The following is a 144,179-nucleotide window of genomic DNA, read 5'->3' on the forward strand; positions in this document are numbered from 1 at the left end:
CCTCAGACTACGACTTGTCAAACATATATTGCTTAATTTTTCCTTTATTTTTCACGATTTTCCTCTACGATTCTCTAGATCCTTCCAGAGTCGTTGAGTTATTTCTGAAAATTTCAAATTAATGGGCTTCCCGCCTATTTGAGGCCTAGTCACCGGCCAAAAGCCCATTTCACCGCTCGCAGGCGGTAGGGTTTACCGGCTAATGAACCGGCTGGACTTCCTATAAGTTGAGAGGCTGAGAATTTATTGCTCATTTCTCACCAAAGTTTCCAAGTTTAAGAGTCCAAATTCTCTCAAATTCTCTTAAACATTCTCTAGTTTTAATGCGAGTTTTCCGACAATCTTCAAAGGATTCCCAAATCCCGATCAATCATTATCTTCTTCAAGCTTTTTTCTAGATTCAAGCATTCTTCCCAAGGATTTTAATGGCGGATTCTTCTTCATCCCAGCAATCACAGCTCTCTCAGCTGGCTGCCCCTCGCCCGCGCACGAACCGAGGTAATCCCTCATCCATACTACCGTTTTTTCACTTAGTGATTTGTTAAGTGATTTCGGCTAAGCTTTCCCTAGTTTGCTTCACTTAGAGGCCTACAAATTTCCTTCTAAATACGACCAAAGGGCCATAGATACCATAGCCCGTGCATTTGGTTTCAACGGGCCTTATAGGGCCATTGCCCCAGGCCGAAATGATAGGGCCTGTTACCCAAAGCCCGGGGCCCTTAGGGTTTATAAGAGACCTTTTATTCTGGGTTTAGGCTACCTACCCCAATGTTCGTGTATAGACTCTTAGCCGAGGCCCGCGTATGTCCAACCCAACTCCATTCCAATACTTGGAGGTTCATTTATTGTTTCTTAGTCTAGTGCAAAAGGCACAACTTAGAACCCATTGTAGCAGTTTTTAGATATTTGTTTAAATTTGTAAAAACTCCACACGATGAGGGCTGGGTCAAAATCCAATATAGGAGTTTGACCCGTAGTATCTTTGTTTCGGACTCAGCCCTAGACTCCCTCCCAGCCTAGAAAAAATAATGGTTTTACATTTATGTGGAGGGGGCCGACTGGGATAATTATTTTTTTTTTCGTTGTTTCCTCGGGCTGCAGATGGGCCCATTAGATCCCTTAAATTGGGCGTGGATGAGGAGGCTGCTATTATGTGCTTAACCGGGGACAACCTTCACCACAGTTTGATCCTTATTTCGGAGGCCTCGCTTCAGGAGCATGGCCTGAGTGATTTGGGGCCCGAGGATATTTCCCTTTATCCTTAGATCTTTTTTGTCTTTCTAATTTGTAAATGAGCTCTAACACTTTTCTTATGTTTTTGCTTGCAGCACTTGCTAATTTGGGCAATATCTTCGAAAGGAGGGAGGCCGTTGCCTCCCAAGTTGTTCTTACAGAGGTTGCCCGCACTGAGCGGGGAAGGAGGGAAGGCGACCCTCCCGTTGTTGAGAAGGTACCGGCCTTTTTAAGCCCAAGGCCCACCGCCGTTGATGAGGATCCTAATCCTTACGTGGTCCAATGGGGCCTTTTGAACAAGGACACTGTTGTGGGCGACTCACGGGTCGTGGCGGAGTGGTCCAGAAATGTGGTGAGTCCCCGAGACAAGGCCTATGTGGTTGAGTCGTCGGATGATTTGCAGATCGAGCTCTTAGGAGCTCAGGCTATTTCTACGGTAAGGCCCAAGCCTTAAGCGTTTCTTACTTCAGCATTCTTATCCTTTCTTTTCTACTTTGTTTAAACTTACTAATTTGTATTCTTCTCAGGTGAATACCTATCTCCAAGCCGCTATTCACAACCTGAAGGCGGTGGGACCGAAAAGACGATCGTCGAGCGTGATCGCGATAGGTCTTTCGAGTCATCAACTGCCAACTTTGAGCGGTTTAGGCAAGAACAAGCTGGCTGAAGAGGAGGAGAGGGGTCGGACCTTGGAGGCGGAGCTGGCGCGGAACTGCGCGGAGGCCATTGCCGAGTACAAAGCTTCGCAAGAGTTCGAAGATCTACCGTCGGTGAAAGGCATATGTTCAGCCTATTTGTATTTAAAGAGGTACAACTCAACTCAGATCAGAAAGCTCAGTAAATAGCAAGTCATCGGAATCAGTACGAAGAACGTCAAATGATTTATGGAAATCATATGTCAGATAAGTTCCAGGATGCTGCTGCACGCCACTGAAAGAAGTTCATTAATATGTTCAAGCCTCAGTGCACAAATAATCTTTTGTGGCACGTCCAGGAGTTCAGAAGACATAAAGTTTCTATACTTTATTTCATCAGAAGATTCCATTTAATGAAGATGTACGTACAAGACGAAGACTCGACGAACTAACCAAATTCTTATTGTTTATATGACGAAGAATATTTGATTTAACTAGATACAGATGAACCAGACAGTACATCTGTGTATCAGTTATTCAAATTAAATATTTGAAGTCAAGCAGAAGTGGTAGTTCGTTCGTTCGACAAATCAAGAAGAAGTTATTAAAGTTTAAAGAAGACAGGATGCAGTTCTACTGAAGATTGGGTGATTAAATATTTAATAGACTATTATTTCACTTCTCAAATAGTTATATTAATTATGTAATTAATTTATTAAATTAATTCACTCTCGAATTAATTTAATTTATGAATTTATATGATTAACTTAATTAAGTGAATAATTTTCTATTTTATATTTACTACATTATTACTTCTTTTTATCATCAAAACCACCCAGCAAGACAATCTGTGATTGTCTTGCCGAACTGCCCACTTGGAATGAAATCAGTGTGCAAGACAATCCAGTTGTCTTGTCTTGCCGAGTGTTTCAATGGTGTGCAAGACAATTCAACTGAATTGTCTTGCCGAAGGACTTGTGTGGCAGCAAGACAATCCTGTTGTCTTGTCTTGCCGAGAGTCTCACTTTCTGCAAGACAATCCAGTTGTCTTGTCTTGCCGAATGCAAGAAGGTGTGCAAGACAATCTCCAATTGTCTTGCCGTTTGTAGTGTTTGTCTTTCTGACAAAGAGATTGTCATACCTTCCCTTCTGATTGTCTTTCTGACTTGATTAAAGCTTGGTAGACAATCTGTGATTGTCTTTCCTTGCCTTGATTTGTCTTACCCAAGCCTAGATTGTCATACCCTCTTAGTATTTGTCTTGTCTTGTGTTTGTCTTGCATGTACAATGCTTTGCCTATAAATATGGCATTCATTCTTCATTTCTAAGTGTTCATCACTTTGTAAATCAAAGCATTTGTAAAGCTTTCAAGTTGTTCGTAACTTGCTTGATCGTTATATCCACAGTTTTCTGTGCTTTGATAACCCGGTTGTTTTAATCACTAAATCTAGAATATACCCTGTCGAATTTATTCTACGAACTTTAGTGGACATTAAAACTGAACCATTTTAATTATATAACGACTTCAAACATTGTTATATTAATTAATTATAATCTGATTAACAAGTTATATTCAATCAGATTCACTTCCGCGATTATTTTGTAACGATTGTATTCAACCCCCCCTTCTACAATCGTATCTGGACCTAACAATTGGTATCAGAGCGGTTGATACCATTTTACCGTATCAGATCCTATACAAACTCTGTAACGTCCAAATATTTTTTATTATTCGAATTAATTTTATTCCAAAAATTAATTTTGATTAAAAATATTTTTCTTTCAAAAATCCAAATCTCTCCAAACACTATTCACTTTAAATTCTTAAAAAATGAGTACGCAAAAGATCAGTAGCATTAAAATCCCACCGTTCAGCCAGGAACACTTTGGCCTATGGAAAAGGCACATGTTCCTATTCCTCCGAACAGCGAACAGAAAATACATCGGGATTTTAGACAAAGGTGTTACTACTCCGATAAATGTCATATTAGCACACGAAGAGGATGGTGTGTTAATACCTCATCAGGTCATTCCGAAAGAACTTTCTGAGTACACAGATGAAGAGAGTGAACAGATGAAGAGAGTGAACAGATGAACTTAGATGACGCTCTTCAACTAATCTTGGTTGAATCTCTAAATCCAGTGATGTACAATGCTGTTGTAAATTGTACGAACGCCAAGCAAATCTAGGATACATTAGAGATTATCAATGAAGGCTCAGAGGAAGTTAGGGAAAACAAGAAAGAGATACTGATGGCTCAGTATGAACAGTTTGGTTCCAATCCCGGAGAAGGGATTTCAGAAGTGTTTATCAGACTTAATAATTTGATAAATAATTTAAATCTGAATGGGAAATTCTATGACAAGAAAGAGGTCAACATGAAGTTTCTCTTAACACTTCCTGAACATCTGGAACACAGAATCACTGCCATCAGGGAAAGCAGAGATCTGAATGAGATTTCTCTGGAAAGACTCTACGGAGTTTTGAAAACTTATGAACTGGAGCAAGTTCAGAGTAAACAGAGATATGGCTGGGGTAAAACACAGAACCATTCGAGAGCTCTAGTTGTTGAGTCACCTGCACCGGAAGAAAAGAAGGATGTTGTTGTTCCTTCTAAGACTACTCAGGAATTTGTTGTACCTGAGATGGGTCAGACTGCTTCTTCCAGTGGTGACGAAGAGTTCTATACAATGGAAGAGCTTGAACAGTTAGAAGATCAATCTCTATCACTGTTTGCCAAGAAGTTTGGAAACATGAGATTCCGGAAGAACCCTTCCTATAAATACAAACCTACTGTTAGTAAGTTTCAGAAGGGAGGCTATTCATCTTCAACAAGCAAAGGAGGATACAAGACTGGGATGGTGGACAGAAGTAAATTTAAATGTTTCAACTGTGGTGAACCTGGACACTTTGCAACTGAGTGCAAGCAGCCCAAGGTTCAAGGAAAGAAAAAGGATTCGTATGATGAGCTGAAGCAGAAGTATGATGCCTTAGTAAGAAAACATCATGGTACTTCTGGAAGTCAAAACTTCAAGAACAAGTCTTATCTGGCAGAAGGCAAAAGCTGGGATGATACAGATAGTGATGAAGAGGAGCAGCTAGGGAATGTTGCTTTCATGGCTAATACTGGATCATCTTCACCTCCTCCTGCTGGAAGCTTTCAGGTAGATCCTACATGCCCTAAACTGTTTATGCAATTAGGACTTGAAAGAGATGATGCTATTAAAAAGATGAAAGCTGCTAATCTTAAAATTGATACTTTAGTCTTAGAAATTCATGCTTATAAGATGAATGAGATGAAAGTATTAAAACCTAAAATAGAATAATTGACTATGGATTTAGGATTACAATGTGCTAAAGTCAAAGTTCTAGAGAAAGGTGAGATTGCTTTAAGACTTCAGCTAGACGAAGAGAAAGTGAAATGTAAAGCCTTTAAGGATGCCTCCATGATAGTCAAAGAACTTAATGATAAACAAGAGATCAAGAGAACTGTTGGAATAGGTTTTGACTATAACAAATCTGTAGGTAAGGCTAGTAACATTACTCCTTTTAAGAAAAGTGCTGAGGAGAGAGGGATTCCTTTTGTTTTGAAAGATTCCCTTAAACCTTTGTTTAAAACCTCAGAAGCTGAACCTCTTTTAGAAACTCCTGTTGTCATTAGATATGAACTCAAACAGGAAGACCTTAAATTGAAAGAGAGTAATGACAAGAGAGATGAGATCTTGACATCACTGAAACCAATCAAAGTGAAAGGCCATGTTAGGTTGCCTAAAGCTGGTTTAGGTGTCAACTCTGAGAGAACTAAATTCAACAAGCCCAATAATTTTGTGAATAGTAAGAACAAGAACAATAGGTGTCATTCTACTGAGAACTTTAAATCTGATAACAAGGTTAGAGTAGAATCTATTGATGTTCCTACTACTATGACTGATACTTCTGTTGTTCCTGCTTTTGATGCATGTCATAAATCTTGTAGTGTTGATAATTGTATGACTTGTGCTTTCAATTTGACGTCTGCTTATTTTAAAAATTTGCATGCTAAAAATGAAAACACATCACCTAGACAACACACAAACAACAAGCATGTTAGATCAAAGACTGCTAGTCCTACTCATGTTAGGAAGGAGACTTATGTTCCAAAGCCTAAAACTAAGGTTTATAAGGCTGTTGTTAAGGAAGTAAGTTCAGTCAAGTCTGAACCAAGTATCAGTCCAAGAGGCTCTGTTGTTACACCTGATAGAAATCAGTTCTCTAAGTTTGCTGGACCCAATCAAGTGTGGGTCCCAAAGAGTGTTTAATCAAGTTGTCTTTTGCAGGGTGCCAGTGGAATTGTTCGTGTTACCTGGGTGCTTGACAGTGGAGCGTCAATGCACATGACTGGCAATAGATCCCTGCTGGAAGACATAAGAGAAGGAGCTGGCCCAACAGTGAGCTTTGCTGATAATAGCAAAGGTCATACTGTGGGATATGGCAAGTACAAAATTGGAAAGATCATCATAGAAGAAATTGCTATAGTGGAAGGACTTCAACATAATCTCCTGAGTGTTAGTCAGTTTTGTGACAAGGGATATTATGTTCATTTTGAAAAGGAGATATGTATCATTAAACATATCAAGGATAAACGTCCTTCACTATGTGGCATAAGGAAAGGCAATATATTCGTAGCTGATTTGTCTTCAGGACCTGGAAACGAAGTTCACTGTTTCTACGCCAAAGCGTCTGCTGAAGATAGTTGGTTATGGCATAAGAAACTCTCACACCTCAACTTCAAAACAATGAACTCTCTAGTCAAGAGAGATCTAGTGAGAGGTTTGCCTTCCCTGGAATTCTCATCTGATGATCTTTGTGAAGCTTGTCAGAAAGGAAAAGCGAAGAGAGCATCTCACAAAGGCAAAACCATCAATACCATTACAAATCCACTTCACTTACTGCATATGGATTTGTTTGGTCCTGTGAATGTTGCATCAATTGATGGAGGAAGATATGCCTTAGTCATTGTGGATGACTTCTCGAAATTTACCTGGGTTTACTTCCTAGCTTCTAAGGATGAAACCCCGATGACAGTGATTGATCATATAAAGTCAGTTGAATTAGAAAAGGGTGTGCCAGTGAAAGCTGTAAGGTCAGATAATGGCACGGAATTCAAGAATCAAACTCTAATCAACTTTTACTCTGAGAAGGGAATTAGAAGGCAGTATTCAGCACCAAGGACTCCTCAGCAGAATGGAGTCGTCGAAAGAAAGAATCGTACACTGATCGAAGCTGCAAGGACTATGATTGCTGAAGCAAAGCTTCCTTTGTACTTTTGGGCTGAAGCTGTTTCTACTGCCTGCTATACCCAGAATACAACTTTGATCAACAAGGATCATATGAAAACTCCATTTCATCTGTATAAAGACAAGAAACCATATGTCAAACATCTTCATGTTTTTGGAGCCAAGTGTTTTGTTCTCAAGGATGGTGAAGAGAACTTGAACAAGTTTGAGCCAAAGGCATCTGAAGCAATTTTTGTTGGTTATACAATAAGTGCTTATAGAGTTTTTGTAATTGATACTCTGTCAATGAAAGTTAGTGTCAATGTTACATTTGATGACACTAAACTCCCAAGTTTACAATCTGCTAATCCATCTGAATCTCTGAAGTTTGACAACTATCCAGATTCTGATTCAGATGATGATATTCCACCTGAGGTTGCAACAGGAGATGACAACAATGATGGTAATGATCCAGGCAATGGTGGAGGAAATGGTGGAAACACTGGAGATTCCACTAGTGCCAGTGGTGGATCATCAAGTCAACCTGGCAACAACTCAGGGGGAGCAGATGGATCAACTAGTCACACATTTCAGCTCAATGATAATACTGCTGAATCATCAAGGACACATCTTCCAAGGGAAAGGATTTGGAGCAGAGATCATCCCTTTGATTTAATTATTGGTGATCCTGATGTTGGTGTAAGGACTAGAAGTGCTACGACAAATGAATGTCTATTCTCTGGTTTTCTATCTCAACTAGAACCAAAGAAAATAGAAGAAGCACTTGCTGATCCTGATTGGGTTCTTGCCATGCAAGAAGAACTCAATCAATTTGAGAGACAAGAAGTCTGGGCCCTGGTTCCAAGACCAAAAGGAAATTCTACCATTGGAGCTAGATGGGTCTTCCGTAACAAGTTAGATGGTGATGGCATTGTTGTAAGAAACAAAGCCAGACTGGTTGCAAAAGGTTATTCACAAGAAGAAGGAATTGATTACGATGAAACCTATGCTCCAGTTGCTCGTCTTGAAGCCATCAGAATATTTCTTGCATTTGCTGCACACTCCAACTTCAAGGTATATCAAATGGATGTGAAAAGTGCATTTCTGAATGGAAAGCTAGAAGAAGAAGTATATATGGAACAGCCCCCTGGCTTTGAAAATCCAGAGTTTGCTGATTTTGTATACTTCCTATTCAAAGCTGTCTATGGACTCAAGCAGTCACCAAGGACATGGTATGACACTCTCTCTGAGTTTTTAATTGAAAACAATTTTACTAGAGGTGTCATAGACAAAACTCTCTTTTACAAATTGCATGATAAGGATATGATATTTGTACAAATATATGTTGATGATATTATATTTGGTTCTACTAACGATAACTTGTGCAAGAGATTTGCTAAGTTGATGCAGAGTAACTATGAGATGAGTATGATGGGTGAGCTGTCCTACTTCCTTGGTCTTCAAGTAAGCCAAAAGGAAGATGGAATATTCATTTGCCAATCCAAGTATGTCAGAGATCTTCTTCGAAAGTTCAATCTAGAAGACTCTTCACCGGCAAAGACACCCATGGCCACTGCCACAAAGCTTGACCAGGATAAATCTGGTAAGAAAGTTGATATCACAAGCTATCGTGGTATGATTGGCTCTTTACTTTATCTTACTGCAAGTAGACCAGATATCATGTTTGCAACATGTTTGTGTGCTAGGTTTCAAGCTGATCCTAAAGAATCACATCTTATAGCCGTCAAAAGAATCTTTAGATAACTTAAGGGTACACCTGGTTTAGGTATTTGGTACCCTAAGAGTATTGGTTTTGACTTAACCGGCTATACAGATTCTGATTATGCAGGATGCAGGATTGATAGGAAGAGTACGTCTGGAAGCTGTCAATTTCTAGGACGTCGGTTGGTTTCTTGGTATAGCAAGAAGCAGCACTCTGTGTCTACTTCTGCTGCTGAAGCTGAGTATATAGCTGCTGGAAGCTGCTGTGCTCAGATCTTGTGGATCAAGAATCAACTGAATGATTATGGTGTTGTAGTAAACAAAATTCCAATATTTTGTGATAATACAAGTGCCATAGCCATTTCCAACAATCCGGTTCAACATTCAAGAACCAAGCACATTGATATCAGGTATCATTTCATACGAGAACATGTCATGAATGGTACAGTGGTGTTACATTTTGTACCCACGACTGAGCAAATTGCTGACATCTTCACTAAACCACTGGATGAATCCACTTTCTCTAAGCTGGTTTGTGAATTAGGGATGTTAAATATGACATAGTTCTCTTGTATATATTTTTCATTTGTATTATATGTTTTTATATATTTTTGTGAATTTTCTATGTAATTATTTCTATATTATTAGATTTTATATGATTTTCTGTATATTATCTGATAATATTCTGAGTAGTTATGCATGCTTGTATATTAGTCTGTAATTTTCTAGGTGCTCATACACTCCCCTGTAATATTCTCTAAGCATTTAGATAATTATTTGTATTTATTTTGTATTTTTCAAAATTAATTAAGCATAAATAATTGAGTTTAAGTTAATTCATTTTATTGAATTAAAGTTAAATTCATAAATATTTATATTTAATTAAAATTGAAATTTACAAAATATTCGTGTAATATATATTATTGTTGTTTTCTTATAGGTTTTTGATTTTAAATGCAAAATATTTTATCTTTTAAAATAATCAAAAATCATATTAATATTATTTGTTTTTCAGCAGACAATGGCATTGTCTACAGGTTGGCTCGGCAAGACAATTAAATTGTCTTGCTGAACTAGTTTTTGCCTGTTTTTCAAACAACTCGGCAAGACAATCCCATTGTCTTACCGAGTCTGCCATTAGTCACCTCACGTATCAGTAAGACAATTCAAATTGTCTTACTGACACTTCAAATTGTCTGCCTTCACGAATCTCGGCAAGACAATTCATATTGTCTTCCCGAGACCCCTCCTCCTTTGTCTTACTGTGCGCGCATATATATACTAACAAGACATTCCTAACAAGACAATTGAATTGTCTTGCTCGCACACTTCATCTTCCCCAACTCCGTTCACCATTCTTTTTCAAGTTTTGCGTGTAAAACTTGCTGTGTTAACTATTTTCAAGCCTTGCAGCTTGCTGGTTACATGATTATTGCTTGATTCGATCTCGAAGTGCTGCCCATTTCTCGTCAAAATCGTACTCGGTGATCTCGATTTGTTCTGTGCTCCTCGTCGGTTCTTGGACTCGAAGAACTTGGTGTGCCGTCTGCCTTTGTGGATTTCCGAACCGTGGGTTCGTCTTTGCAGCCATTGAGATCTTTGATTTAGGGCTTAGTTTGGTGCTTGTTTGAATTGGGGTTCTTGATATTTAAGGGGCTGTTTGGCTTGGATTATTTGGAGTTTATTAGACTTTAAGCCTAAGGACACGTTTGCCTTAGTGTGGATTATTTGGAGTTTAGATTATTTGATTTGGAAGTGCCATTTAAATTAATTAACTTTTAATTCGATATTATTCTAATATTTCGAATTATTAATTAATTAATCAATTTTAATTATTAATTGAACTTTGCGAGATAATTGAGAATTAACATTTTATTTGAAAATTTCTCGCTTAATTCAATTTTTAATTATTAAAAAAAAATGGCCGGAGAATTTGAGATTGCTGAGACCAATTATTGTGCTAACCTGAACTTCGAGGATTGTTCTGATAGATTCAAGAAGTGGATCCGTTTCCTGACTCAACAAAGCCTCGTCAGTACTGCACTAACTGCTGATATTCCCATACAAGTACAACCACTCTTCGACTTCTACTCCAATGCCGTCAACTCAACAACTCTCGAGAATTATAAGTTGATTGGTGATCTGCCAAATGGACGAAGAATTGTTATAACTGTCGATGATGTGAACCGGATTCTAGGGTTTCCAAGGAACAACTTTCAAGTGGAACCAACCAGTGCTGAAATTACTCAATTCTTCCAAGACATCCACTACCAGGGACAGATTTTTCTTCCGAGAATGTCTAAAAGCAAATTGAAGGCTGAATGGGATGTCTTCTTCGATACCTTGGCAAAGGTATTTGCTCCAACTACAAGGCAGAATTTTCACAACATATCTTCTATGCTTCAAATCTTTGGATTCTCTGTGGCTTATAATCGTCGAATTAACTTCGGGAAGATATTACTAAAGGAGATTATCAGAAAAATGGGTTCTGTCTCTCAGAGATCCATTCATGACAATGACAAGGTTGAGTGTCACTTTCCAAGATTCTTAATGCTATTCTTAAGTGACAAGATGAATGATGCAGATAGAGCCATGTACGTTGATTCTGCAGTGGTGCCCATTCTAAGAACTTGCACCAAGATTCAATCAAGACTTGCTAATCAAAAGAAGCATGAAAGTGTGCCTCTTGTTGTGACTCCCTACATGTTGGAACAGTTTAATGTTCCCTTTCAACCTGTCCAAGTTCCTCAGCCTCTACAACAACAACAATATCAACCTGATCAACAACAACCAGCTCAACCTGAACTTCAAGAAGAACAACATCAAGAACAATCCCCTCCTCAAAACTTCCAACCACTTCAACTCCTTCAAGACTATCAATCATCCAGCCAATCCTCACAATACTCTCCATACAACCCTCCTTACAACTCACCACAACAATCACCTCACCAATCATCATACAACTCTCCTCAACTATCTCCAAACCAATCCACTCCACATTACAACTTCTTCCCAGACCAACAAGCCTCCATCATTCCTTCTCAGTCTGAACCAACACCTTCACCTACACATCTACATACCATTCCTCCACCACAATCCACCTCTCAGCCTCTGCCTGCTGATTCTGCTATCAATCCAGAGCTACAGGACTTCAGGACAGATTTACAGGTAGCTCAGGTACTTTCTAATCTCACTGATACCTTTAATATTGATATTGCAGATTTTGATTGTGATATTGGATTTGATTTCCAGACTCCCAGCATTGAACCTGTAAACACCCAGGTTCATAACCCAGCTGACGTTTTCATTTCAACAACTGATTCTTCGTCAAACACATCAACCGACACTACTCATACACCAGTTGTTCGAAAGGTAGCCCGGAAACGGAGTGGGAGTGCAATTCTGAGAGAACCCGCAGCTCTGTCTCATAAGAAGCAAAGGGTGGCAGAACCGGAGACAACTGCAGCCGCATCCATTTCCTCCCAAAAGGATCTGGACACTGACATGGTAAATATACAGTCTCTAGATTCATTCTCTCCACAGAATGCATTTATTGAAATTGGCCGTCCGACCGCGGTATCCTGTAAAGAGTCAAGCACACAACTAGCACTCACGCTAGTTGAACCTTTGTCTTTTAATTCTTCACTTAGAGAGAGCACAGATATTCAAAAATTGTCATATGAAAAACTTTCTGATCACTCTTTCTTTTTGGATCAGGCTATACTTGGCAACCTGCAAGTACATCTGCCTTCACAGGCATCTGAAGGACAATTTGTTCCTTCACAACCTTCAGTTCCATCTCAGGGAACTATGTTTGTATATACAGGTACTGGTGACGGTGTGACAAACACGAGTGAAATCAGGCAAACACCGAGCGAAACACATGCACGAGAGGATAGTGATAAATCTTTGAGTGTTCGTGAGGTGAGTGCACACACCAACACTGATCTGCTACAGGAACAATTGGCTAGTCTGAAAGCTGAGATTTCAAGGTTGAATGCTGAGAATGCCAGATTCAGAAGTGGAGAGTTGGTGACTCTACAGGAAAAGGTTGTTGATCCTTCATATTCTTCTCTCAAACAGGAATTAGATGCTCATGTCAAGGGTATTCACTCTAGGATGGACAAGTTTGATCAATCTCAGGAGCTCTGTCTGACAAAGCTTGGAAACTTGGAGCAAACTCTGGCTCAAGTTATTCATCACTTAAAGCTTAATCCGTCAACAGCTCAGTCTACTCCAGAGGATCCCTCAACTAAGGGGGAGAAGGATAAGGAAGATAAGGATGACAAAGATGATCACAGCAATGCTGATGCTGGTGATAGGAGTAATAAGGATGATGCTGACAGGAGTGACAAGGGTGGAGAAAGAGCAAGTGGCAAAGAATCTTCTGAAGCTGATAAAAGCTATAAAAGGTCTAAAGGCAAAGAACCATTACATCAATCTGAAAATGTCTTCAACACTGACAATTATGATGATTATCCCAAAGACATGGATGATGATGACGTATTCGATGCTACCTATCGTCAGGCTGAAGAAGAAGGTAAATTTGATGAAAGCTATTTGTTTCAGGAAGAACCTGTTGATCCTGAACACGAGGAGAATGTCAGGAAGTTCAAAGCAGAAAATGAAGCCAGGAAGCGTAAGCTTCGTGATTATCAGAAACTTCTGGAAGACAAGTTGATCATAGAGGAACAAATCAAGATTGAAAAGCAGAAAATCTATGATGCTGCGATCAAGCAGAAGAATCTTGAGATTAAAAGAAAAGAAGGAAAAGGCTGGGACATTGCTAGAAGAATATTCAATGGACCTCAAAGGGAAACTTTCGATGATAGGAAGTTCTTATCTCTGATCTATGATCTTCGAGAGGTGAACCCTGATGAGGATGTTTTTATGCATGCCTTTGCCTTAGAACTGGAATATGTAACTGTTGCTGTTAGGGGACTGCTAGAAGAATGGGAGCTGATTGTCTACACACAGAGGAATGGTTCATTCAGACTATCTGTCGAATTTCTCAAATCATTCTCTGTATCTGAGCTCTGGGTACTTCGCAACAAAGTCAAGCGTTGCTCCAACTTGAATGAACTTCTTCGTGACAAACTGTTGGATTGTGCTGTTTTCAACAGTCCTCAGGTTGTTAAGAACCCATACTGTGTCAAGTTCGTTCACTTGGAAATCCTCTGCACTGTCTATCTAAATGAAGAGGCTTTGCCAAAGTACCCTGCCAAACGTCTGGCTCTAGCATCCACCTTACTAAGGACCAAGGGCTTCGCATCTAAAGCCAAGTCTGATGCTGATGATGTAATCTCATCCTACTGCACTCGAAGAAATATTTCTCAATACTTTCGGAGGATGAAGGGTGTAACAAAATCTCTGCCATCTGACTTCCGTGAAGACCCTGTGGAACTGGAAGTACTTCACCAGCTAGCTCTGGCTCGTGAAAGAAAGAAGCGTGGAGAATCCACTACAGCTGAAGAGCCTACTCAGAATGAGCCTTCTACTCCAATTATTCACTATTCAGATGCTGAAGAAGGAGAAGTCACTCGTTCTGAGTGAATAGATTGATTAGGATATTTGTTAGATATGTTCAAGGAACATCCTTTTGTATTCTATTTATGATCATGGTTTAATGTTTAATGCAAGCCATAAACTTTTGCTATTTACATTCCATTGTTTAAATCTTTGTCTTATCTGATTAGTTGAGTTATCCTCTAGGAAATTTGCATGTTATGTTAACAAACAAATAGGGGGAGATTGAAAGGCATATGTTCAGCCTATTTGTATTTAAAGAGGTACAACTCAACTCAGATCAGAAAGCTCAGTAAATAGCAAGTCATCGGAATCAGTACGAAGAACGTCAAATGATTTATGGAAATCATATGTCAGATAAGTTCCAGGATGCTGCTGCACGCCACTGAAAGAAGTTCATTAATATGTTCAAGCCTCAGTGCACAAATAATCTTTTGTGGCACGTCCAGGAGTTCAGAAGACATAAAGTTTCTATACTTTATTTCATCAGAAGATTCCATTTAATGAAGATGTACGTACAAGACGAAGACTCGACGAACTAACCAAATTCTTATTGTTTATATGACGAAGAATATTTGATTTAACTAGATACAGATGAACCAGACAGTACATCTGTGTATCAGTTATTCAAATTAAATATTTGAAGTCAAGCAGAAGTGGTAGTTCGTTCGTTCGACAAATCAAGAAGAAGTTATTAAAGTTTAAAGAAGACAGGATGCAGTTCTACTGAAGATTGGGTGATTAATATATTTAATAGACTATTATTTCACTTCTCAAATAGTTATATTAATTATGTAATTTATTTATTAAATTAATTCACTCTCGAATTAATTTAATTTATGAATTTATATGATTAACTTAATTAAGTGAATAATTTTCTATTTTATATTTACTACATTATTACTTCTTTTTATCATCAAAACCACCCAGCAAGACAATCTGTGATTGTCTTGCCGAACTGCCCACTTGGAATGAAATCAGTGTGCAAGACAATCCAGTTGTCTTGTCTTGCCGAGTGTTTCAATGGTGTGCAAGACAATTCAACTGAATTGTCTTGCCGAAGGACTTGTGTGGCAGCAAGACAATCCTGTTGTCTTGTCTTGCCGAGAGTCTCACTTTCTGCAAGACAATCCAGTTGTCTTGTCTTGCCGAATGCAAGAAGGTGTGCAAGACAATCTCCAATTGTCTTGCCGTTTGTAGTGTTTGTCTTTCTGACAAAGAGATTGTCATACCTTCCCTTCTGATTGTCTTTCTGACTTGATTAAAGCTTGGTAGACAATCTGTGATTGTCTTTCCTTGCCTTGATTTGTCTTGCCCAAGCCTAGATTGTCATACCCTCTTAGTATTTGTCTTGTCTTGTGTTTGTCTTGCATGTACAATGCTTTGCCTATAAATATGGCATTCATTCTTCATTTCTAAGTGTTCATCACTTTGTAAATCAAAGCATTTGTAAAGCTTTCAAGTTGTTCGTAACTTGCTTGATCGTTATATCCACAGTTTTCTGTGCTTTGATAACCCGGTTGTTTTAATCACTAAATCTAGAATATACCCTGTCGAATTTATTCTACGAACTTTAGTGGACATTAAAACTGAACCATTTTAATTATATAACGACTTCAAACATTGTTATATTAATTAATTATAATCTGATTAACAAGTTATATTCAATCAGATTCACTTCCGCGATTATTTTGTAACGATTGTATTCAACCCCCCCCCCCCTTCTACAATCGTATCTGGACCTAACAGTCGGCCGAGTATGACTCTAGTTTCCCAGACACCTTCAAAACGTGCTGGGAAATCATAATAGGGGAGTTAGGCTCCCAAATCGAAGGGGTTACTTTGGAGAGGTTCCCCGTTCCTCCGATCCCGGGGAAGGCGTCGTCTTCCCCCGTCGACCTCGAGGAGACGGAGTTCGGGGACTTCCATCCAAATGACACCTATCTTTAGCTATGTAAAGAATCAAGTCTAAAACGTAGTTTTAGTTTGGAGGGGTAGAGCCCTTTAGATAGTAGTCTCAAAAGTAGAGACTTGATGGAAGTATAATTTCATGTATCAAAGATCTCATAGAAGTTGGTCTCTCAGCTGGAGATAAGATAAAACTCTTATCTTGATGTTATCAATATTTATCTAGAATTCCTGGATAATTATCCTTGAGGAATCAGAAGTGCTATAGAACTGATAAAGTTTTTGGAGTCCCGTGATTAGATTTTTAATGGGCTTCAAGTCCAATTAAATTTCCTTTTAAGATCCATATATGTTTTGGTCCGGACCTTTATCGGGCCTATACAACTTCCCATGAATTTAATTGGTATTCAGGCCTTTATTAATCGGGCTGTCATATCTAGGGGTCATAAATAATTCTTTAATTATTTGAACCCCTATCACTAATATTTATGAGAAAAGTGTATTTTGTGTATCTATATTTTAGGTTTAATCACACTTGCAATATTGTATTTCAAAATCCTACAATTACGATATTACTATTCAAGATTTTCGATAATTTGTGTACTTACGTCAAGTATCACTAAAGACTTTGAGTTTATAGGTATATAAAGGATAATAATATTAAGAATACAGTATTGCAAGTATTATAAAGTTGAAAGTTTTTTTTTTGTCAGGTATAAAGTTAGAAGTTTAAATACACAAACTACTCTTAAATTATGTCTATTTATATTTTAACCCCAAGCTGTTAGCAGTATCTAACAGGAACAGACAACGAAGAAAAGTCTTGAGACGTAGTATTACAAATACAAAATTTTGAATTATAATATTATAAATGACGCAAAATTCAAAATACATATAGATAGAACACACTCTTCCCGTATTTTATTAGAACTATTTTTCCAATGGTGTGTCTATAAACACACAATAAGCATAAAAAAATTTATGAGTTTACTTTGTTTTGATTGGCTTACATTCTTTAATAATGATGAAATCCTTGCATTCAGAACAACCACACCAATCAAAATACATCAAATTCATAGATTTTAATGTTTAATATGATGTCAGGACTCAGGACCCATAAGACAAAGAATTGTTAAAAATTTAGAATGCGATATTATTTCAAAAAAAATGAGTAATTTGTCAGCACAGCACTCGTATGCTAAAGGGTGAAGGATGAAGTAGTCGTATTATCACAGCACATGCTACTTCAATCATTTCTTCCTTTCTTGGATTCGCTCGGCTCTCTCATTCATTTCTTAAAGCCTCCCTCACTCTCAAATTTCTAAAAAACCTGTTGAATTCAATGGCCTCAGAAACAAAATCAAAACAAATATCAACAATGCTAAGACAAGGCTTCATCTCAGATTCGTATCTCTACACTTCCAAGATGTCCCATTCACCTTCTCCTCCCCAGTCTCCATTCCGGGTCAGCCCGACCCACAACCCGACCCGTCCCAGCACTACCCTCTTGGAGATGATGTCCGCAGAACAGGCTCGCGATTCCAAGCAACCCCACGAGACTCGCCGGGGTGTTCAAGAAAGGGTGGCCAAGGCATTGGAGCACGCGCCGTTCAAGAATCCAGGCGCGTGGGGTTTAGGGTATGGGGATGTGAAGCTGACGGTGACGGCGCGTGATGGGTTTAAGGTGAGTATGGATGTGCACAGGAGTGTCTTGTCGGGTCGGAGTAGGTTCTTTGAGGACAAGTTGATGAGGAGTGGCGCTGCGGCGGTGGTGGAGATATGTGATTGTGATGATGTTGAGGTTTATGTAGAGACTGTTGTGTTGATGTATTGTGAGGATTTGAAGAGGAGGTTAAATGGTGCCAATGTCTCCAAAATCCTCGGTGTTTTGAAGGTACTTATGATTTGAAGACTTCTCCTGCATTTGCTATTTGCTACTACCTTTTAACTTGCCTGTGAAAATCGAGGTTTTTTGATTCCATGTTTATATTGGCTAGCTATTGATACAAGTGGATATTGTTGTAATGCAATGTAGGCTAACTAATGCTCTGTTTGGTTGGCCTGAATGGAATGAGTTTCGGAGAGAATGGAATGGTCCATTCAGCCCATCAAAAAATTTTGTTGTTTGGTTGGGCCAAAGGAATGGAATGGTCCATTCTTTAAATCATTCCATTCTGGACCGGCAGTATACAACCTATTCTCGAACAAAACAGAGGGACAGCTCCATTCCATTCTCTTCTCTGCTCCCGCACAAAATCAACATATACAAAAACTGTCCGTTGTATCCATGTCCGGCGATTCTCAGCGAGCTTCGAACTCTACCGAATCTGCAATCATCAACGAATATGTTTCGTTTTCATTGATCTACCATAATCAACGATTCTTAACATTTTCAAACCTCAATCTATCTAAATAAACAGGTTTGATTTCCATCTATTTAAATTTATTCATTATTCTTGCTAATTTATGTGCTTTTATGTCGATTGATTTCGATAAATCATTTGTCAATCTAGCTAATTTATGTGATTTCGGTGTATGGATGTGCCTAGGGCAGTTGCTCATTTCGGATTAGATGCTTGTGTTTCACCATGTGTATTACGTGTTTGATGAAATGCCTCTTAGAACAATGAGAATTGCCTGTGCTTGATTTATTCTCTGATGGAGTATGTGTCAGTAGGCCGATACAGAGAATGTGTTAAGCTAGATAATTTGTGAATTTTTGCATGTTAAAATACTTGCAAAGTGAATCTACAGGAGGTCCACAGGGGCTCTTATAATCAAGGATTCTATTTTTAACTATATGATTGCTTATATTCACAAGTATATTTGTGTTATGTTTTAGACAAGGCTGATGCCATGTTTGGCTGTGGGTTTGGTCCTGATTTTCATAGGTTTCTTGACTCTAATTTTTAAATTTTGGTGGTACTAAATTGTATGGAAGTCCATTCATTTATATTGTCCTAACTGATATGCCAGAGAAATTGTAATGGGGGTCTAATCCGGATTCATTACCTTTTAAAACTGATTTTTTTAATCCAACATTTCTGTTATGCTAGCTCAGATGGTTTATTATAATGGTTTCTGTGAATTGCCTAGCTGATTTCTGTTATGCAAAATTTGAGCTTTATTATAATGGTTTGCTGGAGCTTCATCTTGTTAACATAAGGGAAACATAAGAATAATTAGGCCTAAATCTTTCTTAGCAGTTGCTGTGTCGACTCAACTTAGGATGTAATCTGAACCTTATTTTACGGATTTTACTCTATTAGATGATCTAATTTGGCGGGTTTGTGCTTATGGCAGAGAAACCTGAGCCTGTTGAGGATAAGGATGCTGAAGGTGGTTCTGTTAACAGAGGTAAGACACCGGAACTGATTAAGAAAATTGTGATTAATTGCACAGGAGATAGCTTTGTTGGGTGGCTTTTTATCTTGGTTAATTCATATAAATCTGCGTTGCTGAGTTCATATGATTTATCATTATGTGTCCTGAGTTCATATGATTTTATGTTGTTGAGGTGCTGCAGATTTTATAAAATTATAGTTTTATCTGATATTCTGTTCTTTGCCAAGTAGAATCTTCATCTGTTGCTATTTTAGTCATCAGGAGCACACACTTTTGACGAACTTCTCATCCTGGTTTTCTACAATCTCTCTTGTGTTATTTAGATCATGTTGTGACACTCTAAATTATTTACTCTGCTATTTTGTTCGTTGATTGCTGTCACAAGGTTCTACATTATAGAAAATTAATGTTTACTTTTGAATATGTCTTAATTTATATATATGATGACCAAACTGTTGGACTGATAATCTCACTCTCGACTGGCTAGTTAAAGTTAAACCAAACTCTTGTCATTAGAGTCCTTGTACTCCTGTATTCTTTATAAGTTTCTGGTGTGTACAAATATATATTTTACAAAGCATTTGCACTTGGTTTATTTTTGACCATTATTGTCGTATCATCTAGTGTTGCACATACACACTTACCTTTCATCTTTTACATGGGGCTGTATTGTAATGACTCACTTTTTGTCACTGTAGATGCCATTTCATGCACTAAAAACGTGATACCTGGTCTATCTGAGCACTCGAAAAATGCATCTTAGACTCTGCAGTTTTGTCAATGTGGACTAACAAAGTTTCCTGTCAAGTTCTTTACTCTGCAGTTCATTCAATTTCTGAATTTTGGCTAAACTACTAAATTTGTTCGCAGCCAGATCTGAACCTGCATCTTTAGACTGAATGCGGCTTCATCTTAAATTTCTGATATTGTTCAGAGTGCTTTATTCCCTGATGCTGGCTTGGAAAGTGGACTTGGTCATGCTGGAGAAGTGGGAGGGCTAGTAATAGTTCGGAATCTTGACCTCTTCTTGGAGAATTTTTGTATTTTATTTGTAAATTATGAAGGAGAATTAGTAGTGGCCAAAGTTTGGATTTTTTTTGTAAATTTTTAATATTTATTATAGTTGATTAAGTTACTACTAATTTGTGTAATGAAATGTGAAGTATGCTATTGACATGAAATTAATCCATTTGTCTATTTGATTTATAAATTCTGAAAGTTAAAATTTTATATGAAAAAAATTTGATAAAAAAATAATTAATTACCATTCCATTCCTTTGAGTAACCAAACAACTCAAATGAATGGAATGGTTCATTCCATTCCAATCATAAAAAAATGAACCAAACAACAGTTTTGAATTGATCATTCCATTCAACCTTCTTTCCATTCTCTCACCATTCCATTCCTAATCTCATTCCATTCTTAACAAATTTCATTCCTCCCAACCAAACACAACATTGGAACCTTTGAACGGTTGGTTCGTTATTAAGCTCGATTGGTGATAAATTTTGTTCGTGAAAAAATTGAATTGATTCGAATAATATTTTTATTAAAAAATAATTATATAAATTTTTAAATTTTAATGCATAAAAAAAGGAATAATGAAATGTAATATTTTCGTTTCATTTATGATATTTTCTTAAAATAATTAAATAAATAAATCCTACTCCCTCCGTCCCCCTGAGTTATATACATTGGGGGACGGGGACGCGGCACGGACTTTAATGCTCTTGTAAAGTATAGTTCTATAACTTATTTTTAGGATTTTTCTTTTCTGAATAAAAGTTTGAATGTTATATTTTTATTCAGAAAAAGAAAATATTAAAAATAAGTTATAGAACTATATTTTATAAGAGCATTGAAGTGCGTGTCGAGCAGTGAAAAAGAAACGTATAGAATTAAATGGGACAGAGGGAGTAATATTTTTGTAACATAAAAAAAACTTGAAAAAAATATAACATTGTTGTGAGAGTAATTGATACAACACTCCCAGAACCATATAACACAATTGTAGGGATATCTGTTACAACTACGAGAATCACGGCTAGCTCTTAGGGGCTACCGTTAATATAAACTAAAGAAAAACAAGTGTGTTTAAGGGGGCTGAGCTTGCAAAGAACCAAACAACGAGGCCGGAATTGTGGAATTTCGTCCTGCAATTGCCCGGAAATGTACGTCACGAAGGTTACACGTGCCTCTCTTTAGAGTGTAGAACTCGTGAGTAAATGAATCCGTTTTCGTTTTCTTTTGCAAGGTGCCTACATACCCTATGTATAGGGATCAAGCCCATGTAGTTCTCGATTTAGGACTCTGAAGAGATAAGCTCTTATCCTCTCTAGTTTAGGATAAAACAACTTCCTCTTGTAGTTATCTAGCGGCATCCCACTCCAAGTAGATCACTTGAAGCCTTCATCTTGCATGTATATCCGAATATATATGAATTATCTCCCCTTGATTGTAATTATCTCCATAATAGATGTATTTATCCCTTAATTCGCAGATAAATAATAGCTAATATACTCCCAATATACTTCCAATTCGTCCTCCAGCGGCATCCCCTAACTGCAGCCCTGTAGCTGCAAGCCAGGATGCACTTAGTGGTAACCCCTAGCAGAGGTAACCCCTAAAGCGCCTTCAGGTGCAACCCCATTCTGATGGCAGCCTCCATTATGCTTCCAGTGCAAGTCCGTATACCCTTTTACATGTCTTATGCAGTTCACCCAGCCATGGTGAAGCTCATTATCCTTAACCAGATAACTCCAGTAAGCCCAAGTAAAGACCAAATAATATGATGGGCTATAAAGTAAGCTCAGGGAGATTTTATGGCACAACAACTACCCCCCCCCCCCGGTTCCTTGAAGTATTAAATACGAGAGGAACCTAAGAACGGTAACCCTCACTTATACAGCTGCAAGCCCTTGAATTATGCTAGAGGTTAATCGTAAATTATTTCTAAGCTTACGTGGGCGCGGCCCGGTGTAAGAAACAAGAAATAATTCAGATAAACTTCCCCCACATAATTATAAAACCAATTATATTAATTCACAACAACCACCACAAGCCTTGAATATTTGTTCCAAAATAATTAGAATTATCTTCCAAAAATCTGCCCAAGCTTCCGCAATTTTTGCTCCACCTTTTCAGTTTCCCGCGTGTGTCACGTCAGCTTGTGATAAGGCTGATCCCAAAGATTTCGGGGTTTAATTTAAATTCAAATTGATTTGAATTGTAACAAAAAATCCCTAATTAGGTGGTGCAGCCGTAGAGTCCTAGCATGCCTCTATCTCTTCAGCCACCCACCTAGGCCTCGGGAACCCCTGGCTCATCAAAGCTACCTCCACGCCAAGCCAGTCACGGCACGCCACCTGGTGTAGCTGTTCCCCACTTCCCCCTGCCATATATATACACACTAAGCCTCACTCTTCTTTTCTTCAATCTCTTAAACTCTTCACTTTACTCTCCCTCTTCAAACCGAAGCACTCTCAGACGCAATCTGCTCTTCTTCCCCGGCGCTTACTTCTCCGTCTCCGTTTCCAACTCCGACCAAGGGTATGCTTTTTTCGAACCTTTGTCCCTATTATTATTTCTTCTCTGCACTTGCTCCATGTCTGTGGCTATGTGTTTATATGATCCATGCCTGATTTTCATCATTTTCTTTTTGACTGTTCACCTCGGCATGCGTGCACACACCCACATTAGTCTTGCTTGAGGTTATTATGTTCGATTGAACTGCTATTTCGCTCTGCATGTTTGTATAATCGATTGCACACATTAATCTTTTGAATGTGCACACACCACTGGCTTCAATCGACTTCGGTTAGGCCTTGATTATTTTCCGACTGAGTTGTTGCCCTCGGCATTGTTGCGTTGCCTTGAAGCCATGATCGTAGCCCTAGACTATAAACCCTAGGTTCCCAATCGCCTCCAGGGGGAAACCCCTCTTTTACAATCGAACCCTTTTTCATGCCCTTAATCTACTTTGAATGCGTTGTGGTGTGATTTTCTTACTATGCATGTTTAGCTTGTAGCCTAGGGTGATTATTGGATGTTGGTTGTTGTGGTTGAGGTTAGGGTTAGGATCAGGCTTCTCGCTCTGGGTCCCTTGTTAGGCTTTACGGAGAAGACAAACCGTCATCCGTAGCCCGTGCCACTTCCTTTGGGGGAGGTAGTCCCCTTACATTTTAGGGCTTCTCGCTCTGGGTTTTGGTGCTTTTAGATGGCAAAGTGAGATTTTTGGTGTTGGGATTCGGACAGAAAGTCGAAAGCGTGCGATTGTGTCACTTCTAAAGTGGCAGTAGCGGCAGGGTTGAGTCGGTTGACCGCGGGAAGCTCGAGTTAACCTTTGGAACCTTTGAACGGTTGGTTCGTTATTGAGCTCGATTGGTGATAAATTTTGTTCGTGAAAAAATTGAATTGATTCGAATAATATTCTTATTAAAATATAATTATATAAATTTTTAAATTTTAATGCATAAAAAAAGGAATAATGAAATGTAATATTTTCGTTTCATTTATGATATTTTCTTAAAATAATTAAATAAATAAATCCTAATATTTTTGTAACATAAAAAAAACTTGAAAAAAGTATAACATCAATTTGGGGTTCCCTTATTTAAGTTAATGATAACTTAACTAGTTGACTTAATGATAAGTCAAAACACTAAATTTAATTTTATTTAAGTAATGTGGTTGAAAAAAAGATATCATACTATCTGCAATATCTATTGATCAAGTAGCCCATCAATTAATTAGGTATCGTAACAAAATATGTATTTTATAGGTTAGCGGTTCATAGAATAAGTTAATCAACTGATATGGTTTTTAATCTATTAATAAATGTGTAGTTAAGAAGTCAAATTGTAACTATCTCAAGTCATGATAACTACTTAAGTGAAGTGATGATCAATGGTTAAATCTAAACTATTAACAAATGAAAATAAGGCTTCGTCAACTGCTATTCAACCGATTAGTAGCTAATGAAGACAAACTATCAATTGATAATAAAAGAAGCTATCAACGACTAGTCAAGGAAGCTATCAGCGGCTGATGATTGACTTATCAATGACTAATTTGAGAGTTATAAGTTGACAACTACATTAAAGAAAAAGATAACAGTCACATGGGTTGATCAGATAAAGTATACCTATTTGAGATGCTAAACTTTGTAAGGCATAATGTAACGTCGACTGTAATAGTGATAACTCAACACAATAACAAAACTAGAAACAATAAATAAGTATGATACACGAATCGATAGATTTGAAGAACTAGTATATAGACAATCAGACGATCAAGCAAACTGAACTAATCACAAAGTCACTGAAAGAAGTTCAATAATATGTTTAGACCTCGGTGAAGAATAAAGTTTAAGTTGTTTCAGGGATCAGAAGTTGTCTACCTATTAGATATCAAGTCTAGTGGATTCTAGTATCGTCACACTGATTATTCGTAATCAGCATCCAAAACATTTCTAACCCGGAATGGACTAATCAAGGATAATAATCAAAGATGGAATGAAGTTCGATTTTAGTGTTAGTGATTAATGAATCAAACTAGTGCACTAAACGTCAACACGTATGAAATTGTTCATCATGTTAATCAAACCAATAATTGATCAAGTCAACAAGTCAATTGGCCCACTTCAATTTAAGCCCACGGTATATTTTAGGAATTGACAGCTGCTATTCGAAAGATAAATCAAAAATCAGTGTCAAAACACTTTAATTATACACACACACACAAACACATATAGGCTAGTGATCAAATACAAACTAATCTTTTAATAAAAATAAACACAATTTAGTGATATTCTCTTTAGATTATAGTGATTTATTTTGCAAAAACAGGTGAAAACTTTCAGAAATCGATGAAAATTTGTAGATCTGTTCATGTACTTGATTCTGGTGATGGTGGAGGTGGAGGTGGTGAAGATAGTGGAAGTGGAGACGGAGATGAACGTGGTGGACATGCAAAGGGTTAGATGAGCAACAGTTGTGATTTATTTGTTGGTGTTGCAAACCCATGAATTGGTGTGTAGTCATAGAATATCCATATCTGGTGTTGCTGCAGCTGCATATAATCGGAGCCCCGGTGACGTTTTTAAATTCGTTTTTAAATCAGGAGACTCGTGTCAACCTCAAGATCTGTTTATTGATGGTCAATCGGCTTCTGGACATAAATAGTTGGGTTAGTGATGTTTTCAATAGAATAGAGAAGGATATGATGGAGGGCACGGTGGAGGTGGTAGAGATGGGGGCGTTAGACGTGCAGGGGCGGCGACCGGCGGACATGAAGTTGCTGGAGTTAGAGGTATAGTTGGAGAAGATGGTAGTGGTGATGGAGTTGTTAGATAATTTAGTGATATTTCAGCTGAGTTTTTAGTTTGTAGAATAGGGAGGTTTGTAGTAGAATAAAACTCTATATACTTAGAGAGAGAGAGAATCCTACTCCAATACAAACAAAATTAGCCTACAAACTAGAAATCCAATTTTTAATAATTATTTTTAACTGCAGTAATCACTATTTTCTACATTACATATCACTATTTTGTATATAACATATCTCTCAAATATAAATGTATACATACATATATGCATGCAATGTATATGACCATCATCTTCACCTGAACCATAATAATGGACCTCTTACCACCATTACCAGCCGTTTCCATGACTTGCCACCATCGCCTACAATCACCAGTAGTCACAGACATTTGCCATCAGAACTTACCAAAACTAGCGACTACTACACCTTCTCTGACGGCTTGTTACCATCAAGAACCTTCCTAAGATTGGGATTAATCATCCATAATCAATCATCAATAGTTTAGGTAAGTAGATTTTTTCAATTTTCAGTAATAAAAATCGTTGCTTATATGCTATATAAGACAATAATTAGTGCGGTATAAATTAGTGGTACTTTTAACTTGTTAGAGTTATTGATTATGATTTAGAATGAACTGAATGAATATTCAACAAATGAATTAAATTGATTATGTGGTAATGGCGTATACAAACCCCCTTCTACGTTATTTTGGCACTAACAATTGGCCTCAGAGCTTGTTGATCGATATAGATCTCAGATTCATAATGGTAGATACAATTAGAAAAGCTTGCTTTGCACTCAAATCATTTTTTTTATCTGGACCACAAGCTCTCGAAAATTTGGAATCAAGGTACCTCCATTCCACATAGAAATAACTGAAATAACTGAAAGAAGCTTCTTTTATTAAAGTTGCAATTTCCATTTATTTTGGAATTCTACAGAATGGTTTGTATGTCCCATTGACTATATTTCCTGAATCTGTTGAGAACGGAGTTATGAATTTTAAAAGTCTATTCCAAAGGAACCAATCGGATTCACTAATACAAATAAGGAATTCGTCGCAAATCTACCTTGATATATTAAAGCGCTACCAATCTCAACCTGGGTAGGTCCAAGGTCGACCTCGGTGCATCAGAGCGCCTCAAATTAACCAATGCAAACACTAGGGTCGACCTGAGAGTCTACGATTGATGGGGGCAACTTGAGCATGTTAAAATCCCCTCGTTCGACCTCAGTGAGATATACTGGTGTGGTGGAGGGCAGATTTTTAAAACAATGATTTTTTTTGTTAAATAAATCATAAAAATCAAATAAATTTTGAAAAATTCCATAAATTCAGGATAAATTCTAGAAAATTGAAATTGTATTTTAATTTTAGTTTGGAAATTTTCTAAAAGCTCATAAAATCCAAAAAAATTGAATTAAATCATGAACGCTACAGTAAAAATAGAATTAAGTTCCGCAAAAATATAAAAATGTCTAAGAGCATTATAAATACTTAAAGAATGATTTCTTCATAAAAAAGACTCGAAAAGACATATAAAAGTCTCAAAAAATCATATAAAAACTCTAAATTTTTTGAAACTTATCCAAAATTGGGGTGCAAATGATGGGGATCAGAAATGAATCCAATTTATAATTGGATTTTCAAAAGCCCAAACTAAATAAAAGCCTAGTCTAAAAGGCTCGGGTTTATAATTTATTAGTTAATTTTGTAATTAATTATTTAAATAAATTTTAGCTCCTTGAGATGACTATCTAGAGTCCCAGATAACCAACCATCAACGTCTCACGATAATGATCAAAGATCTATTCTATCTTATCTCAAAAATAAACACCTACTGCAAATCTATGGGGCCGTTTGGGCAAAATTAAAAAAAGTGACTTCTTGCTTAAACTAGAGAAGTGGGGGCAGAAGTGAGAAATAAATAAGTTAATAAAATGTTTGGAAAGGAAGCAGAAGCTGTGAGAGAGAAGCTAACATTCTCAGCTTCTTAAAAGTACTTTTACTTCTTTACACAAACGGGTAAAAAAACAGAAACCAGAAGCAGAAGCTGCTTCTATATAAAAGCTTTATTCTATTTTCAAATAAATGTCGTTTAAATTTTTAACTAGTTTAGAATACATTGATTATATAACTAAAATCATTATTTTCTAAATTAATCTATTTTAATTTAAAATATTATACTGATAGTTTAAAAATAATAATTTAGAACTAATAATTTAACAATTTAATTAATACTCTTAAATTTGTGTTCGAAAAGAGAGAGTATTCAGGAGGGAGGAGTATTCATAGTTTTATGAATTCAACATTAAATAATTAGGGTTTTGGTACTTGACAACTGGTTGTCAGGAAAGCTTTATCTAACACACAGCTCCATTACCATCAGATCTGTATTTCAAGGTTCTGGATTGAAACTTTTTTTTAATTATCCGCTATAATTTCCCTTTCCGCGGAAAATTATAGCGGATACTTAGAAAACGGGTTAATTATCAAGTTAGTCACTGAAGTGGTCTTAATGTATCAATTTGGTCACTGAATACAAAACGGTATCAAGATGGTCACTAAAGTCACCATAAATAACAAAAAGTTCTTGAAATATGAGTTCAAGTAGTAAATATATCATTTATAAAATTTTACACATTATTTTTAAATGTTACCACAACCAACTAAAAGATTATGACTTCTAGTATTTAAAATAATATATTTATATTTTATCAAATTTATTTATTATTTATATTTTATTATATAGTTATTTTTTTGTTTTACTTAAAAATAAATAATAAATAAACTTGATAAAATCTAAATATATTATCATAAATATTAGAAGTCATAACCTTTTACTTGGTTTTGGTAACATTCAAAAATAATGTGTAAAATTTAATAAACAATATTTTTACTGCTTGAACTTATATTTCAAGGTACCTGTTTGATATTTATGACCACTTCAGTGACCATTTTGATACCGTTTTGAGTTCAGTGACCAATTTGATACCTTAAGCCCACTTCAGTGACCAATTAGATAATTAACCCCTTAGAAAACAAAAGTTTTAATCTGAACCCTTAAAATATAGATCCGACGTCCCTGAAAGTGTGTGTTAGATAAACATTCCCCGACAAACTGATTGTCGAGGACCAGGACCCAAGTAATTAGTAATTAAATTATGTAGTTTGATATATACTTGTTGTGGGGCATCGATTATATTTGACCTAGAAGGCTAGCCAAGACAGATGTCCAGAATCTTAAGCAAGGCATCAAATCTCGAACCCTGTAGCATGGTTTCAAGTTTCAACAGCAGATATATATTGGAGTTCATCTCAATTAGAGTGTTTGGATTTGCATGAGAAATTGGGCGGTGGGATGTTGTAGTGAAGTGACAGAGATAGGTGCATGAGAGAAATGACAGATATATCTTATATATAAACATAGAAGGCTCCTTTCATGAAGATAAGGGAGGGGGTTAATTCCTAGCACTATGGTCACTTTCACTTGTGAGTTTTTCCGAGAAAAGGAAGCAACCCTTTGTAGCTACATACACGGCTTTTGTGAACCAGGTCCGGAAGGCAGAATCTTTGCTATGTTAAATTTGTGGTGAGAGTCAACTCTGGTTTGCCATTTCTCAATTTAATTGGGTTAGGTCCCTAATCATCAGAATTTATATACTGTCTTGAATCTTTTAGAGTTTGATAGAGTAACATCTTTTATCATTAGACTTTTTTCTTTGGGTCTTGGAGTTTTATCAACTTTGAAGTTTTTAGGATCTTTATAATGCCTGTAGTGTATGAACACCACAATATTTTATATTTAAGAATTTTGCCAAGCTCCGGTACTACATACATTTGAAAGGGAATAATAGGTAATGATCCCCGTGAAAAAGGAGATCGAGGATCTTTCTCACGAAAATAATTCAATTTTAATTTTTGTAGCCAACTTACTGATGGCCCACGAAATAAAGTGAAGTCAACTCCTCTTCACACTTTCAAAAGCTGACGTCATCATACACCTCACTATGCGGCACCCTCAAAGTCTCAAACTCATTTAAGTAGCGAGTAGAAGACACTTCCCTACTCACACCATCTTGATCACTTGTCTCACTAAATAAATCATCAAACTCAGAACCACAAGCCATGTATGCTTATAACAACTCCAGTAGTTGTAATAGCTATAGCAGCAATAGTAATGAAGACTCCTACCCTTGTTATCCCGGGGACTTTCTTGCGCATACTCAGATGCCGCCTCTCCAACTGGATAGCCTGATAATAACAAACAATGGGTACGACACTGTGTCAGCTGCATTGATGATGAAACAAGAGCAGCTTCAGAGTGGTGGTGGTCGAAGTAGTTATGCCTCTCCTACTTCACTCACTCAGCCTTCCAGTGATTTCATGATGCAGAGGAGTGCGAGTAGTCAGTCGTTTCAGAATCATTTCAACGGCTTCCAGTATCATCAACAGCTCAACCACTTGTCCGGATTTCAGGATTCGGGCCCTGTGAGAAAGGCCTTCAGCACGGGCGATTTAGAGGTAACCAAATTCTCAAGTGGAGTAAAACCGTATTAATATGTAGAGTAGTGCTACGTACCTCAAATTATTTTTGATAAATTATATGATAGACACATGGTTAATTTTAATTGGGTAGTCGAGATGCATAAGTGATACAGGGATCTTATTATGGGTTGAACTAATTATACGTTGCCAACTAAATTAGAGAAAAAATTTGGAAATACTTTTTCGATACCTAGCATTTTTCCAATATGCATAGTTTGGCGAATCTAGCTATCCCGCAACTTGAAAAAATGTTTTGGAGTCAACCCTCCGGGCTTCTCTTTTGGCATGTGAATTGTGATCATGTAGTGGGTGCATGCAACTGCATCCTGGATTAAGTTGATGATTTGCATGTAAAATCATGATTAATTAAGTTACAAACTCATTTAACTAATCATGATTGTAGTAAAATTTGTTTTTATGTTATTTAGTGAAGGTGCTGCTTTTCTACAGACAGCAGTATAAATTAATGGAACACAAACTGAATTGTTTTCGACTTGACATGACATGACAGAGAATTAACATGGTACAACATCAGCATAGATCAGACAGTCCATTATCAAATGAGAGCAGCATTATTGAGTGTATGAACGCTAAAGCGTGCAAGTACAGCCCCGAAGAGAAAAGAGAGAAGATTGAGAAATACAGAAACAAGCGTAACCTCAGAAATTTCAACAAAAAAATCAAGGTACCACTTTTATCTTTAATTTTCCTTTTATTACTGAGGATTTAAACTTATTACAAATTAGACATAGTCAGGGATTCAACGGGTCGAATCAGGTCGGATTTCCTAATATCCAGACTCGATTCATTATATTTCGGGTTGGTTCAGGTATCTAAAATGAAGATCTAATTAAATCCGGTCCGTCAAATTTTTTTAGGTTTCATTTCGGATTCGGGTTTAATTCCAATATTAGTACAGAAATTAGGACAGTATCTACCTTCCACAATGCCAAGGAATTGCAAACTTTTTATGATAATATTGATGGGAGGAAAAATAACAAAGTTTGCGGTAAAAACAAAGAGGATGTTTGTGGAAAGACAGTGACTTATCATGTGAAAGTTGATGTAGGATTTCAAGTAACTAATCGCCTTGTCAGTATCGTACATGTCTCTCCACCACTCATGTTGCTTCTCAATTTGCTCCACGACTCTTTCACATTGCACAACATCAATAATGTTATGAATCTGTAAATTATTTTTAATTTTATTCACCAACTATTTACAAAAAGAAAATTCAAAAAGTTAATTTATGAAATTTTATTATCAACACATACATACATGTCAGGCATCTAAACCTATATTAATATTGATAAAAGTACAATTTCATGGACTACTTATTATTAAGCAAATATATTTTATATCGTTTTTTAAAATTATTACTCTCTCCGTATACCAATCAATTCTATACAGTTTTTTTCATGTTCGACTCGCATTTTATGTCTCTTATAAAATATAGTTCTATAACTTATTTTAAAATTTTCTTTCTTTTTTTTATAAAAATATAAATGTTACTCCCTCCGTCCCCCTCACTTGTTTACATTGGAGGGGAACACGGAGACCAAGACAATATATGAAAAATGAGTAAAGTTAGATGAAAAGTGGGTAAAATGGTGGGACCTATCAATATTTAATAATAGATTTGAGATAGTGGAGGAAAGTATTGGGTGTAATAGTAGTTTTTATTGTTAAATATGAGATAGTGGGGGAAGATAGTGGGTGTAATGATGAGAAAAACTTACTATTTATGGTAATGTAAAGAAATGAGAGGTACATCCCAAAATAGTAACTGTAAACAAATGAGAGGGACAGAGGGAGTATATTTTTATATAGAAAAATAAAATCTTAAAAATAAATTGCGCAATTATATTTTACTAAAGTATTAAAATCCGTATCGCGTCCCCGTCTTTCAATATGTACCATTGGCTGGGACGGAGGGAGTAGGTTATAAAATGATTAGGTATATATCTTTTGGCAAATTAATCACCAGCAATATTTTGTGGAACAGTATGAATGCAGAAAGACATTGGCTGATAGCCGACCAAGAATCAGAGGAAGATTTGCGAAGAACAGTGATGAAAGTGAAAAGGAAGGGCAGCTGATAAACGAGTGGAACCATGTCCCTGCTCATAACCATGTCTCTCTTGAACAAGATGATGAAAATTGGATTAATTTTCTCGACGCTTTCTCATCCAATTTACTTCCTTGATTCCGTGTGTATATAACCCTCCGTTTCAAATTGACTGCTTAAGAATATTTTCATGTACGATGAACAGTACACACGCATAATACTGTAATCAAAAAGTGTGTTTCCGAAAGAAAAAGGTGTGAACCTATAGTCTAGTTTCTACTGAGAGCACTAATTCTAGTTTGCTCCACTCACCTTCCTACATTACGTACACCCTTGAAACATACCTCAAAGAGTGTGCGAATCTTGAACACCTTGCGCAAAACTTTCTCGATGTACCATTATATTAAAACACTTTTTCCTACACACATGACATTAACATCTTAATTGGATTGATCGGAATTAATCAAAAACTTAATGAGTTAAGATAATTTGCTGAACAGAAATTAATCGATGATTAATCTGACAGGCGGTATAGTAAATTAGAGCAAGGAATTGATGAAAAATGGTTCATGGGTCAAAACGAGCTTGATGGTTTTATATTAAAGCTATAATCCACATCATCTATCACTCATTCGACTAATGATTTGGTTGCGAGCCTTTTAATATTATTATTACAAGTAAGTCGGAATAAAAAATTTAAATCCGAATTCTGGGGCCCCGACAAGTGGTGAGAGAACGGCTGCCTCCAATTTTTTGTCGACCGCATGTGCAATCAAAATTAGCATTAGTATAACGAATTTTTTATGGTGTGCCCAAGGGCACACAATAGTCACTAATGCCTATGAAAATTCTAGCTTTTGATTGGTGGATGGATAATAAATGTAAATGGCCCCCCTGCATTCACATCAATTCCACCAATCAAAACAAGCCATTTTCATGAAAGTTGGTGTTTATTGTGTGCCCTTGGGCACACATTAGAAAGACCGTTCATATAAAAATGAGGTTACGAAGTAAACATGATAGGATAAAACATTGGTTTTAATCAAAGCATCAGGACCACCTGAACCCGAGGCACTACAATATTTGCTTTTAATATATCATAATGTTTTAGTATAAAGAGAATCACAGAAGTTGACTGACCAAGCCCGAGGTACTTCACATTAGAACTCAGTATCCACATCTTCAACCCTAAATGTAATATTGTTAACCAATGAATGTATTTAGAAAGGGTCCCAACCAAGGAAATGTATTTAGGAAGGACCAAGGTCCTTGATATAACCCACTATCAACGTGTTTTTTGTCCGTTAATTTGGATTGCTTAACCCTATATTGTTATGCATACACAGGGTAGCTACGGTGTCATCCAGCCAAAATTTGACTCATTCCAGATTTCTCAGTGTCCAGCGCTTTATTTCGCTGGACGTAAACTACTACAATTGGACTGTTCTGGACCGGCTCTCATTTGGTAATAGCACAATAAAAATTAAGACAACGTGTATTTCATCTCTCAAACTTCTTGCCAGGTTCCTCCAAGGTATAATTCAATCAATGCAGCTCAGAAAAGCCCTAAAAAAAATTTACCTATACACTAGCACATCAAACTAAACTCACCTCAAAAAAACACTAGATTCAATTGCTGAACATAAGGAATATCCTATATCCTGCACTATGTATATGGCAACCCCTAGTAATCAGGAAAGAAAGCTATAGCACTGATTTTAAGCAAAGTACAGCATATAATATTGTAGCACCATGCCCACTAATACAATGATTATAGACTACTTCTGTCTTCGCTTCCTATTGGAAAAAGAACAGAAAAAGAAGTTGCAGCACATGCAAGGCATTAGAGTTTAATTTGTAACAAGTTGCTAATTCGAAAACCAGCATTAAAGAAAAAGGTTTGGTGGTTGTAGCAACTTGCATACAGACAAATATTTATTTTTCATATGTAGTAAACTTTACGGCAAAAGTTTAAGATTCAGGCCTAGGACATCTGAATAAGCGTATGAATAAATATTGACTGCTGTCACTTTTGGAAAGTTCCTAGCATACCCAAAGGACTAAAGTTTTTTCTCTCAAGTCTTCACAAACTATTGAGAACCAAAGACAACTAAACAAAGGCTTACTAAACAACAAGAATAACTTACTACATAAAATTTACCTAGTTACAATTTTTCTTTTTATAGTCCGGGCACTCTTCTTAAATTGTATAGGATTCCATAAACGTCTAAAAGGGAACAGACCAGCAGAACGAGGTGTCTTTCTTTTTTTTCTCCGGGTACCTGCATTTGCTATAACCAATTAATACATTAAAAAAAAAAAAAGAAGGGAGCACTTGGTACCTCTTCTTTCTACAAAGCAATGAAGATTATAGTGCTTGAATGGAAAGAACAGAAACTACACTTGGTGGTGCAAGAAGTCCCAAAACAAGATATTCCAACTCTAAGATAGATTTCTAAAAACATATGTGTTCCATAATAAAATCAAAAAATAAAAATTGATTGAGGTCATTGTGTATTATATACTAATTCTAATGATTTTATCCTTATTATTACAAAGTTGGATGGTGATAGATTATTATGTATTGAAGTAACTATACAGCATTATATATATACTAATATACATGACCCAACTACATCATTTATATGCAACATATGATTAACACTTGAATGATGTACTTGTAGATAAGGAATTTCATTGCTCCTTCTAACTTTAATATTCTTGGGACTAGACTAAACTTATTTAATTATAATAAAACTTGCCAGCGCCTGCCTATACCAGAACTAATTAAATTATATATATATATATATATATATATATATATTTGGGGGGTGGGGTGTCTAATAAGGAGTATGGCCGATTTTTTGTCTTGGTCATTTATCATTCATATATTTTGTATTGCTGATCTACGACAAGAACAGAGAGGCAAAAAAATATATAGCAATTAATTTTGAGCCAGTGGTTGTATAATTCTATCTACTAAATAGAAAGTCATTTGGATTTAACATAACTGAACATGTTCCACTCTACTTGTCACAAGCTTGTGCAGTTGCTAGTAAATTCAGTATCAGTGTGCTAATACTACCACCAATAAGAGAAGACCTGGTTCTAAAACTCCATGATAATAGGCATATTTTTAAACTGGGAACAATAAAGAAGTAGTATTCCAGGTAAATGACTGTATGCAACACTATTAGCTGACAGATAAATGCATAAACGAAAAGTCGAAACTTCAAGAAAAATGTCCGCGCGTACCTATTTTGGAACTATTCAGAACATGCTGTTCTGTTACATACTGATTTTCAATCTGTTTTTGCTCTTCCATGGGTGTATCAGCTGTTGGATTATTGGTGGCAGGTGACAAATCATGAGATTCTAAAACAGACGATTCGCCCAAAATACTAGCTTCATCACCAGCACCAGTTTTTTTAACTTGTTCTATCATTCTATTTTCATGCAAAGACAAATCAGACACAGAGCACAGCTCTGGTTTATACGTCATATATGTATCTAGTGAGGTTTCATCTGTTGTGGCCAGAACTGCATCTGTATTATTCAAGGGTAGGTACGCTTTACTCGCACAGTCGGAACCATAATCTTTTGATACAGTTAAAGTTTCAACAGTATCACCAGCATTAACTTTAATATCTTCCTCATTTAAAATTTCATCCATCACAACATCTTGGGGACATGAAACTATGTTTAAACAACTTAATTGCTTGCATTGTTCACCTTGATGAGAAGGGAGATTGTGATCAACCAACATCGTAGAAGTTTGTGTATCAGCGAGAGCACTACAGTTTTTAGCAATTACTTCCTCTCTGCTCAGAGTGTTGACTGTCACAGCTTCCCCAGGACATTTAGTTTGACTAGTAAGCATGGCACTTTCTGGTTGCACATCATGACCTTCTAGAGTATCAATCTGTAACTTATTTTGACAAGTAGCCATATCCTTCTCTGTTTGCATATCATAACCTTCTAAAGTATCAATATGTGATGCTACAAGAGTTTCACAAGTACTGGTGGAAGTTTGAAACTGCAAACTATTTAAATCATGTCCATGATTGCTAGTGGCTGCATCCAAGACACTTGAAACTTTTATGGAACCTTTTAAACTCTCATCTGACACTTTTTTAAAGTTGGTCGAGTCGAAACTCTGATCGGAATTAGGTGCTCTAGGATCATCAACCAGCTCCAAGGTTTTCTTTACAGAGGAAGGCAAGTTGCTACCGCTAAAGGGCTCCAATTCGGGCTTTGTAATAGGCATGATATCCTTAATTTGCAAACCATTTGCTGGTAAGCTATCCATTACTGACACAAAATCGATAGCTTTCACTTTATTTGATTCTTTACTGGAGGCATTGAACAACTTCGCCATTTCATCTAATAACAGATCCCCTTCACCACTTGAGATGGGATCCCATTCAAGCCACTCATCAAACTCAGGATCTTTGGTTACTAGTTCTACTTTGATAGCCTCTTTGTAAAATTTCTTTTTCCTTATTATATCAGCTACAAGTGATCTGCATATTATCAGAAAAGAATGGTATGAATTGAGACAATAAAAGAATTGTGCCCTAGTACTTAGCATTTTTACATACCTACAGTTTTTGGAGATGGCTGCTTTTGCGCGTTCCATTGTGATCCCAAGTAAAGTCATTAGATTTGCGACATCATACGGTCCTCTAAGCTCAGTTATAGAAGGAGCAGCACTTGAGAAGATGAGATATGTTCCTTTAGTCCAATCAACAAGCAGCTGAAAATTTAGGGTTTTAACTCATTAGACATAATAGCCAAAAGGGACGACTACGACCACCAGCAATTAGCGTGTATTCCAAATATCTAGAATGGATGAACTACTGTCATCATTTCCGATAGTAATAGAACTTCATACTAAGATTCAATACAAGTTTCTCCGTAGTACTCAATTTATAAATGCAAGTTATATATATACAAAGTAGAAAAGGAATCTAATAACTGTCAAAGCTCCACTATATTGGCACAGACTGAAGAATAGATATATACTTAATCAGTCATGATAGTCTCCATTCGAAATCATACACTCCAAATTTTATTGTATAACCAATCTTCCTAGTCGCACAGTGCCACAATTTGTCAAAGTAGTACATCAGCACCTAACAGAGTGTAAATACTAATTTTGTTATTTCCTTGATGATATAAACATAAAAGATACAGAGGAGCCTAGTCTTCCAGGGAATATGACAATATGATTTTTTGTACTTTATTGTTGTATGCAGCAGTGGAATGAGCAGATTGTGTTAGGGTTCATGAACAAGCCCAATAATTAAGCAGCAGCACCGATCATTAATATGGTAATAATACATATGCGCATATAAGAATCAAAGAAATAGGAACAGTTTGAACATATCGTTATCTCCCATAAAGTTTTGGACTCTTAATTGAAGTTGATATATAAACGTGTCTTGGTCACATATCCACGAATTACACTCAGGCAGAAAAGTAGAGGTGAAACAATTAGGATCCAAATTAAGGAATAATCATCAACATTGGTTAAAGGTATAAGAAATTAAATCACAGTAATAAGAATTGTAAATTATCACCTTGGCATTGGATATGAATTGCCTTCTTGCTTGTGCATCCATTATAAGACTGGAATAAGTAATCTCGAAATACACTCCGCGCTACACATAAATATGGTTTAAAAAACATTTTATTAACTGATCAAAGGCAACAAAATGTGCACAACTTTAAAAACATTGCCTCATCATAAACATAGATACAGAAATCGTTTAATTAGTAGATACAATGTATTCAAATCCTGTTAACAGAAACACAAAATAAAACCTCAATTGCAGCTTTAACCAGAGGTTGCTTCAAGCGAAACGGCAACTTATCGGAGAAATCAATAGCAATTAGGTCCACCTACACAATCAAAAATTAAACAAGGAAAATAACACAAATGTATATACAATTACACATACATACATATAAAACGAAAAGTGCAGCAACCTGACAAGTCCGACACGCCTGTTCAAACGCCATCTGATTAAGCGGCTTCACCGCAACGATATCATACGTCTTCAACACAGGATTGCCGGAATTAAGCGCCGCCGCTTGCACAGAGCTATCCACGAGCACCGTCAATCGCGTGTACTGGCGAAAAGGCGTGGCTTTGGGGACACCTAAAAGACTTCGATGAAACTCAACAGACGGAGGAGAGAGTCGTTTGAGTAGAGAAGATAAAGGAAACAGGGAGATAGAACAACGGTGAGATTCAGACATGACGCCTTTGATGCTACGGTTGTAAGCGATTCCTGTGTAACCTAGCTCCATTGCTTTCACAATCAGTTTCAATCGAGTGGTTGAATTGGTTGAGTCAGAGTAAGGGATGTTCAAATCAAAGAAACCCATCTTCAGTCTCACCACTTAAAACCCTCTGAATAGGGTTCTTCAGGGGTCTGTATACCACTTTATAATTTTTGTACGCTCATTTTCTTTCTACGCTGGTATGTGGACTTCATATGATCGGGTTTTAAGTCATATTCAATTTTAGTATGACAAAAATCTGTAATTTGTTAAGCTTAAAATTAGAAGTAAGTGGGGAATCAATTAAAAACATCAATTTATTTTAATTTAGTAATTAATTTTAATAAACATTAATTATAATATTAATATAGTTTATTAAATTTATTTTTGTTATTATTTTAATAACTCATAGGTCATTTATGATATAAAATTACAAACAATAATTTAAGCAAACATCATGATAGAAAAGTGAAAGATATCTTTACAATATTCGAGATATCAGTGATTGGGACCTTGCAAGAATGGTACTCAGTCTTCCGGAAATTTAAGCTGAAATCATGATTGAAAAGTGAAAGATATCTTTACAGTATTCAAGAGGACGCATGAAAATCTACACGAATATCGTGAAGTGTTGAACAATATCAAAATATCTATTATATCATAATATCTGTGAGCATCGGAGTTCTTTTCGGACATGGATGACTAATTTTAACATCAAGCATCAAAATCATAAACATAGACATGTCACTTGCAGACTACTCAAGAGTCTCTCTCATAAAGCATAAAGTGATCTCAACAGGGGGAAGAATCAATGAGATCTTCAGGGATAAAGTAAAAGAATGGATTGAAAACATCGTACTAGAAGTGCATAACAATCCTCATGCAATCAAATATTTCAAAGACAAAATGATATAAAGTATTAGTTCAAGGGATGAAAGCTTGTCAAGTTGCAACCCTAGCACGATGAAGTATTTGGAGGGCTAGCTCAGAGCTGAGATCCTTTGTGCATACAAGTTGAATTATGCAGCTGTTAGAAATAAACATTTGAAGAATATCAACACAAAAAATCCATATCCATTACCTCCCTTCGCTCCGTCTAAGCCACCTAAGCCAAAAGCTACAGCTATTTCTATTGATTCGCTAAAGGTCAGTTTTTGAGGGAAGAAGCAAAAGGATGCCTCCACTCTAGCTTTCGAAGAAATAGGTAATCTTTTATAAAAAAATATTCAAAATACTATAAAAAGAGTGAAGGTCTCGTGTACGGTGTATCAAAGAGAACAAACATGTCCTGAGACCACTGCTTGAGTTGCTCAAATTAAAGATGACGACGGAAACTATGCATTTTCATGGGTACGTGCATGATCATCCTTGTCGGATCATCATAACTATCAAAGGTATACTAATTATTTCAATCAGTCATCTTGTCCGATATCAGTTTTTTAATCACTGAAATCATTCTAGCGTTGTTAGTTTGTTATTGCTCCCTTTGTCTAGTGTTGAGTTAAGGTCTGGTCTATGATTTTGGGCTTTAGTACAATCATTTTTAAAATTCTCAATTGCATAGCTGAAGCAAAATAAGTTAACTGAATGGCTTTTTAATAAACCCTCAACTCAAATTCTTCCTTGCTCTGCCTGCAGATTAATCATTCTTAACAAGAGTTTGAAGATAGAATCAGGTGATGTACAACGATGAGAATGTAGATGCATTGCAATTTGCAAATGCATGTTTAATAATTTTGGCGGCATAATTATCTCTCTATTGATTTTAAACTCCCAGCCTGCAATACTCATCATTCTGATGTATACACAGTACAAAACATAAAAACAAAACATACAGAGATGATAAGGTAGATAATTCACTAGTTAACACATTTGCTCAAGACAACATAAAACTTAATCTCAATTGATTCTAAAATTTCCATGTAATTAGCTACATTAAGTTGAATCAAAGGGCTAAGTGTAAGCTTTGCAAGTCCAAAATTCTACCTTGAACCAAAGACAACTAACCCCTCGTTGCTTTTAGCATACAAGCAAGTACAAAAACGACCAAGAGTAACTATGTCAATCATACTTGTCGAAAATTTTATATATAATGATCTCCAACTAGTGGTCTAAAACATGGTCTTATTCGGCTTTGTCCTTCACTCTTCTTCTTGAACTAACTTCACTTCTACTTCTACCGACTAACTTCAATACCTCGTCAATTAAAATAACTGGAAAAGCAACAACAACCACTAACAACCATTCATTCAGGCTTAGTGGTACTATTCCAAATACTTGAGCAAGGAAAGGGACATATAGGATCAGAAAGTGCAGGCCAAATGAGATTGCCATTGCTGATAGAAGCCAGGGGTTGACCCAAGGAGGCATCGTCAAGAGACTCTCATCCTCGGAAAGGGCATTAAGGGAATTGAACATCTCGATCGCGACCAATACAGATAGAGAGAGGGTCATGGCTTTAACTTTTCCAGTATGGAAGTAATCACATGGATTTGCATCAAAGTTAAACACTTGAGATCCGGCTGTGTAAGGTGAAGTTGAGAATTTTTTCCAAGATTTGCACTGATCCCAGTTTGCAAGTTGTGAATATGTGACAAGGCTGTGCCCATCTTTACTTAGATCAATTCCTAAGAAAGAGTCGCATGTGTACCAGATGATGAATACTCCAACAGTCGCTATCCCAACATAAAGTCCAATGACCTGCTCCGAAAATATTTAAAATATAAAGCAATTTATAGTCAAGTATTAATCAGTTAAAACATCTTACACGGTTAGAAATTAAATATTTTCAATACCAGATAACGGAATAATATCCATGCACTAATCAAAGAATCATCACTTCTACGAGGCAGTTTCTTCATTATGTACTTGTCAGGCGGATTGAATCCCAAAGCTGTTGCAGGGGGTCCATCAGTGACTAGATTGACCCACAGAAGCTGGACAGGAATAAGGCCCTCTGGTATACCTAAAGCAGCTGTGAGAAATATAGAGGCAACCTCACCGATGTTTGAAGAAATCATGTACCTGCCATAATTTTTACAAGTCAAAGGGCCAGTGAGATTTAGCCTTTAGAAAATGGATATATATCATTTGCTTTAAGATCCCATCTTGTAACAAAGTTGCAAAATAGTAGCAAGCTTCCTTCAAGGCAATATTGTCTACACTCCATCCAACATGTTACAGTTGGGTCTTTATACATCCCAAAAGAGAAGAATGTCTCAAATATTTTGATCTAAAAAACTTTATATGAAAGAAAATATACACAGAGGTTCTAATTGTCTTATAAATTTATTAATAAATAAATAAACGTGATCACAACCAGTAGTTCAATCAAATCATTTTCAACTCTCTTAAATTTACTCCATTTAATATCACATTTTAGGGTCCCAACTGCAGAGGTATAAATTTGTTATGTGCAAAAGAGCATTACTTAAAAAGTGGTATCAATAAGTAAACTTGGCTTTTGATTGCTTACAATTTAAATTTTATTCCATGTTTGGATTGCTGCTTGCAAGAAGTCAGAAATACAAATGCAGTGAAAAAGGTTCAAATATTACAAATATCACAAACGTATAATAGAAGTCATGCAAATAAAATCTAGTAGCAAAAATAACGACCTTGTAAGTAAGTGAGGAAAAGGTAAGTAATACAGAGAATGCAACATGTTTTTGTCCATCACTTAAAATTACATTAAAAATATTAAGGACCACTCACTTTAAATTCATTGTGACCAGCAAAACTGGATTATTTTATCTTAGTTAGGGATAAATTGTGCTTAGAAAATGCAAAAGGGCAAAGTTGAAATCTGTTGAATACATAGAGAGAGTTTGAAAATGTAATAATATATTGAGCAAAATCCTTTAAATTTAAGTATTCCTAAGATGATTATCATTACTGCTCAAAATAAGTATAGGCTGTTACACTTTTAATACATTTTGTGCCTGTAGTCGGACTATAAGCTGGAAAATAATTGCTTTATTCACGTGTTGCAGTATTAGACCCCTAATTTCAGGTCAGCCTTTTCTTAAATTGATCTTTAATGTTGCACAGTGACAAGCCAACATATGTGTATTTCAGTCAAGACGTAGTCTTACATTAAATAATCTCGCAAAGTTCTACTAGAGATCATAATTATAAGCAGTTTGTAGTTGGAATTCTAACTAAACAACAAAAATAGTAAGCATTTCAGGTTAAGTCTTTGTAGTTAGTGTTTTGTTGCTGGCGGTCTAATTTTGGGTTAGGTCTTTGTAGTTAGTGTTTAATTGCTGGTAATCTAGTAAGAAACGGCTTATTTTGCCTTTCAAGTTGTAGCACAATAGTACTACTAGCAGTCAAGTAAAAGTTCTCCATAGTCAAGTATTTACTATTTTTTCATGAATTCTGGTGAGTGAAAAATCACTCACTTTTTATTTTATTTCTAGAACTTAATGTACACATAGGAATTTTACTCCCCAGAACTTCTGAATCACAAGTCATCTTTCTTACTACTTTTTTCTTGCTGAACTTTCATTTTTTCTTCTTTATCCATTGATTTAGGTCGACACAAGATCAAATTAATATACACCGATAAGGATTCCTAAACCTGCAAAGCATCATAATTTCCTATATCTCATTATTTATATACAAAAATAATAATGAAAATAGACCTGATGAAGGCCTTCATATTGTTGTAAATAGACCTTCCTTCGCCAACAGCAGCAACAATTGTGCTAAAATTATCATCTGCTAAAACCATGTCTGATGCTTGTTTGGCAACCTGATACCATATAAGCAGCGGATATTAAAGAGATAAAAAAACATAGTAACAAGAGAACTTCAAAATAATTAAGTAGCATAAAAGGTAATGAAATAAGAAAATTGCAAGTATTCTTTGGCCTTACAGTCATTGAGATGAGATTAAATGAAATAACTTTTTGTGAGAGCAAAAGTTTTGTAGTCACAATGATCATATATGTACATAATTTTCAACAAGTGAAACAATATAAATGCTAGTGCACTATACTGTACACCATTTGTTTAAATAAGCTCTGCTCTTGAAGTTGAACCACAACATGAGAAAATCTACAATCGGGGCATGAAGATTTGAAATTTGAACAGCAAATATATAATTGGTTTCCAAATAACGGGCTTTCTAGTATAACAAAGCCCAGGACACGAAAAAAGCCATAAAGACCATGCAAACAAACTTTTAAGTTTTAAGTGTATAACTTAAGTTCCAAAATTTATCAGCTGTAAAATAAACTAAGAAATTAATAGAAGATGACCTCGGTTCCTGCAATGCCCATGGAAATTCCGATGTCGGCCAATTTTAATGCAGGTGCATCATTGACCCCATCACCAGTCATTGCAACCACTTCACCATCTTCTTTGAGCAACCTCACTATCTCTTGTTTATGCCTTGGTTCCGCTCTAGAGAAGAGGAGGCCTCCACTCTGCCTTAGATGAGTTTTTTTGTCTCGATGATCCATAAACTCTTTTCCAGTTAAGCTTTTAGAGCTGATGTTCTCACTTTGTTCAAAAACACCTATTTCACGGCAAATAGCTTCTGCAGTGTTTTTGTTATCTCCTGTTATAACCATTACTTGAATGCCAGCTGCCCTGCAATCTTCAATGGCCTGTCGAACCTCTTTACGAGGAGGATCCTTTTGACATTTAAAAAAGGAAGATATATGTCAACCATTCTTTATAAGATTATTCTAGAAGTAATAATTATCAAAAATTATAGCAACTCACTCTTAGACCTGCCAATCCAGCAAAGACTAGTTTATTTTCGATATAAGAATAATAAGTAGGATTGAGCAAAAGCTCATGAGCGGGATGGTCTTCACTGCCCGTATATGTTGCAAACTCTGGAGGGTATTCCTTGTATGCAAAACCCAGAACTCGTAATGCTTTTGATGACATGTCATGAAGACTTTGTAAGATTAGATTCTTGGCATCTTGGTCAAGTTTTACAACAGAACCATCAAGTAACTGGACAAAGTGGCTTCTTTCCAACAAATTTTCTACCGCGCCCTGCCAAAAGTGGCATGGGGGTCAAGACTTATATTAAAACACAAAATCATTTCTGATTTTTTTATAAAGAATTAAAATATTGCAACATTTTAGCACTAATAAAAGAGTCCCCCATTACATACAATGAAAACTACTAAACACAAAAGTACACAATAATGGTTGCTTGAACTAAGGCATGCTTAACACCAGCTAATCAATCACTGATAGATGAAGAAATTAATGTAGTTCTTAGAATGTGAGATTTCTTTTTCACATGATATGAAATTATAAAGAAAATTTGAACAACATACGTAACACATATATTTAGTTTACATAATCTGCCTCAAATAAAACACTAAGAAAGGAATCTACTATAAGATACAACATTTCCATGCTTTCAGAGTCTTACTTCAACTGCATCTCGTTCACAAAGCACATACACTTATAACCAATAAAGGCAAGAAAATCCAGGGAGATCCAAAATATATCTCTGTATTTGTTCTCCTAAATATACTTATTTCATATGGTTTATCATACGAAATTGTAATAAAATTAACTCAAAATTATATTAAGGTGATTCTACAAAATAATAAATATGCATTGTTCAAAATATTATTACATTAGCACTGTCAAACATTGAAATATTGATCTTAGTTTTAACTATAGGCGTGCTTATGTAATTTGAAATTAATCCCAGGATAATAATTACAAACCTTGTCTCAGTACTAGTCAAAACTTCTAATACTCATAACAAATTTGCAAATTTACTTTCATAAGGTTATGATAGTAATACTCATATCCTTTTTAAATTGAAAGATATGTGAATAACATGCACAAACTGTTCAATGTTTATGAGGCATAAAAAAAACAATACTCCCTCCGTTCCCTTGAGTTGTATACGCAAGGGACGCAACACGCACTTTAATGCTTCTGTAAAGTATAGTTCAATAACTTATTTTTAAGATTTTTTTTTCAGAATAAAAATTTAAATGTTAAATTTTTATTCAGAAAAAGAAAATTTCAAAAATTAAGTTATAGAACTATTTTTTATAGGAGCATTAAAGTGCGTGCCGAATAGTGAACGTATAGAATTAAATGGGACTGAGAGAGTAATAGATAGGACTTGTCAAAATATATCTTCCACCGATATATACTATATGTACATATAGTAGTACTTGTGATAGATTCATCTAAAGGAGATATGAAAGAAGTATAACCTTCACAAGCAATGTCTTTTTTCCTGACTTGGAATTCACTATCACTCCCATTGATTTCCTATCTCGGTCAAACTCAAGTGTTGCAACTCGGGACTCATTATCAGTCCACGCTCTACAACAACCTAAAATTGTCAGAGTAAAAAGGGAAGTGATTAGTAAAAGAAAACTAAAACTATAATAAAATTATAACTTAATTTGAGCATTGACATACATTGTGCGTCACCACGGTCAGAGGATGAACCCAAATTCAGTGTGTCAGGAAGTCCCATTTTCTCAACAAGAACCTGTGCGAAGAATAAAACTTAATAATAAAATATATACACATTGGCCCTTTTGGACACAATTAGAAATAAGAAGACTTAACACACTTCAGAAGAATGAGCCTTTTTGACACAGAAAAATGAAAGATAAAATTAAGTTTCTAGTAAAAACCAATTTCCAAAAATGTTTATATGTTGTGCTTCAAAGAATAATCAATAAGGAAGCCCAACTTAAAGTAATGGAATGAGCTAAAGCTTAATGTAGCAGTCCAAATTCAGCGACAGTGATAAGGTAGTAGTATAAACACCTGTTTTTCTTACGTTTTGTGTTGCTATAAAAGGGACAATTTTTTTTGAGTAGTGCCTTTTTGGGCTTTTTCATCTAAACTTGCATTCTTCTATTTATATCTACTAATAACTTTTTGTTGTTAATGAGTCTCTTCAGTCATTATTTGCTTCAGTTAGAAATATGCATAAAGTGATAATGGCATGGACCAAGTTGGGACCTCTTGCATGTACGTGAGCAAGGGAATGCGTATAGTTTTCCTTACATTATAGTATAAAGAAATATGTAGTTAAAAATTGCAATGATATGCCTATATTATCTTACCTTCAATGCTGCTTCAGTTGGCATTCCACTAGCAACATATTGATTCCCCGTTTGTTCAATACTGGAATCATTGCACAGAGCAGCAATTCGCGCAATAGTTTGGATGTTAGTATCCATTTGACCGAGGGTCCAGTTTTGGATAGCTCCGTCAAAAGGATCATATGTGGTCCCTTGCACATCGAATGATCTGACAGAATTTACATTGGAACCCATCGCAACAAATTTTGCCACAGCCATCTGATTAGTCGTCAAAGTACCCGTTTTGTCTGAGCAAATCACAGTTGTGCAACCAAGAGTTTCAACACTAGGTAGCTTACGAACAAGGGCATTCTTCTGAGCCATCTTACGCGTGCCTAGGGCTAAGCATGTTGTAATAACAGCCGGTAGACCTTCTGGAATTGCAGCAACTGCTAATGCCACTGCAATTTCGAAGTAATAAGTGCACTTTTCAAATGAGTACTTAAAATTTGCAGGCCAGCCATTGATATACTCCCAAGATAGAAAGTATTTAACATTAATTAACCAAACCAATGCACAAATCAAGCCAATTAATAAAGTCAGAACCTCTCCAAATTCATTTAGCTTCTTTTTCAGTGGCGTATCTTCCTCACTCTGTGAAGCTTCTCGAATCTGGGAGTGCACCTTTCCTATCTCCGTCTTCATACCAATTTGGGTAACTAAACAAGTACAATTCCCATTCACAATAGTTGTCCCTGCAAACACCATACATTTCTTACCCTGAATGTCAGTATCTTCTCCCACAGGCTTAACGTTCTTACTAACTGCTTCACTCTCTCCTGTCAACGAGCCTTGTTCAACACGAAGAGTAGAGCTAACTAGATTCAAAACCCTCATATCAGCAGGTACTTTATCTCCAACCCTAAGTTCAACAATATCACCAGGAACAAGTTCCTTGGCAGGCAAATTTGTAACCTTTTTCCCATTTCGAATCACACACGCTTGTTCTGACTGAATTTCTTTAAGAGCTTCCAGAGCTTTCTCGGCATTACTCTCCTGCCATACCCCCACACACGCATTGACAATCAAGATCAAAAAAATAACAAGGGGCTCCACGAAAGCAGTGATTTCCATTTCTCCACCTTCATCCCCATCATACCACGCCAGAACAAATGATATGACAGCAGCAACGAGCAAAATTCTGACTAAAGTATCGTTAAATTGTTCCAGAATCAAACTAAATATTGACTGGCCATGATGCTTATCTAACTCATTACTTCCATAAGTCTGTCTCCTCTTGTCAACTTCTTCCGATGATAATCCCTGGTGACTACTCACCTGCAAAGCCTCTTCGCATTCGCTAACATTTTTTGCCCATGCAGGAAATACTACTTTATCTAACTCACTATTGCCCCCTTTATCCTCCTTGTTTCCATAATCCTGCCCTCCTTTACCCATAAATTCTAAGCTTCTGATTTTTGTATCACACTTGAATAACAAACTTTTTATAGATACATCTGTGTGATTTGATAAGCAAAAAACAAACATATTAAATCTCGATTTTAAACAAAGTAAAATTTCACAAAATTAGATTTACGTTACACAGAGTATATTCACAAACTAACAAAAGGTGTACATGTATACAAACATATAAATGAAGAATCAGGGTTTAAATTACCTGGATTATTGATAAATATATAGAAAGAGACTGGTCCCTGATGAAGCAAATACGTCTGTGGTGATAAGCTTTCTTCTCTGGAAAGAGTAGAGTGAGATGAATGAATGCACTCCGTGTCTTCAGGGGGAGAGAGAGAATGTATGTGTATTGTAGTTTCCAAGGCAGCAGCAAGCAAGTAGGAGCGTAGGAGCGCTTCAATAGCCAGACAAAGGAGCTAACGGCTTTACTAACCGTATTCCATTAATCATTATCCAATACTAATGAGCCATCTGGCATTCTTTAACTATCACTTCTTTATTCGACGTGCCTTATTTTTGTTGCATACTTCTAAATTTTTTGTTGTTATCATTCAGCTAGTCCCTCAGTCCGTTTTTAATTGTCTTTTTTACTTTTTACACGTAATTTAAGATGATTAAAAAACATACTTTCACTTATTATTTTCGAAATTATTTTTCTGTATCAAAATTTATAGTTTATATTTTCATTCACAAAAAAAATTTAAAAATTATAAGTGGATATATGTTTGTTAATCACCTTAAGTTACGTGTAAAAAGTAAAAGAGACGACTAAACAGAGACGAAGGTAGTATACTATAACCACTAAAACGATATGATTTGAATAAAAAATTTTCTTCTTTTTAAATAATTAGGCTCCAATGCTTGAAAGATTTTTTGAATAAAGTTTTTCAAAAATTTTATGGAAGATGAGAGTATTTTTTGTGAACAATAGATTTTATCTGGCCACCGTACAATAATAACTTGCGAAGATGTTGGTGCAAGTTATACATACTGAAAACAAATCCGGGAATCTGAAAACAAGAAAACAAATTTTCATTAAAACGGACGACCATGAAACAAGTATATGCAAGTGTATCAAAAATGGTCTCCATCACAATGGTTACATGTGATCCAAAGTAGGCTCCTCGGCGACCGATCAGAAGAATTAAAGTTCAATGATTAAGGAATTCATATTCTAAATTTGAATTCAAAATCCTTGGTTTAGTGAAGATGAAAATTTCAAATCCAGAAATTTAAAATTCAATTGTTTTAAACATTATAATTTATCTTGTGGATAAATTATTGGATAAACTATCTTGAATAAATTTTTCGAGAAAAAAATTCTTGATAAAGATTTCTCAAAAAAAAAATTCATGATTTTCTCAGAAAAAATTATATCTCAAAAAATTTCTCGGGCATGAAGAACTTCTCTAAATAAGTTCTCGAAAATTATCTCTAATAAAAAAAAACTATCTCAAAAAAATATCGGGGAAAAATCACACGAGAAAAAATTTATGATAAAATGTGAGCAACTAATTTTTCCGAAAAATTTCTCTATGAAAATGTGTGTGATCCTATAGGTTACCGGAGGATGAAAAATCAAGGAAAAAGATTATTGTAATTCAAATTACTGCTTTTTGTATGTCATTTTAAATTTGAAATAATTAATTTTTTTTTACGTAGGAACCTGCAGCCGCTACAATTCGGGTGCGCACTGGGTAAACCCACGAGCTCACGTAATAGCCTGCAAACTACGTGAACTAGGTAAACCGCAATTAAGCGACATGCTCTCGTCAAGGTGGCATAATCACAAATTCTGCTTCCTTCGAGAGTTGAACCTGTGACCATGAGGATACAAGTCCCCTCTTTTAACCAGTTGAACCCTTGCGGGCTGAAATAATTACTTTGAAAGTTTACCGGCATGGTATTCATTAATTCTAAATCCAAAGTGTCATATCATTGCAAATACTAGGTTTGATTAATTCTTGGAATTGAAATGAGTTCCAAGTTTCAAAATAGACGTGATGTAAATTCAAGAATTATAGAGCTTACTAAATTTAGGCACAGGTACTACACTTTTAAAACTCGAGATTCCTTTCCTTTTTTTCTTTTAACTTTAAATTCATTGATTAAGGGGTGTATTCATCTGAGATTTTGATGGATTAATAATAATTATATATTTGAATGGATTTATCTGATTTTGATTCTTGATAAAATATCACAGAGTCAATGTAGATTATTTAGGATTTAAGCATATCACTTCAAAATTTCATGGATTATGGTTGTATTTCAAAAAGCATAAAATATACTGAACAATTTGTTAGGAATATGCGAACCTTGATGATAAAGTGTAATTTTACACAAGTAAATATAGCTCATCAATGGATAGCATACTATCTGTAGTATCCGTTGATTAGATAGCCCATCAACGGATGAGATTTTTGTAACATAATATGTATTTTACAATTTAGCAGTTCACATAATAAGTTGAACTACCGGTATAGATTTTAATCTATCACAAATCTGTAATTAGTATGAGAAACTATAAATATTTTAAGTTATGACAATTACCCAAGTGAAATGAATATCAGCGATTAAATCTAAATTATTAACGGATGAAGTATAAAGATTCATCAACTGCTATCCAAATCCATCAATGACTAGTGAAGACAAGCTATCAAATGATAAAAATCAAAGCCATCAACGACCAGTCATTAAGGCTTATCAACGGCTAAGTCAAGCTAATCAGTTGACAACTATAGTGGAAAAAAAAGAGACCGCGGTCACATGGGTTGATCAAATAGTGAAAATTTTATTTTGGAAGCTAAGAAAAATCTGGACTTAAATCAATATTGAAGAACTCAAAACTTGACAAGACAAGTATTTTGAAGAATGTACAAGCTTAAGGAATGAGCAAGGCTGTAGCTTTATTTAGTTATCGAAAGTTAGCTAATCCCCTTTCTGGAAATGTGGTAAACTTAAGATATATAACCAAGTCTTGAATATCATTTTAGGTATCCATTGTCATGTGAGAAGAGAGCTACTTAGAACTATTAAGAACAATCTAGTAAGAGTAAGATCTTAATTTCTTTGTAAGCAAGCGTGTTGATTAAACATGTAGAGTTTTTTAATATATAAATCTCTCAAGTGGAAAAACAAATCCCACCGGAAGTTTTTGAAAGACTATTATTTTCAATTATTTCTATATTATTTATTTCTGTGTGTTTAGTTTGAATACAATCAATAACGTTTCGAAAGGAAGAGATTGTATTCGACCCCCATCTACAATCTTTTCATCCAATTGTATTGTTAAATAACAGTTGGTATCATAACGAACTTCTAACATACAAGAAGTAGAGATCTCAAACAGTCAACTATGGGAAGAAAAGACGATGGTGTGAAGATTTTAATGCTAAAAGGAACATTACTTTCACTGGAAAGTAAAGATGAGAATGAATTTCATGTCTCGTGTTGCTAGTTATATCAACTACATTGAAAAAGGTCCACATGCTCCCATACGAAAAAATGTTACAGTTAAATGGATGGTAGTGAGTCTGAAAATGAAGAGGTTCCAAAAGCTGAATCTGAATACAAAAAGGAGGATGAGGAAGAATTGCATAAGGATAAAAAGACGATTAATATTCTATTCAACGGCCCGAACTCGAACATGTTTTATAATGTCATCAATTGCATTACAACAAAAGAAGTGTGTGACACCATTCAAACTTTGTGTGAAGGAATTGAGCTAGTAAGAGTATTCAAGATGCAATTGTTTGTTCAACAGTCTATAAACACTTTCACTCCAAGTTTGGAAAATCCTTGAGAGATACCTTCAGTAGATTTTGAAAGCTACAATATGCCTTGAAATTATATGGCAGAGTGTATTAGGTAAAAGATTCAAATATCAAGTTTCTAAGGTCTTTGTCAAAAGAGTAGAAGCCTATGATTGTGGATATCAGGCAATCCCATAATTATAATGAGTACACCTTGTTGCTCTCTCCTAATCTATGAGTAGATGATTTAGAACAATCTGCATAAACCTTGGGTACAAACAAACTCCCCTGACCGAGTCAATGCAATTTTAAAATTTATTCATGATCAGATGACCATAATTGATTTTTTACGTTATTTGCAATGACTATCCCTATTTTTTGGTTAAGGGTTGTAATGGTGTGAAATCCTCCGGTCTTGGCAGCAAATACATAATATATTTCTTGCTAATACTATTCTTAGTTGCTCTTTAGTGCTACTATAATTGATACATTAAAATGAAAATTATAATGTGAATATATATTATAGTAGTCTAGCAATTTTCTATTCTAGACTACTACAACAGCATCCTTCTTTGCATCCACATTTAAGGGACATATGTGTCCTCTTATGACAGAAAGCATGGTTGTATATTATCTTCTTATTTTGCTAGAATTGGTAGGTTTCGAGATCTTTAACATATGACTAAGATTTTTTATAGCTTAGCTTCCAAAATTATTGCAACAATTATTTATTCAACCCATATGACTGTTGTCCTTTTCCGTGACTTGCTGTTGTCAATTTATAACTATTAAATTAGCAATTGATATAATAATTTAATAGTCGTTGATGCTTTCTTGAATTATCCATTGACAGTTCATTTTGTGACAGCCATTGATGAGTTGAATAGAGGCTGATAAAAACTTTACTCTCATCGGTTGATACATTGATTATCCATTGATCTTCACTTCACTTGTGCAAGTTTCATTACTTAGAATATTTAAAATTTATCATCCTAAATACACATCTGTTGACAGAACAAATATAATATCAATTGATCAACTAAATTCTATCAACTGCTAAACTGAAAATTGTTAGTTTTGTAATAGTGCCACATCATCCGTTGATGGGATGTCTGATTAACGAATATTACAATTTGTATGCCTCTATTGATCATCTATAAATTAAAATACAAGTTAAAAAATATACATTAAGCATTTTGATTTATCATCAAACTAGACATATTCCTAATAAATTCTTTCTTCTTCCCTACACACATCAAAACCAACTTGATTTGATTTTGATATCCAAGTAGTCTTGGGTTCATTCTTCTTAGAAACCACTTTGGGTTTAGAAGCATTTTCCTCTTTATATTTAGAGGTTTTGAATCCACTTCAACCTCAGAATTATGCTTATGAACCTTAGGCTTAGTAGTGGAATAAGATGCATCATAAATTACAGTATTCATAGGAAACTGATTAGCATATGTAGGATTTATTCCATGCATTTGATTTGAAATTGCAGTCAAATTGAATGCACCAAAAATGGATTTGGAATTAATAACATATTTGATAAAATTATGAAGATGCATTGAGAAACATATGCATAAAAGGCATATGAGCTAATCGCATAGGATTAGGTATGCAAAGATCAGATAAAATGATTTTGCAGTTATTAGCCGTATGATTTACACTACCACATTTTAAAAAAAAAATTCCTAACAGCATTTCTATCAGGTGTGTAGTAATTCTTCTTATTGACCCTACTTTGTCATTCCTAGTGTTATTCTTCTTGTTGCTCACATTTTTCACTATGTCTAACATATCTTTTAATTGCTTATGGGATAATTGACCTATGTTCCCTCTATTAGCATTCTTAGTCTCGTTGGATTCTCCAACAAAATTCTTATTAGTGGGCTCAAACTTCTTCTTAAGCTTTTCAAACTTCTCTCATCAACTGCTACCGGATTCTTGAACAGATAACTCTCATCCGGTGATGGATTATCCGTCAGCGGATGATCACTATCCGTTAATTCATCATCTTCTTTTTCTTATAAAATCTTTTTGTTCATATTCCAAGCATTCTTGCTCTTTTCTTCAAGAACTTGAGTAGCAAACCTGTTCTCAAGAATATTCATAGAGTTTTTTTTTATTTAGCAATAATCTCTTGCTCCCTTTCTAACTACTTTTTAAGAATGTCTTCTTTTTCGGCACCACCACTGACTCATCCATGGCAACACTAACTTCCTTTTTGAATTTCTCAAGCTGAACTAGCTCAGATTCTAGTTTGCCGTTTCTCTCAACAAACAAATCATTACCCCCTTTAATTATAACATTTTCCTTGTTTATGATTTTAGAGAAACTCCAAGATTGTAAATCTCATTAGACGTATCATTAATGATTTTTTTACATTCAATATTAGTTAAATTAAAAGTGTTAGTGGTTTTTACCCATCCACTGCTTGTAGCATTGGAATCCTCATCACCCTTGGCCATTAGGGCAAGATTGACAAGTAGCTCATCATAAGAGTCATCCCCATCAACTGCACAATCTTTATCTTCAGTGATGAATGCTCTCTCCTTTTGTTCCAAGAGTTCAAAATATTTCTTTCTATAATAAAAACTATCAGTTGGTGTGATCTTCTTCTCAATTGGAGGGTTTCTAACATTTTGAGAACTGCCCAACTGATCACAGTTGTAGCATTTAAATTTTGATATGTCAACCAAATTTGAAGATCTTGATTGACCACTTCTTTTAAATGGTCTAGGTGCAGTAACATTTCTTTTAAACTTTAATTAAGAGAATTTCCTGGACATAAAAACTAGATGGTTCATCTATATCATGAAGTTCATCATGAGTGGAGAATTCATTATCTTCTTCAGCTAGATTTCATTTGACTTTTCCAACATTTGCTCTACCTTCACAAGCCTCCATACTTGGTGTAGCTTTAACAATAACAGCCTTTAGTGCACTTTCCTGTTCTTCAGTCTTTCCAGCCATTAAGACCACAATTTTCTCTTTCTTGGAGCCCTTCTCTATCTCTTCATCATGCTGAATCTCAAGTTCATAGGTCTGGAGTATACCATACAGGTTATCAAGGTATACTCATTAAAAATTGGGCTTGCCTTAGAGCCATTATCAGAGGCTTCCACTCTTTGGGAAAATATCTTAAGAACTTGAGAATTGACACCTTAACAAAATAAAGCCTATCATAGAGTTTTAATGCATTTAACAGTTTTTGAAACCTACTAAACACATCATTCAAGGATTCACTGGTCTTGAATTGTAAATGCTCATATTGTCGTACAAATAACTACATTTTATTTTCTATTACTTGCTTGGTGCGCTCACATAGGGGTTGAATAGTATCCAACACTTTTTTAGCAGTGGTGCAATTGATAAAATTGTCAAACATATCAGCATCAATGCAATTTGACAGTATGTTCATGGCCTTCTTATCTTTGTGCACCGTTTTCTCATCTTCTTTTGTGAATTTAGATATGTTCTTTGGCACTTCTTCATCCTCGGACTCATTACCATCAAGTTTATTTTAACAGGAACATGTGGACTTTTTCTCAATACAATTTATGTAAGTTGTATCAAATGAAAGGAGATGCATCATCATCTTCACTTTCTAGTGAAAATAGTATTTCTTCTCAAGCATTGGAATATTGACTCCTTCATCCTTTCTTTCCATTGTTGATTGTTTGAGATCTCTTTATTTCTTGGTATATTAGAAGCATACCCTGATAACAATTGTTATTTAACGATTTAGATTGTAGCTGGGAGTTGACTACACTCTTACTAAATTTATTACATTTTCGAACTAAGATTGTATTCAAAACAAGAATTATTTAAAGTGCATAAACATAAATAATAAACAAGAGGCTTTCAAAATTTCAAGTGGATTGTTTTTGTCCACTTGAGGATTTTTATATTGAAGAACCTCTTAAGTAATATCTACTTGGCTGCTTACAAGAAAATTGAAGAGCTAAACTTACAAAATATTTCTTGCTAAAATATTCTTGGTTGCTCTTCAATGCTTTTGTAATTGATACATTGAAAATGAAAATTACAATCTTAATAATACTAAAGTAGATAGCTATTTCCTATACTAGTACAGATACCAGCCTCCAACTCCATTCTTTGCATCCACATTTTAAGAAAATATGTGTCATATAAGACAGAAAGCATGCCTGCATATTTCCTTGTTTTGCTAGAATGGTAGGCTTCAAATTCTTCAATATATGACTAAGCTTCTTTATAGCTTAGCTTCCAAAACTGTTACAACAATTCTCTATTCAACCCATGTGACGGCATTTTTTTACTTGTTGTCAATTAAATAACTATTAAATTAGCAGTTGATATACTAGTTCAATAGCCGTTGATGCTTTCTTGAATTACTAGCCTTTAACCCCGTGCGAAGTACGGGCGGGTATATAATTTTATAATTCATTTTTAAATTTTAACATAATTTTATTAATATTTTAGTATTAATGAGTTGAATTTGAATTAAATTATATTAATCAATTGATTATACTTCCTCACGAAAATTTAGTTTTTATAATATATTATCTTTTTATAGTATAGTATACTAGGGTCGCGCTCAAGAGAGAACCACTCCTTAAAATAGAACCATAGAACCACTAGGGTTCTGCTGCAGAACCCTATATTTTAAATAGATTTTTAGGATCTAAATCTAAATACATGTTTTTTTCATGTTTTTTCATCGTTGTGTGTGTTCAAAAATAATTTAAAAATATAATCCATAGATATTGACATTTTTTTTGTGAAGTTCTGTTGCAGAACTCCAACTAATACTTAAGTTCTGCTGCAGAACCCTTGCCTAATAAGGTAAGGGTTCTATGGTTCTCTCTCTAATGGTTCTCTCTGGTAGATTAATTGATAGTTCATTTTGTGATAAGTCGTGGATGAGTTGAATATCAGTTGATGGAAACTTTACTTATCATTCGTTGATACTTTGATTAGCTGTTGATCTTCACTTCACTTTTGCAAGTTTCATGACTTTTAATATTTACAATTTGTCATCCTGAATATATATCAGTTGACAGGACACTTATAATATCAATTGATCAACTAAATTCTATTAACTGCTAATTGAGAATTGCTAGTTTTATTATATTAGCCACGTCATCCGTTTATAGATTCTCTGATCAACGGATACTACATTAAGGGTTCGTTTGGTTCGTGGGTTTCTGGAATGAGGTTTAGGGTTTGTCCATTCCAAACCCATACCTGGTGTTTGGTTGAGAAAAACAAAATTTGAAACCAATACCTTAAACCCCCAAGGTATGGGTTTTTGATACCCAAGTGGGGAGGTGGGTATGAGATGGGGATATGAGCTATATTCATTTCTTATTTTTTTTCCCTCTCTTTAAGTAATAAATATTAATGTTTGATACAAAATTAAATCAATGATGCAAAAATATATGACAATAATAATTTTATTAATATTTTTAATTAATATATATTAATAACTTATTTTTTTCTAAAAATTATATATATTGATTCCAGCACTCAACCAAACACATGATATCAGATATGATACCTCAAACCCATACCAGTTTAACCCAATTCCTCATTCCAACCCGATACCACTCCTCGAACCAAACGACCCCTAAGTATGCCATTCGTTGATCAGTTACAGAATAAAAAATAAAAATACAAGTTAGAAATACAATTTGTGTCTTGACTTATATAACATCCTAGACCCGCAACTAGATGCATACCGGACCCAACAACCCACCACAGGTCGGCCCAAAAGTGCTAGCAAATTGGTATACATTAGTTATTTGCTTGTTCTTGTAAAGGCCCAAATACTCTTTACCTAACCGATGTGGGATGTTACAAACACCCCCTCGTATACGCTCGACGTCCTCGTCGAGGACACAATCAAACTTACAGGACCCGGGCAGTGCCTTGGCACTTCTGGGCGGGTAGAGCTCTGATACCATTTATAACATCCCAAACCCGCAACTAGATGCATACCGGACCCAACAACCCACCACAGGTCGGGCCAAAAGTGCTAGCAAATTGATATACATTAGTTATTTGCTTGTGCTTTTAAAGGCCCAAATACTCTTTATCTAACCGATGTGGGATGTTACAAACACCCCCTCTTATATGCTCGACGTCCTCGTCGAGGACACAATCAAACTTGCGGAACCCGGGCAGTGCCTTGGCACTTCCGGCCGGGTAGAGCTCTGATACCATTTATAACATCGCAAACCCGCAACTAGATGCATACCGGACCCAACAACCCACCACATGTTGGGTCAAAAGTGCTAGCAAATTAGTATACATTAGTTATTTGCTTGTGCTTATAAAAGCCCAAGAACTCTTTATCTAAGCGATGTAGGATGTTACAACTTATGATCAAACTTAACATATTCCTAACACAAACCATTATATAAGATGTTGTACTTTACAAACACAAACTATCCTATAGTCCTTTTTATTTAACTCTGACGTTTTATTTCAAGACATTAGTACATATTAATAAAAATTATGATTTAAAATATATGAAAAGTAATAAAAATTATAATTTAAAATTAATCGAAAAACACATTAGTACATATCAATACTTGAAAAATATCTACATATAGATAATAAAAATATTTATTATTTTATTAACAATTAAAATATAAAAAATAGTAAAAACTAAATTTTATAAAAAATATAATCAGTCAGTTAATATTTATAATCAAATTTTAATTTATAATATTGAAATCACTAACAAAATAATGTTAAAAATATAATTAAAGTAACAAATTTCAAAATATAAACTCGTGACACCGGTTCAACAATTGAGTCGAACTTCACAACTTTTCACGTTACGCTACAGAGTCTGGGAATAAATTGAGTCGCGTATAATTTTGGATTTAAGGCCGTAATTTTGATTAGGGGGTTAACCTCGAAAACACCACTATTATTTTCACATATCCCCTCTTCTCTTTTTCGATCCTCCACTTTTTCTCACACACACACACACATCACTAGCAACGCTCTCACCGTCGTCTCACAGATCCGCTCTTCGTCTTTAATTTCCGGTAATCATTTCCCTCTCTCTCTCATTTCGTATCTACACATATATCTCTTCAATTTTATCTATCTATGTGTGTGCCTCTTGAATTCGAGGTACTTGTCAAGTTAGGGTTTAAAGCGCCGCTACGTTCTTATTTCTTCTTGCGATACCGTAAATTTTCGATTCAGAAATTAGGTATCTGTGCATTTTTGTGATTGAATTTTTCTGTGGCGCTTTGGAAGCAGTGACTCGATATGTTTTTATATCTCTTTCGCTTGTTTTTTCCTTTTACTACTTTTGAAGTGCTTGTTTCGTTGCCTTTCTTTAATTAATTGATACTTGTACAGTATACGTTGTACATTTGTGTCGAATGTTGATTATTTTTGATATTTTTGCATTCTGTATATGGATGCAACGGTGAAGTTCTTGTATATGCATATAATGTCGCTCAAGTGAGGGTGAGGTGGCAACTTATATATATGCAAAATTTTGAGTTGATTGTTTTCGGTTCTTGTCTTTGATCAGTTTAGGCCGGAGAAATTATGTATGATTTACTTATGTCAATGTTTTGTGATTCTTTTTTTTCTCTCCAATTTAGGTTGTAAATTTCTGTGATAGATTGAAGCCCGCCTCTTTCTTGAGAGGAATGAGGTTTCAAAAGCGGAGTCTTATTATATAATTTTTCTAGAGACTTCCTAGTCTATTGCGCGAACTAGTTGGTATTTGGGGTAGTGTGCAACATGATTACTCTTTACATTGAAAGAAAATAGTACTTATTAACAAGTGAGGTACAATTAGAGGAGTTGTATTCTTGTAGATGATTGTCAACTTTCAATGTGTACTTTTGTATGCACATTTATTTCTCTCTGTGCGAAGCTTTGTTAATTGTAGAGTATCAACTTGTTCTTGAATGCCCGCTTTTGTTGCATCTTGTCTTTTGTATATATTGCACATGGCAGACCATGTTAAATCATATGGTTTTGTCACGTTCCTTGTGTGTTTTATATGCCTGCTCTAATCGTGTTCCTTTCTACAGATTGTACGCGGATTGTTTGCAGTGATTACATAATCGAAACCAGAATTATCTTGCCTGCACATAGAAGAAAAGCCGCTACTTGAGTTGGAACGATTTTCTGCATGACCTTTTGATGTTTATGCGATGTCAGGGTTACTAAATGTACTCCTCCATCTTTTAGATATGCAAACATTTCATTGACTTGTTCTTATTGCTAGTAATCTCCACTCTATTTTGTGTATAAGAAATTGTTGTTGCACAGTGGCTTATTTGCTCTGGTCACATTGTTTTTTTCTTTCTCTACACCTTGACCCCAAAATATACTTGTGCACTGCATGCTGCAGCAGTATATATATTCATTGAAGAATTATGTTGACAGACTGTATTATTTGTTATTGAAGTATGATTCTTGAGGAGTCTGATTCACATTTTTGATTCAAATTCCTTATGGTAGAATATATATCAATAAATCTATGCACCATGCATAAAAATCATGATATTTATTTCCTAATGATATTGTGACATGTATATTATCATTCTAATTTTCACTTGCTGAGAAATCTAATGCTACTTGCATTTGAGTATTGACTATATAACATACTTGAGTGCACATGTATATATGTCAACCGGAAATCCTTGAAATGTCGGTGCTACGAATGATTTTGAAGCAAATTTCGGTATCACATTGCTCTCGTTGAATTATATTATATTAAGGTATTATATGTCTTTTTTCTGTGAATATTGCAGTATGATGGAATTTGATCATATGTATTCTAGTCTTTTGTAACCTTTCTTGAGTGAAATCTATCAATTCTTGTGAGCATGGCTTTAATTACTAGTATATACTTCTGCAAATATCGGCCTGAACTAGCGCTTGAGCAATTCTTTATTATTATTTTTTTGGGAAATGGCTTGTTTGCATGCATCGCTATGAGCTGAATCTTTGGGACACTGATATCATTTTCTTGGCAAAATAAGCAAGGGAAGCATGTTTAATCAATTTTTATAGGTTCTCTTGGCAATATTATAATGCTAGAAGTTTGTGTGTGTCCTCTATTTGCAATTTTGGTACAAAAGCTCTATGCATAGTAAAGGTGCTGAAGTACCGCAAGGATCTAAGCAGGGTTTAAATTTTTTTGGACCTATTTGATGTTTGTAATTTGTTTCAATACACGCACAAGGTATTGGTGTTCATGTTTTGGGTTACAAGTTACAACTGTCAGATATAAGTAATATTTACTCTCTCAACTCTTGGATAAATATCGCTGGTGTGTAACAGAAGTGGTTGACGGTACTTCATGATTTGCTCTAGATGTTATTTAAAGAATGCATGTTTCTTTCACTAACAATTATGAATTGATGAAACTTGCAGTCATCTTTCAACGGTTCAGCTTCAAATCTTCAGGAAAATACAGGCCGCTCATTTGCAAATTCGTTTTCTTCTCAATCTGGTGCAGCTTCTCCTGTTTATCATCACACCGGTTAGTGGATTTGCAGGCTTAGTTTTTTTTTTCTTTTTTCTTTTAATTCTGATACCCTATCTAGTTGTAAATCCTTTTTTTTGTTCCTTTCAGGAAATCTTCAGGGCTTACAAAACATTCATGGGAGTTTCAACGTTCCCAACATGCAGGGAACACTTGGGTCAAGGAACACAACGATAAACAATATTCCATCAAGTAATGTTCAACAAGCAACAGGAAACCTTTCTGGTGGAAGATTTGCATCAAACAATTTGCCCGTTGCTCTTTCTCAGGTATATTTAGTAAGTTTTGTGAACAATGGAGCACACAAGTTTCTTGTAGCAATTCTCAATATGTAATTAATCTTTATATTAGGCTAATCCAGTTGAGCAAAACCGGTAGATAATGAACAGGCACAAGACATTTGAGTGGCATATAATATAGAATTATAACATTCTTAGCACAATACAATATCAATGCTTGTGAGCTTAAAATTAGTTGCTTGTTTAATGCTGCTACTGGTCTTAATATTGCAGATATCACATGGTAGTGCACATGGTCACTCTGGGATGACGAATAGGAGTGCCATGGGTGTTGTTGGAAATCCTGGTTATGGAAGTACTGCAAATGGCATTGGTGGTTCAATTCCTGGGATCCTCCCAACATCTGCAGCAATCGGAAACCGTAGTGCTGTTGCGGGGCTGGGAGTTTCTCCAATGTTAGGGAATGCTGGTCCTCGTATAACAAGTTCAGTGGGGAACATGGTTGGAGGAGGCAACATTTCGAGAAATTTGAGTTCGGGTGGGGGATTATCCGTTCCTGGTTTTGCTTCACGGTTAAATCTTACAGGGAATAGTGGTTCTGGAAATCTGAATGTGCAAGGGTCAAATAGATTAATGAGTGGAGTTCTTCAACAAGGTATATGTCATGCACTTATTTCTTAATTTTTGGATGGTGAAGTTTAAATTTTGAGATCATCAGGAATTTTTCATGTATCATGTAATTCTAAAAACTATCATGTTTTTTTTCCAATATTTAGAGGAACATGTCAGTAAATTGTTTGGATGCACATCTCTGTACAGATATGTAGATATAACAAAGTTTCAGGTCAAAGAATCTTAGTTGTATGTGCAATTATTTCTTAGATGCTTGGTGTAGACATAATTTCTAGCAGAGGACAAAAATAATTGGGTAAACATGATTACAGCTGGATGTGTGTACGAACCGTCATTGAACTTGGATTCAACAATGATGGTTTCAGTGAAGGATATAAAATTTTCAACAATAAGACAGATACTCCTATATAATTGTATTCGGCTGCTGTGCACATGTTCTTTGAGACATCATATGTGGAAAGAAATAAGTTGTGGTGGGATCTGAATGTTTATGGAATTAATTACTGTTGCAGATGATTATTGCATCCCAAATCCCAATTGAGTCTAAAAGTTTTGTATCAGAAATTGTTGATACCTATTATAAAATGAAGAAATGATAATCATACATGTGTTAGATGTTATTATGATTTTTATGCAAGTCAACTGGATTTTTTTAGCCTTTGCCTTCATGGCTCGAGCCCAGGGCCCGCAGTGCTAAAAAGTTTAAGGTTTAGTCAAGCTTTAAAAGTTCTATTTGTATTTGTTAATTAAAGCATACCTATTACTTTCTTTTCTTGGTTACATTATACAACGTTCCTATATGCACTTCTAGAATGTATTCAATGATATTGAATTTAACCTGGTCTGTAAACTCTTTAATATGTACAGTGATGTTTGTGAGTAGAGATCAGTGCATTTTATTTGGGGATTGGTATATGTGTAATAATAATGGCCACTATTGGATTCAGCTTCTCCACAGGTAATATCTATGTTGGGAAACTCCTATCCTAGTGGTGGTCAGCTATCTCAGAATCATGTTCAATCAGTTAACAGTATGAACTCAATGGGGATGTTGAATGATGTGAACACCAATGATGGAGCTCCTTTCAACATAAATGATTTTCCCCAGCTGACCAGTCGACCAAGTTCTTCTGGAGGACCTCAGGGGCAAATAGGTACCTTGATATGTTCTTTAATCCCACTAAATGATTTTAGCTTAAGCACTTCTAATATTAAACATCAAAACAATGAATGTTTCAGGTTCATTGCGAAAACAGGGCCTTGGTGTCAGTCCAATTGTTCAGCAAAATCAAGAGTTTAGCATCCAAAATGAAGATTTTCCGGCATTGCCTGGATTTAAAGGTGCATATACAGACAAATATTTAAAGTTACAATTGCACCAATACAAACATTGGCTTGTGTGACCTAGGAGCAATATGCATGTCATTACTCCTTTCTCTTTTACTCTGTAATAGAATTTATCCGTTGCGTTACTAATATTATACTAGCTAATAACCCGTGATTACACAGGTGTTATATATATATATATATATATATATATATATATATATATATATGGGTAGCACTCCATAGCATACTCTTTTATATAGAGTTACGTAGCACACCATTATAAATATATACATAATATATATTCTATTATATTTTTTATGGAATATAATTACAAATTTTGATTATTAAACTGGAAATGAAGTTATACAATTTTTTTGTTCCAAAAATCATCTAAAATTATGCAATATCTAAACATGATTCTATAACAGAATAATAATCATCCAGAATTATTCTGTTGTAGAATCAGTTTCGAAAATATACTATTTTTCATCAAATTTTAAGTGTTAAATTACTTAAAATAGATATATATTATAGTATTCTAAATTAGAATCACGTTTTATATGTATTCTATAATAGAATTTATAATAAAATTGATGATTTACAATGGTGTACTATGTAACTCCATATAAGGAGTACCTCCCTGGAATGTTGACACACACACACACACACACACACACACACACACATAATAGTTTTATATAACCAACGACCAAACTTTTGCATATTCGGCTTCCTTAATTATAGTGGAGATTTGTCCAAATTTTAGAAGAATTACTCATGCCAAACAATTGATCATTAAAGGCAATCATAAGTTTAAATAAGCAAAAGTCTTTGATATTTCCTATGCTCAAACTTCACGTTAACTGGTTTAATCGTTTAGTCATACATAGTCAACTTGGATTACGAAAGCAAACCCAATGGCCTTCCCATTACAAAATGTTAATGAAGCGTTGGTGCCTTGCTGCCTTAAGTTTTCTAACCCCGACTTCTTGGGGGCAGGTTGGTAGGCAAAGCAGTCCTCAAAAGAGAGTGCACTGTAAAAAATAAAATAAAATCATATATACAATGAATAGTTACTAAATATTATCACAACTGGGAACGCTAGGTAAATTACATCGTCTAAAACATCAACGTTATACAATCCTGTTACATAATAGTGAAGGAAACTCATATTCTACTGACATGAATTTTGTTCATTTTAGGACTCTGTTGGTCTGGGCAGAGTAATCCGTTGCCTTGTCATATTTAACAAATGGCTTAAAACAGAAATATATTTGATTTTAGAATGCCTTTCTGTGATTTTTCATCAATAAATTCATGTAATGTTTCGAATACGTGTCTATTTAATCATTACCATAGAATTTACAATGAAAAGATAAAGAGAGTAATATCTTAGATAAATACTTCTACCCATCAGCTTGTTTTAATAAATCCTATCTTTGTTCTCTCTATACTTCCCTGTGCATCTAGTTTTCATTTGGAATACAAAACCAATTGAAACTTTTGTCATGATCTGAAATTAGCTTGATCAACCAAAGCTTAATTCAATCTGGTTCGTTTAAACCATGAAGACTAAAATAGTTCATCTTTTCTGAGGATTTAGTTCATGCTAATGCCAATTTGGTCACATGCATTTTAGAGACATTGTTTCTTCTCTCATTTGATTTTTGAACTTAGGTGGAAATGCCGAGTTTTCTATGGACATTCACCAGAAAGAACAACTCCATGACAGTAATGTATCTATGATGCAGCCTCAGCACTTCTCTGTAAGTTTTTGCGCTACTGTTATACTTATGAATTTTCTGATGCTTTATGTTTAATAAATTTGCACCCACTATTCAGATGGGAAGATCTGCTGGATTTAACTTGGGAGGGTTTTCATCTCATCACCCACAACAAAAGCAACATGCTCCCTCAGCAAGTAGCAGCAGTGTCTCCTTTTCAAATGTAAACAACCAAGACCTGCTCCATATGCATGGTTCCGACTTGTTCCCCTCGTCACATTCTAACTTTCATTCACAGGTGCGTAAGCAGTGTGTCTAGATTTTTTCCCCAGAGCACCTTATGCCACTCATCAAAAACTCCATGATTCTCTAGTAGTTCTGCTTTGCTAGTTTACAAATTTTTATAAACTTGCTAGTGTCTTACTAATATTCCGGTCTTCTTTCTTCTTAATTTTTACTAGTGTGGTGGCTGGTGGTTAGATCTTGTCATTGAATCAAAATAAAATATGTGTTTATGTTCTCTCATTGCTGTTGGAAGGAAATAATTTGTTGCAGTCAAAGTGGTTAATCACAGGATCCCCACTTCTTTCCTTCTTAAGATGCTTCTGCTGGCCTATGTTTTTCTGTCGCTCAGATTTTCTTAAAGCATCGTAGCGTTACCAAATATTGCGTTTAATAGCTTCATTGGCTTATGCAAATATACCTGTTCCGTGAGTCTGCACTGATGTTCTTTTTCACCCAGTGATTAGTACACCTAAGAAACCAGTTGATTTAACACTTACATAGTGTTTTGTTGAGGTAGAAGGTGATGTGAACAAAAGGATACATTGTAAAATAAATTGAAGGTGGGAGAGAATAATAAACCATCGAGGATACAAGAGGTTTTTTTTTTTTTTTTTTTTTTTTTGTGGGGGGGGGGGGGGGGGGGGTTGAGGAGTGTAGGAATTATGGAAGTGAGAGAATAGAGTGAGCTAAAACCGTGTGAGGAAGAATGGATCGTAGCATAATCTAGTGATTAGTATAAAATAACCAAGCACCACACTAGAATCATTGATATGGTTATCATAACGAGGGCCACAATTTTCCTGGACAACGTTATTTATTATGCAAGAGCAATATGTTTAATGGAGAAATCAACTGCCATCCCTCTCAATCTGTGCTTATTATTATTATAATTCTTTTAATGCATTTCTATACTCTATTAGATAGCTTATTATTATTATGATTATATTTTTTTTGGTGTAGACTGTGGGTATACATCTTAAGAGTTCTAATTATAGCTGTTTCTTAATTTATATTGGCTCAGACCACAGGATCCTCAGGCATAGGGTTACGGCCCCTTAATTCTCCAAATTCTGTTTCTGGTATGGGATCATATGACCAGCTTATGCAGCAATACCAACAGAACCAAAATTCATCCCAGTTTCGCCTCCAACAAATTTCTGCGGGCAGTCAGTCACATAGGGATCAGGGCATTAAGTCTGTGCAGACTGCACAAGCTCCTTCAGATCAATATGGTTTGCTCGGCTTGTTGAGCGTAATAAGGATGAGTGACCCTGATCTTACATCTCTTGCTCTTGGAATTGATTTGACAACGCTTGGATTAAACTTGAATTCTGCAGAAAATCTGCACAAAGGATTTGGTTCCCCCTGGTCTGATGAGCCTGCCAAGGGTGATCCAGAGTTTGCTGTGCCCCAGTGTTATTATGCCAAACAACCACCTTCCCTATATGTATGCCACTCGTAGATCTCATTTTTTGACTACTTCAGTGATCTTTTATTTGCACTTTCTAATCAATGTTTCTTAAATATTTGTGATTGCAGCAAGTCTATTTTTCAAAGTTCCAGTTGGACACATTGTTCTATATATTCTACAGGTGTGTATCGCAACTCAAATCTCTTATTAATCTTTTTTGGTCATTCTGGATCACAGAACTAATCTGTATTTGTACGTTTTAATGCAGCATGCCAAAAGAGGAGGCACAATTATATGCTGCAAATGAATTGTATGTTTACGCAGTTATGACCATACTTTGCTAATTCTTATGTTAAGCTTGTATTGTTGAAGATTATTATTCCAGCACCACTGTGGACACCAGCTCTACATTCCAATTAGTTAGCGTCGGGGCTCCACTGCTGTTTCTCATTGCTGTTTCATTTAATGTTGGCAGATATCACAGGGGATGGTTTTATCACAGAGAGCAGCGGTGCTGGTTTATGCGGGCAGCCAACATGGAGCCTTTGGTGAAGACAAACACATATGAAAGAGGGTCTTATATATGTTTTGACCCAAATACATGGGAAACAATTCGCAAGGTTGGTGCTCTTTTGTGGTGTACCCCCCCTGATTTGTTATAAACTTTTAATTGATACTAGTACCCTAATCGGATAATTTCTTTTTGCGGCTACAGGATAGTTTTGTTGTCCACTATGATTTGCTGGAAAAGAGACCTGCTCTACCTCCGCATTGAAATCAGTCTTAGATTTTGATGTAAAGTATCAGTTTTTTTTTATCGATCATTGGTTAGAAAGCCAGAGTCAGTTTGCAGATTTAGTTTTCCCTGAGTTTCACAATTGTAACTTGTAAGCAGCTACTAATCAGCATTTCTAGTAAAATGTTTAAACGTATATCAGTATTGCATACAAAATTAAAATCAGAAAACATTTGAATTGAAACGTTCGGGTCATCTAGATTTTGTTGATAAATTTTATCTAGTTAAGTTTATTTCTTGAAATGCTGAAGCTAAAATAGTATCTTGCTGCTGTATCCAAATGTAATATGATCCACCCAATCAGGATTTCAAATTACAAATGAACGTTCTTCTCCTTCCTACTCCTGAGGGAAGTTTAAGAGCTATATAATATGTTAGAGCAGATAGATGGTGAGCTTCTGTGTTCATCAAGCTATGGAGGAAGAAGTGAAATTCTCGCTTTTCAATTCAAGCTGGAAGAAGGAAAATTTTGAACTTTTAATTTAGCAGGTAAATTACTTAATGTGTGAATGCATTTACTGCTTTTGCAATTTGAGTCTTGAGACCTAGAGTAAGAAGCAGTTTCAGTTGTTGCAAATAAGCTTCTATATTGAATTGAATTGTTAAATAGGCTGTTACACACACACACCCACACATTATATATATATAGAGGGTTACTCCAGTGAGAACTTCTTAAAATGAGAACCGTGAGAACTTCCTTAATTTATCATATTTTGGCTAATCTAAACATCAAACTAGTGGGTACCCAATATAAAAAATGTATATAAAACTAATCTCTTCCTAGCTATTCAAAAAAAAAAATTCAAAAAAAAAGTCCACTGTCACGTCATCAGTGATTTTTTTTTTTTTTTTTTTTTTTTTTTTTCGGCTAGCTAGGTGGAGACCTTAATGATATACATTTTTTGTGAAGGTGCCCCTGGCGGGGCCCTTCAAATTAATGAGATTTTGATAAATTACAAAAGTTCTCACGGTTCTCATTTTAAGAAAGTTCTCATTTGAGCAAGTGCCTATATATATATATATATATATATATATATATATATATATACAAAAGTTATTTGGAGTCTTATAATTTTTTGGAGTCTTGGAGTCCAAATCCAAGCCATCCATTTTGAATTAATCCAATGGATGGTAGTAATATCTGTTTTGTTTTTAAAATATATAATTTTTTTATTTCATACATTTAGCCACGGTACTCTGTTTTGTTGGTCTTGTCTGTGCGTGCAACGTGAATCACGCGACAGTTACTTACATGAATATTTTTAGGAGTTCAGTTTGCATTTCTGTCCTGCAACATTTGTATCATTTTTTAATTTCTTTTCACTATTTCGTCTTTGTACAAGGATCGACGATAACATCTTCCATTTGCAGCACATTACTTATTTCTTCCTAAAAAATGTCTAATAACACATACCTTCGTTTATGTTATACAATCATGTATATCTTGCAACTTGTTACTCCATTGATTGCTTATGTTCTGCACTTTTATCCTGTACTTCTATCATCCCTCTTGTGATACAATCCACACTTTCGAATGCAAAACTCAACCACAACAACATGCTATCTACTGGTTTAATTGCTTCTTTGCTAAGATTGCAGGACCTTCTACGTGTCCTGTAGAAAATACATGAAAGATGTTCCCCCACGCATTCACCTTGGTAAGAAAAACAAGTTCAGTTAACCCAGTGCCAGACAGAAAACCGCTACTGTCCCGCACATCTGGATCATTCAAACATCCTATTAACATTGACTAAAATCCCAAATTGGAAAATATTTCACCATTTTATGTGCAGAACTTATTAAAAAATTGAATTACGTCTAAAGAGCGAACATAGTCATACTATTGTTATGTAACACAAACATATGTTCCGCACATTTATAAAATTGTACCCCGAGCTAGAGATGACAAGTGCCTTGATCGGCCAACGACATATGTCATGACAAATCAAGAAGCTTGTGAAGTGGCTAGAAGACATGTCTTGCTTTGGATAAAAATAACGGGCACATTACTAATCTAAACAAAGGACAAGGAGTTGATCCCTGCTGCCATGCCGCAACAGAATACCTCTCAATGCTTGCTCTTCAGAAGGGAAACAAGGACAACATCTCGGTGATAGTGATGAACTTAAAAGCACAAAGGAAGTTCAAGAACAAATCATAATTATTGACAATTACGGAAAGAAACGCTTATTTTCTGTTACCAAACAGGCACATAAAAATTAATCGTGCAATATATATATATATATATATATAGGCTCATGATCATATAGAAATCAATCTTAAAATAAAAACTAAAAACCACTATTGAAACTCCTTAAATTACTAAAGGCACTCACTTACACTTAATTGTAACCCAGCAGTAACCACCCACCCAGATCTACCCCATTCTTTCTCTTCCTTCTCTCTTTCATCAACCCCATTTTATCTCCCTATTCTCCTTCCACCTCTACTATCACATCTATGCCCACACGCTCCTACCAACACTGCCACTCATGTCATTGTTTCCGATTTCACCATCATCACCACCACCTCTACCACCCGCTCCTGATATTTTTACAAAAATCGGTGATATTCCGATATACCATTTAGTGATATCATCTATACATTTTAGTGATATCCGCTTTAGAAATTAGTGATATCCTCTGTAGAAATTAGTGATATTCGTAAAAATCTCCAGAACTTGATGCAAACCTCCAGATCTGTTTTTGTTTGTTGATTCTGGTGGTGATGACGGTGGTGGAGAAGAAGGTGGTGTGGATGGAGGGGACGAAGGCATAGAGGATGCGGGGGTGGGGGAGGTGGAGGTCGAGATGGAGTTATGGCGAAGGTAGGACCTGAGATAGCGCGTGGAGGTGAAGATGTTGGTGGTGGAAGTGTCGAGGTGGAGGTGATGATGACAAAGGTCGAGATGAAGGTGGTGGAAGAGGTGGAGGTGGGTGGACATTGGTGGTAGAGACGATGGAGGAGGAATGGAAGGATAATGGACGTGAACGGGATGGTAGTGGGCGACAAATGTGGAGGGAGCGGCGGAAATGATGGTGCCAGAAGTGGAGGCTTAGGCGGAGAAGATGGAGGTGGAGGTGGGGTTGTTAAAAAATTTAGCGATATTGTGTTTAGAATTTAGTGATATTGCAGGGTTTTTAGTTTCTAGAATAAGAGGGTTTGTATTGGAGTAGTGTTATATATATATATATATAGGCTTTTGCTCATATGAGATCCCAAATTTAGGTGAGATATGGGATCTAATCTCAGCCACTCAATAATTTAATATCAGAATAATCACAGCCGCACAAAATTACATTACATTCATTTTTGTGAAATATACAAAACAGAGATATGTACATTTATTCTGTCTGTTTTCTCTCTCTTCTCTTTCTTTTTTTTCTATGTCTTCGTCTCTCTCATCTCATATGAACCTCATCTTCGTTTAGTCGAAATTTAATTAGAGATTAGACGAAAGCGTTTCATCATAGTTTAATCATGATTACTGAGGATCTGCTGAAGATTAGCTCGAATCAAGGTAGTTCAATCAAATTTGTTTTCATTGATTCTAAGTATAATCGTATTGTGTATTATTGTAAAATTTTGTCTTCTATGTTGTATGTTAGCGATTTTCTGTATTTACAGGTTTTTGTTTGCTTTAATGTGTTCATGAGCTATGTGTTAGTGTTAATGTGATTCTATGTTGTATGTTAGTGATTTTCAACTTTCGCAGTTGTTTTGTTTTCTCAATGTGTTCATGAGCTATTTTTTATATGTTAACTGATGATTTTATGTGTATTATTTAGTGATTCTAGGTTTTATATTTTTCTATATGTTTAACTTATGATAACCTATTGGATATCTCTTATTTTAATAGTGATTTTTATTTTCCTGTGGTGTTTTTGTCTAATTTGAATTTTGTTTTATTGTTTAGTCTAATTTTGATATTTTGCTTTAATTTAAAGTTTTGTAGAAATTTTATTTTAGTGGTGATTACATATGTTTTGTGAGTGATTTTTGTTCTTATGTACTTTTATCTTCAGTTGAGTACACTAGTGATTTATGATTTTTACAGTAGTTTGATTTTTAAATGTATTTATGAGTTATTTTTTTTAATATTAACTAATGATTTTGTGTTTTTAGTGATTTTTAGTTCGGATTTTGTTGATTACTATGTTTGTTTAGTTTTTGTTGTGTATTTATATTTAGTGTTCTTTTGATTGATGTTTTGAATACAAATTTTTTTGTAGCTGTTAGTTTTGGCCAAGAAATCTCTGGTATAAGTAACAGCCATGGTTCGTTTCAAAATGAAGAAGTTGATTCTAGTTGTACCATTAGTCCAGGTGGCCGAAAGTACTATATTCCTGTTTGTGAAGATCATCTAAAACCGTTTGTTAAAAAATCTTTTCCATCTTTGGAGTCTGGTATTGCTTTTTATAAGGATTATGCACTGTTGAGTGGATTCGATATACGTCGTAGTGCTCAAAAAACAGATTCTGACGATGAGACTGTAATAAGCAAGTACCTTCTTTGTAATAGAGCTGGTTTTACTGAAATTAAGAAGAAATCTTTAGATTGCAGCAAGGGCAAAGCACGTAAAAAGAGGACTATGTCAGGGAGATGTGGTTGTGATGCAAAATTGGTGTTACGATTTGCTCCAGGGAACATATATTTTGTTTCTAATTTTGTTGAAGCTCATAATCATTCATTGGTTCCTGAAGGTTCTAGGCATTTTTTAAAAGGACGTCGTAAAATGTCGACTTGTTCTATGAATTTTGTATTTGATGCTAGTAAAGTCAATATTGGTGCAAGCAAATCTTTTAGGATGATGAAAGAGTTAGTTAAAGGTTATGAAAATGTTGGAGGTACGTCGAGAGATTTTAGGAATTTTGATAGAGATATGAAAGCTTTTATTGGTGAAGCTGATGGTCAAATGATTATTGACAAGTTCAAGGTTTTGCAAGAAACAGACCCCATGTTTTTCTACGAGTATGATGTTGACCTAGCTGGCAATCTTACCAAACTATTCTGGGCTGATTCGACGGCAAGAAGAAATTATGAACTATATGGAGACGCTGTTTCTTTTGATCCAACATTTAATACAAATAAGTAAGTAGCATTTTGTTTTTTTCGAGTTTACAAGTGGTGATTTTATTTATTAAAGCTATTCTTCTGAGATTTTTGCACTCTGTATTTTATTTTGTAACTCGACCCCTCTGTTTTAGGTACAATATGGTGTTTGCCCCCTTTACTGGTGTTGATAAGCACAATAAGTGCGTCACATTTGCATCCACTCTTCTTTCGAGAGAAGATGTGACAAATTTTACTTGGGCGTTTAATGCAATGTTGAAAGCTATGAGGAGAAATCCCGTTGTTTTAGTCACGGATCAGTGTCCTGCTATGAAACAAGCCGTACCTGAATGTTTTAAAGCAACCGATGAATTTCCTGCGTCCAGGCACCGTTTGTGCATGTGGCATATCACTGAAAAGTTTCCTGCTAAGGTATATATTGTCTTAGTTATTTGTAATATCCATTGTGATTTTTGTGTTTAAAATGTTGAGTGCAGATACAATATATTATGTTTTGTTGTGTCCAATTTGATCAGTTTTTAGTTCAGATGCAGTATATTATGTTTTGTTGTGTCCAATTTGATCTATTTTTAATTTTGCTCCATTTTACTTGTTTTAGCTTGGCCACTTCTTATGCAAAGAAACAGATTTTATGGAAAAGATAAAAAAGTATATATGGTCATCAACGATAGAGCCTGCTGAGTTTGAGGAGGGTTGGAAATCCGTAATGGATGAGTTTAAGTTGGAAGATCATGCTTGGTTATCATATTTGTATGCTATGAGGGAGTCATGGATCCCTGCATATTTTCGTGATAAACCAATGTATGGGCTGATTAGGACGACGTCGAGGTCGGAGAGTGAAAACTTTTTTTTTAGCCAGTTTCATCAAAGTGGAAGTACATTGTCTGAGTTTTACATTCGGTTCGAAAGTGCCATGGATAAACAACGTAATGAAACTAAGAATTTGAATCATGTGGATTCATCTGCCAAACCAGCCACAATTTCTACATTATTTCTTGAGGATGATGCAGCAGAGTTGTACACTCGTGAAATTTTTTACAAAATTCAAGAGGAAATTTTGGCAGCTCGTGATGATATGCGAATTCAAACTATTGGTCCTGAGATTAATGGTATGAAGTGTTATGAAATGAAGGACGTGAAAATGAAAGATAAGCTTTTCAAGGTTATTGTTACATTCATTTTTAAGATAAGCAGATTTTTTTTCTTGTATTGAGTTGATGATTTTTTTAATTTTGAAGCTTGACTGTTTCTTGTCTTTTATAGGTTGAAGTTAGCAGAACACATGCTAATTGCTCCTGTAAGAAATTTCTTATGTGTGGGATTCTTTGTCGGCATGCATTTTGTGCACTTAATCATTTCGAAGTGGTAAAGATACCTAGGCGTCTTGTTCTCAACCGGTGGATGAAAAATGCAGAAAATAAGGCTTCACTACAAATGTTTGGCTTATTGGATGATCATCAGAACAAGGAATCTGTTTCTGCAGAATTAGCAAATGTGTGGTTTACATTTCACAAGTGTGTGACTGTAGCAGGGATAGATCTTGTCAAACTTAAGCAAATCAGTACCACAGTAAAGGAATTACATGTATCTTTTGTTAATGATGGTGCAAGCTTTAACAAGAAAGATTTCTTGGGGAACTTGATAGGTAACAAACCAGTTGGGGAGATAACCATTCATCCACCAGTACAATGCAAGAATAAAGGGTCCGGTCTGAAGAGGCTTCTTAGCGAAAGGGAGAAAGCGATAAAACAAGTTGAAAAAAAGAAGCGGAAATGCAAACTCTGTGGTTCTACTGTTCATGACCAAAGAACATGCCCTAAAAAGAAGAAAATTGTTGAAGAGGAAGTTATGAATGGAGTGGATACAGAGATATCATCATGATGTTTAAAATTTTTTGTTTCTAGTTACATGGATATTTGATGTTATATCTGTGTTTAATTTTTTTGGTGATTTTTAATGTGTAATTGATGATTTTTATTGTTTACTAAGTGATTTGTTTAAAGATTTTTGGTGATTTGTCAAAAGACTTGGTGATTTGTCAAAAGACTTGGTGATTTGTTTAATGATCACTAAACTTATTTTTGTCAATTATGTAATATAAAATTTATTTTGATTTGTATTGACATAAGAATTATATAGCACATGAATGTGTGTGCATGTAACATATGTGACATATAGTGGTCTGGATTAGGCCACTGAGAAAACAAACTTAGCACCTGCTTTAGGTTTAATAATTAAGAGACTTGCATCAGGCCTAACATTCATATATATAGAGAACATAAGCATATAAATTAGTATATCCAAAGCCAAATTTGCATTCCATAGCAATTGAAAGTGTCAACATCTCATACAACCAATTTAATTTCTCAATCTTGAAACAGTACTAATTGTTGAGCAGTTTCATGATATCATAGAGATTGTAAAAGAAGTAACAATTATCAAACTATAGCATCATTCAATCACTTTTCAGGTGTGTCATCTTCTGTGGGGTCTTGATCTTCTGGGAACAGAACCTTCCCTTTAATATCATTCCTTCGAAATACAGCTCCATTCTTTTTTTCACTTGCAGCAAGCACTATACTCATCACTTTGTCCGATGCCATCTTGTTGTACAGAAGTTTTGATTCATTCAGTACGTGCTGTCTTTTTTCATTCAGAGGAGATGTCAAAATGGCATGACAGTACTTTGCACGGAGCTTTATCAGTTGCGCTGATTGGATGGTCTGTTTTCCAAATAATACCAGAAAGATATATTTCTCTTTAGAAAGCAAAGAAGACATTTATAGTGATTACATCAAAATACTTATATAATATACTTACACTTTCAGCTTTTAAATCAGTGATCCAATTCTTTGGTTCGCCTTTGTAAGTTTCCATGTGTCTTATCAAGAATATTCCACAGTCCTTGTAATTGCCTAATGTTTGCCAGGGCATTATCATGTACATAGGCTTGACGTTCTTCAATGATTGTGCAAGCAACTCAAACTTGTTTTCAAACAAGTAATTCACAAAGTGTTTGCGCTGCAATATTTATAATTTATGTCATTTTCAATGTTATGATTAATGTAATTGCAGAGATGATTTTATAACTAATTCATTTTATCATTTACTTACCAACAATTTAGGCTTTGGACCATACTCCTTTGCAGCATTTCTCCCTCGCCTGATGTTATCGATGATATCAAATGCCGGCTTCTTTAAATTGAAACTGATCAAGTACAAATGTCCATATGCAAGCACCGGAAAAAATATCTGCATATTTTATCGTGTTACCAACTAAATTATTTAGTAGCAAACTACAGTTTTCATGGTTCAGAGACATACCAAATCAGCGTTTCCTATACTTCTATTTGGGTATCTTTCAAAATAGTGCTTCATTTCACTCTTAAAATGCTCATACTGTTCTTCACTACTCCTTTTGTCATCCAAAGGTGCAATCTTTATATTTCAAACAGTACGAGGTTAATACGTAAATATAACAATAACAGATCAGGTGCTTATGACAACAACTAGAAACTGAGATTCTTACCGAAAGACCAGTGTCCATGTATAGACGCATCGGTGATTCCGTGGATTTATAATTTTCTCTAGCATTCATCAAAAATGACCACATGTCTATAACAGCATATGACACCTTTCTATCTGGCATGAGTGTTTTTATTACTTTTCGGAAACATGTGTACTCTCCACACACAAAAACTTGCTCCCTGTGAAATATATGATTATTAGAGCTGTTATTGAAGGATTCTTAAATATTCAAATTCACTAGATTGTAGTTTAAATCATTAAAAATCAGCGAGAATTTACAATACAGTCCACATAATCAAAATTACTTAATCACTAGCTATTAGTGGACTTAATCATCACAAGTAATGACAATATAAATATAAATAAATCATTAATATATCAATTAAATCAACATTAAAACTAATCACTACTTTTATTTGGCATGAGTTTTTTTATTACAACTTTCTCCCTGTGAAATATATGATGATTAGTGATGCCATTGTAAGGTGATTTAATATAACACATTGTTTGGTGATTAGTGTACTATAAATAAATATGTTAGTTGATTAACAAATATGTATGTTATATGATTGCTATGTGTATGTCACATAATCACATTATATGTAGTAATTACGAGAAACTTACATGTCATTCATATTGTCCAGAATCATCCACCTGTAGACAGCAATTTCTTGCCTGGTGTAACTTGAATTGACATCAATGTTTCTTTGAAGGTATGGTGATCGAAAAGCTGGCCCGACCTTGATCTCCCTCTTTGTCCTTTTCTCCATTTGTTTTTGTGGCAATGGATCAGTTCTCTTCCCATCATCTTTATTACCATCAGCATCTGATCCATGTTCTTCCATCAACTCTTTGCATAGCTGACTTATTCCAAGAGAGAATGATGGACATTGTTTATTATCATACTCTCTTTCAATCATTTCATAATCTCTTTCAATCTCCAATATCCCTTCAGGAGATTTTAACCAAGCAATAAGGTCAAGATAGTCATCGTGATCTGGTGGTAATTCACTTTTTTTAACTCTATCAACTGTATCAAGACGTGCTTGCTCTTCTTGACTTGCACACATTTGAATATCCTCGTCATTACAAAAATCATTCTCATAGCTCTCACTATCTATCCATTTATTTGCTTTGAACAAGTCCTTAATGCTTTTCTCGATTTCATCAATCTTCTCATCATTTGGATGTAGTTCTTTTGCTTTGTCTAATTCGGATTCATATTGATTCTTCGCTTCAATCAATTCTAGATTTGCATCTATCAACAAAGTTGCCTTTCTACTAAGTGATTCCCACCAATCCTGTTCAACAAATTATATTGAAATATACTATATTAACCACTAGAACGATAAAAGAAAAAAGCAGTGATTAGTTGATTAATAAATATAATACCATGCCATTCTTTTTGTGATTAAAATATTTTTCATGAAGCATATAAATAATCAAAATTGACGGTATAAGGTGGTTAATGTGATATATGGTCATTTAATGCATTAGTATGTGGTGGTTAGTGTGAGAATATAATGCATTAATATACCTCATTTGGATCATCATTCTTGCTGTGTCCATTATCATCCTGAACACCTTCGTTTCCAGTTTCAGGCCCACCATGCTCATTTTCGGCAGAGCCATTTTCCTAAATAAGCCAATGCAAACATAATATATTTATATTACATTTTAACAATTCCCATTCAGTTTCAACAATTCTTCTTTGGGTTTAAAAATATTTAGTTCTTATTTACGACTTAATAGTCCCCCTTTGATGCTAAAATCATTCAAATTATCGCTCAAATTACAGCTTCAATAAATTCAAGATTTCCATTAATCAACATAGTTGCTTTTTTACCAAGTAATTTCCACCAGTATTGTGCAACAAATTATATTAAAATATACTATATTAACCACTAGCACTATAAGAAACAACAGTGATTAGTTGATTAATAAATGTAATAACATATAATCACTTAAATTTTTTGATAGTTATGGTGGTTAATATGTTATATGGTGATTTAATGAATTTTGTATGTGGTGGTTATTTGTGGGAATGTGTTAATCATATCTACATAAAATTATAATGCATTTATATACCTCATGTGTAACATCATGGTAGTTGTGTCCATTATCATCTTCATATTCGTTTCCAGTTTCGGGCCCACCTTCATCATTTTCCACAGCACCATTTTCCTAAATAAGCCAATGCAAACAGAATACAATTATATTGGTGCGATAGTTTGGCGATCATTCACAAATGATTTTCAGAAATGGTGTTTTTACTGCATTTTGATAGTGTGACAGTTTGTTGATCATTTTGCTAGTAAAAGATAATGCATTAACATACCTCATTTGGTTCAGTAATTAGGTTATGTCTCTCATTTCCATCTTCCTCTCTGTTTGTTTGTTGAGCCATCACTTTATCATTTCCTGTAGCAGCTTTTCCCTAAGTGTGCAAATGACTTTATTTAGAAATAAACTACATAACAATTTTACTATGTACTTTAAGTGTTTGTACAGTAATTACCTTCCAAAGTAATATGTTATTTTCTTCCAACTCCTCTGCAGTTGCCAAATCAATTATAGCTCCAGAGCCAAATGCACCGTCTTCTCCTTCCATCACTTCCCTTTCCTTCAATTTCTCTTTTGTCCATCCTCTAAAAGCTGGGAAAAGTCTGAGGACAAGTTTCTTCTCTTGAAAACAGACCCGATCAACATACAATATCTGCCGAAGATGATCAATTGGTCAAATATTTATTCATGACATTTTAAACTATACATACTATTTATGAATGAGGTAAGGAATAAAACCAAAAAATACTTACAAGCAGAAAAATCATTGGTCCTGTAAAGAAAAGAGAAGATGTGCGCATCCACCTTTTCTTTGTGATTACAAGACTTTTTATCAGATAATTTGCCCAGTTGTACTTTGCACAGTGGTCCAAGTCGTCATTAAAATAAAGTACCGCTTGAGATACAAAATTGTTGGTATTTGATCTTATCAAAACGTTTGCCATAACCACCAGAAAATTCATCTTAAACGTATCGTCAACATCACCAGTTTGTTTTATCTTATCAACAACATCACTCGCTTTGACCAGACTTTGTCCATTACTAATTCCGAATTGTGATCTCCATTTTTTAAGTCTTTCTTGAACTGCATTGTCTTGGACAAATTCAATCTCAGCTCCTTGATAAGGCAACCCAAGTATAGCGTGGACAACCTTCCCAGTGATTTCTATAACTCCATTCTTTAGTACCAACATGCAATTTTTTTCATCAAAAGATTGAAGAACCTTATATGACAGCCTCTGTGGTAGCTCAACTAATTCGAACTTAAGCAAATTCTTAAAACCGGCATCCTCGATCCATTGTTGTTGAGCATCTGATAAAGCACATATCATGTCACTTAGTATTCTTGGCGAAATTCTGATTTTTGTTATTTCATCAGCCTACATAAGTCAGAAAAGATTGTATGAGCATGTGCAACTATACACAAATGATGATTAGTTGAAAGTAAAAACTTTTTTAAAAGAAGAAACTATACCTTTTCAACAATCTCAATTCTTTCCTCAATTTTCTCTTTTGCTTTTCTTTTTTGAGCTTTATCATCTACATTTGACTAATAAAAATGAAAAGTTATTTTCATATGTAATAATAATAAGTGATATGTGTGTGCATGTACTATGCAGTTACAAAGGTCTCATAATCATTTATCAGTGATATGTGTGTGATGATTATGCCAAAGGAAACTCATTTACCTTTTTTGCCTTCAACTTTATTTTGTTATCATTCAATCTCGGTGCCTCAGGAATCTCCTTTTCAGTTTCCTGATAAAAGTAACATTGTAAGGACTTTTAAAACAAATTTAAGCTAAACAAATACTGTAATCAAAAGTGGATTCAAATACATCATCAACGAGTCTATGTGTGCCCTTGTTTTTCTTTTTTTTTTTTTGGTTTTAGCTAGATGATTTACCTTAAGCACAAGCTTCCTTTTTACATTTCTTGTCTCAACAGTATTATCTTGCCTCTTTTCTTTGCTCTTTGACCATGGTGCAGGATCCACAAAATCATTATCTGAATCAGATAATGTAACTTGCCCTGTACCAAATAAACAATTCAAGAACTGATTACCTAAATCAACAAAACATAAAAAATATACAAACAGAGTAACTATTTAACCTCTCACTGGTCCTTTGTTTTCTTCTACAATAACCGTGTCCCCCACATTATTCATTGTTTCAGGAAGGTCTCCAACATGATTATTATTCTCACTTATAGTTGCATCTATGATCACTTGATCAGCATCGTCGGCTTCCAAATCCACATATACTGGTCCTGTAATCGGTCTTTTTAAACTTTTTAATATAAGTCTTGTGCTCCTACGTACTGAATTTCCTGTTCAAACTTGAGCGTTAAGCATTTCCATTAAAAAAATTTCCACACTAAAAAGCACAGACAATCAACTTTTTAATACATCAGTTTAAATCACTAAAATATGGTTAAATCACTACAATAGCGAATCAATACATCAACTAATCACTAAAATTATGGTTAAATCACTACAAAAGCAAAAATTCACAATAAAATTCAAATGTTCAAAATTAACTTAATCACTAGCTAAAATTAACTTAATCACTAGCTATTATCAAAAGAGGAATTTATAAATAGCTCCACTGTTTACGTGACTAGATTGAGTCACCTAATCTGAAATCATGATACATGTATAGGACACTAATATACTGCATACACTACCAAAAAATGAGCACCAATTTACAAACAATCCACATCATCACAATTAACTTAATCACTATCTATTAGTGAACTAAATCATCACAGCTAATGACAATACAACTATAATTATCAGTATAACATGTATAACTTCTTTTTCAGAACTATCAGTGGTAAAAACACATAATAAACCAAAAACATAAATAAAATCATTAATATATCAATTAAATGAGTATTAAAACTAATCACTCTTATAATAGCTTATAATCACAATTAAAATCAACATGCAATGTTAAATCACTATTGCTGAAAGCATTATTCACCAAACAAAGTACTAATGGACTAAAACAACACAAGTTAAACCTAAATAAGCACCAAAATACAATTAATATGTTCGAATCAGTAACAAAATTCAGGATAATCACGAAGATAAGTAAGATATACGTACTGCGAGGTATTTCAGCCATAACTCCTCAAAAAATCCTCTGAAACAGGTAGCAAAAACTTAACAATGCACTACATTCAATGAAAAACTCAATTCACAGCTCAATTAGATGTAAATCTGAGTTTAAGTAAAACTTAAATTGAAGAGTTTAAGTGATTATAACCTTAATCTGAGTTGAAATCGGCGTTAATCCGTGATGATTTGATGAGTTCGCGGTGTGTTTCTCGGTAACAGAGAGCGAGAGCTGGAGAGGAGAGAGAGCTGGTGGAGAGAGAGAGAGAGACACAACGGTAGAGAAAAGTGGGAAAAAGTAAAAGTGTATTAATTTTTTGAACTGTCTGTCTTAAATTTTGACAGTGCCATTAAAGTTTTGTTAAAATTACAAAAAAACCACCGAGATTTTAAGCTTTTGTAGGCTGTTATAATTTATAAGATGAACGGTTATGATGTGATCTCATATCTCACCCTAATTATAGTTCTCAATGGAGCGCGACTCTATATATATATATATATATATATATATATATATATATATATATATATATATATATATATATATATATATATATATATATATATATATATATATATATATATATATATAAGTGAGGGACGTTTACGTTGGTATGGACATATTCGGCATAAATGTAACTCAGCACCGGTTAGGAGAGTCGAACACATATCGGTTCGTATTTTAGTGAGATAGATGAATTAAATATTAAATGTATTTTTATTGTAAAATGATCATATATAAATTAAGAATGTGCATTAATTGAAGGCATGTATATTTAAATATGTACCATACTAAAAAATGTTTATATGTTTAGTTTCACACATTAAAATTACTTTCATTTAATGACTATTAATGTGGTTCTAAGGTTCTAAGTTTAAGCGGTTCTGTCTAGAACCTGACCCATATATATATATACTGGGTACGTTTAGTTTGATTTGGTTTATATATATAAATAGAGGAAAGTTATTTGGAGTCCTACTTTTTTTGGAGTTCTCGGAGTCCCAATCCCGACCCTCCATTTTGCTCTCATCTAATGGCTGTAGTTTCATTAGAATTTTATAATATTTAAATAATTAATTATATTATCTTTCCAAATTGAGTGCTCACTCATCTCTTCCATTATTGTAGTGTCAGTTTGTTTTCTTACTGAGTTTGTGGGAGAGAGATTATCCTGCCATTTGTTACTCCACATGTCCAGCGTTTCTATATTTCCTTCTCGATTTACATCGAATTATTACAGAATTTTCTTAGTTTTCTCTTCTTTTGGAATCATGACACTATATGAGAAAGGATCTACTATGTAATTTCTCGAATCATAGGAGTGTTTTTAGGAGGTTAGGTTTTGCTTTTGTTCAGCACTGTGTTTTTCATTACTTCAACATCAATTTTGATTGCTCCCATATCAGCATCATCTGTAGTATCTTCATGGCATTGCTTGTATCTCTTCTTCGTAACAATGTTGTCTTTCTTTTGTTCTACATAACCAGTGTCTAATGTTTAATAACAAAGGCGATTCATGTAAGTTCTGCAGTTTCTGTTACATTGAAAAAGTTTCTCTAGGTATTCATTTATCGAATAATTGTGTGCATGACGTGTTCAAGATTACTGTATTTTGCTCCCTTCTTTTTGTGTTTTGTTCTGCGCATGTGGTTATGTGCTTCATTAGAATCTATGTTCTGCATTCTTGAATTAGATAGTTGCGTAGTTCAATATAGTGTTTTAAACAAAATCGTGCAGGACAAAGCACATTATCTCCGACTGGACAACAAAAAGTAAGTACCTCCACCCATTATCTCCGACAAAGCACTCTGTGTTCAAAATTTATTCGAGAAGCCTAGAAAGAGAAGGATACAAATCTCTTTTCTGCAGAACAATATTCATCTCAATCACTATATACAAAATTGACAACAAGATATCAGGACTATTTTCTTTTTCAAATTGTTACTGACGTGTTTTGCGTGCAAAATGATAGTGGCAGTAGTAGAAAACACAACTGCTTGTATTTGACTTTATTTTTAAAATAAAACAAATTAAACTTTTTTTGTCAACCGTAGGATAAGGTATTTGATCCAACGGTAGATAGATAGGACTCCAAATACTCCAAAAAAGGGGGTTTCCAAGGAACCCAACTCAAATAGATATATGGAGATGCTCAAATAAAGACCACCTTTAGCCTAAAAACCTAAAAACTAGTTTAAAATGATCAAACATCTCCTCTTACATTTTAAAACTGACAATATGCATCCCCTAGTTTTGTCATTAACTTTTTAAAACTTACACTTTCTACCCAAATGTCATGTCAGCAATGGGACCACACCAATGCGTCACGTCACCTGCCACATCAGATGTCACGTCGGCACTAGGTCCACCCAGGCTGCCACGTCAGCACCGGGCCCACCTAGGCTGCCACGTCAACGGCCACGCCAGCATGACGTCACTACCACGTCAGCAAGTGATGACGTGACAGCTTCCACGTAAGTAGACATGCCACGTCGGCACTGGGCCTGCTGCCACGTCAGCAGTGGGTCCCCCAGAAAATAAAAAATAAAAAGTAAAAATATGAAGTGGAGTGCAGTTAGCAATTTGTGGAGTGCTCATAACCAATTTGGGAGTGTACTTAGTGGGTTTTAGGTTTTTAGACAAATTTGATTTGTATTGGAGTAAGACCATATATATATATATATATATGTATATATATATATATATATATATATATATATGTGCCAATATTCTAGAGAGGTACTTCTTATATGGAGTTACATATATATATATATATATATATATATATATATATATATATATATATATATGCCAATATTCTAGAGAGGTACTTCTTATATGGAGTTACATAGTACACCATTATAAATCATCAAGTGTATTATAAATTCTATTATAAAATATATATAAAATGTGATTCTAATATAGAATATTATAACATATATCTAATATAAGTAATTTAACACTTAAAATTTGAAGAAAAAAAAATTTATTTTTGAAATTGATTCTAAAACAGAATAATTTTGGATGATTATTATTCTGTTATAGAATCTTGTTGAGATATTACATAATTTTGAATCACTTTTGGAATGAAAAGAATCGTATAACTTCGTTTTCGATTTAATAATCAAAATTTGTAATTATATTCCAGAGAAAATATAATAGATATATGTGTTATGACTAAACAGGCAGTTGTAGAGGCAAAAACTAAGGCATATCAAGATCTGTATAGGCGTCTAGGTACTAAGCAAGGAGTGAATGAAATATTTAAACTTGCAAAAGCATGTAACAAGAGACGTCAGGATATTGGTTCGGTTCGATACATTAAGGACGAGGGTGATCATGGTTTGCTCATGATGTAGATATTATAACGAGACGGGGTAGGTATTTTTCTGAGTTATTTAACGCAGCTCGAGGAAGGGAGATTGTATTCGAACAAGAGAGTGTCAATGTTCCTCACAATGATGTTGGTATGAGTCAAGATATTACTGTGGAAGAGGTACGCGCAACTTTATGCATGATGTGTAGAGCTGAAGAAAAAGCCCGGGCCTAAAAAGCCCGTTTAGATAGAGCCGATAACAAGCCCAGATAAAGCCCCGATATAAAAAGTCCGGACCAGTCCAGGACTAGCCTGCAAGTCCTCACAAAGCCTTAATTTTACAAAAAAAACATGGCCCGGCCCGGGAAATAATCTGGCCCAGTTATGGCCCAGATTAAAGCTCGGCAGCCAGTCCAGATAAAAGCCCAAAATGCCTGGACAAATTCTGTGGAATAAAACTAAAATATCATAAAGACAGGAAATCAGTAAAGGAGTTGCTCAATTTAAATAATTGGCTTGTATACATTTAATATACTACATTGTACAGAGTCTACAGATTATACAATTTACAATTATTACAACAATATAAAACAGTGTCTACAATTATTACACAAATATAAAATTACTTCTTGTATTTCAAAGATGACTCCAGAGGCAAGTTGATCACAAATAAGCCCTACAGGTTATATATGGAACTATGAGCAAGCATTACAAAGAGATATGCAAATGAAACTAATCATCTCACAGGGATTGCCATTCAATAATTTTGATGATGATGGAATGACCAGCTACATACATCACAACCTTCAACCAAAATATCAAAAGGTTAGTAGAATTACTATTCGTCATGATGCAATTAAAGGTTATGTAAAAGTAAAAAAATCCATGATAAATTTTTTTGAAAATTATGAGGGTAAAGTTAGCTTAACAAGTGATGTGTGGTCTGCTGGACAGTATTTATGTCTTTTATGTGTATTACATGTCACTGGATAGATATGGATACTTGGCAAATGAATAAAATAATAATTTTTTTTGATCAATTTGAACTCCCTCGTTTCGGAAATGCTATTTATTATAACATGATGACATGTCTTAGAGAATTTAAGATTCGTGATAAATTAATTAGTATATCTTTTGACAATTCTAGTAATAATACGTCGGCTATTGGTATATTAATTAGAGATTTAAATCCAATGCTAAATGGTTCTTTTTTCCATACTAGATGTGTGTGTCTTGTTCCGGACTTATCTTCGGCTCCACACAATGCTTTACTGCTCCTCCTCTGTCCGCCTCTGCTACAAGAAATTGCAAATCAACAACAGATTAAAAACCCCAAAACAAAAAACTACCGTGTAATAATGTAATACACACAAAAGTATCAAAGAAGTAAACATGATATAATCTTTGAATAATTTACAGAACTGAATTGTTTATAGCCAATATTTGATATAATTTATGTAGATTAGACACGAGATGCAAAACCCAAGTTTAAGGATTACATCAATTAAAAACAAACAAGCCTCATTTTTGTATCAAGCCATTATACTGAGATAAAAGGGTAGGGGGAAGAGGTTTAAGAATCAATCAATTAAAAGAAAAGTGGGATCATATAAAAAGAAGGGGTATACCTCGGAGCTCCATCTCCACAGGTTCTAGTAGTTCAGGATCATCGGCATCAACTTTATTTACAAAGTAGACAAGTAATTGCACACCAGAATACCACCATCCACTTAGTGCAATCAGCATCTCAACTCCCTAAATAAAACAATCAACATATAAAATAGAGTGAAACGAAACCCTAGAAAAGATGGAGTGATAAATGAACAAAAAAGAAACCCTAATTTAACTCTCTCGAACTCGAAGTCGACGACACGATGAACCGCTCGATTTCGTTGCCGGTGGATCGCCGAAGCTTCAGTGACTAGAAGGCTGGTGGATCGCCAATCGCCGGAGTCGAGGGGCGGAGAGAGTCGGTGATAATGTGATAAACAAAAGATATGTTTATAATTATTTTACAAAATAAAAGCTCGGGTCAAAGCCCGCTAGTCTATCAGGCTTGCTATGGTCCTTCATTTTCGATAATTTATCAGGCCCGGCCCGGCTCGATAAATAAAAAAACCTGGTCCAGATTTTAGAAAAAAAGCCTGGGCTTTTTAGGACCGGTCCTGGCCCTGCCAGACCGGTCCTTTTGTTCAGATCTAATGATGGTTAAAGGTAAGATAGTTGGGCTCGATGAGATTCTGATTGAGGTGTGGTAGTGTTTGGCGAAATAGGGTGCAAGATGGTTGACCGCTCTTCTTAATGTTATATTTCGGACATCCAGGATGCCAAGTGCCTGGCGGTTATGTATTGTTGTACCCAATTAAAAAAATAAAGGTGATGCTCAAAGTTGTAGTAATTATCGTGGTATTAAGTTGCTTAGTCATATAATAAAACTCTGGCAACGAGTTATTGAGTGCAGGATTCGAAGAATTGTTACCATTTCACCAAATCAATTTGGTTTTATGCCTGGGAGGTCAACCATTGAGGCGATTTATCTCATTCGTTGTCTTATGGAGAAATATCGAGAGCGTCGTAATGATCTTCATATGCTATTTATACATCTTGAAAAGGCTTATGATAGTGCACCACGGGCCATTTTTTGGAGATGTTTAGCAGCGCGAGGGGTCTCAGCGGTGTATATCCTGATCATACAAGATATGTATTCAGCGGTGAGGACACGTGCTAGGACACTCGTTGGAGATACTTAGTATTTTCCGGTTGAGGTAGGTCTTCATCGAGGTTCGGTATTAAGCCCTTTGCTTTTTATAATGGTTTTGAATGTGAGTACCCATGACATTCAAGCTCCTGTGCCTTAGTGGATGTTTTTTGCCGATGATTTTGTGTCAATCGCCGAGTCTCGGAACGAGGTTAATGTGAAATTTGAACAATAGCGTACATCACTAGAGGGTTATGGATTGCGTCTGAGCCGTTCTAAAACTGAGTACCTCTATGCCAATTTCAGCGAGGAGATTCATGAGGATGTTGCTGTATGTATTGCAGAGGCCCATGTACCCCAAACTAATACCTTTACATACTTGGTTTCTATCATTCAAAGTAATGGCGGTATTTCTGCGGATGTGACACATCGTGTTTCGACAGGATGGCTTCGCTGACGGGCTACTACTGGTGTCTTGTGTGATAAAAGTGTACCTTTGAAGTTGAAAGGTAAATTCTACCGAGTAGCAATCAGACCATGATTACTATATGGTTCCGAGTGTTGGCCATTGAGAAAGACTCAAGAGCGTAGGCTAGAGACAGCGGAAATGCGTATGCTGCGTTGGACTTGTGGTAACACCATGATAGATGATATACCAAATTTGTTACTTTTCGACGTCTTTTAGGTGTTGAGTCTATATCTAAGAAAATAAATGAGGGACGTTTAAGTTTGTATGGACATGTTCGGTACAAATGTAACTCAGCACTGGTTAGGAGAGTCGGACACATATCGGTTCGGGACAAGAGAAAGAGAAGTCGGCCCCGTCGGACATGGGCTGATCAATTAAGTTTGGACATGGGAGCCCTGAATCTCACGGGTGATATGACATTAGATAAGAATGATTAGAGATGGCGTATTAGAGTTGTTAATACTCGGTCTTGTGACTTACAGAGATTATGAGTGTTATGGCGTTATGCTTTAAGGGAAAGGTTCAACTCAGTCATTGACAAATGCATTAGCGACAAGAGGTTTTGAATATTATGGCGTTCTTTTTTTAAGAATAGGCTCAGATCATTCATTACCAAAGGTATTCGCGATAAAGGTGAGTCCCATGTGTCAGGAATCATGGGCCAATGTACTATTCACATATATCTCACACAACACTTTGTCTTGCACTAAGCTGGGGGTCTTCACGGAAACTAGGGGTGATCGCGATGCGGGCAGTGTGGTTTTTGGCTAAAACCGCAAACTAAACCGCATATGCGGTTTTGCCAAATTCTCAAACCGCAACCGCACCACGAAGAGTTAAAACCACATAAACCGCACCACGCAAAGGCGGTGCGGTTGCGGTGCGGTTTATGCGCTTTATATATATTTAAATTATTTGTTAAAATTAAATTATAAAATTTATCCATAATCAATTATTTTTCGGAGAAAATATAAGGGTTAATTATCTAGTTGGTCACTGATGTGGGCTTAATATATCAAGTTGGTCACTGAATTAAAAAGGGTATCAAGATGGTCACTAAAGTCATCATAAATATCAAACAAGTACCTTGAAATATGAGTTCAAGCAATAAAAATATTATTTATCTTTTACACATTATTTTTAAATGTTACCACAACCAACTAAAAGGTTATGACTTCTACTATTTATGATAATATGTTTAGATTTTATCAAGTTTATTTAATATTTATTTTTTATTATATAGGTATTTTTTTTGTTTTAATTAAAAAAATAATAAATAAACTTGATAAAATCTAAATATATTATCATAAATAATAAAAGTCACAAACTTTTAGTTGGTTGTGGTAACATTTAAAAATAATGTGTAAAACTCTATAAATAATATATTTATTGCTTGAACTCATATTTCAAAGTACCTGTTTGATATTTATGGTGACTTTAGTGACCATCTTGATACCGTTTTCAGTTTAGTGACCAACTTGATACATTAAACCCACTTCAGTGACTAACTTGATAATTAACCCGAAAATATAATATGATAAAAGTGGAAATTAAATCATGAATACGTGTTCGCCACTTCGCCTATCCGACATACATTGAACTGTAATACATTCTAGCAAATTTGCAAACACAAAATAAATTACAAGAACAGACAACTAGTGCTTACATCTGAGTCCCGAGTCCTGATGCTTTCCTATTGCTGCACACTAAGACTACCAGCGCACAGACCTACTAAGGTAGGATTACTGTCAGGTAATGGGCTTTGGATTCATATGTGATGGCTATGATATATAAAAAAACTTTATTGATACATGATAAAATAGCAGATTAATGGATTTATATTTATATAATATATATATAATATATTTTTTATATAATATATTAAATACGGTGCGGTGCGATTTTAATCTCATTTTGTAAAATTAAAACCGCAAACCGCACCGCGCCTTGCGGTTTGACAAAATTTCGAACCGCAACCGCACCACAAAAATTAAAAACCATATATCGCGGTTCGGTTTGTTGCAGTGCGGGCGGTTCTTGCATTTTTTGTGGTTTGATGATCAGCCCTAACGGAAATAGTCTCCCAGCTTTTCAGATCCGCATTTGACAGTCTACACTATAATAGACACTGTGCGCATTTGACATACATAATTTTACACATCAGATATCATTTAAAATCCTGAAATTTATCAAATGACTTATTGGATATGTACATAAAAAAGTTAGATTTGAATTTTATTTAAAATTCAGAACATTCAAACACTAGCATATAACTGAGAAATTTAAAAAGCACTCGGATCATATCATTTGTAATCCAAACTTTAAAAAAGATACATGGTTTCAAACATAATGTAACGGAAAGGGAATTGCATTAGCTACTGGCCTACCATAACCATTATACATATTTGAAATGACAGTACGATGATTAAAATGAAAAAAAATCTCATTTTTAGTGCAGGAATTGATGATGAGATATATAATCAAATGACCGACGTCAAAGAGGTCTTGTATGATCCTGCACCAAGTGTTTATTTGAATTGTGGGCAAAATCGGGGATCAGTGAAATTACACACCTAGAGGGGGGGGGGGGGTGAATAGGTGTTATGGCTAATATACCCGATTTTTATAAGTTACCGAATAATTAATCTGTCAATGACAGCCTGCTGTTAATTTTCAGAGTAAACAGTTAGCCTGCTAATAAGATAAATGCAATGCAGATAATGTAAAGCAGTATGCTAGCAACACCAAGAATTTTAGCCAGGTTCGACCCCTAACCCTAATGGTCTACGTCCTGGTCCCCTACCAACTGGTAAGAGATTATATTATTAATCAAGAAATGTCAACGATTACAAGATTCAATAATATAACTCCCTTTCTCCCTTGTTCCTGTTATCAGCCTGCTGAAACCCCTGAACCACGAACCAAAAGCCTACCAAGACCTATACTTCCCAAGTATATTCTCCTAGCTAACTAGTTCCCTTGTTCCCTTGTTTCACAAGCTGGATACACAGCAACAAAACATTACACCTTGAACAATACAATGAATAAGTGTAATACAACCGAAACTATGAACTCTCAATATAGATATATATGCAAATATAAGTACTAGAGCTCAACAAAAGATTTAGCAATGTAAAGAGTTGTATTTCAGAAAGCTTGGTGTGTTCTCCTTGTTCTCTACCGAAAATGAAAGCACACACAAATTTATATACATCATACCAACGGTCATAATCCAACAAACTTCCCAACGATCTTGGTAACAACCTCACGTTTAAATTTGAATTGAATGATGAACGTTTGAATGAAGTAAGATTACTGAGTAAAAGATAAAATCCATTTGAAATCATCTCAGTAAGATATTTAAACTAAAACCCGTTTGAAACAAAGTAGGAGTTTGTTAAAGATAAAATCGATTTGAAATAAAATCTCCTATTTGTTAGGAAAACGTTTTTGAATGAAACTCTTTATAAAACTGAGCTCTAATATTTATATCAGATATATATAAATATCAGAATCCTTACAAAGTCGTATCCTATTAATTCTCCTTGAAAATAGACTTTGATCTCTATCCGATTGTTTCTCTGTTCACGCTGTAAGCCTGCTGATAGCTTGTAAATATCCCTGTAAGCTTGCTGACAGCTATAATCATGCTAACATCCTGAAATACTGTTAGTCCGCATAAACAACCTTTGATAGCATGCTAACACATATCAGTTTCATGTTATTAGCTTGCTGTTAGTGTCATCATCAAAACCTTGAGAGTATCAATCTCCCCCTTTTTGATGATTACACTATATTAGGAAAAGTAATAAACTCCCCCTAAATATAGCAATCTAATATCACTAAACTTTCACAATTATCACAAAGAATAAAATCTAGCAGATATATCTAATTCACAGATATTCACAGATATGCAATATTTAACACAGAAAGCAATTAACCAAAGCAACTTGCATAGATAATTAACCAGGATAAACCACCTGGTGTCCAAAATATTATCCAACAAAACAAACCAAGTTAACTCAGGATAAACCACCTGAGACCAGCAAATTCAAATCCAACCAACACAAAACAACTTAGTCTTAAAGCAAATTAAAACTTAGAGCCAATAATGTACTTAAGCAGATAACACAAACTTAAGTAAAGTATTATTAATTTCCTAATTTCCTCCCCCTTAATCATTAAAAAAGGTTGAGAAAATCAAGTTCCAGCCTTGTCCTGATCATCCTTGTCCATTGCAAACTTTTTGGCTAGCTCTGCAGCAATAATATTCCCAGCCAGCATTGCATTCCCAGCTTCAGCATACTTCGAGTCAGTTCCAGCAGCCTCCTTCAGTGCATCCATAGCTGTTCTAGGCCGTGGGCTATCAGTAGCATCATCCTCTGAAGTGAAAGTGGCCTTCACATCAGATGAACCGCCAGAGCCATACATACGTTTGCAGAGTTCATAAGCAAAGCTTCCCGAACTGCATTTCTCTGAAGCAGTTGAAGTTCGAGCCCCAAACATCATGTCTTTCCAAAAACCAACCTGAGAAACCAACTCAGCCATCTGCTCAGATAGCTGCTTCTGCCCATCCATCACATCCTTGTGATTTGCTCTAAGCTCTTCCATATACTCATGAATCTCTTGAGCAGAAATTCCCAGATCAACAACATTAACCGACTGTGCAGGAGGTGGAGGAGGAGGAATTTCAACAGCAATTAAATTCCCATCCTTGTCCAGCTTCAAATTGGACTGAGCCAAAAACTTAGCATCCAAAAATTCCTTAGCAGTAACAGTCTCCTCATCAACAAACGAGACCCCAAACCACTCAAACACCCGAGTCAATAACAACCCATACGGTAAACCACCAGATGATTTACCCTCAACAGAATCCAACATATTTTTCAAAATCAAATCAGGTAAATCGAATTTCCTACCAGCCATAAGCATAGAAACAACAACAATGTCTTGAGACGACAAATTGGAACGAGTTCCAAGTCTCGGACTTACATTCTCTATAGACAACTTAAACAAAGCTTGAGCCAGAGGGAGTAACTGAGTAGTGGAAGGAAAAGCATTTTCAGAAACAGTGTCAGACCCCGTGATTAACCTTAATTGATCAGCGTGAGAGAAACCCTCGATATCCTTAGGTCCTCTTTTAGTGTGTATAGACACAGTGGATGGAGGAATTTTCAAAATAGCACCCAAGAACATAGACGACAGACAGATTTTGACATCCGAAACAAATGACACATATTGATCCGACCCAACCAGTTGAAGATTTGCATAAAACTCACGCACTAAAGCAGGATAGCAAGTTTTAGGCACATCAACTAAGAAAGAGTGAAACCCTAGATCCTCAAACAACTTGACAACGCCACAAGTAAAGAAAGTTTTGCCGGAAATAGGCTTACCCAAGATAACTTTCCGACCGGCGAGTCCGCGAACAGCAAGAACTTCCGATTTGACCTTCTTCTGACCCGATTCAACTCCAGTATCACCGCGATTGACACCAGACAACTCATCGCCGCTTTCCACAGTGACCAACTCATCATCATCCTCATCAATTAGCTTTCTCTTTTGGGAAATCGAAGAGGGCTGTGGGGTGTGGGCTTTGAGATTAGCTCTCGTCTTTTTCCTCATTGCGACACGGAGACCGATTGAGGCTATGGTGAGTACGAAGAGTTTTCGGAGAAGTAATGACAAAACCCTAGCGTCTCGGGGAGGAGTATATATGTAGTTGAAGAGGCGCGGAGAGAGGATATATTTTAACACTCTTTTAACAATTATCAGGGGAGTAGTTTTAGGAATAAAATTAAACGAACTAAAATTCCTAAAATAATTCATGTTAATCTATTAGAAACCGAATGAGTTAAAGATTGTTAACACTACTTATCTCTTATCACATATATATATCCATAGAAATTGAAATTTGAATTTTAAACTTATCATAAATTACACAGATAAGCACAAAGTCACGTATCAAAATTCAACACAAAAATTCATCAGTCTAAGCACATAACGGTAATATCATTTATGTACACATATATCAATTAAACACTTAAACTGACCGGCATGCAAAATAAATAAAAATTATATAAAATGCTAGGAGTAAGCTGATAGTACCCGGACCATGCTTAAGAGCCTGCTGACTGCACATCACACATACCCAATTCCCTTCTCAGCACGACATAACGTTCTTCAGGAAGAGGTTTTGTGAAGATGTCAGCTAGCTGATCTGCTGTAGCCACAAAAATAAGCTTGACAGCACCCTTTGCAACATTGTCTCTCAGAAAATGATGTCTAACATCAATGTGCTTTGTCCTTGAATGATTGACTGGATTTTCTGAAATGTTGATTGTACTTGTGTTGTCACAAAAGATAGGAGTTTGCTTGCATTTGATTCCAAAGTCCTTCAATTGTTGTCTCATCCATAGCATTTGAGAGCAACAGCTACCAGCTGCTAAATACTCCCCCTCAGCCGTAGATAGAGCAACTGAAGTTTGCTTCTTGCTTAACCAAGAAACTAAGCTTTGACCCAAAAATGCACAAACACCACTTGTACTCTTTCTATCAGTTTGACTACCTGCATAATCTGCATCACTATACCCAACAAGATCAAAAGCATTTGTGATAGGATAGAATAAGCCCAAAGTAATGGTTCCACTTAAATATTTAAATATTCTTTTAACAGCTTGTAAGTGAGAATCCTTTGGTTTTGCTTGAAATCTAGCACAAACACAAACACTATACATAATATCAGGTCTAGAGGCTGTAAGATAAAGTAAACTACCAATCATACCTCTATACATTCGAATATCAACATCTTTACCATTTTCATCTGCTGTCAGCTTGCTGACAACGCTCATCGGTGTTGATTTCGCCTTGATATTCTCATATCCAAATCTTTTGAGTAGATTCTTGATATACTTGGATTGATGCACATAAATTCCTTCTGAAGTTTGCTTAATTTGGAGCCCCAAGAAATAATTGAGCTCTCCCATCATGCTCATGTCAAACTCACTATGCATGCACTTTGAAAACCACTTACACAAGGAATCGTTAGTAGATCCAAATATAATATCATCTACATATATTTGAACAACTAATATATCTTGACCTTTAATAATGGTAAACAAAGTAGGATCAATTTTACCTCTAATGAAACCATTTTTGATCAAAAATTCACTTAACCTTTCATACCATGATCGAGGTGCTTGCCTTAATCCATAAAGTGCCTTCTTGAGCTTGTAGACACGGTTAGGATATTTTTCATCCTCGAATCCTGGTGGTTGCTTGACATAAACTTCTTCCTTTAGATATCCATTTAAGAATGCACTTTTGACGTCCATTTGATGTAGCTTGAACTTCTTGTAGCATGCAAATGACAAAAGCATCCTAATAGATTCCAATCTTGCAACCGGAGCATATGTTTGATCAAAATCAATCCCTTCTTGCTGATTGTATCCTTGTGCAACAAGTCTAGCTTTGTTCCGAGTGATAGTACCAAATTCATCAACTTTATTCTTGAACACCCATTTGGTTCCAACAATTGAAGCATCCTCTGGTGGATCTACAAGTTCCCAAACATCACATCTTTCGAATTGATTGAGTTCTTCTTGCATTGCCATGATCCAATTTTCATCTTGTAAAGCTTCTTGAACATTCTTTGGTTCCTCTTGAGCTATGAAGGCAGCATAAGCACAAATGTTGGCTTGAGCTTTCCTTGTCTTGATTCCAGCTGACTTATCTCCAATGATCAACTGAGGAGGATGGTTCTTCACTGTTCTAGTTGATTTTGGAAGATTATGTTGAGCTATGACCTCTTCATTCCTTGTAGTCTGCCTAGGAGGAGTCTGATCAACAACATTTTGGCTTGCTAATGAAGTTTGACCTCTGGATTCATCCAATGTAAGCTTTGACATCTTATCCAAGGTTTCCTCAAGAGATGGATTGGATTCAGTAGCTTTATTGCCTTCTGAATTTGTGGCAGTTGACTTGTCAGCTTGCTGATTTCCAGTTTCCTTCACTGTCAGCTTGCTGCTAGTACCTGTACCTGCACATTCTTCCTCATCCCTTGCAAGATCATCAGTAGACTCTTGAAATGAAACATCAATAGACTCTTCAACAGTATGTTTAGCAAGATTATACACTCTATAAGCACGACTTGTTAAAGAATATCCCAAGAATATAGCTTCATAAGATTTAGAGTCGAATTTACCATCCCTATCAATGGTTTTGAGTACGAAGCACTTAGATCCAAAGACTTTGAAGTAGCTAATGTTCGGCTTCTTTTTCCTTATCAATTCATAAGGAGTCTTGTTGAGAATTGGCCTGATAAGCACTCTGTTAAGAACATAGCATGCTGTGTTGACAGCTTCTGCCCAAAAGCTTCTTGGCAGCCTGCTCTCCTGCAGCAATGTCCTAGCTGTTTCTTGTAAGGACCTGTTCTTACGCTCTACAACTCCATTTTGCTGAGGTGTACGAGGTGCTGAGAACTCATGTGAAATTCCTCTTTCTTCACAATAAGTAATGAAGTCCTTTTGGAATTCCCCACCATGATCACTTCGAATACCTACAAGTCTTGTATCTAGTTTGTTCTCAAGCAACTTGATTAGTTTCTCAAATTCACTAAAAGCACAATCTTTAGTACGCAAGAATAATACCCAAGTGAATCTAGAATAATCATCAACAATAACAAAGGCATATTGTTTACCTCCAATACTCTTATAAGCTTCGGGACCAAAAAGATCCAAGTGTAGAAGCTCTAAAGGTTTAGAAGTAGATACCATTTTCTTTGCCTTATGTGGAGTCCTTGTTTGCTTTCCCAATTGACAAGCAGAACATGTCTCCATCTTGACATACTTAAGCTTTGGTAGTCCTCGAACAAGCTTCTTTGCTGACAGCTTGCTGAGATGATCCATATGAGCATGTCCAAGCCTTCTATGCCAAATTTCTGGATTATTATCCACAGCTGCTAAACAAACACCTGCCTCCTGTTCTTCAAAGTTCAAAACATATATATTTCCTTCTCGTTTTGCAACTAGAGGAGTTTTGTTAGCACCAACAAGTATAGTACATTCATCCTTACCAAAGTTAACAATATGACCATCATCAAATAACTGACTTATACTAAGCAAGTTATAAGTAAGACCTTTAACATATTGTACCTTGTTGATAGAAATGATACTATTACCTATAGTTCCTTTGCCAAGAATAGGAAGAGTTTTGCTATCACCAATTGTGACACGACCACCCTTCTTCATCTTCAAGCTTAGAAACTGTGATTTGTCTCCACTCATGTGCCTAGTGCATCCACTATCCAATATCCATTGATTTGGCCTTACTTTAGACACGAGACAAACCTACAAAACAAACACAAACAACTCAACGTTTTGGTACCCAAATTTTGTTGGGTCCAGCAGTGTTAGATGATAAAACATATAGAACATTTAGATCAGATTTCTTGATCCACATTTGGACCACTTTAGAACTCTTCTTCCATGTTCTGCCAGTCTTATCAGCATACTGTCTAGGAGCTGTCTTTTGTCTGTTTGTGTTGTCAGCATACTGTCTGTGAGCTGACTTCCTTTTCCAGCTTGCTGATTGTGTATTCTTCATTGGACAATTATTAGCAAGATGGCCCTTCTTTCCACACTTGTGACAAGTCACCCAAGGCATGGCATAATTATATGGAATGCCATTTTTCCCTTCATATCTCATTGATGATGTGGATGTAGAAGCTGCACCAATGCCTCCTTTGTCATGAGAACCTTTAGCTTGTTTCAGCATAGATTTGAGACTTTCTTCTCCTTGAACAAACTTTCCCATGGCTTTCTGAAGATCTTTGACTTCTTGCTCCAATGATTTGATCTTTTCAGCTTGAATAGAGATTTCGGCTAAGCTTTGAGCTTTGCTTAACTCGAATGCTTCCAAGCTAGCATCCTTAGCTTTAAGATCTGCTCTCAGCGAGCTGAGTTCCTTCATGAGTGTATCATTCCTTCTTTGGATTTGCATGTTGTTCCCTTCAAGTTGTGAGATTTGTTCCTTGAGAGTAGCAATGATTCCACTGCTTGCCTTGGCACTCTTTTCATTCAAGAAATCACCTATGACTTTCTTTAAATGAACATTTTCTTTCTCGAGCTCATAGTTCTCATTCTTTAGATCAATGAGTTCCATAATTGATAGACAACTCTTATCCTGCATGGTTAGTTCACAAGATGTTGTATCAATAGAATGTAATTCAGAATTAATGGAATGTACCTCACTATTAGTCTCTGAATCTGAGTCAGTTGTCTCTATTGAACCATCGAGACCAACAAGAGCCAAGTTAACCATCTCATCACTTGAAACATCAGAAGCTGATTCATCTTCATCATCGCTCCATGTGAGAAGTGCCTTTGATTTCTTTTTGTTCTTGTAATCAGCTTGCTGTTTAGGCGGCTTAGACTTGATTTTCAGCTTGTAGCAATCCCTTTTGAAATGTCCTTTCTTGCCACATTCGAAACATGCATCATCTTTTGGATCTTTCTTTGCACCAAAAGCTTTGCCCTTTTCTCTTTTCATCTTATTCTTCTTTTCGATCATTCTCTTGATTTTTCTGGACATAAGAGCTAGATCCTCATCTGATTCTGTTTCCTCATCTGATTCCAGCCTGCTGGCAGTAGAGTGGAGTGCAAGATTCTTCATTTTCTCTGTTGGCAGCTTACTGCTTTCTGAGCTGTTAGCTTCAATCTTAGCTTCAAATTGTTCCAACTCAGCAAATATAGCCAGGTGATCCATAGTATCAATATTGAGAGCTGATTCTAATGCTGTGACCTTGGCACCATATTCGAACGGAACTGCATTTAGAATATTCATGTTGATTTCCGATTGAGGAATCTTTTTCCCAAGTCTTTCAAGGCTGTTAAGAGTAACTTGGAATCTAGCTTGGCTTTCACGAATGGATTCTCCCTTCTTGATAGCGAAGCTTCCAAATTCTTTCATGAGCTTTCCGAGCTTGACCTTCTTTAGACCTTGTGAGCCTTCATGATACGTTTCCAATGCATCCCAAATTTCTTTTGCTGTTTTGAGAGAGGAGACCTTGTCATATTCAGCTTGATTCAGCCCATTGATCAATGTACTCCTTGCTTTTCCATTGGCAGCAACCTTTGATAGCTCGTCCGCTGTGAGAACATCAACGTCCTTGACTTTGTCATCTTTATCACGATATTCATAAGGACCTCTTTGCACCACTCTTTGCATTAAGGGATCTCTGGACAGATGAGCCTCCATTTGGCCTTTCCACCAATTGTAGTTGTCAGAACCCGTGAGGAGAGGAGCTCTAAAATCGGACTTTCCCTGAAAGTTATCAGCCATATCGATCGATACTATTCCTGTTACAGAAGTATTAGTACAAACCTGGCTCTGATACCAATTGAAATTACACACCTAGAGGGGGGGGTGAATAGGTGTTATGGCTAATATACCCGATTTTTATAAGTTACCGAATAATTAATCTGTCAATGACAGCCTGCTGTTAATTTTCAGAGTAAACAGTTAGCCTGCTAATAAGATAAATGCAATGCAGATAATGTAAAGCAGTATGCTAGCAACACCAAGAATTTTAGCCAGGTTCGACCCCTAACCCTAATGGTCTACGTCCTGGTCCCCTACCAACTGGTAAGAGATTATATTATTAATCAAGAAATGTCAACGATTACAAGATTCAATAATATAACTCCCTTTCTCCCTTGTTCCTGTTATCAGCCTGCTGAAACCCCTGAACCACGAACCAAAAGCCTACCAAGACCTATACTTCCCAAGTATATTCTCCTAGCTAACTAGTTCCCTTGTTCCCTTGTTTCACAAGCTGGATACACAGCAACAAAACATTACACCTTGAACAATACAATGAATAAGTGTAATACAACCGAAACTATGAACTCTCAATATAGATATATATGCAAATATAAGTACTAGAGCTCAACAAAAGATTTAGCAATGTAAAGAGTTGTATTTCAGAAAGCTTGGTGTGTTCTCCTTGTTCTCTACCGAAAATGAAAGCACACACAAATTTATATACATCATACCAACGGTCATAATCCAACAAACTTCCCAACGATCTTGGTAACAACCTCACGTTTAAATTTGAATTGAATGATGAACGTTTGAATGAAGTAAGATTACTGAGTAAAAGATAAAATCCATTTGAAATCATCTCAGTAAGATATTTAAACTAAAACCCGTTTGAAACAAAGTAGGAGTTTGTTAAAGATAAAATCGATTTGAAATAAAATCTCCTATTTGTTAGGAAAACGTTTTTGAATGAAACTCTTTATAAAACTGAGCTCTAATATTTATATCAGATATATATAAATATCAGAATCCTTACAAAGTCGTATCCTATTAATTCTCCTTGAAAATAGACTTTGATCTCTATCCGATTGTTTCTCTGTTCACGCTGTAAGCCTGCTGATAGCTTGTAAATATCCCTGTAAGCTTGCTGACAGCTATAATCATGCTAACATCCTGAAATACTGTTAGTCCGCATAAACAACCTTTGATAGCATGCTAACACATATCAGTTTCATGTTATTAGCTTGCTGTTAGTGTCATCATCAAAACCTTGAGAGTATCAATCAGTTGAAAAGATTAATCGGATATAAATTAATTTTAAATTATTATAATTATATATAAAATTTAATAGTTTCCATATATTTTCACAACTAGTAGAGTATTTGACCTTTAAACAATATATTATTATATTCTTATATATAATAAGTGTATGGAGGATAATTTGATCGCATGATTTTATTACTATCAAAAGTTTATCATCTTGGATCATATACATGACAAATAAACAAAGTTGGAATTTTTTTTATTCAATCATATAAGTCAATTGATATGTACTTGCATATTTATAATTTTTTTTAATCTAAAACAAATTTTGTCTTTTACATATTTATGATATTTTTTTAATCTAAAACAAATATTACTTACCAATTTTAATCGTAGAAGCATATAATTCCCACCATTACAAAATTATTTTTGTCTAATACATATTTTTTAAACAACACACAAAACAAAAATAATACTATGCACAATATCAAAATTAATAAACCGAATTTAATCCCTACATAATAAATAGTTAAATCAAAAAATATTTTAATATTAAAAGTTTCAGAACATATTCAAATTTGATAAAAAGAAATTATTACTTGACTGACACATACGGAAAAAGGCCTAATTTGACTAAGCGAGAAAAATATAGAAAAATATTGGTCTACAAAAATTTTCACAAGGAGGAATGTGCTCAATGTCATTATCAGGGCTGAGCACAGTTCGGTTTGGACGGTTTTGGAGGTCCAAACCAAACCAAACCGAATTTTTCGGTTTGAAAAATTTATAAACCATAACCAAACCGAATGTTGTAAAAACCAATCCAAACCGAACCGATTCATAACGGTTTGGTTCGGTTTGGTTCGGTTTAATACCAAAATATTAAAAATATCATAAACTTTTATTAATTTAAAATAATTCTACATGCTCCCTTTTTTTTTTTTTTTCACTTAACAACATACTTAATAAAAGATAAAAATGAAACTTGTATGATTATTTGATATAAATAATTTTAGGTGCTACCCTAATACGTTGTTATGAAAACAAATATTGTTATGAAAACAAATAATTCATTTTATTTTAAAACTAAACAACATATTTTATTTAAAAGAGAAAAAAGAAGAAAGGTTGATTATTAATGACGAGTAGATAAAATAAGAATGGAGAAAAAGAAGAAGAATAATTTTAAAAAGTAAGAAATATCCATAATATTGATCAACACTTGAACACTTATTTACCTAAATTAAATTTATAAAATTAATTACGTAACATATGTGATAACGGTTCGGTTCGGATATTTCGGTCGGTTTGAAAGTGAAAACCGAAACCAAACCGAAAATTTTCGGTTTTCTAATTACCAAAATCAAAACCAAACCAAACCATTAAGAAACCGAAATATTCGGGTTGGACAGTTCGGATCGGCCGGTTTGGACCGGTTTCGAATAATTATGCTCACCCCTAGTCATTATAGACGAGTTTAGCCCAAAGAAGTGTAGCCCCAAATGTGAGAACTAAAGAAAAAGATCCTTTCTCAGTCCAAAACAAATTATGCCTATATGTGTATGATTCTTTTTCTTGATTCAAAATAAATTATGGTTACTAATTTTCCAGAACCAAATAAACTTTACAAAAAATTAAATAAATCACATTGGATATCATAGTTCTAATATAAAACACATTTATATATATAATCTAATAGAAATTGACGTCATATATATGGAACCTTGTCATATGAATACATATTAAAAAAAATAAGAGAAAGACATAAAAATACCATAATAGAAATTTATATTACATATAAAACTTTTACTTTCACCTTTAACATAAATCACTACACATCAGGCTCACCAACTTTTCCTTTCAATTTTGTTGATATCATTATATAATTTTTTTTACTATTAATACATGAATGTGTCATATAGATAAAAACAAGCATATGATTTCATGAAGAATGTATAAAAAATACACAAGAAGATTAACAAAGACTTGATCGTATTAAACGGTGTCGCAAACAATACAAGAATGTTACTAAACAAGCACGAAGTCAAAAGTTAAGAATAAGACGTGACCAAAATATCATACAACAGATTATATATTATTTTTATTTAACTAAAAATTATGATATATTATTGATAAATATTTTTTATCATTAATTTTATATATATAAAAAGTTAAATTTAATAAAATAATTAAAAAAACCCGTGCATTGCACGAGCTATAAAGTAGCAATATATTAAATATATACTTGATACATAAAATGAAAAATTATTAATGAAATAAATATAGATCAAGTTATTAAGCTAGGTGGGATGTTTACCACATAGACTCATTTTGACTGATTTTTAAAAACGTCTAATTTACCGCTCAAGGTCGTATTAAGGCGTTAGAGTACCGCCTATTGCTTACAAATAAGGTTCGAGTCGAGTTCGAAATCCCAAAAAGAGTCATTTTCGGGTTACCTGAAATTGACTCATTAATGTAAATATAATAAAAATATCTTATAGATTTGAAAAAATTACTTAATATTAATGTTGTATCGTCTATTATTTACATTCAATATCATTTTAACAAAAAACAATATATTTGGATTAAAAGGACACTTATATAATTATGTATTATTTTAAAATATATTTATTAATAAATTATTATGAGCCAGGACGGTCGAATTCGGATTATCTGACTGTAACGCGGATCGTGTTCGGCTAGGATATTCTGGGTGGGGTTCGAGTGTGCTCAAGTTTTTGACCTGTATCGGTCCCAGCACGGCCAGACCGTCATTTATTGGCGGGGGCAATGTGCCCAAACCTTAAAAACCGGAAATTATTGAGCTTCGCTGGTGGCTGGTGCAGCTAACTCTGTAGTCAGGACCTGCATTTATATGTACGTACCACCAGTACTAGTTACATTTTCACTTTTTGACATTATTACTTCAAGTTGAATACCGGTATAACAGTAACGTCACCGTGTCAGATACATTTCATAAGACGCAACAAAACTTTAACTTATATCAACTTCAAAATAAGTTTTACATGTAAAAGGAAACAAATCTGAAAACAAACGAGAATCAATATCTTACAAGTTACAACAAACTGCAGCACAATTAAGAAATGGCAATATAGATATATTTTTTTTCTGACAATTTAGGCTTATATGCCTTACAAATGAGTATCCGAATCCGGATTTCCGGGACAACAAAGGATAAACCCACCACTTGGGCTATTCAATCGTGCAGATATTTGAATGGAGGAGGAAGAACTGATCATGAAAACATCGACACCTTAATCATCAGAGGGTGATACGAAATTATTCGAAATCATTACGATCGAATGTGGTTTCATCCTTGTGATTGAGCCAACCATATTTGTCCATGAAGGGATTAGAGAAACTTGTTGGTGGGTATTTATCAATGTCACATTCATTCCAACAATTACCATTCTCACCATCCAAGTCTCGTACAACTTCCCACAAACAACTATTACACTTGAACCCCGCCCCCAAACTGATCATAAATACCTTCTCACCTCTTTTAAACCTTTTTTTCGCTTCCATGTATCCTAACACATACCAAATGCTGCTTGCTGAAGTATTACCGAACCTGTGGAGTGTCATTCTTGCCGGCTCCAGATCATACTCACTTAGTCCCAGGCTCTTCCCAATCGAATCAATCACCGCCTTCCCCCCCGTGTGTAGGCAGAAGTGATCCACTCCCGTCTTGAAGTTTATCATCACAAATTTTCCCACAAATGAAAGCAATGCGTACCTTAAAATTTCCCTCAGTGGTAATATTTTCAGAGATATGAGTCTGAGGTTTTCTATGAATGCGCGAGTGGCCGCCTTGGGGAGATTCTTACTGAGGTTAATTCCGACTCGTCCATGCTCATCCTCCATTTGTATACAACTCGTGTAGGCCTCGTCTCGTGCACCATGGTGTGTCCGAACCAGACACTTCAACTTGAACATTGCCCTGTCTTTCAAACTCTTTTTGTTTGTTAAAAGTATCGCCACGCCGCCTGCCCTGAACAGGCAGTTTGTAAGGATCATGGACTTGTCGTTTCCAGTATACCAGTTCGGACTCAAAGACTCCGAGGCCACGACAAGTGCATTCACATTTTCTTGACACTTGAAGATACTCTCAACAATGTTAATAGATATAAGACTTGCACTGCACCCCATTCCAGTGAGATTATAAATCTTAACATCTTCCCTCATCTTGTAACGTTTGATGATTCTCGAAGCCAACGAAGGGATTGTAGTTATACATGCAACATTGACGACAAGAACATGAATATCTTGAGGAGAAACTCCGGTTCTGGCCAAGAGTTTATCAATGCTATCGTGGAAAAACTCGTCCATCTCTAGAATTCCATCTTCGTACGTAGGGCTATCTTCGCGGGCATGGAACACCATTCTCGGCCCATAAGTTTCTTCACCAATGCCGGAGCCGACAATGACTTTCAACAAGAACTTGAACTCGTCGAGGCCCAAGTTCTTGTTTCGTCTGATTATTTTTCCGGATAGCTCTGTGCTGAGCTTTCGATCATCGGTGGGCTTGTAACACTGGTAATCTAGTATATAACAAGCCTGCCTTCGCTTTCTCTGAATCATTCTCAGTATTAGCAAAGATAAAGAAAAGAGAGAAAGTACGTATAGAAATAGAAAGGTGGCCATTAGAGGAAAGATCAAAACAGAAAGAAAGGGAAATTACCAGGAAAGTTTGTAGTTTAGTCCTATATCCTAGCTCGTACACTTGTGTCCCTTATATACACAAAAAATCTACCCATCTATATAATCAACTTCCCCCACAGCCACAGGTATATAATCGAAATACGTAAGTTCTTTAGGGTCGTATTCACCTCAAACGGTACTACGATCATCATATATATAACGGGGGTCGTTTGTCAAAAATAATTCAAAAGCTACATTCCGTCCAGTAATATCCAATCTAGACTCCCGCGGACCGCATACTGAGGCTGTGTTTATTCGGATGCAATTAATAGAATGAAAAGAGAATAAAATGAAGAATCATATAGAAATTTTATGGAGTAAGAAGAAAATATGAGATGTGGCTAAATATGAATGAGTTTAAATTTGTTGCGATAAACATGGTCAGGAAACATGAGGTGGATATGGAATAAGCATTTCTTCCAAAACATGAAAGTTACAATTTAAAGAGAATATTCCTTTAATTCCTTATTAGCATTTTATCTACTAGTTTTCTGCTATTGCCAACTGTCACGTAATAAAGTGAAACCAACAGGGGTACTACTGTCTTTGGTGTGACCGTTATTGTATTGGATTCCTTTCTTTCTCTCCCATCATGGATATAATGATTGAGAATGACAAACATATGATTTGAGTGTGTGAAATATATGGAGTGTTGAAGTTGTGCTCATTTTCTCTCTCCTGTCTTTCTTCACAAGATTTCTTGTTGCATTCATTTTGTCAATATGGTATCAGAGCGTGAGTGCACAGACGTGATGAGTAATGAACTATCTTCAGCAAATCTGTAGCTAGTTACATATATCTCCCTTCTTTAATCTCATTCCCTGAGTTTTTTTTTCTTGTAAATCAAGATGGCTGTAAATGGTAGGAGTTTCAATTTTACAGATATGCAAAATCCTTTATTTCTTCATCCTTCAGATGGGTCTTTGTCTATTAGTGTTGCAAAGCTGCAGGGCGCAAGTGATTTGAAATTCAACTTTCATCCAAGAGAAAGCTGAGTTTTTTGAACGGAAGACATAAAATGCTACTGAGGAGACTCAAGGACAGGAATGGGATACATGTAACGACCTTGTTATCTCCTGGATCCATTGTAATGTTTCTGAACATATCAAATGCTCTGTTTTATTTATCAATTCTGCTCATGAGATTCGGAAACAACTTGAAAGGAGATTTCAACTGAGTAATGGGGCAAGAAAATATAAGGTGAGTGAAGAGTTGTTTGGTATTTCGGAAAATAAAATTAAAATTAATGAGTATTACACAACGATTAGTAGCTTCTGGGAAGAGATAGATTTCATGAATCTTTTACCTGTTGTTACTACTGTAGCAGATGATGTAACTATGTTGCTTAGAGCTATTGAGACTCAAAAAGAAGAGTCTAGACTATTTGTATTTTTGAGTGAACTCGATGAATCCTCTGGTGCTTTGAAGAGTCAGTCATTAATGCAAAACTTTTTGCCTACTGTTAAAGCTGCATATGCAATGTTACAACAGAAGGAGTCTCAGAGAGATGGCATGTTGTTCAAAACTGAACATACAGCTATGTACAACAAAGTTCCTGTATCTCGGTTAAGCTGTACTATTTGTGGTGGTAAAAATCATACAAGTGATAAGTGTGGATGTTCTATGGGTTTCCAAAGTGGCATTACAAATACAGGAAGCCTCAACAAGGCAACAATAGAAAATTTTAGTCTCAAGGTTCCAACAGATTGCTTGGGAATAAGCAAACTAATCAGAGAATGGCTAAAAATGCTGCTGTGTAGGGCCATTCTGAGGATAAAACAACAAAAGTCACATTCATGGCTCAACAACTAGAATATCTAGTCAAATATATGGTTGGTAGCAACTTGCAGAGAGGTTCAGACACAGAAGAAGAGCTTGAGATGGGATTTTCTGGTATGATCTCTTACAACCTATCTCTAACAAGTTCTCATGCTTGGATTATTGATTCAGGAGCAAGTGATCACATGATAGGTTGCTTAGAGAAACTTTCTAATGTTAGATATGTTGATTCAAATCTCACAATCACACTACCCATATGGGCTGTTTCTCAGATCACATGTAGGAGATATGAAACTTATGAATGGTCTAATTTTACATAATGTTCTAGTTGTATCCAAATTTAATCATAATCTCTTATCTATTCATAAATTGGTTAATGACAATGGTTGTCCTATCAAATTTGCTCCTAAGACTTGTGCGATTGTGGGCTTTAAAACATTAGCTGTGAGGACTCTTGACAAGGTATACAATGGTTTATACTATCTATTTGATAATGGTGAAGGAAGCTCAAATGCAGTGTAAAATATTGTAAAATGTAATGCAGCTGATGTGGATCTAAACCTTTGGCACTTGAGATTGGGCCATGCATCAGTAGCAAAGATGAAATACATACCTCATTTGAAGGCTCATGTGCAGTTTACTGGACATTTATGCCTTACTTATCCCATGTCTAAATTTTAAAAACTGCTTAATACAATGAGCTCTTCACATGCTAGTGAACCTTTTGCTTTGTTGCATCTAGACACATGGGGCCCTTACAAGGTCTATACTAGAAATAAGTTTAAATACTTCTTAACCTTAGTGGATGACAACACTAGAATGACTTGGTTGTATCTAATGCAACATAAGTCTGATTTCTTTACTTGTTTCAAGGATTTTTTGTAAGTATGTTAAAAGACATTTTATAAAGCCTATAAAGTTCATCAGGTTAAATAATACACCTGAGTTTGCTGATGTGGCATGTGTTGAATTCTACAATGATAATGGAATTCTCAGTCAAAAATCATGTGTTAACAGACCTCAACAAAATGCCAGGGCTGAGAGAAACATAGGCATGTTTTGGAGGTAGCTAGGTCTCTAAAATTTCAATCAGGCTTGTCTATGTCATACTTGGGAGAGTTTGTTTTAACTGCAGTTCATCTTATCAACAAATCGCCTACTCTTATATTGGGCAATAAGACTCCTTATGAGATCTTGCACACAGAGGAAGTGTCTTATGATCATTTAAGAGCTTTTAGGTGCTTAGCATTTGCTTCTAATCCTGCAACTGGCACTGATAAGTTCGTCTCTAGAAGGTTACCTTGTGTGACGCTTGGGTATCCACCTGACGTGAAGGGTTATACATAGACTTTTAAACTTATCCACTATGCAGTCCTTTATTTGCAAAAATACTATTTTCAATGAGTCTATTTTTCCATTTAACCCTTCATCAGTCTCTGCATATACTGCTCCTTTTCCACTATCTATGCCACACACTGCTACTTCTAACCTGGTGTTTGATATGGATGATTTTGTCAATACGGAAGAAGATATTATTCAGGATTCTCATGCTGAGAGCTATGCTGCTTAGATAGCTCCTTGTCTTCCAGTTGTAAGGAAATCCTCTAGAATTGTGAAACAACTAGGCAGGTTGGGGGATTATGTTCATAATCTTTATTCTCAGGCTAATGTTGCTGATGCCAATTGTTTTCTAGCCACATTCACTTCAACACATGATCGTACTACCTATTTTTTAAGTTGTTAAACATAGTCACTGAATTGCAGCAATGAATATGGAGCTTGAAGCATTGGAACTAAACAATACTTGGGAGGTCACAGAACTTCCACCTTCAAAAAAAAATCAATTGGATGCAAGTGGGTTTCTAAAACAAAATTCAATGCAGATGGAACAATAGTTAGATATAAGGCCAAATTGGTCATTCTTGGTTGTAAACTAACTTATGGAGTGTATTATTTAGATACTTTTGCTCCAATTGTCAAACTAACAATTGTAAGAGGACTTTACTTGCAGTGGCTCCTATACATGAGTGAATTGTAATACAGATGGATGTCACCAATGCCTTTTTGCATGGTGACCTCCAAGTGACAATTTGAATGATATTTCCACTAGGGTACAAAGGCATGGGGTACTAGAATTTCTTCCACTGATTAGTCAGTTTTTAATAAAAGCTTGGTTTTCAAGATGCTCAAGTCTTTGTATGGTTCAATAAGCTTTCATTGACTCTTTTAAATCATGATTTCATTCAGTCTAGGACACACTGTAGTCTGTTCATAAAGTCAACTAAAACATCAATTATATTGGTTCTTGTTTATGTTGATGATTTCTAGATTGCTGGTGATTCTATTGGGATAGCAGCATTAAAAAGGATGTTGTTTGTTAACTTTCACATGAAAGACCTTGGTGTTGTCAGATATTTTCTGGGCCTTGAAATTGATAAGAATACTCAGGGCTACTTTGTTTCTCTAAAGAAATATACTCTGGATCCGTTGAAGGAATATAATATGGAGAATGCTACTGCAGTCAAACATCTAATGGATACTCACTAAGTCGACAGCTACAGGAGGCACACCCTTGTCTGATCCACATCTTTATCAAAGGCTGTTAGGAAACTTAATTTATCTTACAGTTACAAGGCTAGACATTACTTTCTTTGTGAAACAACTGAGTCACTACATATAGTCTCTTACTCCTATGCATTTACAAGCTGCTCACAGGGTACTCAAATATCTTCTATCAAACCCAGGCTAAGGTGTGTTACTAGCAAGCTCACCGGTAGTTCTAATTAAGGCCTATCGTGATAGTGACTGAGGAAGCTGTCCAGTCAATAGGAAGTCTACTTCAGGTTTTTGTATCTTTCTGGTAAATTCTCCTATCTCTTAGAAGTCAAAGAAACAATCAATGGTAGCAAGATCCATTGCTGAAGCTGAATATATAGCAACGACACTTATCTCATGTGAAATTACATGGCTTACTACACTCTTGAAAGATATGAAGATCACTGATTTACTTCCGACAGTTTTGCAGTATAACATAAAGCTGCCATTGCTATTGCAACTAACCCTATTCTACATGAAATGACAAAACACATTGAAGTGGATTGTCATTTCATCAGAGATTAGATACATTTGGTAACTATTGTTACTCACCATATCCCCTCTCACTCAAAAGTTGTTGATATCTTAATAAAGCCAGTTTATGTCAAGCAGCACAACAACCTCTTAGGCAATCTTGGAGCTTCTGTCTCATCTGCAGTACTGTTTGAGGGAACGTACAGGGATTATTGCATTATTGCATTGTCCATTATTTCCTTTATTAGAATTTTATCTACTAGTTTTCTATCATTGCTAGCTGTCATGTAATAAAGTGAAACCAATAGGAGTAATACTGTCTTTGATGTGACCATTGTTGTATAAATTTCCTTTTTTTCTCTCCCATCATGGATATAATAATCGGGAATGACAATTATCCATAATCTTTGGTCAGAAAATTATCAGTTTGACCATTGAAAGTCAATAATGAACAACTAAAAGGAGACGGAGAGAGTAACTTAATAACCAAGTTAAAAAGAAATTAAATTTAAATATAAAATTTAAATATAAACTGCATCGTTAATATAAATATTGGACAAGATAGAAAAACTCCGTGAATATTGTTATGGAAAAAAGCATAGGTGTGCGCTTCGTGCTTTCACGGGTGCGCTCGTGAGTCGGCGGCCCTTGCTAGATGGCTACGTATCTTCACTAGAGTAAATAATCAATGCAAAAAATATAGTTCTAGTTGTGGGGATAGAACCATTTATATAGATATCTCGGGTGTTAGATTTATAAATTAAAAGTAGGTGTTGATGTTTAACGTAGGATAAAAGTGATCTTTGAAATTTTCATAACTTTTTCATCATTAGATGAGAATATATTTTTCAGTATCGTCATTTTCAAAAATAATGCTCAGACATATATTTTTCCTGAGTATTTGTGAAAACTATATTTTTCAGTATCGTCATTTTCAAAATATAATGCGCACCATATATCCTTTCGAATATTTGTGAAGCATATACCTGTAAACCAGGATAATCCATTCACAAATCTACATATATAATTTAACTTGAACCGTAAAGTATTTCATAAAAATAAAACTTTTATTTAATTTAAAAGAAATTACGTCATCCAACCGGTTTTGACCAATTTCCCGTTTTCATAAGTGTGTTAAATAATAATATACTAGCCTAAAACCCGTGCAAAGCACGAGCGTCTTTTTTTTATATATAATTCTTTAGTATTATTAAATTGTTTAGATAATTTTGTATTTTTATAAATTAATTAGTCACATAAAATAATGAAGTTCTTTTATTGTTTAAGTTTTAGATATTATTGATAAAAGTGTATGTTTATTAAAGATAAGAAGCATGGGAAAATCGGAATAAAGTAAGTTAAAAGAAAAAAAATATCAAATATTTGTTAAAAATTTCTTGTGACATTAATATAATTGAAATTTATACTAATGCCACAAGAATTTTCTGTAAAGGTAGGTCGATCTAATCCTTGATTAGGAGCAGAGTTCAAAATCATTAACAAACATCTCGATCGAGATATCACAATAAATTATATTCTAAAGCTTTTTAAGCAATTAAAAATACAAAGTGTCCAAGTTGCAGAAACCAAATATAAAAACCAAAACATACATCACCTGCATCAACAAATTATCGATACTTTACAACAATCAATACAAATGATCATCGCGCAGATATAATCAACTAAGCTAACAGTAAGATCTTGCAAAATATGATCAACTAAGCTAACAGTAATAACAGTGCAGCAATAAGTTTCAGCAATATGATCTTTGTCCAATACAAGAGGCCTAGAGCGTTGAGAAATCTTGTGCTTTTCTTCCTTAAGCATTTCAGCCTAAAATGTTAAGGCATTAGTCAGTCCCGCATGTATAAACATGAAAAAGAGTCTTTTAACACACTAAAAAGTGTATATCAAAATGGATACCGGTGTCTCTCCTAATTGGCTCGTCGTTTGGTCCAAGAGCAAGTGAGAAAACACATAATGCATAGGCTGCTTTATCCTCATATGCCAATAACATATTGTTTAGTCCTAGAATTACAGCATATTTTAATTGTTAGAAGGCAGTTGTACAGAAGAATATAAACAACAGAAGGTTACAAATGGAAGGTATTAAAAGTAAAAATATTGGCTAGTGAAAATTAACATTATAGTAACTTCATATCCTTTTGACTGCAACAATATTAGGGAGTAAATTCTATGCATGGTCTATGTGTATCATCAATTGTAATACTTTCAATTTTTGATGATAGGCTGGTGATCATTTACAGAAAAAAGGACCTAAGATACAATAAAAACAAGAAGAATTTAAATAAGAATTACAATGATGAAGCCACAATCAACTCCTAACTGATTTTTATTCCAAAAATACTAAAAATCTGCGCACTTGAAAAACATAATTATATGGCCATAGCAGAGACCTATTTGTAATCAAAACCAGCAACTATTACGGAAATATAAATCTGTAAACTTGGTGGCATATACAATCTAATTTCATGCCATTACATTAAGTAAACACTATGTTACTAAAGGATGCAGGATATGGGTACCCAGACTAGTTCCTTATTCGTGCCGATCATACCACACAACCACATTCATGTCCTGTCCTATTCTGAACTGAATTGCAACAGCAAATTGAAGAGTCCAGTAACAGATAGTATTATGAAGATTTGGCAAATTAGTTCTTCTCAGTAATTTGGCAAATTAGTTCTTCTCAGCAAAATTGAAGATTTAACAGATAGTGTATATGATTTTCATGTTTTTTGCAGTTATTGTGTAACAATATTATTCTTACATGACATCATCACCTTAGGATTCTGCATTGCAAGCCTAGCCTTCTCTCTGATCTTCCGTAGTGTTTCTATAAATGTCTATAAATGTCTATAAATGCAGCAGAGGTTATTTATAAAAATGACAAATGGCATAACAATTCTAATATACTCTAATTTTGATTTCAAGTTTATTAATGTTGTTATCTACCTGTAGTATGTTTCCTGCCTTTATTCCATGGTATATTTCCTTTATTTGCTTCAAACAACTTCCGGACACAGAAGTCATGGCCAGTGGATATATCACTAGACTATACACAATCCAGGAGGTTGCGAGTCTAAGGAACTATATATAAACATATATTAGATACAAAAAAAATACTAAATTACAATGTGATTTCTTTTGTGGTAAGTAGTCATATGAGGTCTACAAAAAAATAAACCAGACAAGAAGACAACTTAATATGAGCAATCATACCTGGCCTGCTGAAATCAGATAGGCCAAAATCTATGATCTTCAATGGGGCATCCTCGTCTCTTGCTGCGAAAAGAAAGTTCTGCCAATTGATTAAGTTAGGAGCTTGGTTGGGAGTGACTGACGGTACAAACAGAGAGGATAAAGTGAATTTCTGTGTGCTTTTCACCTTGAGTGAATTACAAGATGAATCCAAGTCATATAAGCAACTAATACTTTTAAAACACTACAATGTATTAAACTAATACCTCTGGTTTCAGATCACGGTGCACAACACCTTGTAGATGACAGAAGGCAACCACTCTTAGTATCTGCACAATAATGGTTTTAGCGTCGTCCTCTGCCTTGCTTCAATCAATCCATGTGCTTCTGCTCTGCTTTCTGCAGCTCCAGTTTGAAAGGATCAACTTAATTCATGTCAACTTCCATTCTTGCGATTCAGTCCTTATGGCTCCTTAATTTCAGCTTTTTGGAGTTGTAAAATCTGTATTTTACATAAAAAAGGGTTACAACTCTTGGACGATCTGTATACAGTAATTTCAGCTTTGGTGAGCGACAAACATTGCAACTTAATTAAATTGATGACCATAATACACATATCAATTAGCCGTCTGAGACATCAATTAGATACACTTTTTGTTAGCTAATAAAATAGGGCCAGTAAAAATAACAAGAAAATAAATGGCATACATTTGTTTCCAGTGTGTTAATTAAGCACAATAAAAGATCTATCACATACACAGCTCATATTCGTTGCTTAATTAGTCGATCTATGAGAAACCTTTATATGTCAAATAAAAAGACCAAAAAACAACGACCAAACCAAAAATTGTGAAGGAAAAGTAGGACTACAAAATATACCCATCTTGGCTTTTTATAGTATAGTATAGATAATAGCTATAGTTTGCGGAGAGTTATAATTCTTATCTGAATATATATATGATATAATTCGTTTTTGAAAGTAATCATTGTGACCAACTTTTTTGTTGCTGTCGAGTTAGTTATCTAAATGAATAAAATGAAGGTATTCCTATACTAACGGGTTATGTCACAAAATCAGTTGGGCAATTTTCGGTGTTTACACGTAGCTCACATGTACATGCCCAATTATGCGGAAAGATTTTTATACAAAAGAGGAATGAAATAGGATCTAGAATAAATAAAGGAATAATACTACAAAAGTTGTGACTTACTTGAAAACGGAAATATTATATTTAGAGCAAATTTTTATATTCAAAGTTAAAAAAGTATAAAAGGATGAAATTATTGTCACACTGTTTTTTTTTCTTTTGCTGTGATTGTATATACACGGATCAATTTTGTCTCTTCATGTTTATTTGCTCTGAAAATTAAAATTTTGCTCTGAATATAATATTTTCCAATAAGTCACAACTTTTGTAATATTGTTCCTCTATTTATTCTAGATCCTATATCATTCCTCTTTTGCATAAAAATCTTTCCGCATAATTGGGCATGTACATGTGAGCTACGTGTAAACACCGAAACTTGCACCACTGATTTTGTGACATAACCCGTTAATATAGGAATACCTTCATTTCATTTTAGATAACTAACTCAACAGCAACGAAAAGTTGGTCACAATGATTACTTTCAAAAACGAATTATATCATATATATATATATATTCAGATAAGAATTATAACTTTCCAAACCAAATTATTTAGGAACAAACCGAACCAAACCAAATTATTTTGATTTCATTCAGGTTCGATCCACGTGATAAATTCGGTTTGGTTCGATCCGTAAAAATTTACAAATTTGATTTTCGGTTCTTTTGGTTCGGTCCGGTTCTACACCAAATCGACCAAAAGCTCTCCCCTATATGTGACAGGCTATTAGAGTTGTGAATTGTGATGCACAAAGGAGGGAATCGATGCAAGGATGTTGAACAATAGGACCTGTTGATTGCTCTTGTAACAACCAATGATACTTGTTTTAACAAATTATATTTGTAGAATAAGTGAATTTGTGGTAAATAAAACTATATGTGTGTGTATTAGAAATTATAATAAGAAACAATATTTTTGAATTTATTAGTAGTTATATAAAAGAGATATAACTCGTTTAGGATAATTTTTAAGAAATTATTAATAGTATTAATCTCTAATATTGAATGGTACCTCTCGAGATATTGTTGACTTGCAAATAGTGTCTTCGACCTATCATTCAAAATACCGTTCCCTCAATTAAATGTTAGTTAAATGTTAATCACACTATAATTAAGAATGTGCGTTGATTGAGACATGTATATTTAAATATGTACTATATTAAAACACATTCATACGTTAATTAATTTCACACATTCATATTACTTTCATTTAATGATTATTAAATATGGTTCTAAGGTTCTAAGTTTAAGCGGTTTTATCTGGAACCTGACCCAAAATATACATCCATCATGATTATTTTGAAATTTACGTGATAAACAAACCAATATAATTACTCGAATAAGTGCGTTACTTATCATTGGTAGTAACAATCACCCCATCTAGGTAAAATATATAATCCTAACTTAAGAAAAAATGACATATACATGATTTGAAATTTTATCCTAATTTGAGTACACTTATTATGTATTAAATTTGAATTAAAAGTTATTCATAATATTTAATTAAATTATTGAAGTTTATTCTTATTTATATGATGATAAATATATTTATTAGGATAGAATTTTGTATGTCGTTTTTTAAGTAACAATTATAAATTGATATAAGTTGTTATACTTTTATTAGTACTTTGATAGAGTGTTTGTTTCTAAATGTTAAGTAATGTACTTATTTCAAAATTTTAAATTTGTTTATTTACTATGTAAGTTTTTAAGTAATCATGATGATGTATATTTATTTCTTTCATTCAAATTTATATCTAATTAAATATTAGGACTATATATATAAGTGCTTTTTAAAAATTTAAAACAGCATATTCTTAAGAGACAATACCAACGTACTACTATTAATAATTTTTACCCATAATTATGGTTTGTTACCGCTTACTTAACATTTGATTAATGGAAAAATATTTTGGATAATGACATCATGACACTGACACTGTTTGTAAGTTGAAAATGTGAGGGGATTGAAATAACACCTAGAGGAGGTGGGCAAATAGGTGTGAATAGCTAACAATGTTTTAAATTTTTACCGGATATTTCAGCTTACAATTTTACAATTATAACAGGCTATTATGAGAGCGGAATCAAAACACTAGAGTGCAGAAAAATAAATCAGACACAAGCAATTTGAGATAGGTTCGATACGTCTTGGTCCCTTACCAACTTGGTAAGAGAATATAATATTACTAAAAATCAAGCAATTACAGGATAATAATATATCTCCCTTTTTCCCAATCATTGAAATAGCTTGTTGTCATTCCCTTAACCTTGAGCTGACTGCAATTAGTTTTTCACTGACTTCTTCCAGCAATTCGTTCCTTGAACTTCTGAATTCGTGTGCTTCCTCTCTTTGAATTCCTTCGTTCCTGAACCATTTGCACTTGAGAACCAATGTAACTAACTACCTAGCTCTTCCCCTTCTAACCACTAAGAACCCCTGCTAATTTCAGTGACTAAACACAATAATCACTTACAAAAATAATGATTACAACTCAAAAGATATTCTCTAAATAATATATAATAGCAGTGAACACTTAAGCTCGGATTAGAGAAATTTTTTATGCTTTTCAAGGTGTGAGTTGTTTATCCTTTATCAAAAGCTTGCAAACCGTATATATATTGAAGATCTAACGGCTAGAATTCTCTCCATTAACGTTCATATAAATGTTGTTCTGAACGTTAAGGAGAAACAGGTGCATAAATATATGAGTTTAGGTTTGAGAAAAACGTTTATAAAATCATCTCCTATTATTATGGGATAAGGTAAAAGTTGTTAAGGGGTCGTTTGGTTCGCGCTTTCCTGGTATCAGGTATGGGTTTTGTTCATTCCAAACCTATACCTGGTGTTTGGTTGAAAATTTTCTTCGCTCAAAACCCATTCCTCAAACCCACAAGGTATGAGATTTTCATACCCAAGGGGGGAGGTGGGTATGAAACATGGGTTTCAGGAATCAAACTCTTTTCCTTTTATTTTCATTACTATTTTTATCATTTCATGTAGATTACTAATACAAAATGAAATTAATGACTCAAAAATATATATAAATATTAATTTAATAATATTTTAAATTAATTACAATTAATAACTCATAAATATTATAATTCAACCATATTCATTCCAAAACTCAACCAAACACCTGATATCAGATATGATATCTCAAACCCATATCAGCTTAACTCGATTCCTCATTCCAACCCCATGTAACCAGTATGAGAGACTGGACTTAGAAGAGTTGGCCTAGCTAGTCCACTACCAACAAGCCCAATTACAGCTAGGCCCATTTGAGCCCAATCGAGTTTTTATGCTATATTAACAGTGTTATACAGAAGGGAGGATCATCGAAGAATCAGCTGCCTTTCTCGTCTATTTCAATTTCTGCAATTTCATTTCAGTACTTCTCAATCTATCATGTCTTGTATTTCCTTGCTCAGTTTATTTTAAGTACTTCGTCCTTGTTTTATCAGCTATTAAACTTATACAAAAACATGAGCTTCCATGGTTTTCCTCAAGTAATTGATGATTCCTATATTTCACATCCTTATAATGGTTTAGAGGAGTTGACCAACCCCGAGGTTGGTTACAAATGGCATCAGAGCGAGTGTTCCTCCGATTTGCCGGTGATGAATTTGGCGTCTCCTACATCATGCTATCCAGGTGCATATTATTTTCCCCAACATCAGGTCAGTAACCCTGGCTTGTACTATTCACACGAGTATGAACCACCACCCACAGTTACATCAAAATCATATGCTTCTGACATTTATGCATATCAGATGTTTGATACAAGTTCTGAAAGAGAGTATGTTTTTGCTAATGACAACTTTGACACCACTAGCACAATTGCTTCACTCTATACTCTCACATGTCATACCCTTTCTACTGGCCAACCATATTATGCTCTTGAATTAGCAAGTTCAATAACAGCTCCCTGTCCTAATGTTGCATCTAGCATTGAATTGTTTTCAGTTCTCAATAATCATGAGTTTGGTGAAGAATTTACGAATATAAATGAAGTCGTGAATAGTGTTTCTGTACTTGTCAAAACTGATGGTTCTAAGGAATGTGGAGATGGACGTAGCATGGTTGTGGGTGGAAATGACGAAGATAGGAGATTAAGAGGAAATCTTTTAGAAAATAACATCAATTTAGGAGAGGTGATTAAAGATGATAATAATGAAAAGAACGAAGTGAAAAGTGATGTTGAAGAAATTGAGAATGACATTGATGATGTTTTTGGTGATGGAAGTTTAACAGATCTGACTAGAACTGTAAATTGTTCGGAGAAATTGACAAATATTTGTGATGATTTGTTTGTGATGGACAACTTCCGAATACATCAAAATTCAAGTTCTATTACAGATTATGTTGAGGATTTTATGTATGTTAAAAACAGGGCTGAGCTCATTTTTAAGCGCAAATTTGATGATGATCTTCTCTCTTACTGCTTCGTTGAAGGATTGAAAGAAGATCTTCGAGATGCCTTGGAATTGTGGGCACCTCGGACTCTACAAGAGGCTATTATTTTGGCTAAATATAAGGAGTTGTTGCTTGAAGAAAGCTTGATGGTTGTTAATGTAGTGATGAAATGTGAGAAGGGTCCGGTTACAAATTATTGTGTTAAAAATTTGTCGGCAAGACTTCACAAAGATGAGAAACCAATGGTTGCAGAAGAATTACCTGCCATGGTTAATAACAAGAGGCAAACCCCAAATGATCATATGTTGCAAACTATCAAAAAGCTTACAAGTACTATATATTCAGTTGATCTGGGTATAAATTCTGGTAATATAGGCGAGGACAATGTGCTTATATTTGATCCTGGTGGTAATTCACATAATGCACATGAAGCTCGTATAATTAATCTGTTCAAAGAGATTATAGTTAAAAAGGGTTGTGAAGATGATGAAGGTGGAGAACAGAGAGATAACTGTTCAAAAATTAGAAGTTCCTTAGTAGAGGAACTCAATGTAATGCTGAAAGCTACAAAGATGTGTTTAGCCTTTGAAGTTGCTGGTATTACACTATTTAGTGTTACAAGGTCTGATTTACTTAGTGGAGCCATATCAGGTGATAAATTTTTTGGGTTTATGCTTGCTGGGAATTTTGGTTTTAAGGAGGTACTTTCTTATGCAATAGAATGTTCAGCTTTTATATTGCTGTATCAGGCTCTTTTGGAGAAACTTCAAACATGTGTCCAACACTCAAACAACACGGCTACTGAAGTATTTACTAGGGACCAGCTGGGGAGGTTATTAAACAGGATTCATGGACTCCGTGGCGGCATTGTGAGGTTTAAGGTACCAATCAGCAAGAAAATGGCTAGTGCTTGGCATTGGTGTGAGATAACACTAGTTTTTGATCCTGGAAATTTGTTTATTAATGGTGCTATCTTGGTAAAGCTTGTTGCTGCTACAATGGATGAGCTGGAAATTTTATTTAATAATAACATCAGTCAAGCTCCAGGTCATACTCCCTGGACATGGACTGCGGTTTTTGCTAGTGGTATTATTGAATGTGACGAAACAGTATATACGTGGGTTCAACAGCACAATTATCTGGTTTCATCCATTGCTAGGAGGATGGCTTCTGCTTGGTATTGGAGTATCGTTATACTGGTATTTGATCCTGGAGATTTCAATTACTCCCATCCTGGAGATTTGAGTTGCTGTTAGCTGAAGATAATTGGAACATCCTTGAGGACAAGGATGTTTTTAAGGGGGATGGATTGTAACCAGTATGAGAGACTGGACTTAGAAGAGTTGGCCTAGCTAGTCCACTACCAACAAGCCCAATTACAGCTAGGCCCATTTGAGCCCAATCGAGTTTTTATGCTATATTAACAGTGTTATACAGAAGGGAGGATCATCGAAGAATCAGCTGCCTTTCTCGTCTATTTCAATTTCTGCAATTTCATTTCAGTACTTCTCAATCTATCATGTCTTGTATTTCCTTGCTCAGTTTATTTTAAGTACTTCGTCCTTGTTTTATCAGCTATTAAACTTATACAAAAACATGAGCTTCCATGGTTTTCCTCAAGTAATTGATGATTCCTATATTTCACATCCTTATAATGGTTTAGAGGAGTTGACCAACCCCGAGGTTGGTTACACCCCATACCTCCTCTCCAACCAAACGACCCCTAAAAGATAAAGCGATTGAATCCTTCTCAACTTTTTCCTATATTTTAGAAAACGTGTTATTGATTTTAATATGAGCTCAAAAGTCCATTAATATCATATATTATACTGAGAAGTTACAAATAAGAAGTTCTAACCCTTTCTAGATATCTCGAAATATAATCCGGGTAGAATCCTTTTTCTGATCAAACTCCGTACAGCTTGCTGTTATGCTATACTAACATCCTGCACAACAAAGATAAAACAAGCAATATAGCAGGCTATTGATATCAATAGTATATATTAAAGTAAGCTAGAATAGAACAATGACGTGCTGGAATGTTTGATCATCAAAACTCAGGATTTATAATGATACCTTTATAAAAATCAATATTAGAAGGATATTATTAATAATTTTCTTAATTTTTGTACAAGATGATTAAAATTTAATGAAAGGAGTGAAATATAATTGAAAAGATCCAAAAATTGCTTTATTATAGTTTTTTTAATTTAGTTTTTCTAAATTAAATTTAAATTTATTATAACTTATATATTAATCGTAAAAATCGATGACATTGATATATAATAACTTATATTAATTTATCAATATATAATATATATAAATCTTGTTATTGAATTATATATACACTATAACTGTTATAAAATCATATCTATACTATACTATTAAAGCCGAAATATTAAAAGTTTGGTCGGTCGGTACACGAGCTTTTATACGGACTTTTATAATTAGCGGACTTAAACAAAATTAGTGGGCTTCAAACAAATACAAATAAATCAAAACATAAAACAAATATAAGAAAGTTTCGCCGGCCGGTACGCGGGCTTTTATACGGACTTTTATAATTAGCGGGCTTGAACAAAATTAGTGGGCTTCAAACAAATATAAACAAATCAAAACATAAAACAAATATAAGACCTATTTGACTATACCAAAATTAAATTCAAACCTTAAAAAATACTATACCATTAAAGTCGAATATTAAAAATTTGATCGGTCGGTACGCGGGCTTTTATACAGAGTTTTATAATTAACGGGTTCAAGCAAAATTAGTGGGCTTCAAACAAAATATAAACAAATCAGAACATAAAACAAATATAAGATCAAAACATAAAACAAATATAAGAACAATTTGACTATACCAAAAACCTGTTTTTTGGTTTTGGATCTTCCAAATCACTAAAGTTATCGGTACTAGACCTATCTATATACCAATTATTCTTTTCAACTAAAATATGTTACTCCCTCCGTCCCCTTCAATTGTTTACATTGGAGGGGGGCACGGAGACCAAGACAATGTATAAAAAATGAGTAAAGTTAGATGAAAAGTGAGTAAAGTGGTGGGACCTATCAATATTTAATAATAGATTTGAGATGGTGGATGAAAGTAGTGAGTGTAATAGTAGTTTTTATTGTTAAATATGAGATAGTTGAGGAAGATAGTGAGTGTAATGATGAGAAAAATTTACCATTTATAGTAACGTAAAGAAATGAGAGGGACATCCCAAAATAGTAACTGTAAAGAAATGAGAGGGACAGAGGGAGTATCTTTTTAATATATATATATATATATATATATATATATATATATATTTCCAACTAAAAAAACTCCATTATTTAAAATAACATCGAAAAATATAGTAATTACTTTTTTAACTAAAAGACATTATTTTTTTCATATATTCTAACTAAAAAAACGGATCTTAATATTATTATATATAATTATTAATAAATAACTTGTGATATTTTTCAACCAAAATACTTTAACATTATTTTTAAATACTTTAATGGACTCACTTTAAAAGTAATATTATAAATCTATAATATACTATTATACTGTTACATCTAAAACATGAAAATTTTAGTTAGTTTGTCGGTGAGCCAGTTGGTATTCGACCCACGAACCTCTTTAATTTATAACATTTTATAATATATTTTTTATTATCTATTAAATCAAAACATTAAAAATTAGGTTAGTATGATGAGTTGGTATTTGGTTTTACGCGTCTCTTTTAACTTATAATATGTTCCATACTATATTATTAATTATCAATAACGAAATATTAAAAGATTGATCGATCGATTTATATTTGATTTTATAGATCTCCCTAAATTATAAGATGAAAAAAACATATTTTAACATTCTGAGTAAACTATATAAGTTCGACCTAATTTTTAATTAGTCATTTGACGGAATTAACTATTAAAAATTTATCAGCTGTTAAATAAGAAATTTATTTAATCATAATTTTATCCTCACAATAATATCAGTTTAGGTTAAAATATATACGATAAAATAGCAAATATTATAACCGCATGTGCATTATAAGCTAGTAATATTATAATAATAGGCTATCAAAATATTTATACCATTTTTAATTTCGTTTTACCAAACACGTAAACGAATTCTTGATCATTCGATTTGATTCTCTTCATTTTCCTTTCCCGGGGGCATTTCAAATTATTTGACACGAACAGATGTTGCCTAATTGTTTTTACTTTTTCATTATTTTCTGTTCCATATTTTCTAATTTTTCATTTTCGAAAAACTACTCTTTGATTATATATTTTACAAAATTTGTTTTGTTTTGAGGAAAAACCCAAACATAGCGTTAATTTTCTGAGGAATATTTTATTTTTAAAATAAAAAATGGCTTTGTATTGGTAAAGCCAAATCTGGAAACCATAGATTCATTTATGGTTTTTATTTTGTATCAAGTTATAAAAGTTTATAGTATAATATAGAATATATTTTCCTATGGGATAGGATCATCACTCTTATTAAATTTAAACTAATAAAAATTCTAACACCTAAATAAAAAGTAAGGCGTTAATATAAAAGAGAAGGGTGCTTCTGCCGGGCAGTCGACTGTCAGGGCAGGCTTAACCAACATTTGGTTTATGGGTCGTTGGATAAATATCCAGCGATCCAGATTATAACAAAAATCTTTTATATGCCTAGCGTTTTTTATGGGCTACACGAGACTTGTTTAGCATTTTTTAACTGCTAGACGAGGTAGAATTATCCTGTCTAGCGGTTAAAAAGCGCTAAATGTACTAAATTTTTGTTATAATCTGGGTCGCTGAATATTCATTCAACGGTCCAAAAACCATATGCCATTTAACCGCGTTAACGGCAGTCGATTGTCAGGGACCAGCACCCAAAAGAGAATGAGTTTTACATGTACGTGCGACTGTGCGAGGTAGTTGAAAATAGATATAGTAGAGTATTAATAATAGATTCAGTTAGAGCAAGGCCAATGGTGAGCTAAAAATAGGTGTAGTTATTGCTATAATATAGCACCAAAAAGTGGTTTTTGGTGCTAAAATAATATCACATCTCCAATGGTTGGTGCCATATCTTGTGCCAAATTTCACCAACTCTCCAATGTACTTGAATAGATTGAGATATAAATTTATTTTTTATTCATTTCCCTCCACTTTTTTACTTTTTGATGAGGTGGCAATTATAGCTATTGCTATAGTTTGTGCTAAATATAGCACCAACTATAGCAATATGCTATTTTAGCACCAAGTTTAGCACACCATTGGAGTTTAAATTTTTTGATTTTGAGCTATAATATAGATATAGCACAAGATATAGCTCACCATTGGACTTGCTCTTAGTAGACTGGAGATCACCAAAGTTTGTTGGCAGAATTGAAGTCCCAGCTAAGCCAGCTTGTGTGCTCTATAATTCCGTGTTCCCGGCCGAATGTGACTAAATTATCCGATCGGCTGCTTCACAATTCCGAACTTGGTTTATACGACTTATTTTCTATTCTCTACGAACTTGGCTATACGATCTTTATGGATTCTTACTCCCTTACTCAATTTGTTTTCCCTCGCTGAGTTTATTTATCGAAAATCTTGTATTAGACCGCACATTATAAATATATACAGCTCCGTGCAGTCCGTGCAGGGGACTGTTTATCAGCTTTAATGCTTTAGCCTCTCTTTTCACGTTTCTATATTTTATAAAATGATTTTTTTTTTTATGATATGCATATGGACACATACTCCCTCTTGTCCATATTATAAGGCACCAAGACTTTTTGCACACAATTCTAGGTGTTTTCACCACCTACTTAAACTTATTTTTTTAAAATTTTTCTTTTTTTGAATTAAAATATGTGATATATATTTTAATTCAGAAAAAGAAAATTTTAAAAAAAGTGATTTTAAGTAGGTGGTCAAAGTACCTAGAATTGTGTGCAAAAAGTCTTGGTGCCTTATAATAAGGACCAGAAGGAGTACTAAATAGTACCAAATTTCATGTATTTAACTCATTTTGATTGACTACTAGTTATTAATAATAGTGAACCCGCATATACAAAAACTCCATAATCAAAATAAGCTAAATATATCACAATTAATGCGTGACATGTATTCATGGACACACACTTAACCAGTAGCCACATTCTTTAAAAAAAAAAACCTTAGAAAAGTTGGCTACTTTGCTTGAGAGCCCGTTTGGCTGAGTTTATTACTTACGACTTAACGTGACTTGTGACTTAACATGATTTATTTGATAAGCTGGGAGGTTAAAATATCTGTTTGGGTAATTTTGACTTATTAACAGCTTATGGGTTATTAAAAATATAATAATAAAAATTAAAGTGTTTATGAGTAACTTATGACTTTTGGGTAATTTTTATCATAAAAAAAAAGTTCAAAAAAATTAAGTCACTGAAAAAAATACCTCAAACTAACTTCTGACTTTAAATCAGCTTGTGGTTTTTTTCTGATTTTAAGCCGGCTTCTAAATTATTCGACAACAAACATTTTTCAACTTAAAATTGAACTTACCTGTGAATGTCATTGGTCTATGAGCTAAGCTACCAAATTTTAATGTTGTGTGTTTGTGTTTCCAGCTTTCTGTCAAAGACCAGTTTTTCCTGATGATAAAATTATCGAGGACCAGTTCGGTTCACAAGATCTTCATTTCCAAATTTATAATAAAGTTAAACTTAGAAAGGGTAAAATTTTCAAACTCATACATGAAACTCCCCGAGTGTCTCTTGATATCGAAGAAGAGGTAGGCATGAGATAAAAGATATGATAATTAATTTCATATTGATTTTTATCTCTTTTTAAATAATTAAATACTACTCCCTTCGTCTTTTTTTAGTTATCACATTTCTATTTTTGTTGGTCAAATTGACTAATTTTTGACCAAAAATTATAAGTCACTCTTTCATTATTTTAAAAAACCGAAAATTACATCTTAAACTACATTAAAAGTTATTTCCGATTACATATTTTTTTAATTAATCAATTGATAAAATATTAAAAAAATTTCAGTCAAACTTTAGTCAATTTGACCGGCACAAGACCAAATGTGACAACTAAAAAGGAATAGAGGGAGTAACATCTAATACTAGAATAATCAATGATGCATATATAATAACAATAACAATAACAATAACAATAATAATTTTATTAAATTTTTAGTTAATATAAGTTAATAACTCTATTTTCAATATATTGAGTTGAGCACTTAACCAAACCGATATGATAACCTCAACACTGACAACACATACTATCCTAATTCGCTTTTTCAATCCAGTTTCATATTACTCCGTGTACCCAGTGTTACAGAAATCGGAAATCGGACCTAATCGGTTGAGCTACCGATTCAAGGATTAGTCGGAAATCGGGGATTACTCGGAAGGATTAATCGAAGTTAAAATCGGGTTTATTTTAATATTAAAATATTATTTAATATTTAGTTATTATTATATTAACTATTTAATAACTAATATATTTACTATATTCATAAACTCTATAATTATTCATATTTAAAGTAATATAGTATTTTAATTTTAATAATTTATCACATATACTTCGATTATGAAATATCTATAAGGATTAATCGGATTTCAAAAATCGGATCGGTGGCCGACCTTGCAGGGGATTAATCGGGGATTTATCGGTTAAATCGGGGATTTTTAGAACACTGCGCGTACCAATGAATTCTAAGACTAAAATGTTAGAAAAGCTAAAAAGAAAAAGTAAAAAGACTTCAATATTATAATTTGACACGTCGAGAATTCTTTAAAAAAAACTCGTGAAAATAAAAATATATATGAGCCCTGTTTGGAAATTAGCGGTTAGCTGTCAGGGGATTATTGAATTAGATTATTGAATTAGATGTTTACACTAACTGATTGAAATAAATGTTTTAACTAACGGATAAAACTAGCGGTTTCTTGTAAAATAATTTGGTAAATAGTTGTTTGATTAGCTTTTTGTGAAACATACCAAAACTGTAACCCAAAAAACCTCCTCTAGCTTTTTGAAAATTAATTTTCTCAACCAAAACCTCTATTTGAATCCGCTAACTATCAAACACTAGTATTAGTATTAAACACTCAAAACCTCTAATTTTACTCAAAATCTATAACTTTCAAACACGGTCATGGTCTTTCAGAGATTTCGGGGTGAACGTGAGGTTGGTATGTTGTCGTTGTGCGTTTCCACGGAGTTGAAATTGAAAAGGAGTAACAGGTTTTTAAGTTCTATCAGAGTTGATCTAGATTCCAATTGATTTGTTAAACTAATGCACAAAATAGAACAGATATCCAAGCAGGCCCAGACAAGTTGTTTAACTCAACAAGTTAGCAAAGTTCCAACAGAACACACTTACTAGAAAAATTTATTAGTCCATATCAGCTGATGTACAACAAACCGAATTTCTACATAGTTTAACAACAAGCATGCTCTATGCACCTAACTAAATGTCATTTTCAGTACATTAGTCAATCCAATTGCCGTCTACGAAACTTATCCTCTTCAGCGACGTCGTATTTCCCGTGCCGGTGATGCTGCCACCGAACTACAGGATGACGTACTTTCTCCTACTCCATTCCCGGAAAACAAATCAGACAAATAATTCTCTAAATCTTCCGGGGCATATCTCACAACTGACTCAAACCCAACTTCTCTTCTAAACCACTGCCTGTTTTTGTCGTAAAATTCTCTGTAGACCGGTACAACCTCAATTGCAACTGATGTTTTAATCTGGTCTCGGAGTTCCGGATCAGTCACAATCCAGTTGGATTGCTTTCGATACGATTCTTCAAAAATTGAATTAAATAACAAAAAACTCTTCTTTGCTTCTTCAGGTGAAATATCAGCTGCTGGATTATGAGGCAAGGATGCGACGAGTTTACTCCAGCTCATTCTCTTGTAATTCGACGCGTATAGTTGTGCTTTGCTTTGATGCTTCTCCAGCCATTCATCTCCCAAAAAAACTCTAAGATTTGAATTTCTCACTTTCGAGACAATGTAGTTCAAATTATTGGCAAGAAACAGATACGACAGAGACACGTCTTTGTAAAGCTGCGCATTGGCGTCGAGTTTACAGAGAAGAACAAGTATAATCCACGCGAATCGTAAAGAAATCGGTGGAGGATTTTCATCGGGAGATGACGCGGAGAAATAAGACTCAGGCATGGAAACAGACGCTGTCGTCGTGACAGGATCCTCCGCGATGATTTCTGGCAATATACTGCTGTAATCAACCATGAAAACGAAATAATTCATAACGTAACGCGTCAGAGGATGCACACCGCCACCTGGAAGAATTGATTTCGAAGTGTGCTTCTGTATCGCTGATTCAAATTCGGACAGGGTGATTCGGATGGCCTCACCGAGTTTAAATAGCGAAGAATGCGCTTGTAATCGGACAGCTGAGGTCGAATCAAAAGAAAAAATAGACACTATATCTTCCCAATTCCGTGAAATAGCATCGTATAGATCGAGAAGCTTGAATATTTTCTCTGGTGATTTTTTTAATTTCGCTATATTTTCTGGAAAAGTGAGCAGCATGAGTCCCCCGCTCATTGAAATCTCCGCGAAGCTCGATTCTCTGATGAAATCAGACGCGGCGAAGACGTGATCACAAAGAATTCTTTCTCCTCGGAACAGAGTTCTGACAGCAACTTTCATCGCGTTCACCCATTGTTTCAATTTGAGCTCAATTGTCTCCCAATCAAGCTTTTGAATCTGAGACAAGCTCAGATTCTCCACGCCTAGGTAATATAATTTCTCGTCCACTACTGATTTACGAACAATTTTGTAAATCTTCGCACACTCTTTTCCATATCCGTACTTGATCATACAATCAGCAATAATTTTTAGATCCGCCATTGCTACGTCGAAATTATTTTCTATTGTCTGTTCACCGCCCGAGCTTCCAAAATCGCTCTCTTCATCTGAAACGCTCGATTTAACTGATGATTGAGAATCAAGAAAATCTCTCTGAGCTGACAGCATAACGTAGAACTCCTTTTCGAGTCTTTTCATCGCCATCTGCATGAGATTTTGGCCCTGGACGAGTTTACTCGGGCTGTAATTCTCCGAAACAAAGTACTTCAAAGCGAATTGCAGCTCTTCAATAGACTTAATAAACAGTTTGGACTCGGTACGGTCTCCGGAGAACAGAGGCGACGATTTTGCTTGCGCTAATGAATCCGTGTTCCACTTGATAATTATCGCGGCAGCAGATTCTATGTTCTCATCCATTATCGATGAAGAAAAGGTGGTGCGATGAGACCAAGACGGAGGTGGAGATGGAGATGGAGATTTCGGTGCAGAAAAAATGTTCCTCATACTTAGAAATATTGGTTTCCGAAAATAAATAAAGAATTTGATGTTGTAAATACTTAGGGAAGGTCATAGCTAGTGTTGTGATATATAGGGAGATGAAGAAGGTGTTTTTTGTTTCGAAATTGACCAGGCAGGAACGCGGAAGGGGAAATGGTACTCCCTCCGTCCCTTTTTACTTGTCCCTTTTGAAAAAATAACGCATCTTAAGAAAATGTTAGGTGGATATCTTGTTTTCATACATATCCCTAATAAATGTAATGAATTAGATAGAGTTGTGTATATATATATGCTAGTCAAACATTAGAAGTTGTTGCATTTTGAAAAAACATACAAAAAGTTGCTTTGAAAAAAGAAGTGGACAAGTAATTTGGGACAAATTTTTTTTTCAAAAGGGACATGTAAAAGGGGACGGAGGGAGTATGTATTTTTGTGGGTGTTTTTCGAAGACAAGGTTGTGATTGAACGGAGTAAATAATGTCTGACCTTGTTGTAAATTAGTAATAGTACGCGTTGCTCTGGAATGGTTTTGATCGGTTAGTATGTGACTTTTTTCGTTTGGTGGAATCTTCTTATTTTGTACGATACTTGTCCATGGATAACAAAGTTACTCTGTCTCCCGGATTGGCCGTCTGTAAGAATCTTAGCTGCCTGCCTTGTACATTAACGTAACTAGATAGGAAACTTTTCAAAATATTATTTCTTGCTATCCAGCAGAGAGACTCGTGAAAAAGTCAAACGATTTACAAGAAGTAATGTTATATGTTTAATGGGATTTTTGGCCAGGGCTAAAAACAGGGCTTATAAGTTACAAACATTTATTCGTATCGTTTTCATAAAAAGTCAAGAGTACTTATAAATATTTGAGAATACTAACTTTTGTTTCATGAGTTTATGTTTCTTTTCCAAACATTTTAATCACTTATAAGTATTAATTCGTTTTTAATTTCTATTTCATTTCTTCGCTTTAAGAAAGAAGCACTTATTTTTAGTTCACTCAAGCGGCCCTAATATCTGTAATTTGTAGATCGAATGCACAATACAGGACAATCTTGAATAGTTAATAATTTATGATAAATTAATATTTAAATTACAAATTATTGTTTCCAATATAATAACTACAATACACATTAATCTTGATTAGTATTATGATAAATTAATAATATTTAGCAGACGTTATTATGACAATATATACTTAATCTCAATTTATGGAAGTTTTTTCTTCCACGAATATAGAGGTTTTTCTAAAAATTAATTTAAAGAGATTTCATTGTAGTTCAATATTAATAGCACTTGTTTATTTATTTTTTCACACCGTATCTTTGTTATGTGACTGGGAGCATTTTTTTTTACATTAAGAGAGGTGTATTGGATTGGGATTTTAAAGCATTTTTTTGCATTCATGAAATCCGAGGGTATTCGATTGGGATTGTTTGAAATCCATTAAAATCTTGAGGTATTCAATTCAGATTTTAAATTATGCTATAAAATCTGGTGGTATTCAACTGGGATTTTAAATTATGCTTTAAAATCCGATGTATTCAATTGGGATTGTTTAAAATCAAGTCAAATCTGATGGTATTCAAATGCTGATGGATTTTTTTGGATTTCATAAAATGATGGATTTGTTGGCATTCTTCGGTGTATTTTAAGTTTTTTGAAATCCACCAAAATCAATCGGATTTTGAAGCATTGTGCTTAAATCCTATCAATTCTGCGACATTTTATCAAGAATCCACACAAAATCAAAAACACATACAATCCACTAAAATCCATAAACTAAAAATAATTCATTAAAATCTCAATCGAATACACCCCCGTAAGAAACTTCTTATCATTCCTCTTTTATGCCCTTTGCTAATGTGAATCTTTTTCAGATACATAGTGCTTGTTTGGTATCATTAGGGAAGTAAATTCCTACAGTAATATCTACTTACTATCTTTGTTAAATATCAGGCAAGTACTGCAAAACTGTTTGGTTGACACTTGAGGTATTATACTTCCCCTATATTTTTTGTTTGTATTTTAAAGATAATATAATTTAATAATTATAATATCTTTTATTATAACTAAATGATAAATATTATTATTTTGATAAAAATAATAATTATACAAAAAATAAATCCCCTATATTTTTTGTTTGTACTTTAAAAATAATTATACTTCCCCTATATTTTTTGTTTGTACTTTAAAAATAAATCCAATATATGGCGATAAAAATAGTTCATATTGATAATTACCTAGGGGAAAAAAATTAATTAAAAGAATTATTTTTTATTTTATATAAAATTTGTATATAAAGTTATTAAATAAATTAATTATTCAAACTTAATCCTAATTATAGATTAGATTATATTTTTAAAATTTTGACAAAATAATATTATTAACACATTATTATTTTCTCAATATTTTTTATTGAATTAAAATAACATATTCAATGTTTTAATAAAGAAAAATAATTTAGCAATAATATTTTGAGTTACATAATATATTATTATTAATATTATTATTAAAATAACAATAATAATAATCTTTTATATATGTATTAATATATATAGTAGAATATTTTATATATTGTTAATAGCATATTGTACAAAATTTAACTTTACACAAGTGTTGGAAGTGCGAGTTACCGAGGGGGGAGTGGGTAAGTGACTTCCCATGTTTTACAGCTATTAGAAGTTCCCAGCAATTTAAACTTCACTTGTTTTTGGTAAACTAAACAACTAGGTGGATTCTTACTTCCCAGGTATTTTAAATACCCTCATAACTTACTGTCAACCAAACGACCTCATAGACTATCTACAAATCAGATTTTTAAATAAGTATGCATGAGGCCTGCTAATGTGTTACGCATATGTGGTCTATTTTCTGTATACAATGTTAATTAATTGAGAACGTTTCGTAATCACTCTATTAAATACACAATCACGATGTTTGATAGATTCAGGTGAATAAGCATAGGTTTCTAGCTTTTAAATCAAATGAGTTTACAAGAACCCGATTGACATGCACCTGCAAACTTAAAACACTCTTCAATACTCAGTGTGTGTTTAAAATTTTACTTAAAGAACATGTGAGTCACAAGATCCTCTGCCACGAGTATCCACCAACAACCACGTCAGCAATGAAATACGAGAATCATGCTCGCCACTTAGAAACATGACGAGAACACCTGATGATAACACGTGCCTGTCTGCAGCCACGAAAGTCATGTAATAAATATCAATATTCATTATAAAGTTACATGAGTCACTACACACCAACACACATGATATTCTGAAGAACGATATAAGTTATCTATCACATTTACTATTGAACATTCTCTCAACACACCAGTCACTTACTCTTACATCGAATGTGCTTGACCAACCCCGGTCACGCTACTTTGCTGACTCCTCACCTAACAACAATATCAAACATCAAGGATCAATCGGGAAACGTGCGAACCAAAGCTAAAAAGAGACTGCATACATATTTGGACTTGTTATTGGCTCATGTCTATTTATAGTAAATACTTATACTTGTTGTAACTTGATCTCCGTTGCTGACAGGTACGTTGATGTGCTCAAAATATGATTTTAATCGCAAGTGCACGATCCCGTTTTAGTAATATAAGATTCGTTCCAAGGACTAAATTTATTTTCGCGAAAACCTTAATTTCAAATTTAATCGAATTAGACCATTTTGATTTTGAGAAGAATATTGATTTTTTCTAGATTATAATTATAGAAACTAAAATTAACTAACCTTAAAACAAAAGAAGTTAAATTGATAAATAAAGGAAATTGTTTCGCGGCCAGCTAGTACACTCAAACAGAGGTGACAACACCGACGAGAGGAAACAGAAAGATAAAAAAAAAAAGAACGAGCGGCAGTTTAATAAAATTAAATAACAAAAAAGAAAAATTATACAAAAGCAGCAGCGTCACGTCAATACATAGGCAGAGGGAGAGGGTCGCGAGTCGCCGCGTAGATCAAGGAAATAACACCCACCTGAATTCATGGAGGTTGCCGGAATAGCTTAAATCTCGTCGGAAAATTGATTTGACCGGAAAATTAAGCCATTCCAAATATGACAAATAAAAGCCCACTAACCTCTAAACCAAATTCAACACTAATTTTAACACTAAATAGCCCCTAAACTATCCATTCTTGACCAAAACAAGATCCAAATCAAGCCAAAACAACTCCAAATTATACCAAATTTTAAATCTAGCCTAAACATAATATTTCAAACATAAACCCACTAACCTCAAGTCAAAATCATAAACTAAAATTTACACCAAAAAGCCCTCAAAAATATCAAAACCAAGAACAAGAACAATACCAAATCCTACCAAACTAACTCCAAATCAAACAAAACTTCAAAACTAGCTTATCTACCATGTATCTAACAAAACCCCATCAAACTACAAGCTAAAATCAAAATCTAGAATACTAAACCATTGAACCCACTAATAATATTGAGAATTAAAAGGGGCTCAATCTAAATACTAAAAAATGCAAGCTTAAAACATATAATTAGGCTCCTTTCAATCCACAAGTAATTTTGAGTCTCATGTGGTTAGAGAAAGTTTTTATAGCCTAGAAGTAAAAGTAAAGAGCAAGATTTAAGAACAAAAATGAATACTTGTATTGATATAATAAAAGTGTTTACAAATTTAGAGTGCTACTACTAGATCTACTACATAAAAGAGAGGCTACTAAAAATATGAAATCCTAGGTTGGTTGAAACATGATGGGGAGGTGTGTATTTATAGGGGAAATTAGGGTAGAGGGGGGGGGGTGTAGGTGTCCCATCTAGATGCTTCCTTGAGAATATTCCCCTATGATCCTTTTCTTCCATCTTTTTCTCTTTTTTTGCTTTATTCTTTTATTTCTTCAAGCATTTGCAATATTCCTACAAAAAAGACAAATAAACAAATAAATAAGTGAGAACAAGCAATAATTAGGCATTTAAAATATAAAAAATATGCACTTATCAAACTTCCCCATACCTATATTTTGCTCGTCCTCGAGTAAAATCAAAAGAAAAGAAAATAAACTAAGAAAACTAGATGCGATTCCTAGGCTCCTTTTCGTAGGCGTGACGGGTGATTTTAGGTTCACCAACCCGTTAAACTCGTAGACGATCTCTACAAGAGGAGTTTTGTCTCCTAAGGGTTTACAGAAGATATACCCATAAAATCTTTGAGACATTCTAGCAAGTGTCTACTCGACTCTAATCTAATTTCGTTGGTGTTAACAAAAAGCGTTTTTAAGGAAAATACGACTTAAAGACTCATCTACTAATAATCAAGATACAGTTGTCTCTAATCTACTTGCATCGACACAAAGATTTACTAGAAATCCAAGGAGTGTAAGTAATTTAAGGCCTTTGATGGATCCTAATTGTCTAAGAACATTTTCTTTTTCAACCAATTTTGAACTGACCCAATCTCTATCGAAACAAATATCTAGCCAAACTTCACAAACTCTTATTCTTCTTCTTCTTTTTCTTTTTTTTTGCATTGACTTTATGTTGTCCGTTTTCTTAGGCAAACAATGTTACCCATTTAGCGAGCTTTGGGTCAGTGACTCCCAAACCAAACGGTCTTAGGGCACTAGGTTTTGAAATCCCTTACGGACTTAATTGCTCGAGTAACAAAGGCCACAAAACGAGACTAGCCAATCTACTTTTGCCCATTTATCTAAAGATTTTATCTATAAAGAACAATGGGTATTGAAGTAGTTTTTCCTTTTCTTTTTCTATATCTCTTTTTCTTTTTTTTCTTTTTTTTCTTTTTTTTTTATTCGCAAAGGTTCGATTCGACATTGTTTCAACATGTGGGTTCTCTCTCAGGTATCGAATAATATCACTAGACAATCTCTCCATCAAAGGTCTTGTGCAAAGTGTGTGCCATCTTGGAATTTAGAGTACAAATCGGTCGATACAAGCTTCAAAAAGACAACCTTACTCAACTACGTTCAAATTATCTAAAAGACACTATATATATATATACTTTTCGAAAACATGCTAACACCAACTACTCCCAAAGTTCGAGTGAGGGAAAGACAACTTAGCTAAAACATCTCTATTTTTGGATTTTTCTAATTTTTCATTTTTTAGGGATTTCATTTTTTTAAGAATTACACTAAAGCCCTCCCCATACCTAAATCATGCATTGTCCTCAATGTATGCAAAAAAGAGAATTGAAATAAGAGAGTAAAGAGAAAAATACCTGAAATGGATATGAAGGGGATTTTTATTAACGAACGAAGCACTAACACGACCCACACACTCACACATTTCCTTCCCCATACCTGAACTTCATGAGGGAAGGTTCTAAGAAGGAACCACTTCAGCCGATTCCGGAAGGAAATATGGGAGGAAGCTTCGAGAAAGAATCAAAATGTTTTCGAAAATTTTTATGCACAAAGACTTTCTCTAGCATGTGACAATCGTTCATCCCTATAGGACAAGTATCACTAATGTTCTTCCTAAACCAACTTAATGCTTCTTTATTATCAAGCAAATTAGAGACTATGCAATCTTGGTCATAGGATAAATCACTAGGAATGATGTAAGAAATGATGTCATCCTCCCCTAAGGCTTTATGTGAATGATGGAACAATGAGTCAAATGTTGGTGTTTCACCACCATGACTCGCAAAATCGGGCCTAGGGTTCACACTAACAATCTCGGGTGGAATTTCCCATTTTGAACAAATGTCGTTCAATTCACCTAATAACTCCTCCGAGGTCAAATCTTTCAAAGACTCATGATACGCTCTATTATCCTCGTGGTTGACTTTGAAATCTTCACCGAGAAAAGACTCAATCTCACTATCCTCAAAGCTAGACCATGTGACAAACTTGTTGACCACATTGACCCCTATAGGTTGCTCATAAAGCTCGTTGGGTTCTTTTCCTACATTGAAAATGTTTAAGTCAATGGTCATGTTTCCGAATGTGAGCTTCATAGAACCATTCCTACAATTGATTAAGGCATTGGATGTAGCAAGAAAAGGTCGTCCTAAAATGATAGGAATTTGGTTCTTAGGATTCGAGACGGGTTGAGTCTCGAGAACAACAAAGTCAACGGGAAAGATAAAATCACCGATTTTGATCAAAACGTCCTCAATAATTCCCTTAGGCATTTTTATAGAACGATCGGCAAGTTGAAGGGTCATATTGGTGGTCTTGAGATCTCCTAAACCTAGGGCTTGATAGACCGAGAAAGGAAGAAGATTCACACTCGCTCCTAAATCAAGTAAAGCTTTATCCACAAAGGTATTGCCTATGACACAAGAAATTGTAGGACAACCGGGGTCCTTATATTTCACGGGAATTTGATTCGAGAGAATCGAGCTAACTTGTGAGGTCAAAAAGGCTTTCTTAGGAAAATGGGTGGTTCTCTTATGGGTACACAAATCTTTTAGACACTTAGCATAAGAAGGGACTTGTTGAATGGCATCTAAAAGAGGTATGTTGACCTTGACTTGTTTGAACACTTCTAGGATTTGTTCCATTTGGGCCGATTGTTTAGGGCGAATGAGTCTTTGTGGGTAAGGAACCCTTGGCTTGTAAACTTCTTCATTAGGCTTTTGAGAAATGGGCCCAGGACTAGGTTCACTCATGGACTCACGGACTCTAGAACATTCGGGTTTGTCATGATTAGTGCTAGACAAAGAAGGATTTGTTTTAGGAATCGACTCCTCATTTTCATTAACGTTCTCATCAACTTTGTTATCCACTTGGTTTCCCGACCTTAGAGAAATAATCGCATTAACATTCTCGGGAGGTCTTTGATTGAGAGGAAACTTAGGATTGACCTCGGGTTGACTTGGTAACTTGTTCTTCTCTCGCTCACACAATGCGCTAGCTAATTGACTCAATTGCACCTCTAACTTAGAAACGGCTTGCACGTTAGACTGCAAAATTTGCCTATCTTGGGTTAGGGTTGTCATGAAAGTATGTTGAGATTGAGTCAAATTAGTTTGCGATTTAACTAAAGCTTCCAAACTCTTTTCTATGGAATTAAGACGTTTATCCGAATCATTAAAACCAGGAGGATTCAAAGGTGTTTGAATTGGGTTAGGAAATGAGTTCGGACTTTGGGTTGGGCAAGAGTTTGGGTTAGGCCTTTGAAAATTTGTTTGAGGAGTTTGAAAAAAAGTTGGGCCTTGATTTTGAAAAATTTGACCTTGGGTCCATGAGAAATTTGGGTGATTTCTCCACCCGGGATTATAAGTGGGTACAAACGCATCATTCCTAGGATTTTGGAACATCGCATTTACTTGTTCAAGTTCGTGCAAGGGTTGAGTTGCGGGATTTTGAAAATTGTAACAAGGGTGCGTCGACATTTGTGTGGAAGGTTTACTAGTTTCTAAAGCTTCGAGTCTCCTAGTTAGGGTAGCTAATTTGGCATCGGTTGCCACATTGTTTCCTATCGAGTGCAAACCCCTAGAGCTAGAGCTAGACGACTCGATCGACTTTTTAGGTTCCCTAGTTGACTCCCACAACATAGTCTTTTCAGCTAAATCCTCGAAAAATTCCCACCCTTGGTCCTCATCCTTTTCCATGAATTTGCCTTGGCACATAGACTCTAACAAAGCGGTTGTTTGACTATCTAAGGCCTCGTAAACAATTTTGCAAAGTCTCCATTTTTCAATTCCATAGTGGGGGCATTGTGATAGAAGATTTTTGAAACGATCAAAGAATTTCCAAAAAGACTCATTTTCTTTTTGTCGAAATTGATTTATTTCATTTGTAATTCGAGTAGTCTTATGGTTTGGAAAATACTTTTTAAGAAACACTACCACAAACCCCTCCCACGTGGAAATAGAATTGACGGGAAGACTATACAACCATTTTTTTGCGTTTTCTTTTAAAGCAAAATTGATTAGTCTAAGCCTAATGGAGTCTTCACTCAATTGTTGGAGTTTCTGTAAACCACAAATCTCCTCAAATTCTTGGATAAAGAGATATGGATCCTCACCTTCACTCCCTAAAAACTTAGGCAACATACTAATGTGATGTGCCTTAATCTCGAAATTATTCCCATTAACGGGAGGAAGGGTGATGCACGATGGTTGAGCGGAACGGGACGGGTAACAACGGTCTTTAAGAGACAGCGCCATTTTTACTGTCGGTTCTGGAACTTCTAGGGTGTCGGAATCGGAAGAAGACGAAGAGGGAATCTCGATAATCGGTCTAAATAATCTAGACGATTCGCTCCTAACCCAAGTAGTTCGCATAAACTAGATAGTAAACACGTAGCAAGTAAGTGCGAAAAATTAAAACACACAAAAGAAAGGGTGTAAAAGAGAAAGAAAAACCTAAATCTAGGGTTCCCTAATAAAAATGAACTAGACCTTGCTCCTAACGTTAAGGACCACCAAAAACTCAATAAATCCAAAATTATTCGGACCGGTTTGGCCAGTTTGGAGCAGGCATTGCCAAGAGGCCAATCTCCGCGCTTAGACACCAAACCTTAATCGGCCAGGTAAGCTTTCGCTTGCCTTAGACACCGAAGAGTCGGAATAATTAAAGATTACCTCGTTCTTTAGGTACCTTCCTAATTGAGCGCGAAACCTAGGGGCTAATGTCTAATTCAATTTTATTAAAGGCTAGGTAAATGCAAATGAAGAATTAAATTGTTGTGGGCCAAGGAAAGAGTGATGAAATCCCTTCCCTTATCTTATGAGTGGGTTTTGCCCTTAAGATTTATTTAAAATGATGCACCACACAACGAGATAATAAAAGCGGTGAACAAATATGGATGATTTAAACTACATGTCCTAATCTAGAGAAAGAAAGAAAATTAACGTACCTTTGGGTCCTCCAGCGATCACCACAATTAAAGGTACGAAAATTTAAAAAAAACAAAAATTAAAATCTAAATAATGTGCCCTAAGTGATTAAATGCATGATGCGACACATAAATAATTCTATCTAATATTTTTGGATTTTAAAATTTTTAATTTGTTTGTGATTTTTTTCAATTTTCAAATTTGTTTGTGATTTTCTAAATAAAAATTGAAATCGGAGAGAGATACAAGTTACCCAAGCAAGCTTCCAATACTCCAAGAATATTCTCCACTCATTCCAAGCTAGCTCATATTCCTTCAATTTCCTAAAATTCAACCAAAAATAAGTGAGAAAATATATAAAAAAAAACTAATCCGAAAAATTAAAAATTAAGACGCGAAAATTAGTTTTAGTCCCCGGCAGCGGACTAAAAACTTGATGTGCTCAAAATATGATTTTAATCGCAAGTGCACGATCCCGTTTTAGTAATATAAGATTCGTTCCAAGGACTAAATTTATTTTCGCGAAAACCTTAATTTCAAATTTAATCGAATTAGACCATTTTGATTTTGAGAAGAATATTGATTTTTTCTAAATTATAATTATAGAAACTAAAATTAACTAACCTTAAAACAAAAGAAGTTAAATTGATAAATAAAGGAAATTGTTTCGCGGCCAGCTAGTACACTCAAACAGAGGTGACAACACCGACGAGAGGAAACAGAAAGATAAAAAAAAAAGAACGAGCGGCAGTTTAATAAAATTAAATAACAAAAAAGAAAAATTATACAAAAGCAGCAGCGTCACGTCAATACATAGGCAGAGGGAGAGGGTCGCGAGTCGCCGCGTAGATCAAGGAAATAACACTCACCGGAATTCATGGAGGTTGCCGGAATAGCTTAAATCTCGCCGGAAAATTGATTTGACCGGAAAATTAAGCCATTCCAAATATGACAAATAAAAGCCCACTAACCTCTAAACCAAATTCAACACTAATTTTAACACTAAATAGCCCCTAAACTATCCATTCTTGACCAAAACAAGATCCAAATCAAGCCAAAACAACTCCAAATTATACCAAATTTTAAATCTAGCCTAAACATAATATTTCAAACATAAACCCACTAACCTCAAGTCAAAATCATAAACTAAAATTTACACCAAAAAGCCCTCAAAAATATCAAAACCAAGAACAAGAACAATACCAAATCCTACCAAACTAACTCCAAATCAAACAAAACTTCAAAACTAGCTTATCTACCATGTATCTAACAAAACCCCATCAAACTACAAGCTAAAATCAAAATCTAGAATACTAAACCATTGAACCCACTAATAATATTGAGAATTAAAAGGGGCTCAATCTAAATACTAAAAAATGCAAGCTTAAAACATATAATTAGGCTCCTTTCAATCCACAAGTAATTTTGAGTCTCATGTGGTTAGAGAAAGTTTTTATAGCCTAGAAGTAAAAGTAAAGAGCAAGATTTAAGAACAAAAATGAATACTTGTATTGATATAATAAAAGTGTTTACAAATTTAGAGTGCTACTACTAGATCTACTACATAAAAGAGAGGCTACTAAAAATATGAAATCCTAGGTTGGTTGAAACATGATGGGGAGGTGTGTATTTATAGGGGAAATTAGGGTAGAGGGGGGGGGGGGGTGTAGGTGTCCCATCTAGATGCTTCCTTGAGAATATTCCCCTATGATCCTTTTCTTCCATCTTTTTCTCTTTTTTTGCTTTATTCTTTTATTTCTTCAAGCATTTGCAATATTCCTACAAAAAAGACAAATAAACAAATAAATAAGTGAGAATAAGCAATAATTAGGCATTTAAAATATACAAAAATATGCACTTATCATACGTGCTCTCTGACGTTCCCATCATGTCCTCGGGTGGCGGGCATGATTCCCGTAATACATTGCTTACGTGGCTATTAGCGGGTCCTATCATTACCCCTCCACTTATTTCAATTTCTTTAGTAGTTCGAGAAAGTAATTAGATTTGCACAATTCTAAGGATCCATATGGCATTAAATGATTACTTGCGTGTTGTTGACGGTGACGTGCCTGAGTTTTCGAAGATTTCTTAAAAAGTTGTGTCTCTTGAAGAATAGATATCATCCCATTTTCAAATTAGTAGACAATCAATAAGATATATAAACAGTAAACAATTAAGCTTATCTTAGAGAAGTTTTATGCTTTTCAAATCAATGAGTTGTTATATTGTTTGAAAAGCTTTCGTCGTATATATATTAACACATATAACGCTTCAACTGAGTTTAAAAAATGAATATTATTAGGAATGTAAAACTCGAATTTAGAAAGTAGAAAAGCATATGCACCGGAAAAAAAATATTGATTCATAGGATATTTTCATTCTATTTTGAAAAAATAATATGCACCCGTTCCTTTTTCCCTCCATCGATTACTCCCCATCCCTCAATTCATCAATTAGTCCATGAATTGTCAACGAACTTGTCCATGCCAACAATCAATGGAGCCCACAAAAAATAACTATATTTCTTTATTTTGTCTCATGCACAATGATTATTTTTTTACCCCGACAGCTATAATTTTAAGTAATAACGGTCATATTTTATGGCTAATAATAACAGCTCACAATTTTCATTTGTAACACAATTTTTTTCATACACATATTTTCTTTCATATTTTTTTGTGATCATATATATATATTTCAAGAAATAGGTTCTAATTTGCTTCAATCTAAAGAGCTACAAATATGTGTTTCTTGGGCTCGACAATCTATTGATCCAATTACCAGTCGATATTCAAACAAAAATAATTTTTGGGGGTGAATTCATGAAGATTATACCCAAAATTGAGAGGTACTTAGGTGTACTTAAGAAATATGTTCGAAATAAGAGTAAACCAGAAGGATCCATTGCAGAAGGTTACCTTGCTGATGAATGTTTGACATTCTGTGCAAGGTTTCTCAATGATGGTGAAAAAAAACCGTTGAACGAAGCTCAAACCTCAAATGCAGAAAAAGGAGGGTATCCTATCGGTTTGGGGAAAATGAAAAAAAGGGAAAGATATACACTTACCTGAAGATACTTGGATTAATGCCCATCGTTACACTTTATTCAACTATAATGATAAGGAAGTGGAAGACTTAATTGAGTAAGTCATGCAATTTAATAAGTCCTGAAATCTTTCGCATTAAGTATATATAATACGATAATAATTTAAGAAAACTAAACTGGCATACTTGTTTTAATTTCAGAAAACATCATACGTTAATGGACAGTAATGCACAGTCCAAACGTTATAAAAGAGAAAGAGCACATATGGAAGAAGTATGTGAGTGGTTTAGAGATGAAATTAGAAAAAAACAAATGTTTCGAGGGAACTAGCTTCATTAGCAAAGGGGCCCAGACGAGAGGCTAAGCGGTTCAGTGGGTACATTGTGAATGGCTATAGGTTTCACAAAAAGCAGAGAGATCGCAAGTGCACGACACAAAACAGTGGTGTCTACTTGACAGCCCTGACCACTAGTTTTGCGAGTGCAAAAGACTCTGATCCATCAGTTGGCGAAGTTAGTTATTATGGATCAGTTGAAGAAATAGTAGAAGTTGACTACTGGGGAGCCTTTCGTGTTGTTTTATTTAAGTGTACTTGGTATAAAGATGAAAGATTCATTTGGTTATACTCGAGTTAATGTTAACCGAGTTTGTCAAAAAAATGACCCTTTTGTCTTGGCAACACAAGTGCAGCAGGTGTTTTACATTGGAGATCCCATTGAAAAAAATTTCAGTTATCCAACTAAGAAGCTGCCGAAGGAGGTTCATCATACATAAGGGGAGAATGATGAGGTTGAAGATGATATAAATTCTCAATTTTCTAATGACACAATATTTCAATCTTTAATAGAAGAACAAAATGAGGAGAGTACCTGGTTTAGAGACGATGTCCCTGCAACACAAATTCCCCATCCGTCATATCAACAAGAGGATTAGCTTTTCTGCACTCTTTAAGTACTTATTAAACCATTTAAGTTTTTTACATTATTCTCATTTGTTTGTTATTGTTTAGTTTGTTACGTGAATTGATTTTGTATTTATCTAGATCTGTATCTATATTGCGTATAGTATTGTTTGATTTGTTATATATACATGTCTCGATTAATTGTTATAGTCTGTTAATTAATTTAGTTTATGGTTTGAAGCAGTTTATGGTTTGAAGCGCAATAATTGTGTGATCTATAGTCTATTCGGCCTGTTTGGCCAAACTTTTACTTCTGGCTTCTCTACTAATAAGTCAGAAGCAACTTAGTCGTATAATTTGTGTAATTTTTTAACATATAAGTTAGAATATGAGAAGTTGAAATCTGAGAACTCTAATTAAACTTGGGTAAATAAAATGCAGTAAATGCAGTAAATAAAATGACGTAGATGGTCTCTTCTATTTTTTAGATGAGATGCATGCCACAGATGTCTTAGAAACTGCTACTTCTTTTTTTTCTTTTTTTTGGATTTTATTGTCATCATAGACTTGCTTTGTTCTATAGAAATTTATTGACCAATTTCTTTTACTATTTTAGTACAGGATGGACAGTGAAAAGGTCATCATTCGATTGCTCCACAGTGGTCAATTCATGAAGACTAAGTACATTGGTGACAAGTGTGAAATGTATGATGTCGAACGTGACTATTTCTCCTACTCTGTGCTGATGGAGTTTGTTAAGGAGCTGAAATATGATGAGATTGGAGGCGTGTACATTAAGCTCAGAGGCTGGAAGCTTGTAACAGATGATAAAGGT

General features: G+C 34.7%; 11 protein-coding genes, 1 long non-coding RNA gene and 1 other non-coding gene across 20 annotated transcripts in view; 5 read left to right on the forward strand and 8 right to left on the reverse strand.

Moving 5' to 3' along the window:
* Nucleotides 1-17,467: 17,467 nt before the first annotated feature.
* On the forward strand, nucleotides 17,468-20,835 carry LOC108205950 (BTB/POZ domain-containing protein At5g60050). 3 transcript variants are annotated; one of them, XM_064087044.1, is made up of 4 exons: nucleotides 17,468-18,174; nucleotides 18,316-18,700; nucleotides 19,584-19,637; nucleotides 20,496-20,835. In XM_064087044.1, exons 1-2 carry the CDS (start codon nucleotides 17,623-17,625, stop codon nucleotides 18,322-18,324), a joined length of 561 nt encoding a protein of 186 aa, XP_063943114.1. In that variant the 5' UTR covers nucleotides 17,468-17,622; the 3' UTR covers nucleotides 18,325-18,700; nucleotides 19,584-19,637; nucleotides 20,496-20,835. The 3 variants fall into 3 exon arrangements, with proteins under 3 accessions (XP_063943114.1, XP_063943115.1, XP_063943116.1); XM_064087045.1 differs by having other exon boundaries at nucleotides 20,500-20,835; XM_064087046.1 differs by lacking the exon at nucleotides 20,496-20,835 and adding an exon at nucleotides 20,324-20,467.
* Nucleotides 20,836-29,757: 8,922 nt separating this feature from the next.
* LOC108208210 (two-component response regulator-like APRR1) lies at nucleotides 29,758-32,951 on the forward strand. Its single transcript, XM_017378712.2, has 3 exons — nucleotides 29,758-30,475; nucleotides 31,011-31,184; nucleotides 32,505-32,951. Exons 1-3 carry the CDS (start codon nucleotides 30,080-30,082, stop codon nucleotides 32,703-32,705), a joined length of 771 nt encoding a protein of 256 aa, XP_017234201.1. The 5' UTR covers nucleotides 29,758-30,079; the 3' UTR covers nucleotides 32,706-32,951.
* Nucleotides 32,952-34,519: 1,568 nt separating this feature from the next.
* LOC108205993 (uncharacterized) lies at nucleotides 34,520-39,062 on the reverse strand. 2 transcript variants are annotated; one of them, XM_064087047.1, is made up of 6 exons: nucleotides 38,559-39,062; nucleotides 38,394-38,471; nucleotides 38,150-38,230; nucleotides 37,169-37,323; nucleotides 35,823-37,090; nucleotides 34,520-34,858 (listed from the first exon to the last, which is right to left on the reverse strand). In XM_064087047.1, exons 1-6 carry the CDS (start codon nucleotides 38,958-38,960, stop codon nucleotides 34,725-34,727), a joined length of 2,118 nt encoding a protein of 705 aa, XP_063943117.1. In that variant the 5' UTR covers nucleotides 38,961-39,062; the 3' UTR covers nucleotides 34,520-34,724. The 2 variants fall into 2 exon arrangements, with proteins under 2 accessions (XP_063943117.1, XP_017231632.1); XM_017376143.2 differs by having other exon boundaries at nucleotides 34,520-34,849; nucleotides 38,559-39,061.
* Nucleotides 39,063-40,979: 1,917 nt separating this feature from the next.
* On the reverse strand, nucleotides 40,980-48,352 carry LOC108207268 (calcium-transporting ATPase 4, endoplasmic reticulum-type). Its single transcript, XM_017377728.1, has 8 exons — nucleotides 46,937-48,352; nucleotides 46,278-46,350; nucleotides 46,067-46,188; nucleotides 44,589-44,870; nucleotides 44,120-44,497; nucleotides 43,502-43,611; nucleotides 41,651-41,879; nucleotides 40,980-41,555 (listed from the first exon to the last, which is right to left on the reverse strand). Exons 1-8 carry the CDS (start codon nucleotides 48,350-48,352, stop codon nucleotides 40,980-40,982), a joined length of 3,186 nt encoding a protein of 1,061 aa, XP_017233217.1.
* A 10,650-nt stretch (nucleotides 48,353-59,002) lies between these two features.
* LOC108209819 (probable NOT transcription complex subunit VIP2) lies at nucleotides 59,003-68,243 on the forward strand. Its single transcript, XM_017380953.2, has 14 exons — nucleotides 59,003-59,168; nucleotides 60,180-60,320; nucleotides 61,531-61,639; nucleotides 61,733-61,911; nucleotides 62,155-62,536; nucleotides 63,462-63,668; nucleotides 63,754-63,855; nucleotides 65,521-65,609; nucleotides 65,686-65,865; nucleotides 66,874-67,299; nucleotides 67,392-67,444; nucleotides 67,532-67,573; nucleotides 67,739-67,883; nucleotides 67,979-68,243. The coding sequence occupies exons 2-14, from the start codon at nucleotides 60,303-60,305 to the stop codon at nucleotides 68,036-68,038; spliced, it is 1,992 nt and encodes a 663-aa protein (XP_017236442.1). The 5' UTR covers nucleotides 59,003-59,168; nucleotides 60,180-60,302; the 3' UTR covers nucleotides 68,039-68,243.
* LOC135151001 (small nucleolar RNA snoR35) lies at nucleotides 61,559-61,639 on the reverse strand. Its single transcript, XR_010289454.1, has one exon. It is a non-coding gene; the product is annotated as a small nucleolar RNA snoR35 (small nucleolar RNA).
* Nucleotides 68,244-71,039: 2,796 nt separating the features above from the next.
* On the forward strand, nucleotides 71,040-75,013 carry LOC108207270 (protein FAR1-RELATED SEQUENCE 5-like). Its single transcript, XM_017377730.2, has 5 exons — nucleotides 71,040-71,139; nucleotides 72,292-73,150; nucleotides 73,267-73,543; nucleotides 73,731-74,294; nucleotides 74,396-75,013. Exons 1-5 carry the CDS (start codon nucleotides 71,040-71,042, stop codon nucleotides 75,011-75,013), a joined length of 2,418 nt encoding a protein of 805 aa, XP_017233219.2.
* Nucleotides 75,014-75,445: 432 nt separating this feature from the next.
* On the reverse strand, nucleotides 75,446-79,366 carry LOC135150144 (uncharacterized). Its single transcript, XM_064086289.1, has 10 exons — nucleotides 79,179-79,366; nucleotides 78,999-79,097; nucleotides 78,749-78,844; nucleotides 78,198-78,296; nucleotides 77,285-77,961; nucleotides 76,662-76,839; nucleotides 76,457-76,570; nucleotides 76,247-76,384; nucleotides 75,953-76,153; nucleotides 75,446-75,855 (listed from the first exon to the last, which is right to left on the reverse strand). Exons 1-10 carry the CDS (start codon nucleotides 79,269-79,271, stop codon nucleotides 75,592-75,594), a joined length of 1,959 nt encoding a protein of 652 aa, XP_063942359.1. The 5' UTR covers nucleotides 79,272-79,366; the 3' UTR covers nucleotides 75,446-75,591.
* Nucleotides 79,367-79,437: 71 nt separating this feature from the next.
* Nucleotides 79,438-82,113, reverse strand: LOC135150482 (uncharacterized). The gene is made up of 7 exons (XM_064086803.1): nucleotides 81,993-82,113; nucleotides 81,833-81,900; nucleotides 80,836-81,051; nucleotides 80,630-80,754; nucleotides 80,413-80,481; nucleotides 80,199-80,273; nucleotides 79,438-80,103 (listed from the first exon to the last, which is right to left on the reverse strand). Exons 2-7 carry the CDS (start codon nucleotides 81,849-81,851, stop codon nucleotides 79,438-79,440), a joined length of 1,170 nt encoding a protein of 389 aa, XP_063942873.1. The 5' UTR covers nucleotides 81,852-81,900; nucleotides 81,993-82,113.
* A 21,842-nt stretch (nucleotides 82,114-103,955) lies between these two features.
* Nucleotides 103,956-105,752, reverse strand: LOC108208190 (3-ketoacyl-CoA synthase 12). 2 transcript variants are annotated; one of them, XM_064087048.1, is made up of 2 exons: nucleotides 105,613-105,752; nucleotides 103,956-105,503 (listed from the first exon to the last, which is right to left on the reverse strand). In XM_064087048.1, exon 2 carries the CDS (start codon nucleotides 105,312-105,314, stop codon nucleotides 104,211-104,213), a length of 1,104 nt encoding a protein of 367 aa, XP_063943118.1. In that variant the 5' UTR covers nucleotides 105,315-105,503; nucleotides 105,613-105,752; the 3' UTR covers nucleotides 103,956-104,210. The 2 variants fall into 2 exon arrangements, with proteins under 2 accessions (XP_063943118.1, XP_017234180.1); XM_017378691.2 differs by having other exon boundaries at nucleotides 103,956-105,621.
* Nucleotides 105,753-111,803: 6,051 nt separating this feature from the next.
* LOC135150584 (uncharacterized) lies at nucleotides 111,804-114,222 on the reverse strand. 4 transcript variants are annotated; one of them, XR_010288722.1, is made up of 6 exons: nucleotides 113,969-114,222; nucleotides 113,724-113,802; nucleotides 113,457-113,591; nucleotides 113,285-113,347; nucleotides 112,404-112,508; nucleotides 111,804-112,313 (listed from the first exon to the last, which is right to left on the reverse strand). It is a non-coding gene; the product is annotated as an uncharacterized LOC135150584 (long non-coding RNA). The 4 variants fall into 4 exon arrangements; XR_010288721.1 differs by having other exon boundaries at nucleotides 113,272-113,347; XR_010288720.1 differs by having other exon boundaries at nucleotides 111,806-112,508.
* Nucleotides 114,223-127,616: 13,394 nt separating this feature from the next.
* Nucleotides 127,617-129,766, reverse strand: LOC108206761 (exocyst complex component EXO70H1). Its single transcript, XM_017377160.2, has one exon. The coding sequence runs from the start codon at nucleotides 129,601-129,603 to the stop codon at nucleotides 127,783-127,785; it is 1,821 nt and encodes a 606-aa protein (XP_017232649.1). The 5' UTR covers nucleotides 129,604-129,766; the 3' UTR covers nucleotides 127,617-127,782.
* Nucleotides 129,767-143,966: 14,200 nt separating this feature from the next.
* Nucleotides 143,967-144,179, forward strand: part of LOC108205913 (uncharacterized) — a 1,592-nt gene continuing 1,379 nt past the window's right edge. Inside the window, exon 1 of the mRNA XM_064086804.1 lies at nucleotides 143,967-144,179. This exon is cut by the window's right edge and continues 630 nt beyond it. Within this exon, the coding sequence (XP_063942874.1) occupies nucleotides 143,967-144,179 (213 nt within the window).

Source organism: Daucus carota, chromosome 2, assembly GCF_001625215.2.
Source record: "Daucus carota subsp. sativus chromosome 2, DH1 v3.0, whole genome shotgun sequence".
NCBI classification, from domain to species: domain Eukaryota; kingdom Viridiplantae; phylum Streptophyta; class Magnoliopsida; order Apiales; family Apiaceae; genus Daucus; species Daucus carota.

Excerpts from the sequence above, each read along its gene's own strand:
- LOC108209819 (XM_017380953.2), top strand. Across the intron at positions 65,610-65,685 it reads TGCAGCCTCAGCACTTCTCT|ATGGGAAGATCTGCTGGATT; the intron begins GTAAGTTTTTGC and ends CCCACTATTCAG. Across the intron at positions 67,300-67,391 it reads AACAACCACCTTCCCTATAT|CAAGTCTATTTTTCAAAGTT; the intron begins GTATGCCACTCG and ends TTGTGATTGCAG.
- LOC108208210 (XM_017378712.2), top strand. The coding sequence starts at position 30,080 with ATGTATGCTTATAACAACTCCAGTAGTTGTAATAGCTATAGCAGCAAT. Across the intron at positions 30,476-31,010 it reads TCAGCACGGGCGATTTAGAG|AGAATTAACATGGTACAACA; the intron begins GTAACCAAATTC and ends ATGACATGACAG. Across the intron at positions 31,185-32,504 it reads ATTTCAACAAAAAAATCAAG|TATGAATGCAGAAAGACATT; the intron begins GTACCACTTTTA and ends TTTGTGGAACAG.
- LOC108207268 (XM_017377728.1), bottom strand. The coding sequence starts at position 48,352 with ATGGGTAAAGGAGGGCAGGATTATGGAAACAAGGAGGATAAAGGGGGC. Across the intron at positions 43,612-44,119 it reads TGGGCATTGCAGGAACCGAG|GTTGCCAAACAAGCATCAGA; the intron begins GTCATCTTCTAT and ends ATATGGTATCAG. Across the intron at positions 41,556-41,650 it reads GGATATTATTCCGTTATCTG|GTCATTGGACTTTATGTTGG; the intron begins GTATTGAAAATA and ends TTTTCGGAGCAG.
- LOC135150144 (XM_064086289.1), bottom strand. The coding sequence starts at position 79,271 with ATGGAAGGAGAAGACGGTGCATTTGGCTCTGGAGCTATAATTGATTTG. Across the intron at positions 76,571-76,661 it reads ACATGGACACTGGTCTTTCG|ATTGCACCTTTGGATGACAA; the intron begins GTAAGAATCTCA and ends TGAAATATAAAG. Across the intron at positions 76,154-76,246 it reads GTCCAAAGCCTAAATTGTTG|CGCAAACACTTTGTGAATTA; the intron begins GTAAGTAAATGA and ends TAAATATTGCAG.
- LOC135150482 (XM_064086803.1), bottom strand. Across the intron at positions 80,274-80,412 it reads TAAAGTTGAAGGCAAAAAAG|TCAAATGTAGATGATAAAGC; the intron begins GTAAATGAGTTT and ends CATTTTTATTAG. Across the intron at positions 80,104-80,198 it reads GAATTGAGATTGTTGAAAAG|GCTGATGAAATAACAAAAAT; the intron begins GTATAGTTTCTT and ends TGACTTATGTAG.
- LOC108207270 (XM_017377730.2), top strand. The coding sequence starts at position 71,040 with ATGGACGTGAACGGGATGGTAGTGGGCGACAAATGTGGAGGGAGCGGC. Across the intron at positions 73,544-73,730 it reads CTGAAAAGTTTCCTGCTAAG|CTTGGCCACTTCTTATGCAA; the intron begins GTATATATTGTC and ends TACTTGTTTTAG. Across the intron at positions 74,295-74,395 it reads TGAAAGATAAGCTTTTCAAG|GTTGAAGTTAGCAGAACACA; the intron begins GTTATTGTTACA and ends TGTCTTTTATAG.
- LOC108206761 (XM_017377160.2), bottom strand. The coding sequence starts at position 129,603 with ATGAGGAACATTTTTTCTGCACCGAAATCTCCATCTCCATCTCCACCT.
- LOC108205950 (XM_064087044.1), top strand. The coding sequence starts at position 17,623 with ATGGCCTCAGAAACAAAATCAAAACAAATATCAACAATGCTAAGACAA.
- LOC108208190 (XM_017378691.2), bottom strand. The coding sequence starts at position 105,575 with ATGGCCACCTTTCTATTTCTATACGTACTTTCTCTCTTTTCTTTATCT.
- LOC108205993 (XM_064087047.1), bottom strand. The coding sequence starts at position 38,960 with ATGGGTTTCTTTGATTTGAACATCCCTTACTCTGACTCAACCAATTCA. Across the intron at positions 38,231-38,393 it reads TGGTTAAAGCTGCAATTGAG|CGCGGAGTGTATTTCGAGAT; the intron begins GTTTTATTTTGT and ends ATTTATGTGTAG. Across the intron at positions 37,091-37,168 it reads GCCATCTCCAAAAACTGTAG|ATCACTTGTAGCTGATATAA; the intron begins GTATGTAAAAAT and ends GATAATATGCAG.